Source organism: Phoca vitulina, unplaced genomic scaffold (assembly GCF_004348235.1).
Source record: "Phoca vitulina isolate PV1807 unplaced genomic scaffold, GSC_HSeal_1.0 scaffold13, whole genome shotgun sequence".
Lineage (NCBI taxonomy): Eukaryota > Metazoa > Chordata > Mammalia > Carnivora > Phocidae > Phoca > Phoca vitulina.
The window spans coordinates 7,676,303-7,820,481 of record NW_022589716.1 but is presented as its reverse complement, the minus strand read 5'-3'; the positions used below and the strand labels follow the sequence as shown (position 1 = coordinate 7,820,481).

Here is a 144,179-nt window from a genome sequence, read left to right as displayed (position 1 = left end):
AACAACAGGGGAGAGAGGGTCTTTTTGCCTTTGGGATTGCTCCTAGAAGAATGTAGCGGTGGGGTAGTCAATTGCCTTCTTTCCCAGCATCCAGAGAGATGCTAAGGATGACATCAATAGACTCAGAAGTGGAGCCAAGGTAAGGAGAAAGGAGCAGATCCGATGACTTTGTTTAATTCCCTGGATTCAGCTACGCCTTAAGTCTACCCCTGGACTTCCAGTTACATGAGCCAATGATATTTTTTTCCACCAAAAAATCTACAGATCAGAGCATATCACTTACAGGCTCAAATCCCTTGGTGGAGTCCCATCATGCATACCATGGGAACTCCCCATGGCCCATGCCCCAGCCCATCCCTCTCTCTGGCCTCCTTCCCAGCCACCCCCCCTTAGCGGTCTCACCCCAGGTACACGGGGCCTCCTGTTCTGCGCAGTAGTCCTCTGAGCTCACAGTCCTCTGCCCCCGGGCTGGCTAGCTCTACAGGCCTCAGATCTCCCCATCAGGGCCCTCTCTGGCCACACAATCTAACATACCGCCCAGGCACGCTGCAGCTAATCACCCAGTTTATTTTCGTCACAGTGCTCATTCTTTCCCGAAGTATTTACCAATATGTTTCTCTGGGTAGTCTCCTGTCTCCCCACCCAGCTCGTGAGCTCTTGCTGAGGTGTTCTCAGGACTGCGCAGGGTGCGTGGCACACCACATGGCACAGAGCAGGGCCCATTCCAGAGAGGCTTGCAGTGGGATTAATCCCAACAGCCTATTAATAGGGGGCACAGTTCCCATAAGGCCAAAGCCAGGAGATTGGAGATTCAGTGCCCCAATGAGGAGGCTCCTCCTTTTCAACCAGACCTGTCTGCATTTGGACAGAGAAAGCCTCCCAGGAAACAATTTGCACCCCTGGGACTCAGTCCAAAGATCCCTTTAGGAAGGTCCCTCTTGGCTAGGGAGGGCTCACTCCCATAAGAGCAGGAGCTCCCAGGGGCAAGCTGTTTCTGCTCACCCTCAGAGGGAGCCCTGGAGGGGATTACCCTCCTGAGGGGAGGCCCAGGCCCTGGCCCAGGCAGTAGCCACAGATTCAGTTCCTGTAGCGGGTGCCCAGGCACACCCAGGCTCCCTTGCTATCGTGTACCTGCAGGCCACAGCATGCTCTAGGACCTTCTGAGAAGACGGATCCGGGAAGTAAAGCTCCTTATCCTGGGACTTCAGAGTGACCCTCCTTCAGGTTCTGGACAGGGTTGAATAAGGGCATGTGCTAAAACTCTTGCACTCACCACCAGAACCTTCCCTTACCCAGCCTCCGTCACCCAGGCTGTCACAGGCACTCACCTAAAATAGAACCTCTCCAAGAAACTGCTAAAACGCCCCTCGGTGACTCATAGCCCAGATGGGCACAGCTATTTCTATCCAGCCTCTTCTAGACGGTGAGGAGCCTTGACCACGCCCTCTTCGTGCCCCACCCAGGCTCAGGCCCAGGCCGACAGGCCCCCGCCACTAAGGCCTCCCAGGGAGGACACTGGAAGGGGCGCTCTCTGAACCCAGCAAGACTTCCCTCGGCCTCCCTCACAGATCGTCAGGAGCTGGATCTGAGGAACTCAGCCTCAGCCTCTTCCTCCCCGCACCCCCAGCCCACTTGCCCACCTAGGCTGGGCATACATGGCCAGGCCTGTGGCAGACTCCTCAGGCCTGGGACCAGCGGCAGTGAGAGCCTTCCTCATCTGTACCAGTGTCTGTGACTCCTTGGTACCCTCCAATCCAGCTGCCCACCAGAATCACAGGGAATGGCCTTCTACTAGTGTGACAGGAAATCTCTCTTAGAGTCCTCCATGATCCTGACCTGGCAGAGCCAGGAGATGAGCAGGCCATCAGCCACAGAACTTGTGTCCCAAGAGCCAGAGGTAAGCTAAGAAGACTTCCCAGGGCTACACTGAGGTGAATGGCTCTGCCAGACACTAGCTTTTGTCAGGCTGACCCTTCTTGCCAGCAAGGAAGCCCATCCTGGCCTCTCAGAGGCATGGACACCTGCGCACCCCAAGCCGGTGGGGGCCTGAGCAGCAGTAGGGATGGGAAGGCTCAGTGTGGTGTGCAGGCCAAGAGCCGCGTTGGAAGTGGGAGAAGCAGAAGCTGTAGGAAAGTGGCTTCCCACAGAGAGCCTCTGCCTGCCCTGCCAGGAGCCTGCTGGGGATTCAGAAAGGCAGGGCCTCGTGGGCTCTGGCTCTGAAGGGACTTTCATCCCGAGAAGAGCCTTTCTCGGCTGCTCCCTCACTTGAGCTGTTCAGTGTACGGAAGGTCGGCTAAGGTAGCACTGCCCGCCTGTGGACCAGGCTGGGGGCTCTGTGAACCACACGTTGAAGGAACAGCCAGCCATGATCTATCTGCAGTGACCACTCCCCACTGCCCCCCGCACTGGGCTCTGGGGCAGAGAGGGGAGTGGGGGCACTCTGGGGGAGGGGCTTCTACATCTCTCCCACAGGGACACTGGTGGCACTGAGACCTGCCACCCTGTGTCCCAGCCCCAAAGGCAGGGGCCCAGACTTGCTTGCCATATCTAGCCCGAAAGGATGCTGCCCAGGAAACATGTTTCTGGTCCCGGGATGGAGCCTGCCTCATGGTCACCTCCGAGGCTGCCAGCAGGTCCTGAGGGCCCCCAGCAGCAACAGAGTCTCTTTCCACTCTCCCCTCCTGCCTCCCCACCAGCAAGGAAGAAGGAGGGTTGCAGACATCCCTTAGCCTGCCTTCCTGCAGAGAGCGGCAGCTTGCCTCTGAGGCCTAGCCCTCCCCAGGAGAGAGGGCATTCGGTGGTCGGATCACTGCACTGACATGCCTGATGCTGCATCCGTGCTTTTTTCCATTTTGGTACAAGTTCAAACATCACAGAAACTGCTTAAAAACAAGGCTTCCCTGTTGGTTCCTGGGAGGGTCCCACCGGCCAGTGTGGCTTTCCATTCTCTTCTGCACTGTGAGTCACTGGCCAGGCCTAACAGAGGGCACATGTCCCACTGTGGCCCCTGGACCAATGATGGCCCGGAGCAGGGAATCGGGGCTGGCCTTCCCCCTTACTCTCCCCCCAGCACTGGACACACCACCTGCCCCATCCAGTACCTGGCTGCCCACAGGCTTAGGGGCAGGCAGGTGCCACAGGGCCCCAAAGGGTGGGGCACATTAATGCAGAGCTGGATGAATGAATCAGCCAGGCATGGCCCATCGGGGAGGCCCTGGGAAACTGCCCAGCATGTGAGGCCAGGATTTGGGAAGTGGAGGCTGAATTTAATTGTTGCTGGGGGCTTGAAGGCCTCACTGGCCTGGAGCTCCATGAAACGGAAAGAACCCATCCCCCTGCTGATTCCTACAAACACCTGCCTTTCCACCTCTGGTGTCCAGCTCTTCCCAGCTTCCCCTAGATGGCCTCCCCTCCCTCCCAGGCCTTCCTCTGTGCCCTGTAAAACATCCTTTCCTGACCAAGCCAGCTCCCCAAACTCCCTACACACACACACACACACACACACACACACACACACACACACACACACTCTTCTTGGTCCCCCATCGACCTCTCCAGGAGAAACTGTCCTCCCTGGACTTCACAATGTGGTAACCGCTCATCCTCCCTTTAAAATCCCTGGGACCCCTGGGGCTTAGCCCTCGGCTTCCCCACCCTTCTCCCCTCCTAGCTGCTGTTGCCTTCCAGGCCCCACCATCAGGGCCACTAGTTCCCAAACGCCCTGTGGTCGCTGTCTCCCAGGCTTCCACCGAACAGACGTGACAGTCACTGCAGATGGCAGCCGCTGGGCTGACTCAGCCAGCAGCGCTATCCCTCAGTCTCACCCTCCAACTCACTATCACCCCAAACCATCTCCTCCAAAATCACCCTGTGCCGTCCTCCTCCAGCCTTCTAGGTCACTTCAGGCCTCCCCACTGTAGCAGTCCTTGGGCCTCGTGTGGACCCACCCCGCCGCCGAGCCTCTGCCTTCACATCTCTTCCTGCCCAGCTGAATCTCTGGTCTATCATGCAGTCGCTCTGCCAAATGTCTGTGCTCTCTTGACCCATGTCTGCTTCAGAACTAGATCCAACCACACACCTGTTTTCTCCGGGCCTCTACCCTAACAGATAAATGGGCACCAGGCAAACGGGCTCCACCGTAAACTGACTTCTGTCCCAACTTCTCCTGGGGCACTAGAGCTGCCTGGCTAACTCATTCACTCCCTCTCTCCAGGAAGCTTTTGTCCACAATGGTTGGTTCAATTTCTCCTGCCCTCCTCCCCTGCCTGCCCCCCTCCCCTGCCTTCTGGCTCAAACCATTGCCCTGCTTCCGATGTCTTCAAGAGGAGCCACACATTAGGCTTCCTCCTCCACACTCAGGATCCAGACCTGCCTCCTTGGGGGGGCGTCCCACTCCTTCAAGCACACCCTCTCCCCCACACCCCTAGGCACCGCTTGCCTCTCTCAGAACTCAGTGCCATTGTCACCTGCCTCCCAGAACCCTCTCCTGTCTACTACTGCCTGGACTCTCTCCTCTCCTTCTCAGTCAGGCTTCTCAAGACTTGTCCACATAGACAACCCTCAAAAAACACTACGCTGAGTGCAAGAAACCTTATCCAAAACAGCACATTCTGTGCGATCCCATTTATATGAAGCTCTAGAATAGACACAACTCATCTATGGTGAAGAAAAATCAGAACAGCAGTTGTCTCTGGAGGAGGGGTGGGGATGGACAGGAACGGGGCCTGAAGGGACTTTCTAGGGTGACGGGGATGTTCACCTTGAGAGAGGGGTTTGGCTGACACAGCTGCATGCTTTTGTCAAAGCTCACTGAATGCTACACTTGAGCTCTGTACATTTCATCATAGGTACATTTTATTGAAAAATAAAACCACACGCCTTAAATAAATACTAAACTCTAGCTGATGATATGCTTATTGAAGTGTTTAGTGTGAAGTATACTGATGGCAATATGCTTGTGAGTCTCAGAGGTCTCCAGCCCCGACCTGTGCACTGCGTGCCGGGGTCCCAGGTCTGCAGGCCAGCCGACTGAACTCCACCTGAAGGCTCACAGGCACCTCCAACTTGACATGGCCCAAATGGAAACATTCTCCATCTCTAGCGCCTAGCCCCCATGTCCAACACATGTCCCAAACCTGTCTGTTTAGTCTCCAAAATCCACCAGGAATTGGTCAAGGCCCTCCACTACCATCACCACTGCCCCAGCCCGCTCCTGGAAGCCAGCCCCGCCCCACGGGGGGATCTCCACATGGCCTCCAGAGGAGGGGGGGCGGTGTTCAGAGTTTTGTGGTTAAATAAACATAACATAAAATTAGCCATTTGACCATTTTAAATGGTGTACAATTCAGTGGCATTCATTACATTCATAATGTTGTACAATCATCACCGTTATTAATTTTCAAAGAGGTGGGGGTTTTTTTGTTTCTTTTTTTTAAGTTTTATTTATTTAAGAGAGAGAGAGAGCAGGGGGAGGGGCAGAGGCAGAGGGAGAGAAGCAGACTCCCTGCTGAGCAGGGAGCCGAATGTGGGGCTTGATCCCATGACCCTGAGATCACAACATGAGCTGAAACCTAGAGTCAGACGCTCAACAGACTGAGCCACCCAGGTGACCCCCAAAGAGATGTTTTTAAATGCACATCTGACCTTCCCACTGCCACTTTCCGATACCCTTGAAATCCCATCTACAGACCCCAGCAGGAGCTGCAGGCCCTCTGATCCTGCTCATGGCACCCCAGCCAACCTCACACACACCATACACTTCCCCTCAGGCCTCCCCGGGCCCCACCTTTCCCCGGTCCAGCTTCAGTCTAATGTCCCCTCTTTGTAGAAGCCCCACCCGCCCACTAAGAGTCTCTTTGCAGCATCCTATCAAGCCCCCTGGCCTCCCTCTGGTCCTCCTCAGAGCTGACCCTCAGGTGTTGACTGTGTGTTTGCTGGGGTGGTTATCAGAAGGGCTGCCTCTCCCTCTGGCCTACAGGTCCACGGGGCTGAGCAACACAGCTGCTTCAGTTCTCCCTGAGTCTCCAGTGTCAAGGACAGTTCCTGGCTTCACATAAGGCCTCCACAGCAATTACAGGGGAAGGAAAGGATGAGAAGAAGGGAGAGGGCGCCCTTCTAACAGTGGATCCAGGCAGGCCTGCCCCAGGCTACCAGCAGCTGGTGACTTCACCGAGCTCTCCTGCCTCCCTGCCCCTTCCTGCCTCTGGCTTTCTCCATCACCTCCCTTTCCTGCCTCTCCCCTCTGGTCCTTCTCCCTGTTCCCACTTTACTTGTTTCTCTTTTTTTCTACCATTTTTACTCAATTCTCTTCCCATTCTGTTTCTTTTGCCCACATGTATAAAGGCAGGTTTTTCAGGAATAAAATCTCAGGTTTCTGCTCTGAATTCATTTCACATTCATTCTTTGCTAATGGTACATATGGCCCCCTTTGTAGCTAAAAGAGGGAGTTCTGTGCCTGATAGCTGCAGCTACGAAACAGCTCCCACTCCCGCAGAGCCGTCTCTTCCACATGTCCCCAGCGGTGCTGGCATCTGTCCTGCAGTGGTCCAAGCAGGCAGGTCGAGCGTTCTGTGTCCTGGGAGCAGGGACTGGCAGCGGGGCAGGTTGTCCAGGACCGACTGAGCTTGGCGGGCATTTCCCTATTGACCTGGAGACTGGCTTCTTCAAGGCAAACTGCCCAAGGACTAGACGTACTGTGGGAGAAAGGCTCCCCAAAGGGCCTGCCACCTGGAGACCCACGTCCTTTTGGTGTGGAGGTGGAGAAGGGAAGGCTGGTCACGTGTGCAGACACCTGCTGGGCCCAGGAAGGAGGGGGACACCTTTGCCTCTCCTCAGCCCACTGCCCATCTATGTCCTCCTAACACCTGCTCCTCACCCCCGACTGGCCCATGGGGCGGTGTGGCCAGGAAGGAGCAGAGGAAAGGGGGCAAGGCCGGTGGCTGCAGTGGAGGATCCGTGCTGCACTCGCAGCACCTCCCCCGGGCCATCTGGCGGCCCGGCCCTTGCCGGAAAGGAGTGGGCTGCAGGCAATAGAGGGAAGCCTTATGGCCATTGCTTATCTCCCTCCCTTCTCCACACCGCCCACCATGGGTAAACGCTTCAGCCCAAGGCTTGCCGATGGAGTGGGGATGAAGGGGGGTGCGCAATGGATTATACACCTTCGGCTTGGTCTTGGCAAAGTCCAGATCTTGGAATAGGTGAAGAAAGACCACGATCATTCTTCTGTAGTTTTTTAGAGGGGATTCTGAGCAATTCTGACTAGAGCAACAGAGGTGGGAGGCAGATGAGCTCAGACGGGCTGCCTGAACCTGGAAGGCTAGGGATGGGGCAGAGGGTGGGCCTCCCAGGTGCGGGCTGTAGCCTCGCTGGAGGTGTGCTCTGGGACAATTCTGCCAGTCAGATCTGGAAACACAGGCACGAGCCAGCCCCGGGTCTGCATAGCCCTCCCTGTGTGACGCTGTTCCTAGCGTGAGGACGGACTCCTATCTGGAGGAGTTCCCAGGCCAGGATGTGCTGCCGGGCCGCTCCAAGAGGGGCAGGGAGGCCCCTGAGAGGACTGGCAGATCCGGGCTGCCCCTGGCCACTGCTCATCTTCTCCAGCAGCTCACTCCCACCCTCACTGCCCACCCAAACCTCATCTCCCAGACTCCACCCAGCAGGCTCATCGCCATGCCTCCTCTCCTATCCCCAGCTACCAGGATAGAGGCTGACTTGTGCAACAAGGGCCTCCCTCCTGGAGAAGAAAGGGGTGGCAGGCCTGAACGTTAAGTCACTGAAGAGTGGAGAGCTGGGCGAACAGGCCTGGGCAGGCATGAGGCATCAGCAAAGCCACCAAGGCTGGTCCCTGGCCCCCTGCTTCTCTTTTAGAGAAATCGGACATTTGGGAAGTTAAGGTACTTTTCTAAGGACTCACATCCAGGGAGAGGAGAGAACAATCTTCCTGCCTTTTCCCCACTACTGGGCACGGAATGGGCTTACACGCTAACGCCTCTGGCCTCCTGGTCAGTGTGGCCTCCTGGTCAGTGCATCATCACAGGGATGCCCTCTTAAGGGTGGTGAGAGATGTTCAGCCCCCACAAGGAAACCTGCAGTCTTTTGCCACGATTTCAAACAGGTTAAATTATTCATCTGCCCTGAGCTCCAGGACCGCAGAACTCCAAAAAGAAATGGCCTCACCATGAAGAGTAGCTGAGATGGGCTTGTCTGCTCTGAACTATCCTCAACCTGAGCAAAAGTGTACGGTGGATGGGCAAGATGGTGCCTGAGAGTCCCTGAGGGAAAGCCAGAGAGCTAGCTATTGATTCGCGGTCCCCAACTCTACTGCTCCAAACGACCCCGAATAGGCCAAGACTTCCCAAGACTTTGTCTCCTGGTCTATAGACAGAGAGTGCTCTGAGCTCCTTCCCTGACTTCCACGCAGTTTCAGCGTGCTCCAGGCCTCAGAAGCCCAGCAAAGTACATGGGCGGGCATCCTCCAACAAAGGCATCCCAGCCTCGAGAGCTGGCCATCCGGGACCTGGGCAGAACGGCAAGCGCCACGTCTGTGTGAGCGCAGGAGCCCCCGGGAGGCCTGGGAACGGATAGGAGAAGACCGGGCCCACTGCCCAGGAAAGGAGTGGTTCCACATCTCAGCCGCTGCTCTGGCCGAATGGGATGGACTGTTCTACCTGTAGGTGATTCTCCTCTCCACACCCAGTCTACTGTTTCTGAAAGACCCAGCTAAGGTCACAAGACTCTGACAGATGCCGTGAGGCGGAAAGACAAATTCACTGAGTTCCAGTGGCCATCTCTTCCCTCCTTTCTGCTCCTCTGCCCTCACCCAGCCATTCAGCACATGGCTGTTACACTCCTCATCTGGGCCGCAACTTGAGGGACAAGCCAGTGATTCTCTCTCTACCTGGGAAGAAAGGTCCATTTTCCATGCTCACATTTCCAAAGATCCAAGGGCAGCTGCATTAGCAGTGAAACTCTCCATGCCGCGTGCGTGGCCCTCGTCCCTCTCTAGAACTCCTGCCGGCAGGAAGCTGAGCATCCTGCTGACCCGCCTGATGAGGTTTTGGTGAGCTTCTGGGTAGAACGCAGGACCCAGCCCTCCTCAGCCCTGCCTGAGCATCACTACACCAGCAGTTTCAGACACGCACCCCCACCCCCAGACAAGGTCCCCAACATGCTCCCCAGTGGCCAGTGTCCACAGTGCGTCTGTGCGGGGATCAGCGCCACCTCCCATTGCACTCTCGCAGGGTTCCTCCTGAGACGTGAGGACCAGAGCTGGGTTTCCTGGAAAAGGTCGCTCAGCCTGAGCCGCTGCCACCGAGACATACCCCACTCCAGAACCAGCCCCTCGTCCTGCCCAGAACCTCAGGCCAGGCAGGAGCCCAGCCCACAGACACCAAGGTAATCCCAGAAACGGCCTTCTTGGCTGACATAATGTCAAGTTAGAGGTGCCAGAACAGGTTCTGAGCAGGGTGGATCGGCAGGTGTGTGAGCAAAACCTACAAACTGGTTTTCTCATTACGTGGACATGTGACCAGGGAGGTGACTCTGCTCAAGGCCAACAGCTCTGAAGAATTAGGCTATGCGGGCCTCTCAGGAAAATGTACCAAGGGTTCTTTCACCTTGACAGGAGCCCCACTGAAAGCCAATTCTGGAGAAGAAAATGTTCTGCTTGGAGACCCCTTCAGAAAAGGGCATCCACCAGGTTCTGAGAACCTGGAGAATGCACTAGGTCAGCATTTCCCAAACTGATGCCATGGAACAGCAGTCCCCAATGTTCTGTGAAAGCAAGTCTGGGAAAGGCTGCTGGCGACAGCTGTGTCTTGGAGCTGCGTGGTGTCATTCAGGATGCCGAAGGCCCGGGAAGCCTCATAGCAAAGAACCAATGCATTTGTCTGGCTCGGCATTTGCTCGAAGTACCTGGTAGGGAGGCCTGCTCGTCACCAAACACGGTGAATCTGCAGTAAGTCTGAGGCCCCTTCCTTCCTGGCCCTGAGCCTCCGCTTCCTCCCGGCACAATGAGGCAGATGGACCGAGTGTCGCCAAGGTCCTCCCACTCTGCTGTTTTTCCCAGCACATCAAAGGCTGGCTCCCTTCCCACCTCACCCAAGGTCCTGGGCTTGGGGGAGCCTGTTGCGTGGCAAGGGCTGGGCTTCCCACCAGGAAACCAGTGTACCACGCATGGCTCTCCCTTGATCCCCGCCCACCTCATCCAGAGGGCTTTAGGCCCTACGGCTCGAGTGAGCGCCTCAGGAAGGCTGGAACCCAGAGGGGCGTGGCCATATGGGGTCCACAGCAGCATCTCGTTCCTGCCTGCCAAACCTCTCTGCTCCCGTGGGGCCAGGTGCTTCCAGCTTCTCGCTGGCAGAAGCATGCAGGTGAGCTTCTCTGGTCTGGGTCACACTGTTTTAAGTACTGAAGGACCAACACTTACCTAACCCATCAGTGCAGGGACGGGCCTGTTTCTAATCACAGATGCAATAATCACGAGTGTGCCCGCCTCCTCAAGGAAGCCCCCACACTCCAGGAGCGACTCCAAACCTACTGAGTCATCTCCCCACAACGGCAGCTCCTTCCTCAGAATCTCACACTTACCTCTCGCAAACCACACATCCCACACCCACGGCACCTCATGTCACAAATAGACCCCGACCTGCGAACAATTATTCTCACTCGTCCCCCCACCCACGAGGTCCAAATGGCTCCGGCTGCTGATAGTCCCAGACGCAGCCATGCCTCTGCCTATAGCCAGCCATGCTCCATCCTGCCCAAGGGCAGAGCCCTGGGGGAGGAGCTAGAGACTTCTCCGGGTTATCCCAGAGGAGAGGGGGGAAGCCAGCAAACCTGTTTAGTTCATTTCAGAGGCATGGCCCCAGCTCTACTAGTACACTGGGACACCCAGCCTCCAAGTCACCAAAAAGAGCCTCCAGGGGCTTGGCTGAGCATCCCCCAGCAACCCAAAGCATCCTGAACAAAGCCAGGGTGGGGCTGAGGACCCAGGGTCCTCTGGGGCAAAAAGGAGGCCAATCTCGTGGAAATGGCCCTGCAGTGGCTTCTTAGTGAGAGTAGGACACTGTCACCCATTGTGAATGCTTGGCTCCTAGCCTGGGTCTCTACCCCAAGGTTGTTTCCCTGGGGATGGCTAGTTGCTCTACCACCTCAGGCCCCAGCTAACTGGAATGGAAACCAGAGGAGAAGCTTCCCAGAGCGCAACTGGAAGGCCGTTTCCTGCCCCCCCTAAAACCTTGCTTCCCTCACCAGCACCCCCTTCCAGTGCCCACTGTCAGGGAGAAAGGCCAGCCTGGGGCCAGGCAAATCTGCCTCCCCTCCAGCCTGCAGTTGCTTGTGACCCTCTCCAGATGAGTATCCATTGAGAAAAGTTGCCCAGAAGCCTGTCTTTGGCCCTCTCAGAGGCCATTTTTCTGGGTCAAACTTGCACTGGGTAAGAAAACATCTTCTCTGCTGGGACTCTGCCCGCGGTTTCAGGAGGTGCAGGAATCCCTCAGGAGATCTGCGACCAGGTCTGTTCTCTGCTACCACATCTTGGAGCCAGGAAGACACACATTCCGGTGGCCAAGGGAAATGACCAGGAAAAGAGAGTTGGGTAAAGAGGGGAAGGGAGGGGCCCTTGGATGGCTCAGTCAGTTAAGTGTCCGACTCGACCTCAGCTCAGGCCTTGATCCCAGGGTTGTGATTTTAAGCCCCGTTGTGCTCCATGCTCAGCATGAAGCCTACTTTAAAAAAAGGGGGGGGGGAGGGAACCGAGGGAGACATGGGAAGGTAGGTGGGGGGAGCCGGCGCAGAAGGTGGTTACCTGGGTGAGGTGAGGGTTGGGGTTGAACCCACACTGGTTGCAGACCTTGTTGTGACACTGGGTGCAGGTGTTGAAGTTTGGCTGGCTGGGGGTCGACGTGAGGTCCGAGGTCTTACATATGGGACACAGCGTGCTGCTGGGAAGGGGGGCGATCTGGGGGACGGAGTAGGGTGATGTGGGGGTGCTGCCTCTGTCCGGTGACACAGAGGGGGACCGCCCTGATCTCTGCGTCCTGCTGTCTACCTGCAGCGTCCTGCGGGGGCCATCAGCCTCCTGGCCTGCTGGGCCCTGCGCCCTTGTCTCCCGGGGGCTCTCGCGACCGGGAGCAGTAGCAGAAGCCTGCTTCGGGGTTGGGGAAGCTGCTCTCTGGCTACCCGGGGGCTCCTTGGGGTCCAGTCTCCTGGAAACGCTGAAATGACATTGAAAATGACTGCGTTAGAGACACTTCTCAGAGAAGCAGCCTGCAGAGGGCTCTATCAAGTGAGGTGGCCCTGCCAAGCCCCATTCCACCCTCCTCTTCCTGCCCAGTGGCATCTTCTCGGCCACCGTTTGCTGAGCCCTGACAAGCATCTCCCACTCGAACCCTCAGCACCAGGCCACATGGTAGGATCGTGAGTTCCCCTCTTTCGTCCTGATAAAGTGCAGATTCTGATTCAGTAAGTCTAGGGTGAGAGCTGCATTTTTAACAACCTCTAAGGTGATCCCTAGACTATGGTCTGCGGACTACATGGTGAGTACCAAGGTTCTAGACCTATACATTAGAAACACCTGGGGTGATTTTTAAATTTCTGACTCTTAGACTATATACCCCAGACAAATGACATCAGAACCTGTGGGGGCAGGACCCTGATATTCGTATCTTTCCCTCCCCAGGTGATCCCAACATGCAGCTCAAGTTCAGAGCTATTGTCCCCTTCAAAGGCTGACCCCAGACAGCTGGAGATGGGTGGGGGAGGCATCCCAATGACTAGTTAATGCCGTCTCCGGCAGGGACAAAGGAACCTTCTTTCTGGCAGTCCACCACCAGGCCCGATGCTAGAGCAAGTCCATGGAGATGGGTGAGGTGTTACTTTCCGTTAGTGCAAGGCTGGGGCCAGGGGGGATTGGAGTCCTAGGATCCAGCCCTTGAGGAACCACTGAGGGAGGTCCAACGTGCCTGACCCCCCATCTCCATCCCAACCTGGTGCAGCTGGCAGAAGAGCCAGCAGACTTGAGCAGTTCAGTGAGGTAGAAAGTCAAACTGTTAGGCTAAACTCTGTCTCCTTATTTTCCTTTTCCCAATTTTCCTTTTCTAATTTGAAAGAAACTGAGCACAAAAAGCCAAAGGCAATGCTTTGTACTGCTTCCCTGAAATTCTATCCTTGCTTCAGTCTGTATTCATTGGGGTGGATCCTGGCACCCAGCAGGCAGGTTAGACCGGCTGAGATCCACTGTGGAGGCCAGGCCACAGCAGCCTACGAGGGGCCTGCCCTGGTGCTGTCTGCCCTGGTGCCCCCTGACCTCCTAGGGCCTGACTGACAGGAGGGGCCTCGAAGTTTGCTGCCCCTGGATGAAAGCCCTCTGCTTGCCAACTGGTAGAACCTCTAAGGACAAGCCACTTCAGAGGGGAGACCAGGAGCCCCCCTGGGGAGACCCGCTCCAAGACAGTCTGCAGCTTTTCCTCCTTTTTGAGGAACAGTGTGTGTGTGGTAGGGGGAGGGAGTGCCACACCCTTGGTCTGACAAAGACTCTTCCAGAAAAAAAGAAACACTTTTACGTGTCTATCAAATATTTCTTTCATCAACTAACAACAGCATACACCCATCTATCCAGTCTCACGGACCTGCCACTTTCTTCTTCAGTAGAATCACCAGAGCCTGAGTCTAGCCCCTCTGGGCCACCTTGCCATCAGCTGTGAGGCCTAGAATGTGGTGGCCGCAACATCTCTGGCTCCAGGGCCTTCCCGCAAACTAATCTCTAGGTAAAGAAAGATTCCCACTTGGTTAAGTTCATAGTTCCATCTTTTGTTTGAATGATTTGGGGCTGAAATTTATTTATTTATTTACTTACTTTTTTATTTATTTATTTTTAAAGATTTCATTTATTTCAGAAAGAGAAAGCACGAGCAGGGGGAGGGGCAGAGGGAGAGGAAGAGAGACAAGCAGACTCCCCACTGACCTTAGAGCCTGCCACGGGGCTTGATCCCAGGAGCCCCGAGATCATAACCTGAGCCGAAGTCAGACGCTTAAGTGACTGAGCCACCCAGGCGTGGGGCTGGAATTGAAAAGCACCTCCTGACTGTATGTTAACTATACTGGAATTAAAATTAAAAACAAAAACAGAAACAAAAATGCCCCTGAAAGCTAATCAGAAGCTACTGAGAGCTCCTTCCATCACGTGGAGGGGCTGCAGCCCTTTCCCAGGCTGCGCAGGGTCCGCGGAGTCTCCTGAGGAATGTAGCCATCTCTACTGTATGTGAATTGCCTGATACATGACAGGCAATCTTCCGTGTACATGATGGCATTTTAATTCAATGTTGCATCACAGTGTAGTCTTTCTGGGGACAAAATTTCTGTGACAGAGGTCCAGATTCAAGTTAGCTTTCAGCTTAGCTATAGTGACAGTGAAGAAACAAACAGTGCCTTCTGCCCCCCAGCAAAGTCCGTCCTGCAAGGGCTCCCTGCCAACCCTTCACTTTCCTGACCTCCTGGATGATTCCTCACCCTCTCCCCTTGATCTTCAAGCCTCCAATATGTCTCTCCCTCTCTTCACTGACAACCCACCTGCCGTCTCCCTAAGAAAGGGGGAGCCGTTGGAGGGGGAGGGGCACATCCCCAGCCTCTTGATGTCTATCCCCCAGTATTTGCCCCCACTTCTCACCTTCACAAATCCTCCCCCTTCCTTCATCATCTGTCTCCCCTTTCTCCTGGATGACTTCAATTGCCATTCAAACATGCTTCTCCCATCCACATAAATAAATAAATAAATAAATAAATAAATAAATAAATAAATAACTTTGACCCACTTCCGCCTTTAGCTACCTGTCCATCTCTTTTCTCCTCCCCTCCCCTCCTCTCAACCCAGGCCCACCTGGCTTCTGTACACCCTTCCACAGGAAATGCTCGGGTCACTGTCACCAATGGCCTCCACGTTATCAGTCCCACAGTCACTTCTCAGTTCCTGATCCCACTTCAGCAGCAGCATGTGATAGTGCTGAGTGCTCCCTCCTTCCTGAGATAAGTTCTCCACTTGCCTTCTGGAACACCTCCTCCTCCCTCCTGGCCACACCGGTTTAAACTCTCCCCCAGTCCCAGAACCCCATCCTCACATTGGAGGGACCCGGTCTTCTCTGAGTACACACAATCCTGGGTCTCAGGGCCCACCCAGACTCAAGGCTTAAAATCCCACTACCCAATGACAATGACCAGACTTCTTCCCTGAGCCCCTCACTGGTCTAAGTACCAACTGCATCCTGACTGAGACATCGCACATATATAGGCATCTCTAACCTGGTGTGTCCAAGATGAGCTCTCATCTTCCCCTACACATGCACCTCCCAGCCTCCCCTGGGAGCCATCGTTCACCCCTTCTTCTCCCATCTATGTCAATCATCAGTAAATCTTGTTGGCTTCAGAGTCTGGCCACTCCCACTGCCTCCACGCTCCACCTCGCTCAGGACACCGTCCTCTCTTTTCAGATCTGCACAAGCCTGGCTGCTTCCATTCACCCCTCTGTGGTCTTCTCTACACGGCAGCCTGGATAATCCCTTACATACATAAATCAGCCACTTCCCTCCTCTGTCTAAACCCTCCAACACTTCCTTTCCCTCCCAGAAGAAAAGCCAAAGGCTTTACAATGGCCTCTGAAGCCCCGTGAGATATGGCCCCTTTCCCTCTGGCCTCATCTCCTGCTATTCGCTCCCTCTCCCTCTGCCCCTCCCCCCCCCCCCCACGCACACACTCCCTCTCTCTCTCTCTCAAATAAATAAATAAATCTTTAAAAAATTAAATTAAATTAAATTAAATTAAATTAAATTAAATTCAGCTCTGGGGCACCCAGCTGGCTCAGTCACAAGAGCAAGTGACTCTTGATCTCGGGGTTGTGAGTTCGAGCCCCACACTAGGTATAAAGATTAATAAAAAAATAAATAAAGTGCAGCTTCTGTCCCTCCCGCCTCTTTGTTCTCCATGGCATGAGTACCTTCCGACTCATCACATATGTACTGCTTTTGTGTACCCTCTGTGGTCCCCGCATCAGACTGCCAGCTCGCTGTGGGCGGGGCCTGTGTGCGCCATCTCCAAAGCTGTATCCCAGAGCCCAGCGCAGCGCCTGGCACACTGAACACACAACAGCTCTTTCCTGAATGGATGCGCTGTAGGCACGTCATGACTCCGAACAGCAAAACATGGCCCAAAAGCCTGTTCGAGCTGAGGAAACGAGGCATGGCATGTGACTAGCGCGGCACTTGGCCCTTTCCTGCAGAGAACTGCAGAAATGACTCTGGAGTCCTCTCTGGCCGCGGGCCGCACTCCCAGCCCCACCACACAGCACGCTGTGCTGAGCATAGCGGGGTGATGCCAACCAAGCCCTTGCCGCGAGCCCCGCAGTGTGCCAGGCACGTGTCACGTGTTAACTCCCTTACGCCTCACAGCAAAGCCACGGGGTAGGACCCATTTTGCCCATTATACAGACAAGGAAACTGCTACCCAGAGAAGTTATGTAACTTGCAAAGCCATTATGATTTATATCAAGGCCAGCGGTCCCTGTCCTTAACCACTGTCCCGCTCTGCCACTCCGGGGAGCCCGGTGAGGCTGGAGAGGAGTGGGCAGCACTGCACTTTGGGCTCTGGATTCTTTTTTCCTTTTTTCTGAAGAGCTGTTTAAGTGGAAGAGCCCCAGGAGAAGATCTCTGACAGTTTGCTCCCCGCTGTAGCCCGGGCCCACAGCACGCCTGGGACTCAGTGGGCACTCAATAAGCATATGAGAAGTAAACGGACAGCTGTGTAAGCGGCGAGCTCAGAGTGGGACCGAGTGCGGGCAGCAACATGACTCAGTTGTGACCATTTCACGTGGAGTTTGCTCCGCAACGCCGAGAGACTCACAGAGAAAACCACACTCCTTGATTCACTCGGGAATGCAGTCATTGACAAACACTGGCTGGCCCCTGGCATGGCTGCAGGCCCTGTAATAGGTAATGATCGAATGAACAAATTATGTCTCTTACAATGGAAAGTGGGTCCACAGGTGTTCATTGTATTGTTATCCTTTACCTCTCATACATACTTTATGAGTATTTTTATATTCTTTAGAAATACCTATTCGATATTTAATTGAAATAAATTTTTTAAAAAGTGAATCCGACAGGGATCCAGTCCTCTGCGAGCCTACAGTCTAGAGGGGAGACAGATGTGCAAACAAATCACGGCACGCCACGCCACCACACAGCCCAGGGGAGGGGCGGAAGTCTAACCAGCCTTTTCCGAGAGGTGAAAGGGCAAGGTAGGCAGAGGTGGAAAGTCTCCGAGGCATGACCGAGCACATGACATGACGGAGGAGCATGACAGAGGAGGGAAGTGGCTGTGTAGGGCAGGCCCGGCTGGTTTAGGTCCCCTGACATCCCCAGCACCTAGAACAGCTCCCAGCAGTCACGTGCTTTGAACCACCTGAACTATGGGAAAGCTTAGAGCTAAAAAGGGGAAAGCCAAGAGAGCGGGGCCTCTAAGGTTTTCCAACAAGAGTGCTCTGGGGCTGTGTCAAGGAGACAGCGGAGGCAGGGAAACAGTGAAAATAAGGCACTAGCCCAGGAGACAGTCCATGGGGTGAGAGGGAAGGAAGGCTCAGCGGGGGTATTCTGGCTTGAGGCCCGGGGAGGAGGGGTCCTTTTGATTGAGATGCGGAATTCAGGGAGAAAAGCCAATTGGTGGGTGGGGAATGGGGCATGAAAAAGCAAAATCACAAGGTTGGGTTTGGTTTTGTTGAGGTGGGGAGGTGGGTGCAAGAGACATCCAGAGATGGGTCAGAGCTTGGATTCAATTCAGATAAGTCCAGATATTTTTATTGGGGAGAGTTAAGGGTTCAATTCACAGGCAAGCCTGAGGGACAGAGATCACACAGAGAGCAGTGGTCTAGGAAAGGTTCATGGGGAGCACCAACATCTATGGGAGCAGAAGAGATGCCAGAAACAGAGAAGTCAGAGAAAGAACAAAAAGACACAACCCCCCCTCCCTGGGTTGGAGAAGTTCCCAGAGGAGGAACGTTCAATCATGTGCTATGAGGAACCTCTGTGCCTGAAGTCTGCAACGCTAGAGAAGGCATGGAAGAAAAGTCTACACGCATGAGGGCCACACCCTGTGACTACCCAGCCCTCGCCCACCCGGACCAACTTGAGAGGGGCTAACTCCCCATCCTGCTGAACACAAGGATCTGCCCATGGCAAGGGATCCATGAGATTCATCTGTGAAACATCCCTGGACACAAGTCCCACAGGGACCAGGGTGGTTAGGGTAGCCCTGGGCCTCCTCAGGTGGCCCTCCTTAACAAAGATCACTGGGTGGAGAAGGGAGAGAGGAAGGAAAGAGGGAGGGAGGTGTCCACAAGTAGGACCCAGCCCAGCCCCACAGAAGACCTGGTTTCATGGATCTGGATTATCAGCAGTGAGGCCCCATGAGGCCAACAGTCCTCCCAAAGGCCACTGGGCGGCTACGATTCCTTGGCAAGGGTTGGGATAAGAGCAGATGAGTAAGGAGAGAAGAAGGACTGTGCCATAAAAGCAGAAGAGACACAGGAGGACAAGTAGGTGAGAAGGAGGGAGAACAGGGATATGAAGGAGTGGCTGGAAGCCAAGCAGGGAAGACTAAAAATGGCTTATCTAGGGATAGATATTTTTAAAAGATAGCCAAGAAAGGTAGAGGATGTAAAAATAGCTGGATTTCTACCAGCTTTCCTCCCTTTCAGCATTAAAGGCTACCGACTGATCAGAAACAAGTCTTGAAGCTGTTTGGCAGGGCTGGAAGGGCCCTCCCGGCCACAGGGGTGCTGTTGGGGAGAAGCACAGAGCCAATTCAGGCAGCCGAGGCCTCCTGTCCCCGTACCATGACCACTGCTGGGCGAAATGATCCAGACTGCACTGGTCAGAACCGGGCTTGCCTCTGTCAGAAATCCCAGGAAAGGCATGAAGCCAACAAGCTCCACTGACCAAAGAGGCTCCAGACACTGGTACATCCATGAGGACAGGGCCACCAGGGAGAGATGTGGCTGCCCGGGTCCACAGTGGGGAGGCGCCTAGAGCCACTCTGGTAGCTGCACTCAGAGAGGGCTGCTCAGGCTGACCAGATGGAAGGAAGGAAAAGCAAGGAGGCAGGGAGACAGGATGGGCTCCGGAGGGAACACCAGGTGGCATTCTAGAGCACGCCCCCCACCACCTCCAACTGAATATTTAAAAGAGAAATATTTCACACCAATCAAGGATGGTCTTTGTTCACCAGGAGGGGACTGAACTTAAGGAAGCTGTTTTTCTAAGTCAGAGCAGCCGGAAGAGTCCCACGGCTTCAAACAAGGTTTTGATAAATTCATGGCTGACCTTTTTCTAATAGGCAATTATGACCAGGCAGATGCTGTGGGAGGACCCTCTCCTTTCAGACCTGTGCCAGGAAGGACCACTGGGCCACCCAGTGGTCCCTGTGGATTCAGGCACAGAAGAAGGGTTGCAGAATCTTGGTTGGCTTTTTTTTTTTTTTTTTTTTTTTTAATTTTAAGTAGTCTCCATGCCCAACATGGGGCTCAAACTCACAACCCTGAGATTGAGAGTCACACGCTTTACCAATACCTCCAGCCCGGCATCTCCGGGTTGCAGAATCTTGGGAAGCAGGGTGCAGGTCCTGGGTCCTGGAGCAACTCTCTCACGAATGGATGGGAGAACTCAGAAAGTTTGAATTTAGAAGAAAATTCCAGTATCCACACAAGAAAACATTTCTTGACCTACCCAGCTTTGAGGCCAGTGGCCTTCTGCCTTTCTGATCATGTGTCCCTATCAATAAAACACATTTGCCTAGCCCCAACATATGAATGTTTATCCACCAATTATGTGCACATATATTACTGATAAAACACACCTCCCTCAATGGAAAAGTTTGAAAGGATGAAATCGGAAATACGTGTAAATAGAGTTTTCATTCCATCCTCAGTTGGCTGCCTCATCTCCCTCCCCTCCTTGGCACGTGTGCCCCAGTTTCCTCTGCTGAGGAAATCCTTGATTTCCCAATCTATAAAGGACTCTGTTGGTGGCCCAGACCCCAGATTCTTTCCTGCCCCCAGCCCTGCTCCACTGCAGGTGTACTTAGGTCAGTGTCAGGAACACCCCAGGCCACTGGGGGCGCCCTCACCACCCTGCCCGGCCACCTATGAACCAAAAGGAGTTTGCTCGGCTGACAGCAACAGCACAGAGGTGAGAGTCTCCATAACACTCGGCTACCGCACTCAGAGCCTTTGATGGGGCAAGAAGCCAGGACCACGGGCTCAGAGCCTCTGAGTGGCTCTCTTGCAGCCCGAGGATGCCCTGCTGGCTGGGAGGGAAGGTACTACGCATAGGCTTCCTGGGTGGTGGTGGTAGGGTGTCACTGCTATAGGCAGAGCTCCCCCAGAGACTGACACCCTCCCCTCCCAACTTCCAACCCCCAGAAGCTGCTGCCCCACCGTGAAGATAAGGTTCCAAGACCCAAAAGACCCCAGAGAATTAGCTCCTCCCCTACAAGTGGGGACAAAGCACCATGCCGGCCTGGTGACAGCCACCACAGCAGGAGTATTCTTCTGCACTTGGGCATATATATACTCACACCCCTGAGCACAAAGACCCATGTGGAGGTACCCACCACCTCCACTCATCGTTTCCACTTAGAGTCGTCTAGCAGTTGGAACTCTTCCTGGGACCAAACAACAAGCCTCAGTTGGTCCCAGGCCAGTCCATCTGGGCCAGCAGAGAACCTGCTTCAGGCAGTGAGCTGCGTCTGCAGGGAGTTTGGGATGATTCGCCAGGTGGGTCAGGATGGGAGAGAAGGTGGCCCGAGGGACAGGTGGGAGTGTGAGCTACTGTCACCCAGCACAGGCCAGGGGAACTGCCAGCACGAGAGGAGAGACCGCCAGGACCGGCAGCAAGGGCGGGGTCAGGCAACAGGTGCAAGGAAAGCGGGCCCTGGAGAGCTCGTTCCCCAGCCCCAGGGCCTGTGTGGGTCCAAGGGGTAAGAGCATCTCTCAGAACGCTGTGATTTGGCCCTGCCCTTCTCCAGAATCCAGAACAAGGATGGGTAATAAGGGTAACTTTCCTCTAAACCTGTTAGTTGGTAGTGACTGCACAGAGAGCTGGGTTTGAGAAAGATCAGTGGAAAGATTGTCGCCATCGGTTAGTAAGGTCTGTCACGAACCAGGGCACATAAGCACAAAGGCCATAGAATTGTCATCCATGAGGCAGAATGAAACCAGACCCTTCGACCTGCCTCAGGTGATAGCCAAGCCGCTGGAGTGTCTCCCTGAGAGCTGGGCCAGGGCCACCTGGGGCCAAGTCCATCCCCGCCAGAAAGGGAGCAGCAGATCCATGTAGTGTTCATCTCTGACCTTCCCTTCAGTCCCATTTCCACCTCCAGCCCACGGCTTTCCCAGAGCCACGGGAGCCGTACGTGGGCATCAGTCAGCTGAAGCATCAAATGCCACGGGCTCAGTGTAACTGAAGGTCTCTTGTACCATGGTGCTTGTGACAGACGCTGCGTGGACGGTATCTTGCCTGAGTGCAAGTGGTGCCATATGCCATCCCCCTGGTCTCCGGACTCTGCTGGGGGGTTTCTAGTCCTTTGGTCATGGCTTCTCTGCTCAGGTGTTAAGGAGTTTCTCTCTAGAAATGTTCATTCATTCGCTCATTGAACAAGAGTTCATAGGAATCATGTTCCCTAGTTCTTCAATATCTGAGTGTATCTTTGTGGTTGTTAAACTTGACCAGCTTGGCTGGATATAAAATTCTAGGTTCACACTTGCTTCCCCCGAGGACTTTGCAGGTACAGCCCCTCTTTTCTAGCACCGACCATCACTGCAGAGAGCTCTGGGCCAGCCTGATCAGCTCCCCTTATAGGTACATTAACATTTACCTCTGCAGTGCAATAGCTTCTCGTTAGTTCAGTAAGGAGAATGAACAAAGAGACTCTTTAAATTCATCACATTTAACCAGAAGACATTTTACAACCCAAAACAAATACCATTTTTCTCTGGCTTTCCACCTGTGCATATTCTAAGTTTTCTAAAGCATGAACCCCTTTATAAATCTGATTTAAAAGCTTAGATTTAGGAGGCATCTAGCTGGCTCAGTCAGTAGAGTATGTGACTCTTGATCTCAGGGTCGTGAGTTCAAACCCCATGCTGGGTGTAAAAATTACTCAAAAATAAAATCTTTAACAAATAAAAAAAAATTTTAAAAAAACCTTAGATTTCATTCCTAAGAAGAAAAAAAGCACACACACATTCATACACATTTCTGTTTGATTTCAGAAGGTACCAGACCTCCCGAAGCCCACAGGAGCCAAATTCCTCAATGGCTGATCTGGCCCATGACCAGCAGGCCCCAGGCTATCACATGAGCCTGTCACTTGAGCACACTCACATGTCCCCAGTGCAAGCCCTGCCTGAGGCCTGGGAGCTCCTGACCAGCTAGCAGCTTTCCTGCATCCATGCCCACGGGCTCTCCAGAGCGCCAGCTGAACACCTCCTCCAAGCTTCTGGTGTGGAGCCTCCTGGGTCCCTCCCTATGCATGTCCCCCCAACCCCAGTCCCAGTGCTGCCCCCTTTCGAGGCACTGTTCACTGTCTGTCTTTCCGCTTGGACTGAGCACCCCATGAGGGCAGGGGTTCCCGGAATCTAACACGGGTACCATCCCTGTTTGCCAGCTGGAGGAAGCAGAAGTTCTACAGGCTCTCTTAATCAACTGATAAAAAATAAATTGTAATTGGACAAGATTTGTAGGAAATGACCCTGCTAAGGCTTGTAAGTAACTTCTTCTTTTAAGTGAATTGAACAGTCATATTTATACCATTCACGGTTTACAAAGATCTGGTTTAGCCAATTACCACAAATTCCAAGGGGAAGAGATCCAAAGGTTGGGTTTTACTATAGTGCATAAAGGAGCTGGCTTCTTGAGCTAGAAATCAGTAGGAGGGAAGTGTTAATGTTTTCAGTGCCCTGATGCCTTTTCCCCCCACATATTCCACAGACCTGGGAAAGAGCTCATCAGCAGGAGATTCCTGACGGAGCCAGGGGAGGTGGGGGCCCATGCTGGCAGCCAAAAGGGCCAGAAGAGGGAAAAGGAGACAGGCAGGCAGCCAGACTGAAGTCTCCACCCAGAGCTAAGCCCCAGGTCAGCTGCTCCTTGAAGGGCTCTCCTCAACACCTCCCAGGCTTTCCTGGACCTGACCTGGGACACCAGAGAAGAAAAGGGGCCCAACCTTAGGGACTCATCCCTTTGGGCACCATAAGGACTGAACCCAGGACCCTGACACTTGTCTGGGCAAATCACAGTGCATCCCCACACCAAGACCTACATTATGCACAGCATTTACATTTTAAGGAATTTCCTGGCTTTTCCAGCCCATGATGACTGGGGCACCATTCAGGAGCGCCTCCAGGCCAGCCAGATACCCCCAAGGACTCTCCTACCTGACTCATCTTTCTGAGGGGACACAGGGCCACACAGGCAAATTCTTAGCGCCTTCTCCATAGCCTTTTCAAAAGCTTTGGCCCCAGTGCTGGCCCTCTGTTCACATTGACCGACCCTGTCTTCTGGAAGTGCCACGGCCCCAAGTGTGGCCCAGGAGTTCTGATCCAGCCCAAGCCATTGAGGTTCCTGCTCCACACCCAGCCCCAGGCTTACAGACACCTGCTGTAGGACCCCACATGGTGACAACTTTGAGCTGTGAAGTGTCCCAGTTTTCCGGCTCAGGGGGAGTGCTCCTAAAGCTAGGAAGCTCTAATCAGGAGTCAGAAGTCATTACATAAAGCTGAGCCAGCTTTTCCCAGCTTCTAGCTCCTGCAAATTCTACTACTATAGCCTTTTACCAAGGGGACCATGTTGTGCTTGTCAGCTCTCTTCCAAAATCTGCTGAAACCAGAAAGTTGAGATAGTTAAAACCACAAGTCTTTGTGACTATGGAAGCCACAGGCCCTACTCTCCCATGCCAAGCCCGGTAGGGCAGAAGCCAGAAAACTCCACAAGCTCTCGCCCAGTCTTCAGACCCAGGGCAGAGGACTTAGCACTCACCCTGCCCTCGGGGGCTACCAGGACACAGCCTCAGCCCACAAAGATGGCCAAGGGCCTACTTCACACCCAGCCATGCTCCAAGCACAGGAAGACAGGGGCCAACAGTGCAGTTAGCAAGCTAACCCAGTGCCTGCATCATTAATACATGAACTGGGTGAACACCTGCTGTACGTAGGGTGCTCTGCTGGGCCTGGAAGCACCCCAATGCCTGTTCCTCCAGACTTCTAGGGAAACCCTACCTGGCTGAGACTTCTTGACTCCTTTCTCATGGGAAGCTAGTGGTATCCAAAGACTATATCTATTGTGTATTTTGGGAGAGAAAGAAGTACCCAAGTAATGTCTACCCACTCCATGTTAAAAAAAAAAATCACCCTGTCCAGAAATCAAAACTGCTATTTTTTTATTTAAAAATTTTAAAAACTTCTTCTTCTTTACTAGCAATACCTTTCTTGATTTTTATTTTTCCATAAAAAATAAGGAAAAACATATCAGTAACCCAAAAAAGGTAAAAGAAAATTATGATTGGGGATCATGTGCGGCCCTCGGTTTCAGCTCTGAGTAAATCCATACAAGGGGTCCCACCCCCACCCATCTCCCAGAGCCACCCTGTTGGCACTCACCCTTCTGTCACTTGTCCCCACAGCCCGGGGCACTGTGCTAGCTCTTGGGCAGGGTTATTCTAATGGCTCAAGAATCCCACCTTCGGACAAAGGGCTGACAGCCCTGGCATGGAGCCAGGCAGTGTTTGGCACTAGGCAGGACAGGTTATAAAGCGAGAAGGAAACCCTCTGAACAATACCTGTGGCAATTTCAAATTTGTTACAGATAAAAGAATTCAAAGCAAGTGTTCTCACACATAAAACTCCATGTAGCATACACAAAATAATTAGAACTTAAATGTGCAGGTATGTGTGTGGAGGGGCAGGGGGAGGGGGCTCAGGGGGCCCCCAGGAAGAGAAATGAATGCGGACTGGCAGAGTCAGAGAGAACCATGGAGGAAGACGGGGGCGGGGGGAGGGTTCCAGAGAAAAGCAGGCCACCAGCCTTTCCTCCACACATGGTCACCACAGGGTCCTTGGAGCCCAGCACAGGGCCTGGCAAGGGCCGGGCTCAGTAAATGTTTGTGGACTGAATGACCGACGAGCTGAGATGAACGATTAGGAAATAGATGGGTCCTCCGTGACAGTGGTGGCTGGCACACCGGCCGTAGAAGAGAGAGGATATGTTGTCACAGTCCTGGGGCTTATAGACTTCTCGGACTGATGATAGTCTGTGGGGGCGTGGTTCGGGGAGAAAGGGGTCTGAAGCCTGGCACCAACACAGGACAGGCCCAGCTCCGGAGTCTTGTTCAGAAAGCCCACTTGAACGCAGCCGGGCTTGTCTGTGGCAACTGCACAGCGACAGCCCCAGAGGCTCACTCGGGCCACACCGGGCTAAGTGCTCATTCTTCCTGCCCAGTAGGAGGGAACCGTCACCAACGCCCCCAGCAGAGGTGCGTCACCACACTGCACGGCTGTCATCAAACCCAGGACGCGCTGGCCCTCTGCCTTCAAAGCCCTCCAACACGGGGTCTCTCCTACCTCTGTGCCTTCCTTTTCCTGCACTGCCTTCAGGCAGGGAGTCCGGAGGCCCCTCACCTGACCATCACCCCTCCCAGCTTGTGCTCGGCTCTCTTTCTAGAAGGCCCTTTCCTTAAAACCCAATTCAACCTTTAAAATCCAGCTCAAGCACTTTGCCCTCTACAGGGCCTTCCCCAGGGTGCCCAGTCCCAGAAATGTGCTGTGTTTTCCTGCAGGCTCCTCCAGCCTCAGGCAGGACAGCTCCTGTGGGCCCCTCTCTGGTCCGCTCTCCCCCTCTCCCCTCATGGAGGGCAGTGCAAGGCCAATCGCCCACACCAGAGGGTGTCCATCTACTGAATGCCATCCTTTATAGGGCTTGTGCAAAAAAATCAGAAGGGCAAAGAATGGCATCTCGAGATGGTATGTGAGACTCAAGATTCCAGCAGGAAAAAACACACCCTCCTCTAAATAATTCCCACTGTGACATTTAAGGACATTTAAAAAAGAAAGCCATCCAGCACCCTTCCAGCCTTCAACATTGCCAAGTCCGTTGTCCTACCTGCCCTGTCAGCCCAGTTGCAGAAAAATGTACAAGGATGGTGGCTCATTTTCTGTTTTTGCCAACTCCGCAGTCTTTCCCCTAAAGTTTTGCTCACCTTTCACTTCCGAGGAGTCTAACACAGAAGGAGAAATCTACTGCCTACCTGAGGGACTTCGGCTCCTGCCTCTTGCCCTCCCTTATACTGTGAGGGCCCAGGAGGTGCTGGGTGTGCATTTCTTTTTTTTCTTTTTTTTTTTTTTAAAGATTTTATTTATTTGATAGAGAGAGACACAGTGAGAGAGGGAACACAAGCAGGGGGAGTGGGAGAGGGAGAAGCAGGCTTCCCACCGAGCAGGGAGCCCGATGCGGGGCTCGATCCCAGGACTCCGGGATCATGACCTGAGCTAAAGGCAGATGCTTAAAAACTGAGCCACCCAGGCGCCCCTGGCTGTGCATTTCTAGATCCCTCTTGTGGGAGTTCACCTGTCAGCCCCTCAAGGAGCTTGCCTCCCACTGGTAGAGATTCCCCAGTGAGGTGAAAGGCTGGAGAGCTTCCCGCAGGAGGTGCCCCCATCCCTCAACACCCCACCTTCCCATTCTCCCCTGCTGGCTCAAGGGCGGATCCTCATGCCCCCCTCACTGCTCAGCCTGCTCTGGGGTAACTAACTCTCTCATGAGGCCCCATGGGCCTAGCCTAAGGCCCAAATCCCCATCCAAGTCCCTTCCAGGAGGTTGGAGCCACCTTTGGCCAGGAGAGGCCCCCCTCTCTGGCTGAGCACCAGAGGCTCCCTCCCTGATTCTTTTTTTTAAAAATATTTTATTTATTTATTTATTTGAGACAGAGAGAATGAGCAGGGGGGAAGGGCAGAGGGAGAAGCAGACTCCCCACCAAACAGGGAGCCCAATATGGAGCTTGATCCCAGGACCCAGAGATTACCACCTGATTTGAAGGCAGACGCTTAACTGACTGAGCCACCCAGACACCCCTTCCCTGTTCTCTTCCCCTGCCCAGGGCTCTGTGTCTGGGCAGCAGAGGCAGAGGGATACCTATGTTCCTACCTGACACGTTTTCACATGTTGAGAGCACTAAACTCAGCTACTTGGGCTTCAAACCCATCAAGATAGATGTTCTCACAAGGAAAATACCTGTCCGTGGGTCTGAGAGTGGTGATTAAGACCTGAGAAAAAAGCATGATGAGACCCTGGTGAGTGTGGCATACACGAGCGTGCTCATGTGCGTGTGCAGGGCTACGTGCGCTCAGGTCTGTGCGTATGCACGTGACTGCACGCATGCTCGTGTGAGCATGTGTGAGCCCCTGTGATCACACTCTTCATGGCACACGGTGAGCCACTGAATAATGACTAACACACTGTCAAGGAGGCAGCTCCCAAGGGGAAGGGCAATGCCCCGAGGGACTAGCCCAGCCCTGAGTCACCAGGCCTAGAATGAGCCAACAGAGGGGCCAGGGTCACCCCAGCCTGAGGGAGAGCAGTGCCAGGTGCACAGTAGGCACTGAGAAAAACATTAGCCCTTCCTTCCTCCCTTCCTTCCTTCCCTGGCTTGACAGCAAGTGGAGTGGGCAGGAAGCCTGGCATTTTGATGCCAAAGTCTTTAGGGAAGTGGGAAGTAATGGAAGTCCAACCAGCAATGCTGAGGGACAGAAAGTGGTAGAACAATATGGCCTATGGCTGACAGGACAGCAAAGACCCGGGTCCGAGGGCCAGGCTTGGGTAGCAGACCCAAAGGTCCCCTGGTTAGGGGGAACAAGCAAGTGAATGTGGGTCTGGACAGCCTGTTGAGGGGTGAGGGCAATGCTGTACTCGGCAGAAGGTGGAGCGAATGTCTGGGGAAGGTGCTAGGGGTCCGGGGTAGTCTGGGGTTCCAGAGAACCAGGGTGGGGTGCCTGGGATGAGGATATGGTGGATACAAACCCCAGTGCAAGAGGGAGAGACGGAAGCATTGGAGCTCCAATGGCAGCCAGAACAGCACAAGTGGGAGGCTTCAGCGAACAGCAGATCCTTATCAAGAGCTACAGGGCGCCTGGCACCGGACTGCGCTGCAGACATTGGTTACCTACTGGTGAGCAAGGCCGACAAGGCCACTCAGTTCACAGAACTTGCCTTATGGTACAGGAGACAGACAAAGACCAAGATAAATAGGTAGGTCTGATTTGTTCAGAGTATAAGTGCTTAGAACAGTACGAACAAGGAAGGAGAAAGATGACCCTGCTGAGTTGGGGGGGGGGCACCTCTGGACAGGGGACACCAGAGCAGAGCCATGCAAACATCCTGGGAGGGGCCAAGCCAAGGCCCAGGGAAGGGCGTCCCAAGGGCAGAAATGTCAGGGGCTGAGGCTTTCCTGTGTGAGTGTGCGTTGCAGGCAGGGAGCACCCAGCAGGCAGCTGTGGCTAGAGGGCTATGGGGGGGCGGAGGGATGTGTAGGAGTAGGTCCGGGAAGCCTGGGACGTGGGAGCAAACCCTGCTTCCGGACTCCTTTCCAAACCTTGGCATCTCGTCTCAGTGTTCATCCATGTGTCTTTGCTCTGACTGTGAACCAGGCTGCTGAGACTCAAGAATCCCTGCGTTATTCACAACGACCGAAAGGGGGAAGGGACCCAAATGTCCAACAGATGAAATGTCAACAGATGAAAAAATAAACAAAATGTGGCATATACACACAATAGAATATTATTCAGCCTTTAAAAAGAAATGCAATTCTGATACCTGCTACAATTTGGATGAACCCTGAGGACACTATGCTAAGTGAAATGTCAGATACAAAAGGACGAACGTTAAATGATTCCGCTTATCCGAGGGACCTAGACTAGGCAGAGTCATAGAGACAGAAAGCAGAACAGTGGTTGCCAGGGGCTGGGGAGGAGGAATGGGGAGCTGGCTTAATGGGCACAGTTTCAATTTGGGCTGATGAGAAAGTTCTGGAGATGGATGGTGGTGCCGGTTGCACAACAGTGTGAATGCGCTTAATGCTGATGAACTGTATGCTCGCTCGTGATGAAAATGGCAAATTTTAGATGATGTATAGTTTGCCTCAATAAATAAAACAAATGGCATGAAGTGCCACATGCTACAATGTGGATGAACCTCGAAAGCATTATGCTAAGAGAAGGAAGCCAGATACAAAAGGACACGCATTGTATCATTTCGTTTCTATGAAACATCCAGAAGAAGTAAAGGGATAGAGACAGAAAGCAGACTAGTGGTTGCCTGGCGCTGAGTGCAGGAGAAAATGGGGAGCAGCCGCTTCGTGGGTATAGGGTTTTCTTTGGGGTGATGAAAATATTTTGGCAGCGGCGGCACAACACTGTGAAGGTACTAAATGTCACCGAGTTGCGCATTTTTAAAATGGTTAATTTTATGTTATGGGAATTTCACTTCAACAAGGAAAGAGCAGGGCAGGGGCAGCGGGTGGAGAAACTCCCCGAATAAAATCAGAGGTCACTTCTCCTGGGCTGTGGAGAGCCACCTCTGCCCACCTGGCCTGCCGCGAGGCAGACCCCACCTGTGGGTGTCCGCCCCTTCCCTGACCCAACACTGAGGAGTGCCAGACATCTTCACAGTCCTGCTCTCCTCCCACCCTCTATCCGGCCTTCCGGGGACCCCTGCGATGCCTCTAGTTCAGCCAATGAGTGTTTATCTAGCCTTTTTTTCCCCAAGTTAAATCACTTCCAATTTGCTTTCCTTCTAAATGAACTTCATCCATTGGTCTTTTAATGATCTGTACGTAGTACAGTGGCCAGAAGATTCTAAATGCTCAAAAGATATCATGCTTCCTCTCTGGAAGTTGTTACACAAACTGGACAGAGACCCAGAGCTTATAAAGGTCCAGGTCCAAAAATACAAAAGACATATACACCTGGAGATGCATGGCAGAACTACTTGTAACAGTAAAACCCAGAAAACAACCCCAATGTCCTCAGTATGAGTTGGTTGAATAAAACTATACTCCAGCCACAGTAATGGAATCTTCATAGCTGTGGAAAGGAAGGTGTCTACGGACTGCTCCAGGATGGTCCCCAGGATCACTGTCAGGGACACAAAGTCAGGGGCAGAATTGTTAAGCCTGGGATTTCTTATTGTGCCAAAATGAAGGAAGCTAGAGCAAATGGGGGAGGCCAGGGTAGGCCTAGTCAGAGGCTAGTGGTCCAAACCAACCCACAGGGTCGAAGCAAGCCGCTGCTGGTTGCTGGGAAGGAGAGGCTGCATGGACCTACCAGAAAGGGGAAACACCCAACCCAAAACGCAGTGATCTGTCTCCCTGGGTCTTCAGAGTTCCTGGCATCTGTCGCAGGGACCAGCTTCTGGGCCGTCTCCAGCCACGGAGCAGGGTCCACTCAGCACTGTTCACACTGTTCACACATGGGGCCCTCTCCCACAAGGCTCTGCTCCCTTGTTCCTTGGGTAACCATGTCGTAATCTGAGGGGCCTACGTTGCCCCGGGGAGGGGGGCAACCAAGACGAGCAACTCCTGCCATACCCCCCACGGGGTGCGGGGGCTGAAGGAGGAGCCGGAACGCTGTGGCATCTGCTCACATGGCCACACAGCCTTCCAACTGGTCCCACAGGAGGAGCCCCCCCCCAGGCCCCCCCTCCGCACTGGCCAGGCGGCGCACCACCAGTTGGGGGAGAGGTGAGTGAGCCATGCAGGCGAGGGCACTTCCTGTGAGGGCTCAGAGGCTGGTGGGAACAGGAACGCTGCAGTGGGGCAGTCCTGGAGGAGCCGGCCCTGGAGGGGCACGACTGGTTGGGGACAGCCCCTCCTCGGGGCGTGGAAGGCCAGGCGTCAACTATGTGAGAGGCAAGTATGTGAGCGGCCAGGTGGGTCAGGCCAATCTGCTGACTGAGCACGGGGCTCCTGCACCCGCAGAGCCACCGCCCCTCTGCGGGAGCTGCGTGGGAGGGCGGCATCTTCTGTGCTGTGCCCCTGACTCCCAGCACCCCTCTCCTTTCTCCAAGCACGAGGACGAGGACGATCTGGCCCTGCTGAAAGAGGCCAGCACGAGAAGGGAGTGGGCCAGATCCGAGCGGGGGTGGGGGGGTGGGGCAGGAAACTGGCCATTTCTAGCACACACCCAACCCCTCACATTGATTGTCAGTGAACCCTCACAACAGCTCCGCAGAGGAGGCCCAGGTGAGCAAGCCAAGATTTAAAGAGAGAAAGTCATGTGCATAAAGCTCAGCTGTGGTACCTAGGTCTCTCTTTCCCCAAACCTGACCCCGTCCCCCCACAATAGTTGCACGATCCCATGACCTCTCCAGACTTGAGCCATTGCCACCTGTCTTCAGAGAGCCAGTTCAGTCGGAATGAGTTGTCTTGCTGTCCCCGGGGAGACAGAGGAGAGCATCAGGGCTCAGCAGACCGGGAAGTCCTGAGGAAACCATCCCTGCAGTGGATGCTCCCCTTTCTGACACCCAGGGGGTAAACTCAAGGGCACTCCAAAGAAATTGCTGAGAGGTCAGTGGACAAGGAGCCTTTGGTACCTGCCCCGCACACCCTCTCACCCAAACGCAGTGCTAACTGCCGGGATCTCAAGTTGAGAAGCTCTCAGGAAACAGGGTCCACTTCCCCATATCTTTACTTGGTGAGGCTTGTGTCTGCCAGGCAGGGCCAGTCATGGTGAGCTCCCAGAACATCAAGTTCTCCAGCTTCCCTTATAGCTCAGTCACATAGAACAGAACTGGAGACCACGCATAGGCAACAGATGGAGTCCTCTCTATTTCAGCCAAATGCTGTGACTCATTTCAACAAATCCCACAGTTTTCAGAAATCTAATAACTCCCTCCTATTAAAAAATAAAAGAATAAATTCTTTAGAAGCAAACTATACTAGTGATACATACAAAAAAAGACTGAAACACTGTTCTGGTGTCGTCCAGAGACTGGATATAAAGCAGGCTAGATTGAAATTCAACCTTCACTCTGAAAGAGATGCCATGGAGGAACTTCAGGAACGAAAATAATCTCAAGGGGAATCTGCTCCAGACCCTACCTCCAGACCCATGGGCTCTGTTTGCTAGATCTAAATGTGGCTTCACCCTCAAACTTTTTAGCCAAGACACAAAGCCACAAAGTAGCACTAGAAGAAGTGTTGCCCTCAGAAGACCAACCTCAAAGAAACCTTGCTCTTGTTGAAAGATCTCTCTAGGCTTCTGGTCACTCACACATCTCATGAGGCCTTGGAAAGAAAAGCAGAGCTGAGCCCATTGGAGACTGCCACGCCTAGGAGTGCAAGTAAGGATCTCCTTAACTTCCGTAGAACCTTCAGGGAGAAGGTCTCAGGGGTGATGTTCAGGCAGCATTGATGATTGCTACCTGCACTGCAGACCATCTCCTCTAGTCTTCCAATTTTTCTGGCAACATTTCCAGGCCACCCTCCCTCACTTTTTCTGGAGCCCAGGGCCCTTACTACCTACCTTCCTACTGGAAAACCCACTCTCCTGTCTGCTCCCTTAGAGGGGTTCCTCCTATACAGAGTTGGGATCTGCCATTGGTCACTGACTATATCACAAAGGCTAAGGAAAAGAGTACTGTGGCTTCTTGCCCTGCCTTGACCCTGGCTCATCTACTCCTTCCTCATTTCCTATGGGCCATTCTTCTGTCTCAGACCCATGTCCAACAATCTCTATCACTGGCTCCAAGATGGGGCTCTGGGATGTGACTACAGGCTCCACTCATTTCTAAGGGCTCCAGGCCCCCTCCTCCATGCAGTCACATACAGTGGCCAGAAGAATTTTCCTAACAAACCTCAGCAACCTTCAACAGTTCCTCTGCCCCCTTTAGACTCAAGTCCAAACCCTGCCTGCCATTCCAAGCCCTCTGGACTCTGGTCTCACTGCCCCAGGTAACCTGATGTCCAGAAATCTCCTGGTCCAACCCTGACTTCCAGCCACTCTCTCACCGCTGGTAATCAACACAGAACTGCAAGTTCTAGCTGCTGTAACAAGGCAGGTAAAAGGAATAAAGGGTGTACAGATTGGAAAGGAAGAAATAAAATTGTATATATTTGCAGATGATATGATTGTCTATATAGAAAATCCCAAAGAATCTACAAAAAAATCATAGAACTTGAGTTCAACAAGGTTACAGGATATAAAACACATAAAAATCAATCACATATACTAAAAATGAACATGAAGAAATCAAAAGTAGGGGTGCCTGGCTGGCTCAGTCAGTAGATCATGTGACTCTTTTTTTAAAAAGATTTATTTATTTATCTGAGAGAGAGAGAGAGAGAGAGTGGGGAGAGGCAGAAGGAGAGGGAGAGAGAAACTTTAGCAGACTCCCCACTGAGCATGGAGCCCGACACTGGGCTTGATCTCACAACCCTGAGATCATGACCTGAGAGGAAACCAAGAGTCAGACACTCAACTGACTGTGCCACCCAGGGGCCCCAAGCATGTGACTCTTGATCTTGGGGTTGTGAGTTCAGACACCATGTTGGGCACAGAGCTTACTTTAAAAAAATCAAAAGTAAAAGCACATTACCATTGAGGGGCGCCTGGGTGGCTCAGTCAATTAGGTGTCAGACTCTTGATTTTGGCTTGGGTCATGTCTCAGGATTGTGAGACAGGCCCAAGTAGGCTCTGCGCTGGGCATGGAACCTGCTTAAGATCCTCTCCCTCTCCCTCTACCCCTCCCCCCCAAAACAAAACAAAACAAAAATTACCACTTATATTCACATCAAAGAAAATAAGAAAATTAAATACTTAGGTGTATATTTAAAAAACATAAATAATGCAATATATGTTAAGAAAGAAAAAAAGAAGAAGAAGAATGTAGCAGGAGGGGAAGAATGAAGGGGGGGAAATCGGAGGGGGAGAAGAACCATGAGAGACGATGGACTCTGAAAACAAACTGAGGGTTCTAGAGGGGAGGGGGTTGGGAGGATGGGTTAGCCTGGTGATGGGTATTGAGGAGGGCACGTTCTGCATGGAGCACTGGGTGTTATGCACAAAGAATGAATCATGGAACACTATATCTAAAACTAATGATGTAATGTATGGGGATTAACATAACAATAAAAAAAATTAAAAAAAAAAAAAAAAACATATATAGGATCTATATGCCAAAAATTACAAAATACTGATGAAAGAAGTCAAAGAAGACCTAAATAAATGGAAAGGCATAGTATGTTCATGAACTAGAAGACTCGACATTGATCTATAGGTTTAATGCAATTCCCATCAAAATCCCAGTAAGTTTTTTATAGACATATATAAATTTATTCCAAAATTTATATGGAAAAGCACGGGCTCTAGAACACTAAAATAAACCTGTCAAAGAAGAGTAAAGTGCAAGGAATTATTCTACCCAATATTAAGGCTTACTATATAGCTACGGTAATTAAGAGTGTGATATTGGTGGAAGTACAGGCACATAAACCAATGGGATAGAATAGAGGATTCAGAAATAGATGCACACAAATATGCTCAACTTATTTTTTGCAAAGGTGCAAAACCAACTCAATAGAGGAAAGATAGCCTTTTCAATAAATGGTGTTGGAGCAATTGGACATCCATAGACAAAAAAAGGTTCCATTGTTGGTGGAAATGTAAGTGGTATAGCCACTCTGAAAAATAGTTTGGCAGTTTCTTTAAAAACTAAGTATGTGAGGCACCTGAGTGGCTCAGTCAGTTAAGCGCCCCACTTGGTTTCGACTCAGGTCATGATCCCAGAGTCGTAGGATTGAGCCCTGTTTCAGCTCCGCACTCAACAGGACAATCTGCTTGAAGATCCTCTCCTTCTGCCCTTCCTCCCACTGGAGTGCACATGTGCACACGCTCTCTCTCTCTCTTTCTAAAAATAAATAAATAAATCCTAAAAAAAAAAAAAAAAACCTAAGCATGCAACCATCACATGACCCAGCAATTGCACTCCTGGGCATTTATCCCACAGAAATGAAGACTTATGTTCACATAAAAACCTGTGCATGAATGTTCATAAAAGCTTTATTTGTAATAGATCAAAACTGGAGACATCTTAGATGTCCTTCAACAGTGAACGGTTGAACAAGCTGTGGCACATACAGACCACGAAATACCATTCAGCAATAAAAAGGAACGAATTATTAATAGGGATACCTTGGGTAAATCCCTAGGGAATTATGCTGAGTGGGGAAAAAAGCCAACCCCAAAAGGTTAAATACTGATTGATTCCACTTAAGTAACGTTTTTGAAATGACAAATTTTTGTAAATAAGGACAGATTGGTGGTTGTCAGGGATTAGTGACGGAGTGAAGGAAAGGGGCAGAAAGGAGGTAGATATAGTTGTAAAGGGACAACGCAAGAGACCCCTGTGGCTGGAACTGTTCAGAATCTTGACGGTGGTACTTGAGGCACAAATCTACACAGGTGATAAAACTGTATACAACTTAATAAGCACACACACAGGGGTGCCTGGGTGCAATGGGCATTTGCTTTCAGCTCAGGTCATGATCCTGAGGTCCTGGGATGGAGCCCCGCATAGGGCTCCCTGCTTGGCGGGGAGTCTGCTTCTCTTCCCTCTGCCACTCCCCTTGCTTGTGTTCTCTCTCTCTCTCTCTGTCAAATAAATAAATTAAATTAAATTAAAATAAACACACCCACCAGTACAAGTAAAACTGGGGAAATCTGAATGAGATTGGTATGGATTGTATGAAAGTCATTATATTGGTTGCGATATTACACTATAGTTTTGCAAAATGTTACCACAGGGTGAAACTAGGAAAACTGTGAAAGGACTTGTTACAACTGCATGTGAATCTCCAATAATCTTAATTTTTTAAAAAAATTAAATAGGTCTCAAAGTATTCTACTCCATTAGCTTGCCATTTTTAAAAAACTGAATAAGAAATGTGTTGGTATTTTATAATTTTATAACATTACTCTGTCTTTGGGTCTCAACCTTATCAGAGCCAACAATCTTTTTTTTTTTTTTTTTGAGAGAGAGAGAGCGAGCACAAGTGGGACAGAGGGAGAGGGAGAGAGAGAATCTCAAGCAGGCTCCACCCTCAGCAAGGAGCCCAATGTGGGGCTTGATCACATGACTCTGAGATCACGATCTGAGCTGAAATCAAGAGTCAGATGCTTAACCGACTGAGTGACCCAGGCGACTCCCCAACAATCTTTTTTTTTTTAAAGATTTTATTTATTTATTTATTTGAGAGACAGAGAGAGAGAGAGTACAGGGCAGGGGGCAGGGGTTGAGGAGGGAGAGGGAGAAGCAGGCTCCCTGCTAAGCAGGGAGCAGATGCAGGACTCAATCCCAGGACCCCAGGATCATGACCTGAGCCAAAGGCAGACACTTAACTGACTGAGCCACCAGGTGCCCCCCCAAAACAATCTTTTTAATAACAAACATAAAGTGAGCTTAAAAATCCCTGGAAAAAGAGAAACTTTTAAAGGAGGTAAAATAAAGATATTCTCAGATAAAAGCAGAAAAAAAATCATTTATAGCAAATTGCCTTACAAGAAATAATAAAGGTCAATTATACTTCAAAAAAGCGGGGAGTGTGGGGGGGAGGAAAGGAATAATAAAGGAAGTCCTTCAGGCAGAAGCAAGTGACACCACACAGTAATTCGAATCTACACATAAAAAAACAAAGAGTGCTGGTGAAGGTAATTATGCAGGTAAGTATAAAAGAAAGTATAATTGCATACTTCTTTCCTTTTGTTCTCACTTGATTAAAAGGCAATTGCATAAACTCTGTAACATGTGTGTGTGTGTGTGTGTGTGTGTGTGTGTGTGCGCGCGCACGCGCTGTTGAGCTTATCACCTATAGAAATGTAGTATGCTTGACAAAAAGAGCACAAAGCAGGTGGGTGGGAACAAAGTTGTATTGATATAAGGAAATGACATCAGATAGTAACTTGAATCCACAGGAAAAAATGAGGAGAATCAGAAATGGTAAATAAGAAGGTTTATATAACAAACTCCACAAATATATGCTTGCTCCCCTTTTTTCTCTCAGCTTCTTTAAAAGATCCATTGAGGTGATATATAACATTATGTAATATTATATAGAGTAATAATTATTCCAATTATAACAGTGTTTGTAACCCATAGATGTAGTATGTTTAACAATAACAGCACCAAAAAAGGGGAGGAAATATTGGCAGTATAGAGGAGTAAGATTTCTAAATTTCAGTGGAATTAAGTTAGCATAAATCTGAAGTAGATTCTGACAGACTAAGATGGATATTGTAACCTTAAAGTGACCACTAGGCAAATAATTTTAAAATATATTAAAAAATCATCATGTTGGGGAGGGCACTGTTATCTTCCCCGTTGTCGTTTGAGGTTTTGATCTTCTCTGGGTAAAGAGGCCGTTTATCTTTGTAAACACAAAACATTTTTGCTTTCTCCAGTTTTCTGTTAATGGCAAAAAAATGGAAGCGAATAAAGTTTTACTGATTTTTGAGACTCTAAAAAAAAAAAATCACAGGAATTAAAATATTACACTAGAAAGTATCCATTTAATACAAAAGAAGGAAGTAAAGGAGATAGGAATAAAAAAGCATGAGACATGCACAAAACAAAAAGCAAATCAGCAGATGTAAATCCAACCATATCAATAACATTATTTAAATAAAAATTGATTAAACAATCTAACCAAAAGACAGAGATTATCTAAGTGGATTTAAAAATCCAACTATATGCTATATATGAGACACATTTTAGATTCAAAGATACAGTTTGAAATTTTTTTTAATGGGAAAAGATTATCATGCAAACAGTAACCGCAACAGAGCTAGTGTGGCTATACTAATATCAGACAAAATAGACTTTAGAACAACAACAAAAGATGTTACTGAAGATAAAGATTGATATAAATGGTCGGGGCGCCTGGGTGGCTCAGTTGGTTAAGCGTCTGCCTTTGGCTCAGGTCATGATCCCAGGGTCCTGGGATCGAGCCCCACATCGGGCTCCCTGCTCAGCGAGAGTCTGCTTCTCCCTCTGCCTCTGCCTGCTTGTTCTCTCTCTCACTCACTCTTCTCAATCAAATAAATAAATAAAATCTTAAAATAAAATTGATATAAAAGGTCAACCCATTAGAAAGATTAAAATTACATACAATTATTATAATTGTATACAATTATTACATAATATATATAATTATATACAATTATAAATATATATACACGTAATAATGAAGCACCAAAATACATGAAGCAAAAACTGACAGAATTAAAGGGAGAAATAGAAAATTCAACAACAGGGGTGCCTGGGTAGCTCAGTCAGTTAAGCATCTGCCTTCGGCTCAGGTCATGGTCTCCAGGTCCTGGGATTGAGCCCCACATAGGGCTTCCTGCTCAGCAGGGAGTCTGCTTCTCCTTCTCCCTCTACCCCTCCCTACTGCTCATTCTCTCTCTCTCAAATAAATAAATAAATAATCTTAAAAAAAAAATTCATGGGGTGATGGGCATTGGGGAAGGTATGTGTTGTAATGAGCACTGGGTATTATATAAGACTGATGAATCACAGACCTGTACCCCTGAAACAAATAATACATTATATGTTAATTAATTGAATTTAAATTTAAAGGAAAGAATTTAAAAAAAAAGAAAATTCAACAATAACTGAAGACTTCAATACCAATACTTATTAATAATGGATAGAACAACTTGGCAAAAGATCAACAAGAAAATAGAAGACCTGAACAACACTATAAACCAACTAGATGTAACAGGCATCTGTAGAACATTTCACCCAACAACAGCAGAGTGCACATTCCTCTCAAGCGCACAAGGAACATTCTAGAGCAAGGCCATAAAACAAGTCTCAATAAATTTAAAAGAACTGAAATCAAACAATACGTTCTCTGAACATAACATAATTAAATTAGAAATCAATAACAGAAAAAAACTTAGGGAATTCACAAGTAAATGTAAATTAAATAACACATTCCTAAATATAGGTGGACCTCGTTTTATTGCACTTCGCAGATATTGTGCTTTTTTTTTTTTTTTTTAAATTGAAGGTTTGTGGCAACCCTGCGTTGACCAAGTATATCAGCATCATTTTTCCAACAGCATTTGCTCACATTGTCCCTCTGCATCACATTTTGGTAAGTCCTGAGATATTTCAAATTTTTCATTATTATATTTGTTATGGTGATCTGTGATCAGGGATCTTTGATGTTACTATTGTACTTGTCTTGAGACGCCACAATCCATGCCCATATAGGATGGTGAATTTAGTTGATAAGTATGTGTGTTCTGACTGCTCCACTGACCAACCGTTCCCCTATCTCTCTCCCTCTCCTATTGATAAGGATGCCAAGAAAATAAAATAGAGAAAAAAATAGTCTTTTCAATAAATGGTGCTGGGACAACTGAATATCCACATGCGAAAGAATGATGTTGGACTCCTAGCTCACACCATACTTAAAAATTAACTCAAGGGGTGCCTGGGTAGCTTAGTCGGTTAAGCATCTGCCTTCGGCTCAGGTCCTGATCCTGGGTCCTGGGATTGAGCCCCACATCCAGGTCCCTGCTCAACGGGGAGTCTGCTTGTCCCTCTCTCTCTGCTCCTCACCCCACTCATGCTCACTCTCTCTCACTCAAATAAATAAACTCAAATGGATCACTGACTTAAATGTAAGTGCTAAGGGACACATGGGTGGCTCAGTTGGTTGAGCGGCCAACTCTTGATTTCGGCTCAGGTCACGATTTCAGGGTCCTGGGATTGAGCCCCACGTCAGGCCCCACGTCAGGCTCAGCAGGGAGTCTGCTTGAGATTCTCTCTCTCCCTCTTCCTCTGCCCCTCTGCCCATCCCCCCACTCACACACACACACTCTCCCTAAAATAAATTAGAAAATCTTTTTAAAAAATGTAAGTGCTAAAACTACAAAACACTTAGAAAAAAACACAAGTAAATCTTCATGACCTTGGGTTGGGCGATTTCTTAGATATGAAACCAAAAGCACAAACAACAACAACAAAAAAGGTAAACAGGACTATATCAAAATTTAAAACTTCTGGACTGCAAATGTATCATTAACAGAGAAAAAAGATAAACCACAGAATAGGAGAAAACATTTGCAAATCAAATAGCTGGTAAGAGTCTACTATCTAGAATATAGAAAGAACTTTTACAACTCAATAAAAAGGCAACCCGGGGCACATGGGTGGCTCAGTCGTTAAGCGTCTGCATTCAGCTCAGGTCACGGTCCCAGGGTCCTGGGATCGAGTGCCGAGCCCCGCATCGGGATCCCTGCTCAGCGGGAGTCTGCTTCTCCCTCTCCCACTCCCTCTGCTTGTGTTCCCTCTCTCGCTGTGTCTCTCTCTGTTAAATAAATAAATAAAATCTTTAAAAAAAAAAAAAGGCAATCCAATTTAAAAACTAGGCAAAGGATTTGATTTTTTTCTCTAAAAAAGATACAGAAATAGACCATAACCACATGAAGATATGTTCAAATCATTCGTCATTAGGGAAATGCAAATCAAAACTGCAATGGATACTACTTCATACCCAAATAGGATGGCTAAAAGAAAAAGGAAAGATAATGACAAATGTTGGCAAGGATGTGGGAAAAAATGGAGCCATCATTCATTGCTGGTTGGAATGTAAAATGGTGCAGTCATTTTGGAAAACAGCCCAGCAGTTCTTCAGATGCGAAATGTAGAGTTACCATATGACCCAGCAATTTTACTCCTAGGAATATATCCAAAAGAAATTAAAACATGTCTACAGAAAAACTTGTACTCAAATGTTCATAGCAGAATTATTCATAAGAGCCAAAGCCAAAAAGTAGAAATAACCCAAATGTCCATGAACGAAGGAATAAAATGTTGTATGTCCATACAATAGAATATTATTGGACAATAAAAAGGAATGAAGCACTGATACATGCTACATCATGATTGAGCCTCACAAACATGCTAAATGAAAGAAACCAGACACACACAAAAATATTAAATGATTCTGTTGCATGAAATGTTCACAAGAGGCAAATCTATAGAGACAGATAGGAGGTTAATGGTTGCCTAAGCCTGGGATTGGGGAAGAATGAGAAGTGACTGCTAGTAGGTACAAGGTTTCTTTTTGGTGTGATGAAAGTGTTATAAACTGGATTGCAGCTTTTGTAGACTGCACAACTCTGTACTAAAAACCAGGGAATGATACAGTTTAAATGGGTGAATTTTATGATATGTGAATTATATCTCAAAAAAATTTTTTAAAATACTATCTGAACCTGTCCTCTCAAATATGCAATATCCATTTCTGAACTGTGAGCTTGTACTTCTGTGCTAATGTACTAAGCATTCACAAAATTAAAAAAAAAAGTGGTGTAAATATATTTTTAAAAAATTGGCTGATGAAATGATTTCAATGTCTTTCATTCCTGGGAGTCAAAACAGTAAGAGCATTACCCCCAGCAGATACTGTGTTCTCAGCTCTCACTCTATGTGCCAGGCTCCTCTTCACATAATCAACCTCCTACCAACTATGCAGGGCAGGTCCTCTTATCATTTCCACTCTTACAAATGAGAAAACTGAAGATGAAAGAAGCAAAGCAGCTAAAGGGCACTAGAAGGATGGGCAGTGAGTCTAGGAACTGACCAGGGGATTTATGACCCCCAAGACCTGCTCTCACACCCTCAACCCTATAAAACTAGGGCCTCCTCAGAAACACACCAAGCCCAGTCCCCAGGAAACATGCCTCCTAGTTGATTGATATTTCTTAGGAGACTAAAATGTTCCTAGTAGGGTAGACCTTGAGTAAAAACCCAAGGAAAAATTCTTGTGATGTGATTAGTTGGAAATTCATAATCATGTTCCTAGGGCAAATTTAGAGGCAAAAGCCTTCCACAGGTAATAGGAAAACCTACAAAACAAAGACGACATTTGGAGGGAACCTGGGTGGCTCAGTCGGTTAAGCATCCAACTCTTGATCTCAGCTCGGGTCTTGATCTCAGGGTCATGAGTCTGAGCCCCACATTGGGCTCCACACTGGGCATGGAGCCTACTTAATAAATAATTTAAAAAGAAGAAGAAGAAATTTGGAAGCAGGACATGATCCATAGTCAACAGTGAGGACTGCCTACAACAGTACTTGGCATGTAGTAGGTGCTCAATAAATATCTATTGAATGAATGAATGAATGACTCCAAGCATTATCCTGCCCTGGAGTGGGTGGAGGTCTGATCCAAGGTGGAGCTGGGCTGCACTAGATAAAAATCTTCAAATTCCAAACACCAAAACCCTTAGTAAGGAAGAGGCCAATAAAGAAGAGGCCACCCTCCTTCAGATTTGGGGTTGAATCTCTGAAGGGGCATCTAGGCAGTGTATACTAATATAGAGCACCATCTGGGACCAAGAGGCAAGGTAAGATGCCAGCCACAGATGATTCCTCACACAGCAAATGGCCATGCTATACAAGCAGTCTTTTGCTCAGATGACTAGGAATCTAAGCAATGCAACCTGAAGAAGTTATAAATAAAGAAAAGTGAATTCATCCCACATACCGGGGAAGAAAAAGGAATTCTGCATGGACGCCTACATACAGGAGATGGCCCTGGCCAGAAAGACAGACCAGAGCCTTCAGAGGAAACTCTCTGAAGTTCAGAGGCAGAGCCTCAGGGGCAAAGCCATTTTCCTCCCCCTGCAGGGTGCTGCTCTAGTTCATGTTGCTCTCAAAGGTTGAGCAAGTAGGTGTCCAGCTACGACAAAGGGTCTGATAGCTTGCCTGGACATGTGCCTGGGACACAGGAGTGGACAATAGCCTCCAAAATGCACTATGGATTGCTCCAATTCAAGAAGTGACAAGGTGACAAAAAGTTATCTTGGGCCCCGAACTGCTGATTCTTTGAGAAGTGGGAGACTAGGGAGAAATGTCTCCCTATATTGTTCTGTAAAAAAAGCTGGCTGCAAAACAATGTATTCAGTGCGATCCCATTTCTTTAAAAAAAGTATGTGTCAGTCCTTTGGTGGCCAGTGGAGAGGGTGGGCGGATTCAAGATGGGGCGGATGGTGGAGGAGCCACGAGTGCAGCTGAAGAAAGCACGAGTCCTGCAGTGGGCGTGTGCTGTCACCAACAGGACAGGCCGGGTGGTCCTGGGGACCTCAGAGGCCCCAGCATCACGACACAAAAAGATGCCACAATGGGTGGCCCTCCCCAGATTGAGCAGCCACCCCGTGCACCAGGGCCTCGCAGAGAAACAGTGCCCAGCAGCTGGGTGGTGGCGGAGGAGGAGAAGAAGAAGAAGGAGAAGGGAAAGGGAAAGGGGAAGGGGAAGGAGGAGAAGGAGAAGAAGAAGAAGAAGAAGAGAAGGAAGGAAGGGAGGGAGGAAGGAAGGAAAAAAGGAAAAGAAAGAAAGCAAGAAAGGAAGAAAGAAAGAAAGAAAGAAAGAAAGAAAGAAAGAAAGAAAAAGAAAGAAAGAAAGAAGAGGAGGAAAAGGAGGAGAAGGAGGAAGATGAAGAAGGAGGAGCTCAATGTCTGACTGACTACCAAAGACCCTGGCCAATTTTGAGTTTCCATCCCTTCCTGTCGTGGCCAGCTCCCTCTGGTGGTGAAGACCCTGCAGAGCTCTGTGCCCCCGTTTTTCATTAACCCTCAACAGGGAAAAGGGGGCTAAGCCTAACTTTGTGTCCCCGTCCTAGGCAGTGCACCCTTCCCCAGAGCACTGATTTCTGGAGTGGTTGCTACTTTATTATTGTGACCTAATATTTTGACCGTAATGGCCTTTGGGCACTCAGGGTCCGCAAGTTTTGTTTGGTGATTAAATGTTTGTTAATACAGAAAATGAAGGGGCGCCTGGGTGGCTCAGTCGTTAAACGTCTGCCTTCGGCTCAGGTCATTATCCCGGGGTCCTGGGATTGAGCCCCACATCAGGCTCTCTGCTCAGCGGGAAGACTGCTTCTCCCTCTCCCACTCTCCCTGCTTGTGTTCCCTCTCTCTCTCTCTGTAAAATAAATAAAATCTTTAAAAAAATATATAGAAAATGAAGCTGAGCTACTATGAACAAAAACTATATAAGTACACAATAGATTCATGGATGTGCCTACAGAAAGATCTTAGAAATAGGCAGAGAGGTAATAATGCGAGGAAAGGTAGGGGAAAATAGAAGTTTCATTCGGTGACTGGATTGTGTGAATACTCACATCAACAATATGCTTATGTCTTACTTGTATAATTTTTTAAAAATTCCATCGGCACCTGGCTGGCTCAGTCGGAAGAGTGTGCAACTCTGATCTTGGGTGGAGAGGTGACTTAAATAAATAAATAAAAACTTTTTTAAAAAATCCAGAAGAGTCTCATTAATATAGTTAAAACTCAAAAGTACCCTAACATACCAGAAGTCAGGGAGTAATGTGAAAAAAGGATGCCAGGAAAAGAGCATGGGAACAAAGACAAAGAACAAGCCTCAATGGCACTAGAGCCCTGCTTGGGCAAGATCCCTGAGAAGTGTGTGGGGTAGCAGGATCCAAAGAGGGGTGAGAGCCACCTCCAAGCAAGACTCCTTCCCAAAGTCACTGCTAAGTGTCCATCACCCTTCATGGGGCCCCTGCTATGCCCTCCCTGCTGGGTATTCAGTAGCCCACGGCCCCTCTGTGATCCAGTCTGGGATGAGAGATCCTGACTGGGATGCCCCAGTCATGCTAAGCAACCACACAGTTGGCCCTGGGATCAGTGAGATCATGGTCAGCTGAGGGAGGCCACCACATGCAGGCTTTCTTGCTCCCCGCTCCCCCAGTCACCTCCAGTATCTCCCCCCACCCCATGACCCATGATTCCCCTCCCTTGGTGAATGTAGCCAGACCAGTGGGGTCTCTGACCACCCATACCATGATCGGGTGCTCCCGTTGTCCTCGTGGCCCTAGGGGCCCCAGGCCTGGGTCTGGGAAGAGGCTCCATTTCCCAAACAAAGGACTTTTAAAGATCTTTTATGGACACTAAACAAAATCATCAACATTCCTGTCTTCACAAAAAGACTTTATGTCAGATTAACTCCATCGTGGTATGGGCTCAAGTTTTTCCAAGCAAAGAGGTCCTACAAACCCAACATTAGGTACTATTCCAGCCAAAGGGGAGAGGAAGGGGGGCAGATGGTGGCACTGTGTGTAGGAGGTGGCTGGGGGTGCCCATACGCAGGTGTCCACTGGAAGACTGAGACCCGAGCCGTAGAGGGGTTAGGGCGCTGTCAGCACGCCACACCCGTCATGTGAGAGGGAAAAGAAACACGACTCAGGGCTGAGTCCTGGGGCCCCCAGGCAGGCGGTGGGCCAGTGGTGCCACAGAGGAGGCCGAAGAATAAACAAGGGGGTGCCACAGAAACCGAGAAGGGAGCTTCCAGAAGAACAGTGTGACCAGAAGCCCACAGGGAAGTGTCGGCAGCTAAGACAGAAACACGTCCTCTGAATGGGGCCATTAGGTTGTCCCTGGAGCCCCAGAAAGAATCAGGGTCTGGGTGTGCGCGGGTGTGTGTGTGTGTGTGTGTGGACAAGCAGCTATTATCTGAGGCTCAGGCCAACCCACTACAAAACGGGAGGGGTAGGAGATGCCAGAGAAGTTTTGGTGCTCGGGCGCCTGGGTGGCTCAGTTGGTTAGGCGACTGCCTTCGGCTCAGGTCATGATCCTGGAGTCCCTGGATCGAGTCCCGCATCGGGCTCCCTGCTCGGCAGGGAGCCTGCTTCTCCCTCTGACCCTCCCCCCCTCTCATGTGCTCTCTCTCTCTCATTCTCTCTGTCTCAAATGAATAAATAAAATCTTTAAAAAAAAAAAAAAAAAAAAAGAAGTTTTGGTGCTCCTTTCTTTCAATTGTGTGGCTTTGCCTGAGCCCTTCTTGCTCACCCAGACTGTGGAATCCAACCAAACTGACAACTGCATTTCCTCTATGAACTCAGAGTCCGCACACACCCCGATACACAATGGGACTAATAAATGCTTGTTAAACGAACAAACACTGAATGAAAATAAACAGTGAACAAAAACGTGGGACAAAGAAACAACACTCTTAAACAATGAGTCTGCACATTTCGGGAGTAAAGCCTTCCCTGGGGATAGAGGAGGGTCTTTGGAGAAGTTAGTTTGTTGGGGGCAGGGGTTGGTGAGGCCGCTTGCACCCTATGTGTCTAAACCCACTCCCACGGCATGTCAACGAGTAATAATCAGCACGCTTTACCAGAATACTTACATGGTTGTGGGTCTTGTTCCTGAAGGCCGTACATTCCAGCACAGCCTACAGCCTGTTAACTTGTTCGAGAAGGTACCCCTTGCGTCCATGGCACCTCTCGCAAAAGGAGATATTGAACGATCTCTGTCTTCATTCCCAAGAATGAAGGCCTCTGACCTCTGACTCAGAGGCCTCTGGGGCTTGGCACAGAGTAAGCACACTACAAGGGGTGGGTTGTTCTAAGGAGACTCACTGCAGCAAAGGCCTTGTCCCCAGACCCCATCCAACGGGGCCTGGACTCTTCTCTTCTGACTCTGGAGCCTTAATTCCCAAGGTCACCCTAAGACTGTCCCCTGCTCCCCACCCCCAGCCCACTCTATCCAGGGACAGGGAGAGTGCCAAGCAGACCAGTCCTCACACCGGATGTCCAATCTTTTGACTGGACACATGAAAATTTCCTCATCCCAAAGTGGCCGGGGAAATCCACCAAGCAGAGGCCAGGGGTGGGAAGGCCCCACTCTTCGTCCTGTTCTTGGAAATGCCTTGCCATGGGGTTCTTGGAAAAAAACCTCTCTGGCCTCAGTCTTTCCATCCCTTACCAGTGATCCTGACCCTCTACTGGACAGAGCTACATAGAGGAAAAATCACTGTACAAGCAAAATCAACTTACTACTAAGTATCATCACTATTTTTTCAAAAGCAATGCATGCCTTTATCTGAACGTCTTGTTTTTTCCTGAGCTACCATCAGGGACTAGGGAAAATGAAGCTAAAGGAGCCTGACTAAGGCCCATGTTCCCTGAAAACCTTGCCAGCAGGTTCAGCCTTGCTTATTTCTAGGGTCACTGCCCCTCCCCTTCATAGGCTTGGGCGTCCCAGAATAAGTGCTCATGAGGGAGTACAGGGAACACAAGATGCTTTCCCAAAAGGCAAAGCTTCTAGTTTCTTCTTTCCTTATGCCTCTGGAAACAGGTTCTCGGCACCACCAGGCAGACCCAGAGCAGTAAGCCAGGGTCTGGATAACTGCAAGGGAGCAGTGTACCCCCCAGAGTCTTCACCAGGCTTTCTGCCTTGAGGATAGGGAGGACATTTTTGCTTCCACACTCCATACTCAGGGTTGTGGAGGTTTTTACCATTTAGAAAAGAAGACGGTTGCATGACACCTGTCCCTGGAGCCCTGGATGGGTTTCCCAGGGCTCCTCACTCCCGACTGAGTGCCTGGGTAGGGACAGAGCAGAAGCTGTGTGTCTGTACCTCCTCAGTCTCTGTGGTTTCACAGCTCAAGCCAGCCAAGGTATACACCGTGGTGGCCGGGAGGTGCCAAGAACCAGTGAGAGCACGGCCCTTGGGGGGGCTCCACACTATACTCTGATAAAGCTGGGGAGTTAGGGGAAGGGGGGGCAGCGTGGCAGATCTGGCCTGTCGGGAGCACCCAGAGCCAGCTGCCCTGTCCTGCCCGCTCCCATTGTGCCCTTTCATAGGCTCAGCCCAAATCACAGCTCCCCAAAAGCATCCCACCAGGAAACCCCTCTGCCTGTCAGTGCTAAGCTCTGTCATTTGCAAGATGCTTTCAGCACACAGGGAAAGCAGGGACGGATGCCTGGCTCCTGGGAAAGCCCTACTCCAGTCCACTGGCTTCTGAGCCAGCTCCACGGGCCACAGCCTGCCTCCAGGGCCCTGGGCCCAGAGAAATACACATCCCAGAGTCACAGTGGTATCTCTACCCCTGGTGTCCGTTGGCAGATCAGCACTCCAGAGTAGCGGCCCCAGACCTGGGGCTCCCTCCCTCCTGCCCTCCTCCCAATCCCCCAAATCTACCAAGGGAACCCTGTCCTCCACCACTGTCTGAACTTCCTGGAGTTTCATGAACACAAGCGAGGGTTAAGAGACAAAATGGCTCTCTTCCTATTGCAAGAAGGGGTTTTCTGTGGCCCTGGTGGCCTGGGCTGAAACCCTGACTTGCAGTGGATTCTGAGAGCCTGTGGGATGGGCCAGGCTTCTCAAGGGAAAGCTCCAGCTTAAGGCCCAAATTCTGTATCTGTTTTAGCAGCTGTATGTGAAGATGAGGAAGATGGACCACAGTGGGCCCTCCGAGCCCCCCTTCAGGCACCCCCCATTGAGTCAGAGATCCCAGAGGACAGGACCAAATGCCTAATCAAATTTAATTCAAATAGTTCTGTAGTGGGAAATAGGGCTGGTAATCTACCTGTTCACCTCCAGATTCTCAGCCCTGGACGGGAACCAGGCAACCAGTTGGTATTTAATTCCAGGCCTCATTTGCAGCATTTTATTTGATAAAAGTTTGTCAAATTCACTGTACTTGACTCGCCCTCTTGGAACCCCAGTATTGCCTCAATTTCTTCCTCTTCCTTATCTCTTTCTCAGGGTATTTGTAAGAACCAGGTGGCATTAATATTAATGCATGTGCAGGTGAGGTGCTACTTTATTTTTCCAGCCCAGACTTGAACGCCTAGCTGCCTACCTAATGTCTCACTTGGGTGTCTCTAAAACACAACTTGTCCAGGAACAAACTCCTGATCTTAGGCCCCATGCCGGTTGCCCCCAGCGTGTACCACATGCTCAGGCCAGAACTCAGGGGTCCTCCTCACTCCTCTCTTTCCCTAACTCTTCAAAGCCAGCCGTTCAGCACGCCTCTGGCTCTACATTCAGTATATATTCAGAAGTTGAGCTCTTTTTAGCACTTTCCCCCCGTCTCTACTCCCTCGTCCTGGTCATGACCATCTTCTCGTACCTGAACACTGTCCAAGCCCCTCACTAGCGCCCTGCCTCTGCCCTTGCCCCTCAAGCTTGGCAAACATAGCACAATGTGCATTTACTGCCTTGTTTCAGCGTCCCATAGGAAACTAACCCAGAGCTACCCTGGTAAAAATACAAAACATCCCATAGATACACCGGGAAAACAGTCCCATAGATACACTAGCCCATAGGTACACGAGTAAAAATACAAAATGACACATACACCAGGCTCCTCAATGTGGGGTTCTTTCTAAGAAGAAAAGCCTGGCCATAGGCCAATGTCCATGGATAAACTATGGCAAACCTGCGTGATAGAGCACTGCACAGATGCAAAAAAAAGAATCAGGAGGATTTCTCCATTCTGCTACAGGGTGATCTTCAAGATATATTATGGGGAAAAAAGGCAAAGTTCAGCACAGTGTTCAGAATTTGCTACTTTTTATATATATAAAAAAAGAGAGAGGTAAATAAATGTATATTGTCCTTATATTTTCAAGAAGAAACAATGGGAAAAAAAACCTGTTAAAGGTGAATTCTTATCAGGGAAGAAAGAAAACAATATGGAAGGGAACAAGATAGAACTGGACTTCTCTCAATTCATCTTGTTTTATTTGGAACACATGAAAGTTTTACATAATTTTAAGAAAATTGAATCAAAAACATAAAAGTATGTTGTTCTCAATGGATTTCTGCCCTTTGCCGTGTGACTTTGCAATTCCTCCCACTAAGGGTGGAGAGTCTATTTTTCCAGATGTGGCAGATTCTATTTTCCAAAAATGGCCTCAACAAGATTTCCACAGGGTCTTATAGAATCTGGACATTCCCAACCAAGAGATGGAGTCCTTGTCTCCTCCACTCAAAACTGAGTAGGATTTAGAACTGCCTCAATGAATAGGAAGTGGCAAAAAGTAACCAACAGTCATAAAAGGCAGTACGGCCTCCAGCTGGCTTCCTCTCTTTCTCTTAGGATACCCTTGAAACCCAAAAACCATGTTGAGAGGAAGCTCAAACTAGCCCATGTGGAAAAGCACTGAGGCTCCCAGCTATTAGCATGAATCAACTGTAAGACAGGTAAGTGATGAAGACATGTCAGGTGATTGCAGTCCCCAGGCTTCGAGTCTTCCAGCTGAAGCTCCAGACACCATGGAGCAGAAATAAGCCATCCCATGTGCCCTGCCTGAATTCCTGACCTACAGAATCTGTGAGCAAAAGAGTGGTTGTTTGATGTCACTAAGTTTTAGGGTAATTTCTTATACACTCAGAGTAACTGCAGCACCATCCCTTAACTTTGGGCTTACATATGAATTGCTTTGACTAAAGTAATGTTAGCAGATGTGGACAGAAGTGTGTGCGTGCATGCGTGTGTGTGTGTGTGTGTGGTGTGTATGCATGGTTAGGCATGCCCCCTGTGTATCTATCATCACCATCAGAAAAACATGCCCTGGCTAGCCTCCTGTCCAAGGAGGATGAGAGAGCCATGTAGAGCAGACCTGTACTCAACTGGAGCCCGGAGCCTGGCCTAGATCAGAGAATTCTAGCCAGCATGCCGATGCCTGAGTGGGAATAAAAAATTGCTCTTTGAAGCCACTGAGTCTGGGTTGATTTATTATGCAGTATGATCGTGGCAACAGATAAGTGATCAAAAAGCAATCCTTACAAACTGAACACAAACTAGAAAGAAAGAGCTTAATTGTATATCTTCTTAACGGCAGAACCTCACTGGGAAGAATAATTTCTTTTTTTTAAAAAACATTTTTTGAAGATTTTATTTATTTGGGGGGTCGAGCACAAGCGGGGGTGGGGGCAGAGGGAGAGGGAGAAGCAGGCATCCTGCTGAGCAGTGGGGCTCGATCCCAGGACCCTGGGATCATGACCTGAGCCGAAGGCAGACGCTTAACGACTGAGCCACCAAGGCACCCCGAGAAGAATCATTTCTAATAATTCTAAAACACAGAACTTGTATCCACCAACAGATCAATGGATAAAGAAAATGTGATATATATCTACATAGATAGATAGATAGATAGATAGATAGATAGATAGATAGATAGATATCTTCAATGGAACACTACTCAGCCATCATAAAGAATGAAATCTTGGGCGCCTGGGTGGCTCAGTTGGTTAAGCGACTGCCTTCGGCTCAGGTCATGATCCTGGAGTCCCGGGATCGAGTCCCGCATCGGGCTCCCTGCTCGGCAGGGAGTCTGCTTCTCCCTCTGACCCTCCTCCCTCTCATGCTCTCTGTCTCTCATTCTCTCTCTTGCAAATAAATAAAATCTTAAAAAAAAAAAAAAAAAAGAATGAAATCTTGCCATTTGCAATGACGTGGATGGAACTAGAGAGTATTATGCTAAGCAAAATAAGTCAGTCAGAGAAAGACAATTATCATATGATCTCACTCATATGTGGAATTTAAGAAACAAAACAGAGGATCAAAGGGAAAAGGGGAAAAAATAAAACAAGATGAAATCAGAGAGGGAGACAAACCAGAAGAGACTCTAAATCACAGGAAACAAACTGAGGGTTGCTGGAGGGGAGGGGGTAACTGGGTGATGGACATTAAGGAGGGCACATGATGTAATGAGCACTGAGTATTATGTAAGACTGATGAATCCCTGAACTCTACCTCTGAAACTAATAAGACATTATATATTAATTAATTGAATTTAAATTAAAAAAAAGAAGAGAAAATAATAAAACACAGAGCTTGGACTAGACATCCCTGGAAAGAGATAAACTAAGGACAAGAGAAGCCACAAGGAGATCTTAAAATACATTCATTAGTATTATTGTTAGTAAAAATATCTATATTATTATTTTGAAACAAATATACATGTATACATTACATATGTGTGTGTGTGTGTATAATTCTACATATATGCAATGTTTGTTTGGATCCTGATTTGAACAAGACAACCCTAAAAAATCATTTTTGAGATAATCAAGTCAATTGAACATGGACTGGGTATTAAGTTATATTAAGAAATTATAGTTAACTTTGTTGGCTGTGATAATGTCATTGGATTAAAATAAAAACAGCTTTTAACTACTAGAGGTATATCCTAAAGTATGAGTGAAATGATACATTTGAATTTTGATTAAAAATACTCCAGTCAAAAAAAAAAAAAAAAAAAGTTGGAGGAATATGGATGAAACAAGATGGCAGAACACTGATCATTGTTGAAGCTGGGTGATGGGTTCACAGGAGGGGGTTCATCATTCCATCTTCTCTCCTTTTATGTGTGTTTGAAATTTTCATCTGCAGAGCATTCGCTGCTCCTGAGGACATCCTCCCTACAGAGCCTAAGGCCAGTGTATCCCAAAAAGAGGCCAGAATGCCAGGGCTGACCAGGGAAGAACAGGCCTGTGAAAGAGTTTCCTCTGCAGTGCTCAGAGGCTTCCATAGGTGCAAGGGGTGGTTGCCTCTCCAATGCAACCCGGCTCTACCACCATCTTCAGCTGACACCACCTCTAACCAGAGCTGACAAGGCTTTGGCCTCGAGGGCTCAACACTGATCACTCAAAGTGAGATACAAGGATTTGGAAAGTGGGCCCCCAGAGCCATAAGAAGGGGAGAAGTTCTTCCAGCATGATTCTGAAAACAAGTACACTGTCTTAGTTATTATCCCTATTTCAGGAGACAGTCAGGATCCAAAGGGTCTCATTAGGTTGGAAGGGATCTCCAAGTACAATGAAAGAAGACATGGCAGGGACCCATGCAGGCCCCCACACATTCACACTCAGGTTATACAAGCCCAGGATGGAGGGAACCCAGCCTGAGACTGGACAAGTGTGGGATGCAGTGCCAGAGGGCACTAAGGGAGGTGCAGAATGGTCTTCTCAGGCTGAGGAGTGAAGGCCGCTCATCCTCCAGGTTGTGTCACTCATAGTCCATGTGACATACTGAGCCCTGGGTCCTGTTCTCTGAACCTCCCTGTCCTAAGGATATTGACAGCCTTGGGCCGAACAGCCCAGGTCGCCAAGGGTCCCAGAATCACATCCCAGCCACAGGACCGGGAGAAGTCAAGTCTAGAGAAGAACCCCGCAGCTGAGGAGATGAGAGCATAGGGAGCTCCTACTAAACCTGTGAGCCAGAGGGCAGAGCCAGGCCAAGAGACAGGAGGTGTAAGGAAGCCCATTTCAGGCAAACAGAAAGAAAGAACTTTCCAATGGTGGAGTCATCTGCCTGGGAGGGACCAAAGGCCACTGACCATTGGGTATTCACCCCAAGGCAGAACTCCTCCTTCAGAGAATATGGAAGCAGATATTTTGGCATCTGTTAGGAGTTGGATTAGATGTTCAAAATAAAAGAAGGACAGAGCAAACAGATCACCCACTGAAGCTAAACCATGCTCCCGAAGGAAGAGGCCTCACAGGCCAGACCTTGACATTGGTGGAGACCTGGCCGGAGCCCACAGAGCCCACAGAGCTGCAGGAGAAACTGCAGAGAGCCCCACATCCGTCTCCTCACTCTACAAGTGAAGGATTCTGCACAAGTGCCCGCCTGGAGGAGGCAGAGCAGGTGCCAGAGCACATGGGGGACATGGGCACCACAACACTCAGGAGATAGGCGAGCATGCACGCCTGGAAACAGGGAGGCGGCAGCAGGCTCCGCAGCACAGTAGGAGCCCGGCCAGCCGGCCAGCCAACCCAGTAGTAGGAGGCCAGCAGCTTTTCAAGAGCCCCCGCCTGCCAGGAGCAACCGAGAGGCAAGGTGCCAGCCAGTCCCTCTTCTGGCGCCAGGCTTGATTGTGAGGTCATCTTGTCCACTCTAGAAGATCTCTGGAGCTTGGAGGAAGAGCATTCCTCTTCATTTAAAGCTCTTCTAATGAATCTAAAGTCTGCATGACGTGTCTATTTTCTCTCCTCGGTGGGGCTGAGGGATAGCGGGAAGCATCACCCTTCCTTCTTACTCATCTGACAACAATACGCTGTCAGAGATGGAGGGGACCTTTGACAGATGGAAAATAGTGAAGACCTACTACATCCAGCCAGCTTGGGGCAATGTCAGCATTGACTAAAGCCTGCGTTTCTGACCCCCACCCGGGAGGCTTCCAGTATTCTTCACTTCCCCACCGCACCCTATGCTGTCCTTTGCTCAAATGTCCTACTTCCTGATCCTTTTCTCGTCCTCAAAGCCCTCCCCATCCGATTGCTAAATTTTCCATCTTCTCGGAGCAGGAGGCGAGGAAGTGACGCGGTTCTCCAGCTGTGCCCAGTGTATGGCATGTCAGTTCGCTAAAGTCAGCTAGCTGGCTGTTCTTCTAAATCTCCCATATTAGGCCTTTGGAGTTCCCAACAGAATAAGTTAATGTTGTGAATGTGTTTTGTAAGCTGCAAAACACCATACAAATATATATTCTACTATTTCAGAATACGAAATAATACAACCCCTTTTCATCATGCTCCCATTTATCTTAACTCTGTGAGACAAAGAAAAAGCAGGAGCAAACTCTAATTTCAGGAAGTTGAGGGTAAAAATCTAAACAAGTGCCTCTTTCTCTCCTACCAGACTGGGAGCTCCTGAGGGCACAGCCCAGTTCATGCTCCTTCCTTTGCTCCTCTTATCTCACCCAGGGATAGGCATCTAGTAGGTGTTCAGTAAAGGGTTTCCTGAATACATGGATAAAATTTCACTCTAAAATCCTCCTATTGCTAAGTAGAGCTTAATAGTAGAAATCCCTCACAACCGGCCCCATATTATCTCCCTGCATGCACAAATCTATGGAATGTATATGTGTGACCCTCAGGAAATTTCCTTACTCCCTTTACCTCCAAAACACCCAAATGCCTTACTGATTCTTCCAGCATCCTGGGAAGGGATAGCTCCCTCCCCAAGCCAATGGCACTAGAGAGCAACTCTGGGTCCAGGGGTAGTCCCAGACTGGGTGATCCTTCCATGAGCTGCTGCTAAGGCTTTTTGATCACCTCAGTGGTTGGGGGCCAAGTCCCAGAAGCTAACCCTTCTACTTCTGCTCAGGGAAAAGTCTTCACCTTGGGCCCCAACAGCAGCCCCACCCACTTCAGGGGCAGCCAGGCCAACCAAAACGTTCTGGATTTATCCCAGGGTGAGCTAGAGTTCCCTAGAAGCTCCCAATACACCTCCATGTGACACTCTTGTTAGAGAGAAGTGGAGGTACCAGGTAAGGGGTCTCCTCTAGAGCAAGGCTCTCTTAAGAAGCCTAGATACCCATAAGAGCAAAGAACAGATGGCGAGATCAGAGCAGTGCTGTGCAGCCTGGGGCTAAAGGTACAGCACAGATGAATCAGGGAGCATGCTTATTGGCTCCATCACACAGGCACAGCGACCAGAACCGAATGTATGACACACGAGCTGCGGGAATGCCATGGGGCAACAGACACCCACCAGAGGCCCCATCTGCAGGAAGGGAGCCACAGGGACTGGGACACCAGAATTCCATCTCCCCCAGCACAGGTCCCAGAGGCCATGGTGCCAACTCATTCCCTGGCTATGACTAGCTTCCACCACCATGCTGGTGAATGGAGGAGGAGAGGGCCCTTGAGGCAGGAAAGGAGCCTGAGCGAGTCTTACCAATGCAGTATCAATGCCAGCAGGACATGCCCTTGCCACCAACTGAGAGGCCCAGGCAGGAGTCCCCATGTGGCTAGATTGTCCACCAAGTCCCAGCCCACCAGGAAGGCCTCAAGTCCTAAAGCGACACTTGGCCCTTACTGTAGGCAGGCAGGTCTCAGCCACCATGTCACCATTGTAAACAGTGAGTCCCCAGGCAGGAAGGATGAATAAGACCCAGACAGACAGGGCCTACAAGAGCAGCATGGCCAGGCAGGGGAAGTGAGGAACAAGTATGTGTAAAAACATGGAGCAGAGCGTCCACGGTGAAGCAGACCTCCAGTGAGAGTAGTCAGAACTGTTGTGACGCCTTTGCCAACCTACCTCCCCAGTCAGCCCCAACTTCTTGCCCATGGGCCACAGTCTCCAGGAAACAGATTTCCCCTCAAAGAGCCCACACATAGTGGGCCTAAACCTGTGAGCCAGAGGTTCACACAGTAGGGTCTGTCTCTCCCCACTCCTATCACTGACACGAAGAAAGGGCAGGACCTCTGAGAAGAGAGAGGATTTATTGAAGCCCCGAACCCTATCTCCTAGCAGCCCACTACTCACATATACAGGGAGTGTTCCCCAAAGCTGGGTGAAAAGGCATGACCCAAGGGCTCTGAAAGCTTTGCCCTCTTAAACCCAGAACCAAACCTACTCAGAGGAAGAACTTTAGAAAAAAAAGAACAGAAAAGTGCCCCATTGCATCATTCTTTGGCTCCCAAACTAGTCCAAAGTCTGGCTCTACTTTCAGTGAACTCCTAGCCCCTTCACGGCCGAAGGCCTCGACAAACTCTTTTTTAAAAAGCTAGAATTTCTTGACCATCAAGAACGAAATTAGAATCTGAATGGCTTCTAGATACAAGTTCCAGCTTAAAGGAAAAAATACGGAACAGAGGAACATCTTAAATGACACCACAGAGATACAATCAGCATAATCCAGAATGCGAGAAACACAGGACAAATGACTAAGTCCTCCAATCATATCTTGCAAGGTGGAAAAAAAGGAGATGGAATCTATAGATTGAAAGAAACTCAAGAAATGCATCCAACAAATGCAATGTGTAGACCCTGTTTAGATCACAATTCAAACAAATCGACCGTAAAAATAAATTCGTCAGATAATCAGAAAACCTGAACCCTGACTGGTATTTGCTGAAATGAAGAAGGGATGGTTATCAGGGTGTCCACCTGCTCAGTCAGTAGAGCATTCAACTTCTGATCTCAGGGTCATGAGTTCAAGCCCCATGTTGGGCGCAGAGATTACTTTAAAAAAAAATTAAAATTAAAAATAAAAGGAAGAAGGAATTGTTTTCCTGTTTGGGTGTGATCGTGGTACGGTGGTAACGTTCATACAAAGCCCGTATGTCTTAGAAATACACACTGAAATACGGATGATGCAATGTGGGGATGTCTGGAAGTGGCCTTCATGGGGGATGGCAGGTGAGGAAGACAGACAAACTTGATCAGCCATGAGTTGGTGATAACTGACTGAACAATGAGAACATGGAAGTTCATTAGCTTATTCTCTCAACTTCTATGTAGATTTGAAATTCTCCATAATAAAGAGTTAAAAAAAAAAGAAGAAGAAGAAAAAGAAGATGGACTTTCTTCCCCAACATCTCTATAAGTTTTTTTTTTTTTTTAGCAGCAATTTATGAGTCTTACCGATGCTGGGAAAAGCTCTATTTTCAAAGCTGCTCCTTTCTCCCTGGCAAAAGATGAGAAATGGCTGCCCCTTTGGGTGAAATTTTGACATCATCACCATTCAGATGTTAGGTCACTTTAGTACAATCCCCACGTCATGCCCCCCATGAGAATCCAGCTCCTGGGGCCCAACAGGATCTCTGAATGATAAAGCGCTGTTATTTCTAAACCTGGCAATTATATCCTTTCATTTCATCCTTACACATGAATCCCAGATTTTTCTAGAGCCTAACTGGTAGCTGATACAGTATAACAAGTCTGGCTAATCCCAGACTGGATATACTATACCTGACAAACCCATTTATTGTTATTTTTGTTTTCTTATTGGGATAGAATTATGACAAACCCATTTTGAGAAAGGAACTCAGACGGTGGCTCACAGAGCAGCCTCACCCACCTTCCAGCACACGACCAGGCTCTGTGTGCCCGCTGCCGTTGGTTCAAGATGTCTCCACGGCAGATGAGCTGGAAGTGAGTGAGAGGTAACCTCGAGGTGATCAGGGATTCTGATGGGTAATGAGGGAAAGGTGCCTCGCCTGGTCTGCCCCAGCTCTCTTCTACACGCCTGCACTTGGCCCCATTCTCTGCTCGCCATCCCTGCCTATGTAGACCACATTCCTCATGCTATTTCTCCCTCCCCACATCTCAGAACCCCACCATTTTTCCCGCATGCCTTGGGTTTCTCCTTCTTTTAAAGCCTCTCCACTCTTCTCACTTGACAACCATTCTATAAGCACTGTCTATTTGGCACTTCTCAGACACTGAGCTGCTCAGACACCGAGCCTTCTCAGTCTGAGCTGCTCAGATACGGAGCTGCCCAGCCAAATTCCATGATTTGGCTCTTTGAGGGCTGTCTCACCAACAAGACTGTGAGGTGCTAGAGGACCGGGGAGCACTGTATACCCTTCCAGACCCTCCACAGAGCCCAGCACAGTGCTTGCTCTCGATACTGGTAAATACACCTTGGCTAATTGACTGAAGACCAATCTGCAAATGTCAGAACATGTCAAGTCCACACCAAGTCCACTATAGATTAGACAGGTTGTCACTGGTTTATGTGGCTCCTTTGTGCAATTTTTTAAAAAGGTGCTTTCTGGGTACTGATAAAGTTTCATCTTGAACTGGTGGCATGTCATGAGTATGTATATAGGTTAAATCCCATCAACTTGAGCACTTCACTGTACATCAGGCATAAAAATAAGTGAATGAATGAATGAATGAATGAAAGGTGCCCCTTCCTCTAGGAGGATGCAGCCCACACCAGGACCTACAGCTCGGACAGCAGAGCCTTCTCCGATCTGGCACTTCTTGAGAAAGGTAGAGCCTATATAACTGTACGTGCTACCCTGAGACCAGAAGCAGAGAGCCCTGCCTTGAGGGACTCCCCGGCGCCCAAAGTGCCATATCATCCAAATGGGCTAAGAGGCAGCACTATGGGTGTGGTGGTGCTGCCACTTATGGGATTCAAGTCAGGCTCTTCAGTCATAAATGGCAGAGCCACCCCCTCACAGAACCCAAGTGAGCTCAGTATGAGGATGAAGAGACTAACTCTGGGGTACCAAGGGGTAATATGGCAACAGGAAAGAGCCAGCAATCGACTCCCCCAGAACCTCAGTTCCACTCCCCTCTGGGGTTAGTAAAATGATCTCGCCCTTACCTGACCCTGCACCTGCCTCGATGAGGCTTCCAACTGCCTCCAAATTTGCAAGCCTGTTTGAAACTGTGCCGCTGCTCTTTCCTGAATGCCCAGAAGCACATGCCACGGGGCTTTTCCTCCATCAGTGGGCCAATCTGTTCAGTAGCCTCTCTGAACAGAACATGCTTAACTTAGCATCAGGTACCTGAGATGTTCTGGTGAGAAGCAGAAGCCATTCTATGCTGAAGGAGAGACATACCATGGAGGTGCTGCTCATGTGAGGTACTGTGACAAGCTGAATATCAGCTGAAGCAGTAAATCCCATCTCCTAAGGGACCCTAGTCCCGATTGGTGACAAGGAGCCAGATCACCCTGAGCTTGACAGCCGTAGGACCTTAGCACCACCAGCCCATGGGTGAGGCTTGCCCACAGCCAGGAGCAACTTATGTGACTACCAACTCCAACAGGAGCCCCATGGTTCCTCAACCTACAGTAGTTCATGGGTCTGCCCTATAGCAAAATGCATAGATGGGGTAGAAATGAAACCCCAAAAAGGAATATGAGTAGAAGACACCAGTCTCCTTCTTGCCCCTCTGAGCTGCCCAAATCTTTCCAAAATGTCACATGCTTGGCTCCGCAACATCAGGTAAACTATAAGCAGAGCAGCTTGTTTGGTTACCAGAAGAGAAATGTCAAATTCCCCATATAGAGAACTACCAATAACAGGGTGTTTTTCCATTCAGCTGTAGACGTTTTCCCTTGGAGAGCGAGCTCTAAAGCCTGGGTGAGGCTCCCTCAAGCTAAAACTCAAACAGCAGCTCAACACGCAGCAAGATGGACAGTATTTGCAGTGCTAAGAACCGTAGGCTAACCAATTGCATTACTCTAATAGCTAATGTAAAATGGGCAGATTCCCCCTTTCAAGACGGTGCTCACAGGCTGGCCTGTCTGCGTCAGGTTTCAGGCTATTAAGAGCCTTTCATTACTGTTGATTGTCTAAGAAATGACTTCTGAGGAAATAAACACATGAGAGGCACAGTTGGACAGCTGAAGAATCAAAAATCATGCTCCTTCACAGTTCATGTGCTCCCACACAGAAAAGCTAAGGCAACATGATCAGCAGACTCACATGGAACCAGAAGTGCCCCCTCCCCCCACCTCCCTGCCTGGGGTTTTGCTACTCCCTAGGCGCATTTGGTGTAAAGATAATGCCTTCCATTTTATCCTGTTGTCTCTTGGTAGCTTTCCTGAGTTTTCAGTCTACTAATCTATCATATATTGGCATTCCCTTCCATTGCATTCACAACCACTTGAGTGTTTTTGTAGGACCTCAGTTGGCATACATTTTAAACAAGCTGGTTTCACAGTATTTGATCAGATATGTTCTGTTAAAAGCATCCTACGTGGGTTTCAGTTTTTCCCTGGTTTGAGGTGGTAATCTAAATCATAAGGCAACAGGAACATATTTGGTGATAGATGCTTCAATAGCATTTTTGCCTCACCCCGGAGTGTTTCACTAAACCTTGGTGAAAGCACATGACCCTGTTCATATTTTGAGCCTAAATAAGTACTTTTTGGTGTCCAGTGGCATTTTCCCTTCCTCCAAAGATGATTATAGTCACTAAATTCCTGAGGAAAGCACATGACCAAGTTCATGGTTCAACTATTTCCATATCTCTCTGTTCCTCGCAGTGACACTTATCTTCCCTGACAGCCACTCCCATTGTGCTCTTTCCTTGGCCCAACACAATGGACACATGCAGACACCAGCAGACAGGGAGGACGTTTTCCATCCCACTGCTCCCCAGTGCGGAGGGACTAGGCTGAGGTTACATAAGCCCCTCCTGAGCCCAGCGTTGGGGGGTTAGCAAATTTGGGGTTCGTGACGGAGTCACGGTCTGCAGGCCCTGACTGACCCTGCGCTCACTCACCATCCTGCCTTACCTAGGCAAGGTGGCTTGAAAGAGAGGACCTCTCCCTGAGACCACCCGGCTCCCGCCAATCGGACCGGGTTCAAAGTGTGGCCGGACGTCTGACCTCGCTGTACAGACTACATCGAGGGGTCGCGGGCCCCGGCCCCGGCCTCAGGCTGCAGCTCCCCGCCCCCCCACCCACCCCAGGTGCCGCGACGCGCGCTTACCTGCCGGGACCGGGGCCGGGACCTGGGCCCGGTGGTCCCGCAGTCGCCCTCGCCGCGCCTGCAGCGGGGAGCTGTCCGCCAGCGGCAGGTGCTGAAGGCGGCTTCCCTGCGCCGGGGCCCGGGCCAGGGCCGGTGCCTCCGGGCGGCAGGGGCCCGTCGCCAGCGCCGCCCTCCAGGCTGGCCTCGTTGCCCATGGCTGGCGGGCGGGCGGGGTCGGGGTCGTGCTGGGCCCGGGCCGGCGGCTCCCGGGCTGCTGCTCACACGCTCGGCGCCGCCGCCGCCGCCATCTCCCAGCTCGGCTCGCGCCGCCGCTTGCCGCTGCGCATGCGCATGCGCGGCCCGCGCGCCCCTACCCTGCACACGCCCCCCCCGCCCCCCCCCCCCCGGCGCGCGCGCGCTATTCAGCCAGGCAGTGAAGACGCGTGTCCACAAGCCAGCGGCGGGGTCGCCGGGAAACAGCCGCCGGCGCCAGCGCATGCGCCCTTCGAGGACGACGCCGCTAGCTTCTGCTACCTGGAGCCTAGCGGGGGTTGGCGGTGGCGTCCCACTGAACCAGGATGGAGGGGCACCGGCCACAAGAAGGGGCCCTGGGGGCGTCGCGCCGTGCCTTGCCCTGTTGTCGGTGGCGCTTCCTGTCCCGGGAAACTTGGGAGTAGGGGCCGTCGTTTGGGAAAACTCGGTGCCCCAGCCAGCAGGCTTCGTGGGGACAGGCCTCAGAGAGGGGCCGAGTGTGGCCTCAAAGAATGTTTAGGAGTTGGAAAGGCAAGTGAACGAGGATGTTCAGAGGCGCAAGGTCATGGAGGGACAGAGACAGAGGATACTTGGCGATGGGGCCAGATTGTGAGGGTCTCGAAGGCCAGCTGGGTAGTGGAGAGTTTATCCAGATGGCCATGGGAACCATCTGGGATTCAAGCTGAGGGCCTGGTCCCACGGGACAGGAGTCTCAGGCAGTGTCTCTGGGAAAGGTAGAGGGTGTGTCGGGCTGGCCTAAAGCCAAATGGAAGGCTGCCTCTGTAGGCCCTCAGACAGTGACCTTGAGGATGGGAAAGAAGAGTTGATATTTCTCAGAGCCCTGAGCTGTGGCTCCCGGAGACTGTCTAGATGAGAGGCTGCAGCTGCCTCTGCATTAACCTGAGAGCTCACCGAATTAGTTTTCCGTTATCTCACTTCCACAGACTTCAGTGTTTGCACACTACTCAGGATGCTCTGCCTCATGGCTTCTCATACAAACCTGTGCTTTCCTGAGGTTAAATATTTCCTAGAAGATAACAGACTATATTCCAAACTATTCCTGGCTTCGTAAATCGTGGCTGTGTAGAAAAACTTGAGTAAACTTGGACCCATTTTACAAACCCATTTAATTCTCCTAATGGTGAGGAATATATCACATGGGATGTCAGCAGTTCTAACTTCACCTGGAATAACCTGAGGATCCCACTAAACACCGATAGCCAGGCAGATGGACAGACCTTGGCTGGACCTTCCCCATGCACTCTGAGCTGCTCTTCCCAACAAGCTCTGCTCTTCCCAAGCTCTTGGGATGGAGCTTCCGTGAAACTTGGGCTCCCTGACTGCCTGGAACGATGAGAGCCTCTCTGCCTGTGTTATCATGGCCCTCACTGTGTTTCCTCCTGGTTTCATTCATCTTTGTGAGTGTCTCATGACTATGTGTACACATCTAGGCTCCACAACAATCTACATGTCAGCTCTGACACTTCCCAGGTGGGACTTTAGCAACTAACTTGGGCTTGTCAAGCCTCCGTTTCCTAGCCTGCAAAGTTATGATAATACCAGCCTCTCTAACAGGGATTGTGAGGGTGGAGTGGCTGAGGTGGTTAAACCACAAAGTCAAGTGGCTGGCATACATATGACCAACTTCATTATTAGTTGTCTCACTGGTGGGTGGTCTGGGATTTGAGGATTTTTGTGTCACACCCTTTCTCCTGGGGAAGAATGTGAACACAAGCACTGGGGGCAGGTCAATGACCTGACCTTGGCTCAACCCAGGCTCTTCAGGCTTCACAGATACCAGTCAGTGTGATTTGGCTACTTGGAAGCAGGGGAGAGAAAGATGTTCGTTTTCTATTTTTGTAGAAGCCAAAGGAGCTATGCCTTTCCACAGATTTAAATCAACATGCCCCTGGTTCCAATGGGGGTAATTAGCCCTACCCAGCCAGCAGGCCTGGGGAGGTGCCCTCCTCAGAGTGGATTCCTGGTTGTTAGCAGACCTCCAGGGTCTCTGCTACCTTAGTGACAAATGACACAGTACAGTGGACCCAGGAGGACCTGGAAGTGCAGGTTAGTGATGCCCCCTACCTTCCTTTCAAACTCTCAGTTCCACTTCTCTGAAAAGCATACCCAGAAACATGCCTGTTCTCTGCACATCCACGCCTGGCCTCCAGCCCAGGGACTCCTGCTGGCTGTGGGATGGTGCTGGCCTCTAATTGGCTGGATCTCTGATTCAGTCTCCCATTTTTATTCACACTTCAGGGGTTGTTTCCTTCCTCTTGACCTAGAGTAGGGGCTCCTCAACAGCAGGACTTTGTCTGACTTGTCCTATCCCCTAGACTGGCCTTCAGTGGAGCCTCAGGGGCTAATGGTTGGGCTGGGTTCTCCATATGACCCTGAGCATTTCCCTCAGCTGCACTTCCAAGGGGTTCACCAGCCACCAGGTTTGAAAGCACCCCAGAGGGATCTTTGGCTGTAGCAGTTGCATCACTGCATTTAGGTTGTTGACTTAAGTAACTGGGAGGGTGCTAAGATTGGGTCCAGACTTTCTCCTGGCGGAGGAGTTGTAGATGAGCTGTCTATGCTCACCTAGGAGAATTCACTAGGCTTGACTTTATGACAAGCGAACAAACGAAACAAATCTCTCAGTTTGTGTAAACCACTTGTGTGGTATGTCTGGTACCATTCCTTCCTGGATCAGCCAGGAACAGGATGGACCTGGAGACTCTGGGGAAATTTCCCAGTCCCCTAAACCTCACTCGCTGAAGGTATCTTCTTCCCACTTCACTGTGAGATGTGACACCTGGCAGTCATTTTGGAGAAAGGCCAGATGGGAAGGCAATCAGCCCACATGCCAAAACAGATGGATACATGTCCACTTTCTTCTCCAGTCTGTGCTCTCAAACACTTGTAAAAGACTAGAGGGAAAATGGAAGCAGAAAAAAAATCCATCCAGGTAGGAAAAGGCCCAGTCAGAGCCAGCTCACTACTGGGATTTGTGGAAACACTTAGTCATTGGAAGGCAAATCTTGGGAGAATGAAGAGATGCTGGGCCCCAGGAGCTGCACCTGGATGCCGGCCAGGCCATGGGCAAGGCAACAAGCAGATGAGCCCCAGGAAGGTGAGGAGGGGTAGAGTGCAGGCTCTGGAGCTTTCCTGCTTCCCCACGCAGTCCAGTTCACCCTGGGCTGCTACTTTCAGTTGACAGGCTCCACAGAGACGCTCACAATCCAAAGATGAAGATGCTAACAGGGATGAAGAAGAACTGCAAGCTTCATAGGCAAGAAGAGGAGGTAGCGAGTATGAAGGTGGAAGAGAATGAGGAAGGCTGACTGGGGACAGTTTGGGACCATGTGATGCCATGGGCTTTGGACTGTTCCAGAGAGGCTGGGAGAGCTGGCTCTATCTGTGGAGGCCCCTGGGCTCTGCACTCTTCTTTTTCTTGTGCTGCTGCTGCTGCTGAAGCCCGTCTCACCTCCCAGTGAGAAGCAACTCAGGAAAGTGCCTCCCTGCCCCCACTCCTCTGGCATGAAGAAACAGCACTGAAGAGGAAGGAAGGAAGGAAGCCCCAAGAAACAGAGGGTTTCCCCACTGGCTGAGGTTTGTCAGTACCACACACTCCATGAGGAACAAGGCAGCTTCCCAAGCAAGCCTCAGGCTGGTATAAAGCTACAAACAAGAGACCTGCTCTTTGTCCTGCTCAGCAGCCCACCTGGGCTGGTTGGACAACCCTGTTTGTGTACTCAGGTCTCCAGCTGACGCATGGTCCTTGGCAGAGTAGGAAAAGGGAATGAAGCTGGAAGGTATAGAATTGTTTGATGCATTGTCCGCATAATTCCTTTCCTGTTGTAATGTGCAAATCTTTATTTGCATTATGTGAGAAAAAAGCCAGTAAAAAAATCATCAGAAATGTTTACCACCAGCCTAACCCCACCGCCAATGCATGACTCCCAAAAAAGCTAATTAGGCCCCATTGCTATTAGAGTTATGTGCTTCCAAAGGCTTGTTATGACAAGAAAAAATGACGAAGACACAGTTTATCCAAGTTGTAAGCATCGAAGTCAAAACATGCTGCTTTCTTTGCTCCCCTGCTCTCCCCAGACAGGCCTCCCGGCGAGCTTTGACTATCTCATTAATGCATGCATGTACTCATCCCTCAGCCAGTGCACACCCAACTCCTCCTTACTGCCAGGCCCAGAGAAGACTGTGGGACCTGGCCTCAAGGCACTCAGTTGGTAGGAGAAAGACAGGCACACAAATAATTTCCCGTAAACTATACAAAATGCTGCCTTGATCCCTATTGCAATCCTACCCACCAGGATCCCAGTTCCCCTGGAGTTGCCTTCACCTACCTCTGTTCCATGGATGAGGAGGTGGGTGCAGGGGTGGGGAACAGGCCCAGGTGGAAAGTCATGCCTGTATGTCGTCTCCTAACCAGCCCCCATGTCCTACCATGGACAACAGAGGTTCCAACATGACTCGGACGGTGTGGGGGAATGCGCAGTTTGCTCAGCGCCTACACAAGGCTCAGTTCCACATTTCTTTGGGGAAGTCTCTTCGACAGTACCCTACCTCCTGACCCCTCTGTGGCTCTATTGCTGCAAACCCAAGCGCATTACTGAGAATCACTCTTTACCACCACGGACTTCAGCCTGTGGGACATAGCCACTCTCTTCACTGAGCTTCATCTTTGTCCTGATCCGAGTGGATTGTAATAGGGCCTGTTTCCCTTGTCATCTTTACCGAGTGCCCAGGAAGCCTCCAGAAACCCCTGGAAGAGTTCCTGCCTTCCTACAAAGATGGACAGAATGGGGCAGGGTGTCTGATGGTGAAGCAAAAGCCTTGTGGCAAGGAGAAAGGTCCATAGTCCCTTAGGCCTTGGCTAGGTTGGATGATTTCAATTCAGTTAAATTTCTTTCTTTCTTTCTTTCTTTTTTTTTTTTTAAGATTTTTGTTTATTTATTTCAGAGAGAGAGAGCACCAGCAGGGGGAGCAGGAGAGGGAGAAGCAGACTCTCCACCGAGCAGGGAGCCCAATGCAGGGCTCGATTCCACGACGCTTGGGATCATGACCTGAGCTGAAGGCAGACACTCAACCCACTGAGCCACCCAGGCGCCCCTAATTCAGTTAAATTTCAATGTCAGTTAAATTTGGTACTTTTGAGCCCTAGGACAAGGATAGCACCATGCGAGGCTCCAAGGATATAGCAGAAACCAAGAATGTTGAGCCTCCTCTACCCTCACTGGGCTTGCAACCTCCAAGTCTGACCTGTGTCTGGCTGTTCCTCAAACCAGGCCCTGAACCTGGAGGGTGTGACTGCTGGCCTTCAGTGTAGGACCACTGTCCTTCCCTATAGCAGGGGGTGTGGCCAGAGGACTGTAAGGACTGGAATCAGACTCGGGCTTCACAGTTGTCTGAGGAGAGCCCTCCCTGACTCCCCCAGTTTCTGGGCTGCATAGCAGCCCGTATCAGGTGGGCAGCAACATCTGGGTTACCTCTGCTAGTTAGGTATTAATAACTCCTTCAGCGGGGTGGCCTGGCATGGGCAGGGACAGCTGACAGTGCAGACTGAGGAATTCCTAGTAAGCCTGGACAAAGAGCATCTGCCATTTGCCACCAAAAGAGCAGAAAGGCCATGTATTCAGCTGAGCCTCCCCCACCTCCCTCCATCTTTGCTTACTCCAACCAAGCCCACCCCCATCCCCTGATCTGCTCCAGGGATCTTCTCGGGGCTCACGGGGTGGCTCTTTCGCTCTCGTACACCTGCCTGACCCAGGGCTTCTCTGAGGAGGTTGGGGGTCCAGGAGTAAGCTGATGTGCCACCTGGGAGCCAAGGCAGGGCTTGAGGGGCACAGGGGTTGCTGAGTCAGAGGATTGGGGTCACAGTGATGGCTTCCTCCGCCTCTCATTTGCATTCTAATCACTGTATGGGATACAAGAAGGCCAAGCTGCCCAACTCTTAGACCCCACACAATTATACACTATGTGCTCCTCAAACAAGAGCAGGACCCATCCCCCTCGGCATCCTCCAAGCCCAGCTCCTTCGGCCCAACCAGGCCCGTTGTGCCCTGAGGGTGAGTTCATCCAGGACAAAGCTGGTCCTCCCTGAGGCACAGCCAGAGCCAAGCTGCTGCCGCCTCCCAGCAGGACCTCCCCACCCCTGCCATCACCTGCCTTTCTTCACCTTTCTCTCCCAAGACCTTTTGCAACAGAGGTGCTGAGGGAAGTAGGCAGTGAAATGAAGAGTGATCCCTGGAAAAGGAGCTGTCTACCTTAGCTCCCAGACATTTCCGCAAGTCCCAAACTTGGGTTCTGCCCTCTACAGCCTGAGGCTGTGACACCATGAAGAAAGAAGGCAACAGGAACGGCAGTTCTGGCCCTGGGAGCCTTGGCCGGCTGCCAACTGGATGTTCCCGGCTGCCCCAGCGTGTGCCCAGGGCTGTGGAGGCGGCTTTGGGCAAGGTGTTCCCTGCGGCTTCAGAGTGCCTGTACTCCAGGGTCAATCCAGAGAAGATCAATCATCTCCGGCCCCATCCCTGTCTGCTTCTAATGCCAAGTGTCCCCCCAGGGACTAGGGGGACCCCCAACCATGAAACTGGAGGGCCTTACTTCCATTCAGGAACCTCTCAGACCCCACAGTACTTTAGGCCATGCGCTCAGGAGCTCGGAGGCCGGAGCAAGGGGAGACTCGGGGAGCATCCTTCGAGCGCTGAGCCCTACTGTGTGCAGGCGCCGCACACAAAAGCTAAGGCAAGCGAGTGCGCAAAGGAAGCATCCTTTTTGGTTCCCGCCTGCGTACTTCGAAATTCGAGGTTTGCCGGCGGGGCCCCAGTAGCCGAGGCCATCCGAAAGCCTGGGCCCCAGATTCGCCCCTCCTGTTCCCTGCCAGCTTCCCTTTCCGAAGGAGCAAGGCCCCAGCGAAGGACAGGCTCCCAACCCCAGCTACACTCGTCCCGGTGCCTTCGGGGGCTGGGCAGCGGTGGCGGAGCGAAAAAGGACCGGCCCGGCGGCGCCCCCAGTCCAGCCGCTTCCCCTGCGGCCTTGGCCCTGCGCACAGCTCCGCTCAGCCCTGCCCTCCTGCAGGCCTCAGTCCGCTCGGGGGCCGCTTCAGCAGCGCTCTCGGCCAGGTTCCGCGCGGTCCTCCCGGGAGGCCTGAGCCCCGCCCACAGCGGGCCGCGCCCGGCTCGCGCTCTCCCCACGCCCTCCCCAGCCCGCCCACCGCTGCCTGGCTTACCCCGGCCTCTGGCGCCACCTCGTGGGAGCCCGCGGGCACTGTCCGCCTCTTGGGCCCAAAGCTGCTGACAATCCACTCTGCCGGGCTCACCTGGGGGCCACCTGGAAGCAACAACTAAGATTGAGAGCTACCCCCATCACCGCCCTGAACCCACCTAGGGGCACCGTCCTGGCCACACGGAACCTTCCACAGGAACACGATCAGACCAGCTTCGCTCCATTCCAGCTGAGACTTCAGGGTCATCTTCACCAAAACTGGGGGCAGTAGAGCTAGTGAGGGCCCCAGAGGCCAGGTCTCATGCTGCCCTCACCACAGGCTGCTTCTACGTGGGCCCACCCCACCCCCAGCAGATGGGAACCCCCACTTTTAAGTCTCTTGCCCTATCTTCTCTGGGTCTTTTATAGGGTCCCCATAAGGGAAATGGTACCCAGCACCCCCCAGTGGGGTAGGAGGGGACTTCAGATAATTCTTTGCTGCTCTACAGTAAGAACAAAATCTTACAATCAGGAAAAAAAACCTAAAGTGTTTAGAATCGAACCTGCCTTGCACTAGCCACAGGACCTGGATGCTTTTCCTCTCTGGGCCTCAATCACCTTGCCTCAAGATGGTGATCAAAAAGGTAAGCAAAGCAGGAAAAGAGTTAAGTCATTAGCCAATTGGTATTTTAAAAAATATTTTATTTATTTATTTGAGAGCGAGAGCATGAGCAGGAGGAGAGGCAGAGGGAGAGGGAGAAGCAGACTCCCCTCTGAGCAGGGAGCCCGACTCAGGACTTGATCCCAGGACCCTGATATCATGACCTGAGCCCAAAGCAGATGCTTAACCGACTGAGCTGCCCAGGCGCCCCAATTGATATTTTTTTAAAGATTTTACTTATCTATTTGAGAGAGAGAGAGAGAGAGGTGGGAGGGACAGAGGGAGAGAGAGAATCTCAAGCAGACTCTGCACCGAGCGTGGAGCCCGACGTGGGGCTCCATCTTATGACCCAGAGATCATAACCTGAGCTAAAACCAAGAGTTGGAAGCTCAACTGACTGAGCCACCCAGGCGCCCCAGCCCACTGGTATTTTTAAGATACAGTAATCTTTAGAAAGGAGTGAAGCTCACCCTCAAAAGGCTGACACTGGAGTGGGGCCTTCCATGATTTAGAGGGGCTAGGAAAGGGCCTCTCCCAGGAGCTTGTTCAGCCTGGGAACAAGCGGAGGCCAGGCTGCGGGCTGCAGTAGGATGAGTCATGTGGAGTTTTCCCACCAAACTAGTGGTATTCTAGAGGAGCTCCTAGACATCCCAGTATTTCCTAGCCAACAGCTTTGGTCCAGGCCTAGCCCAAGGATCTTGACCCAATGAATTGCTTTTACACCAGGAGAGAATGCAAATTCTCCCAGCCTCACTCAGATTCTGTCCCTTTTACAGGCAGTTGTGTCTGGAGTGACTCTTTATCCCAATTATCAGGGTGTCTTAGAACCCCTTGGGATACCAGTCCTGTCCCCACCTTACAGAAAAGGAAGCCAGGCCAGAGGGATCCCAGGAACTTGCCCTGGGTCAGAGGTAGATGGGAAGGCAGATTCCTGTGGGTCTGTTCCCTCCTCAACCGTGTCCCTTCCTTCCTGCTCCTTTCCTCCATCACCCTCTCTCCAGCTCAGACCTGAGTACACAGTCCCACTCCTACCAAGGAGAAGTTAACATACTTTGCAGGAGTGCTGGGGAGAGGGGTCTGCCGGTCCAAACATCAGATATTCCCAAAGAGCAGGGCAACACAGAGGCCAGAGGCCCTTGTGGCTTCGCTTCTTCCTGGCCCTGCTGACCTTACTATTCTCTGCCGAAGCCAGGAATCCCTTTGAGTTCAGAATAATGAGTCCACTCATAATCCAGTGGTTTCGGGTTAAACATTAAGCAGAACTTCCTGAGGCCAACAGAGCAAGCAAGGGCAGGGCAATTTCCTAGGCCCCTGCTGCTAGGCCTAGGGGCTGAAGCCCATGTCCCTGAAAGGGGGACAGCCTTTCCTGGCGCTTACCAGTGTGGTATTCCACAAGTACTTGTTGGAACTCAGCTCCACCTACAAAAGGAGATAGATCTCAGCTCTGGGTCTTAAAGATGATGAGCAGAGAAGCAGCCTGGGGGCCACAGGTGGAGATGGTGAGGACCCTGTGGGGGTGGGAGCAAGCCCAGAAGAGGTACCAGTTGTTCTGTGACCAATGGCTCCTGATCCTGCCACTGGACACAGCTGCTGTGCCCCCTGCCTCCCACACCCTGGGCAGTGTTCCAGGACAACCCAGCCTCTTCCTGGGCACTGAGTCATGCTACCCAGCTGGCCTGTCCATCCCAGGAGGGCACTTCGGGGCATGCCCCCAGAATACATAGGCCCAGCCAGGGCAGAACAGTCTGGCCAGAAACCATTCTCCCCTTCTCCCCACTAAAAGGCCAAGGCCAAACCTGCCTTCTTGAGACTCCCTGGGAGACTGGCCAGCCCCGAGACCGCAAGACAGTTGGGGCAGGAGCTGAGGTGGGACTGCAGGGGCTTACCCACTCTGGGGCAGACAGCTATGGCAGGCAGGACCTTTCCCACCATCCTCCCAGATGAGGAAACTGAAGCTCACGATTTCTCTGCCAGCTCAGGCAGAAGAGCGGCTAAGGAGAGCTGTGAGCACACACCCACCCCTCTCAGGGGCACAAAAATGGTAAGGCATGGAGGCCATCAGGTCAGCTGCACGAAGGCCACCTCCAAGTCCTCTGAATGGGCCTGGCTGGGTCCCGTCTTCCCTCTGTCACATGAAAACCACACCCGTACCCCACTCATATCCTACAACATTGCAGGGGCCAGGGAAATAGATGCTTGGAGGCAACAGCATTGTAATAAAGACACTGCTTTTATTTAGTTTGATATGTTTCTATACAGAATGCAGAAAACACATCTTAAAATCATATAGAAGGAAATAAAAACATGTCAGTGGTTGGTGAGCACTCAAATGTAAGATTGGCTCTGTGTCACAGAGTCCCGACGGCCATCGCCAGCCCGGGCGCTCAGGGGAGGAGGCTGCCTACAAGGGCATTGTTGCTGTTGTTATTCTGTTCACTGCCCCAGCGCCTCCAGTTGCTATGGCAACAGGCCATTCGGGGCCAGCCATGTCTCTGCATGGCAGTGCCCGATGGTGGGGTTGCTAGGGGCAACGGAGCTGTTTGGAAGGCCTTTCAAAGCCCTCACCTGGAACATTGGGAATTGTTTATTTTTTTGACGAGGTCATCAAAAATAATCTCACCAGGTCAGACCCCACTTGTGCTCAACTCTGGGGCAATGGAGAAACTCCGGCTTGGATCAGGGCGGGGAGGCACGAGACCCAGTCACCAGAGGTCCACTGAGCCCTCAGCCACAGGCCCCCCCCACACACAGGGGCACTGCTCACTTGAGTACCCCACCAAGGGCTGGGCAGCGGAGAGAGGCTGGGCCCTGTAGGGAAAGGCGCAGGGGGAACGCCCTCCTGAGAAGGGCAGGCTGGAGACCCCCTCCTCTCTGACCAGCCCTCCCCTCCTGAGGCAGCACACGCAAATCCTCTGTGAAACAGTCGATATGGCTTAGAAGTGGCTGCTCGGTGTGCAAAGGGAGCCTGGGTCCACCCACCAGCCCTCGATCACGGAAGGGATACATTATTGCAAAAGGCATTCCTCCCTAAAAGGTACCCAAAATAACTCTTAGACATCAAGAAAAGTCATGCTCAAAATGGTTTCTTCCAAAGGAGGAGAATCAAAGCAGAGTGGGCACCCCTGAGTCACGGGACAGAGATGCAGATGGACAGACGGACGTTCTGCTAAAAAAGGCAAAAGAAGCCCAGTGTAATCTGAGAATTTAAACTGTTATGAAAAGAAGGGGGTAAAAAAAAATCAAAATGAGCAAAGCCGTCAGTTCCATGGAATCAACACTAAGAGCTCGTACAAACTGCTGTAAGCATCACCATTTTTAATCTTTTTTTTAATAAAACAATTTGAGGCTGTATAAAAACTTTAGTAAAAAATTAGCTTTGAGAGCCCACAGATTTTTACTATGAACTATTGCTGGCACTCCTCCCCCGCCACCAGACCTTTCCCAGCCCAAGGCCCAGGACTGCAGTGCCAGAGAAGAGGGGTGGGGTGGGTCAGGGTGGGGCTGTGGACTGTTGGGACAAAGCGGCCAAGGTCAAGTGAGGAAAGAGCATCACATGACATAAAAATATTGCATCTTCACCAAAATGTCCCCCACTGAGTGTTTCAAAAACCATGATATTCCTTTCAGGAGGGGAAAAAAAACACAGAAGGGAAAAGAAAATATGTTGATGTGGTCGAGTCCCTCGACCTCCCCAGCCACCCCCACGAGCAGCCGGCCCACCCTGGAGCACCTAGGTTGGGGGCCACGGCCACCACTGCCTCTTGGGGTCCCTTTTCCATGGAAATGAAGACCCCTTGGTGGTGGGCCACTAGCGTGCATGGGGTGGGGGTGTGGATATCCACGGCCAAGAGGCCCCTCCAGCTTCTGGCCCCTGGCAAGAGCGGGAGAGCAAGCCCAGCACCAGGGCCCTGGCCCCAGAGCCACAGCCGGGAGGCCCCCAGTCAGGCTCTGCCATATCAGAGCAACCAAGTTTACAGAGTGTGAAAAAATAGGATTCCTTTGATAAAAAATACTGTCCCTTGGTCTTCTCTAAGTTTGAAACACCCTGGGAGCTTATTTTTAGCAAAGCAATTTCCCATACCCACCCAAAAATTATACATACAAGTTTAGGTAAACAGCAGATTAAATGTAAAAACTTAACCTTAACTTCTGAAAGTCCTTTGAATTTAATCTTTAGCTACTGTTTTCCATGTTACATCCTGCAGCTAGACACACGTGAATAGAAAAAACAGTACAGTTAGTGTTAAAGGCAAAACGCAGAGAGCCGGGAGGCCGCCCAGCACTGCCTGCGAGTTCGTTCACGGCTCCTCGCTCCCTTCATCTACCTCTACTCCAAACAGTGCTTTCAGAGCCAGCCATCCAAACCGCAGCAAAGAATTTTCTATGAACAAACAAAAAGCTGTTAGGCAAAAAATAAAAGTAAAAATGTCCCCAAAGTCTCTCCAGCTGCTTTGGGGTTTTGGAGGACCAGAGAGGGTGGGCTCGGCCAGGCCTCGCGCGTGTCAGTGTGTGCTAGGTCAGGTGTCGGCTCCCAGTGGGCGATGGTCTGCAGGCCACCGGTCTCCACAGACAACACCGTGTTGTCTCCAGGGCCCTGCCCTACCCCTGCCTCCACCCAGGCGCTTGTGGGTTAAGGGGGCACGTAAGGAGGGGGCGACCGGTACGGGGTCATGTTCTTGGGACGGGAGCCCTTGCCCTCCATGGGGGCCGTGAAGGGCGGGGGGGGCTGGTAGGGAGGCGCGTTGGGATCCTCATCCCGCAGGGGCGTGTACTCTCCCACGGTGTCCTGGTTCAGAGGAGTGGTCTCGGGCACGCTCTGGTTGGGGTACTCAGGAGGGGGGAGAGGGGCTTTCTCCTCCTGCAGGATAAGTGGCATGCTGGAGGAGGGTGGAGGCTTGGAGTCATCCAGCTCGTCTGCAAAGATGATAGGCACTCCCTTCTTGATGAAGGTGGCCTGGTCCTCGAGGGTGAGCTTGCCCTTCCGCTTCTTGCGATAGCAGATCATGACAATGATGCCGGCGATGAGCAGAATGGCTGCGACCACGACAGCCGGGATGACCGTGTGCAGGTAAACGTCATCCTCACTGCTCTTCTCGGGGTCCCTGTCCGGCACCTCCGAGGGCGGCGCCTCTGAGGGCACCCTACTGGGCGGCGCCGCGGGGATAAACTGCAGATGCCGGCAGCTGCCCGAGCCTGTCACAGCGATGCTCATGGCCCTGAAGTCAGGCTCCAAGGCGTTGGAGAAGGCGGCCCGAGGTTTCCCGTCATCCTCTGCAATCCTCCGGCTCAGCGCCGCAATCTGCTCCTTGGGGCAGGGCTCCAGGGGCAGCGTGTTGTTAGTCCACTCCACCACGATGGAGCCCCGGGTTATATTCTGCAGGGTGATGGTGCTGCAGTTGCGGTCCCCAAAGGCAAAGGCTAGCTTCTTCACCAGGGCGATCTTCTTGTGGATGTCATTCACCACTGGGGCTGGGTCGCCCATAAACTTGGCCTTGAACCGCGCAGGAGCCCTGTCCCCTTGAGGGCGCTTGTGGACGTGGATCTCGAAGGCATCGACAGCGGACAGGCCCCCCTTGTCTGTGGCGTGCATGAAGTACTCGTGCTTGCCCACGTGGTTGCTGTCGGGCAGGCCATACATGAGCTGGCTATTGCTGTTGAACTGCACCCAAGACTTCTCGCCTACCAGCTGCTGCTCCCGAAGCTTCAGGGTCAGCTTCAGCTTATCGGTGGTGGTGTCCTCGTTGTCATAGAAGGTGTCTGATGGGATCTTCACCTCGAAGTAGGTGCCCACCCACGCATCCACCCTGTCGATGTGGTTCTTCAGCTCCGGCCGCTGGTTGGGTTCTCCACGGGGAACCCCACTTGCGGTGGTGCGGATGCGAGTAGGCGGGGAGGCGGTTTCCAGTCTAGTGATGGGAGCTTTGGTGGTGACCCGCGGCACCGGTCGGGGTGTCCGTGGCTTTTTGGTCGGCCTTCGAGTTGTGGTGGTGGAGGAGTCAGTAGAAGGCGTGGCTGGTTTGGGTGTGGATACTCGTGGCTTCTTGGTGGTAGTCGTGGGAGGGGTGGCGACGGCCGTGGGCTCCACGTAGCCAGGAATGGTCATCGTTGGGCGGATCTGGCCAGGAACCGTGGTGCCAGCTTCTGACACTCGAGTGGGCTGGATGGGGCCTAGGGTTGGGGTCTGAATAATGGCTCCTCGAGTCCGAATGGTGACTGTGGGCTTTCCAGGAACAGGATCTCTGACTGGAGGGGCCATTGTCTCTGTTGGGGGAGCAACGGCTGGAGATGTGGGGGTAGGCACAATCCTGGATGGGGGCTCCTGGATGGCCGTGGTTGGAGGCCCGATGGCAGTGACAGGTGTGGGGGTGGCATGGATCTGCCTCCGGATGCGTTTGGGGAGGGGGGGCTTCTTGTTGGCGATATGCCAACCCACCACAGGGTAGCCAAGCTGGGCAGACATCGCGCCCTCCCTGGCAGGGGCCTCCACACCACGAATATCAGGCACATTGTTCTGGTTCAGGGAGCAGCCCAGCTTCCAAGAGAGCAGGGCCCCATTCTCCACCACCTTTTTCGCATTGCCCGGGCCAGCCATGAAGGCTGACATGTCAAACAGTCTGTTGTTCACCACGGGCACCAGCTTCATGTTGGGAAGCTCCACTTCTGAGAAGCTCTGCATCCTGTGCAGGAGGTCAATCCGTTGCTTTGGGGTCATCTTGGTGAGGTCAGCATCCAGAATGACCGTCAGGACGGTCACAGGCTCGTCGGCAGCACAGGCCGATGACACCACCTCAGCAGGGTCTGGGGATGCCGCCCGCACAGACTGCGGCTCGCTGTGGTCTTCAGGGTAGACCTCAATAGAGAACACACTGGAGGCCTGGGGGACGTGGCTCCCGTTGGCCCCCAGCCGCGTGGCGCTCACTGAAATGTAATGCACACCCTTATCGGTGTCGAGAGGGAGGCCCTCCAGGGTGTGGCTGTGCGGGTCCCAGTGCAGCCAGGACGGCAAGGCCTCTTTCCCCGCTGCTGACACCTAAAAGAGACACCAGCATGAGTTAAGGGGTACTATCGATGCATAAGCTGACAATGATCACAGTAGTTCCTCCCTGGCCCAGCCTGAATTGTGCGACAGGCTGAAGGTGTAACTCAGAATTTCTGCTGGGGGAACCAACTCCTCTCCTGGAGCTCTCCTTCACCTGTCAAGAAAGACTGGGGCTGCCAGATAGGCTAGCTTGGAAGGCAAATGATTGCCCAAGGCCACACTATGGGGCGACAGCAGTGATGGCACTCACACACACATCTCGTCCCAGAGAACTGATGCCGTGGAGCTCAAGAACGTTGCAGGTTTCCACAACAGCGATATGCCCTGCCACCTACTCGCCCACCTGGCCTGCGGAGTCAGGTCCAAGTGTCTCATCCCTTAGCACTCCTTTCCAACCCTGTCTCAGACTTCTCCCTGCCCTCTGTAGACACCACAATTTTGCTCGAGTCATATGCCCTTCCTGCCCAGAAGTGGAAATGCACATGGCCCTGGGTGCAAGGGACAACTCAATGTCCCCAGATGCCTCACTTACAACTACCACGTCAGTTGGACGTACATTCAAGTACAGTGGGACACATCTGGATGGCAAATACAGCTAGCCATATCTAACGTCTTAATTAACCCTGCTTTTCAAACCTCAGGAAAAATGGCAACACCCAGGGTGGGGAACTCTAGAAGAGTGTTGATCAAAGAGTCCAAGGAGCTCTGGTCTCTCTAAGGGAGAGTTCTTTAGTCAACTAAGTTTGGGAAATATACAGAGCCCACCTCTGTCCTTGGAGAGCCCAGGCCCCAGAAGCAGGCCTTGAGGTGCTCACCCCCTTACTCCACTCAACAGCACCTCCCAGGTGCTCCTATTTTAGGGCAGAAGTCCTTTTCCACAGGAACATGACTGGTGATAATCAAGGTACCCAAAGGAATGCTGCCAGAGAAACTTCTACCATCAGCTGACAAGAGGGAAGCAAGGCTTGCCTCTTGCTTGGGCCGATCTATGACTACTCTCACCTCTGGGAAACGCCATTCCTGCCCCCAACCCAAGAAAGGTGGCACCCACTCTCTGGTCTAACGAAAGTCACTCTCAGCTCCACGGTCCTGTTCCATCAAGCCCAGAGACAACAATGGCCAAGAGACGGCACGTCTTAACTGCCAGCCTCAGCCCAGGGATGGCCCTGCATGGCCACTGCTTTTCAGCAGAGGGACACTAAAATGCTTCTCTGCCTGCAGCAGGAAGGCCAGAGGGCTTCTGCTGGGCTCCCTAGAGGCTCTGGTTCCTCAGGATTCCTCTTGCCAAAAGCCAGGTGCCTGACTGGGAAGGAGACCCATACCTGATCTTCCTAGTCAGGACCCATGGCCAGGTGCATGTCATTCCATCAATCTTACCAGAGACTAGATACTTACTCCCCTATAAACAGATTTCCTACCTCCAAAAACCCACGAGAAGACATGTGACATTATTAGAAGTTACTGTTATTGGGGCTGCCCTTTAGTGACTGCTTCTGAGCCACTGAGATCACAGAGGGTCTATGAATAGCTTCTTTTGTGACACCACAGCAACTCGAGGTGCACCACCATCTACCTAAGGCACCACTAAGAACCCCCTTCCTGTCAGTCACCATCCACTGCAAACACACCCAACATTCAGAAATGACAAAGTATCTGTAAACATGGGTGTCTTTAAATCCATGAAAAACACTAAATATATTTTTCCTTTAAAATCTTTTTTAGCTACAAAAATAATACTTATTTCCAATGTTTTGGTTCAGTTATATTAAATATGAAAACTGTCACATCCACATATAAACATGTAAAGCAAAGGCTAAATGCTCTCATTTTGCAGAAAATAGGAAGCAAAGCTGTCAAGGCCCAAATGGAGTAGTCATGGAACCATGAAACGTTTTACAACGGTGGGGTATGGCTTGGGGTCCTCAGAGGCGGGCAGTAGGTGAGCCAGGGTGTAGCCAGGTTTCCAGCAACCCAAGCATGTTTCCTCACCGCACTCCATCCCAATGGCCACCACTGGGATGGCAGGACACCCAGCAGAGGGAGGGCCTAGAATGGAGAGCTCAAGGTGAAGTCATCCAAGGAGACGCCACCTGTAGAGAAGACCAAACAGGGCTGGGAGAGAGACCAGGACAGGCTCTGGCAGTGGGTACCAACTGGCTGGCCAGGCCCAGGGGACGTTCCTGAGTATCCAGGCGGCCATGCCTGTGCCCAGCCCTATGCGTTCCATCAGCACAGACGAGTAAGTAGTCCCACCAGCTACCCAAGGGCACTTGATAACAGAGAAAACTGAGAATGGCCCCACCTCCTCAAGCCTCCCAGCCTGGCTCAATTCCTATTCTGCTGACCCCAACAGCCACAGGCCTGCTGCCAGACATTTCCTAAGGAATAAGCCCAAGCCACTCTTTGGCCAAGGCTCCCACACGGCCACCCTCGGAAGACATACACTTATCTGAACTATGCTAAGTAACATTATTACATGTTAATAACATCTAACAGCCGGGGCACCTGGGTGGCTCAGACGGTTAAGCATCTGCCTTCGGCTTGGGTCATGATCCCGGAGTCCTGGGATCGAGTCCCGCATCAGGCTCCTTGCTCAGCAGGAAGCCTGCTTCTCCCTCTTCCTGCCACTTCCCCCTGCTTGTGCGCTCTCTCTCACAAATAAATAAAATCTTTAAAAAAAAAAAAAAAAAAAACATCTAACAGCCTCTCCAACCTGCACTTCTGCCTTCCCTTCTGCAGATCCTGGCTCCTCACGATCCTGGAGCGTTGGCCATGCCCTGCCACGGGACAGGTGTCCGACCCGCATCTATAAACCTGAAGCAGACAGTTCCCAGGGTCCTGGGTACTCCTCAGACAGGAACGAAAGGTACCAACCTGGAAGTTCTAACATCCATGCATCTCTGAGCATCCTGGTATTGGGAATGTGAGGCCCAGGGAGCACTTTAAGTGGCAGTGATTCGCTTCAATGAAGGGCCACAAGGAGCGAAACAAGTACGAGCTCTACAAGGAATGCAACCAAGTCACAAGCAAGCTGGCATCTCTGCATTTTCAAGGCCATTTGGGGAAAGCCCCTGCACTGGGAAGCCTGAACATGCCTAAAGGGCTGGCAGTGTCCACAGTCCCTGAAGGATTCCACTAACAGTCCCTCCCTCTTGAGGGCACTCAGTTGAGGGAATGCTCTGAAATCCAACACCTGCTCTACCCTGTCAAAGCAGGAGCCCCTCAGCCCAGGGGAACTCCACACATCTTCCCAAGCTTTCAAAACTTCCAAGCTCTAGAATGCTTTTCCTCTCAGGGCCGAAGGGCAAAGCAGGATATGAAAGTTCCTCCTGAGAGACCTGCCCCTGACAAGCCAGGACTCATAGTTCCCTATAACAAGAGCAGACGCGACAGGAAGCCCCATTTCCAGGAGTCCTTGGCTGAATCCCAGTTCCAGGCAGGCTGAAACTTGACCCAACCTCAGCCCTGGTTTTCTCATCTGTAAAAAGGGGAAAACGATGGCATCCTTGTACAATCACAGGGCCAGGCACATGCTGGATTCTCTGTGGGTGCGGTTCCCCGCCCACTCCTGGGCTGAGAGGACCCAGTCTGCACTGTGAGGCTGCTGCAGCAATAGGTTGAGAGTCCACTCCCCGGTCCTGCTTCTGGCCTTGGACCCATCACACACTGTGACCTTTTCTCCCTGGTCATCCCCCAAAGCAGAAGCTCCAAGCATCAAAGGGAAGTGGGGAGGCCACAGGAAGGGGAAGCCAGGACTCTACAGGGGAATAAGGCCCTGGGACCCTCGGGGACTTGCTTGCCTATTGAGAACTATCTGCCAGGAGTGGATGAAAACCCTGAGGGGCCTGGGGGAGGAGAGAACTTGCTGCAGGGGCAACCCAAAGACCAGCATTCACTTCTTCAGTCTCAAACAGATGTGCTCTATCCTGGCATGTTTGCACATGAGATTCAGACTGTCCTTGGAGTCTCTGGGTTTATTCACATAAAGATTTCTGCCCTAGCTGTACCACCCACAACTAACCCTTAATGGCAGGAATGACAGATAAGAGGCAGGAAACAGAGCACCAGCACATGTGTTTGGGTGACAGGCTGGTCCAGGTCATGGGACTCTCCCAGGGTTTCAGATCACTCAGCCCTCCATCACCAGATACCAACACTGCCTTGGAATTGGGGGAGGCAAGGCCTGCTAACCTTATAAAGCAGCCACCTTGGAAAGAAGCCTTCAGGCTGCCAGTGGGAACACCTGTAGGGGGCAGAAACTGCAGGAAGAAGGCTGATTTAAGAAAATCATAGGCTCTAGCTCACAGGTTCACACAGAAAGAGCCAGAAATCTTTCCAATTTCAGCAACCCTCAGAGAAGACATGCTTCTGAGATAGAAGGCAAGCCCACCACTGAGGAAAACAAGATCTCCAACTGCCCCACACCCAGTTTTAGAAATCTTGATCCACAAAGTACATCCAAAAACTAAGAATCAAAACCACAAAACTTGGGCAGACCCTTATGAAGCTCCAAAGACTACCCGCCCAGCAATGCCCACAATGAGTCACCATGACCAATGACTGCAGAACTGCCAAGTGTGAAGGTTTTGGTCACTCTTTAGTCTATATTAGCAGATAACTAGTAACTGACTCCCTGTTCAGTTCTGGGGCATTCTCTCCAACTGCCTCACTGCTGCCCTCTCACACACAGTAGAACGTCAAACACCGGTTTGATAAAGATAGAGCATCTGTTCCAAACACCATGCAACACAAGCAACAGGTCTCATCCCAACTCAGTATCCTAAGCCTGGACAGAGAGCAAATGGGCAGAGGAACTTCCAGTACTTAATCCTTCATCAAAATGCAAGTTTCCAATACCAAAACCAGATAAAGCCACCACGAAGAAAGAGAACTACAGGCCAATATCTCTGATGAACACAGATGCAAAAATTCTGAACAAAATACTAGCCAACTGAATCCAACAATACATTAAAAAAATCGTTCACCATGATCAAGTGGGATTTGTTCCTGGGATGCAAAGGTGGTTCAGTATTAGCAAATAATCAATGTGATATGTCACATCAATAAAAGAAAGGATAAAAATCATATGATCATTTCAATAGATGCAGAAAAAGCACTCGACAAAGTACAACATACATTCATTATAAAAACCCTCAACAAAGTAGGTCTAGAGGGAACATACCTCAACACAATAAAGGCCATATATGAAAAACCCACAGCTAACATCATACTCAATGGGGAAAAACGAGTTTTGCCCCTAAGGTCAGGAACAAGACAAAGATGACACCTCTCATCACTTTCACTCAACATAGTACTAGAAGTCCTAGCCATAGCAATTAGACAACAAAAAGAAAAAAAAAAGAGCATCCAAATTGGTAAGGAAGAAGTAAAATTTTCACTACTGCAGATGACATGATACTATATATAGAAAAGACTCCACCAAAAAACTACTAGAACTGATAAATGAATTCAGTAAAGTCACAGGATACAAAATCAATGTACAGATATCTGTTGCATTCCTATACACTAATAATAATGAAGCAGCAGAAAGAGAAATTAAGAAAACAATCCCACTTAGAATTATACCAAAAATAATAAAATATCTAGGAATAAACTTAACCAAAGAAGTTAAAGACCTGTACCCTGAAAACTAGAAAACACACTGATGAGGGTGCCTGGATGGCTCAGTTGGTTAAGCATCTGCCTTTGGCTCAGGTCGTAATCCCGGGGTCCTGGGATCGAGTCCAGCATTGGGCTCCCTGCTCAACAGGGAGTCTCCTTCTCCCTCTACCCTTGTGATCTCTCTCATGCTCGTGATCTCTCTCTCAAATAAATAAATAAAATCTTAAAAAAAAAAAGAAACACTGATGAAAGAAATTGAAGACAACACAAAGAAATGGAAAGACAGTCCACGCTCACGGATTGGAAGAATAAATATGATTAAAATCTCTATACTACCAAAAGCAATCTACAGATTTAATGCAATCCCTATCAAGATACCAACAGCATTTTTCACAGAACTAGAACAAACAATCCTCAAATTTGTATGGAACCACACAAGACCCTGAATAGCCAAAGCAACCTTGAAAAAGAGAAACAAAACTGGAGGTATCACAATTCTAGTCTTCAAGTTATATTACAAAGCTGTAGTAATCAAAACAGTATGGTGCTGGCACAAACATACAGATCAATGGAACAGAACAGAAAACCCAGAAGTTAACCCATAGTTATATGGTCAATTAATCTTCGACACAGAAAGAAAGAATATCCAATGGAAAAAAGACAGTCTCCTCAACAAATGGTGTTAGGAAAACTGGTCAGCTATATGCAAAAGAATGAAATTATACCACTTTCTTATACCCTACACAAAAATTAAAAAATGGATTAAAGGCCTAAATGTGAGACCTGAAACCATAAAAATCCTAGAAGAGAGCACAGGCAGTAATTTATGACATTGGCCATAGCTACATTCTTCTAGGTAGGTCTCCTGAGACAAGGGAAACAAAAGCAAAAATAAACTATTGGGACTATAATCAAAATAAAAAGTTTCTACACAGTGAAGGAAACAATCAATAAAACTAAAAAGCAACCTACTGAATGGGAGAAGATATTTGCAAATGACATATCCATTCAATGGTTAGTATCCAAAATATATAAAGAACTTACACAACTCAACACCCAAAAAACAAAGAATCCAATTAAAAAATGGGAGGACAAGCAGATTCCACACTGAGTACGGAGTCTATCACAGGACTCAATCCCATGACACTGAGATCACGACATGAGCCAAAATCAAGAGTCAACCACTTGACCAGCTAGGCCACGCAGGTGCCCCTCAGTGGTCCATTTCAAAGTGGCACAGACTGCTGCCCTAGGATACCCCACTGCTTAGGCCTCTAGCAGCCTTCCCTGGCAAAGTCCTTGTCGTCCCTCAGACCTGGTTACTGGCCCTTGACCCCTCAGCTCCCCACCCCTCAGCCAAGTTGCAAAGCTGGGCCAACCCGGAGCCATCTATGGCTGGGTGCCACACGCACCCCCCCAGAGGCACTGACACATCAAGTGACCAAGGCCTCCTCTGCGCAGGCCTACTATGTGGTCTCCTCTGCCTAGGGAGATAGGGAATTGTCCCTCTGATGGAGTCTGAGCCTCCAGCCAAGTTTCAGAGGCCCCCGTGATACATCAGGGTGATCCTGTATCTGGGCCCTGGACTATGACAATGAGACAAATCTACTCTTTGGCCAAGCTCAGCTTCTGTAAATGATGCACACGGACAGTTACATGACTGGGCTGCCGGGAGATGGCACAAGTCAACAGGAAGAACCTCTGGCTTGAGACCAAAGAGCCAAAACTTTGTCCCCACATAAGATGAGGAACCACAGTGGAAGTGGGTATGAGGGGCCTTTGCTTTGCCGAGTAAAGCAGAGCCACACCCACGAGAGACAATCTTTGGTGGACCTGCAAGCCTCAAACCAGCACAAGCCTCAAACCTTGCCATTAAGGCCAAGGCCACAGGATCACATGCTGAACGCAACTTGTCCAGTCCAGCCAGTGCCCTCCAGGTCTGAGTTATGAAGCATTTTACCTGATGTTAACTGTTCTCATCTAAAAACAAAAATTAATCTTTTTTCCGCCAAAAGGGACAGCTTAGCATAGTTACAGCCATTAATAAAATTCTCACAGTCAGTCCCTCAATCCCAATGTCATCTATTTTTACTTTGTCATGTTCTTTCAGCCCTTGTCAGTAAATTTTTTTTTCTTTTTTTTTTTTAAAACACAGAAGTAAAGTCTACACTTCAGTAAGTATTTGAGTTGATGTGTCTGGGCAAATGTCATTCTTACAACCCACCCCCAAGATGCCTTCCCTCGCCAACCCGCATTTCCCGGTGTGCTATGTTCACAAGGGGTCCATTCAGAGCCAGGGAACACCCACTCGAGGCAGGAAGAAACTGCAGTTCATCTCATGCAGGCGGGGACGCCACAGAGCTCTCAAAGCATCCAAAGAAACAGTCCTTTCATGAGTTCCCCTTCCTGGCCAAAAAGAGTACCCATTGTTCTCGGGGGAACAATTGGGGGCCCACGCCAGCAGCTGAGAGCACAGTCCCAGGAAGGGCTGCTCCCAGTCTGCCGACATCTTGGGCTGAGGGAAAGTCCACATTGTCTCCAGGCTAGGAGGATAAGGGGAAGCGGGAATGAAAAGCAACCAAATGAGACATCTGAAGGGGCAGCCAATCATTTCATGAGACGCAATGATGTCTCTCCTGACCACCCTAGAAAGGAGGGGTAAGAACGTCTCCAGGCACGTAATCACCTTCCTCAGCCAGTCCCTCGCTCACTCAAGTCAGAGGAGAGGCACCTGCAGGGAGCTGGAGCCACTCCTGAGGGAGGGAAGAGTCAACTGTGGCCAACTTGGGACAGCTGATGATCTAGCCAACAAAGGCCAAGCTGGCTTCTGTGGGACCCATCCCCACAAACCCTGACAAGGAGGGAGGGCGCTCTAGGGTCTAAAGGCATCTGTGAGAGCAAAGGACAGCTGACCTGGGGTGAGCTTTGCATACAGGTATCCAGTGTGGTTCAAGGGAGCACATGCAAGGACCACCTGCTTTAGAGTGTCCTAAGGCCACAGGAGACAACAGAGTCCTGAGGCACAAGAAGGTCATGCTGGCCACTGGGCCTGGAGGTATCCCACAGCCCCTGCTGGCACCATGTCAATGGAATCCATCTGGGAGTTAAGCTGGGGTCGATAACAGCAAATCGATTCTCGAGGCAGAGCTAGAGAACAGCAGGAGAAGCAAGAGGTGCTGGGCAAGCTGAAACTGAACAAGGGCTGTCTGGACACGAAAGGATGTCAGGCGTGAGGCAGAGCAGAGAGTCTAGGACCTCAGGGCCACCTCCTCCAGGCAGGTGGGTCCCCTCTTCTTTTATTTCCTTGAGGCCTGGTGTGTAAAGTACAGGGAAGCCCTTGCCTTGGGAAGCTGATGTTACCTGATGGGCACATTTGGCTGATGCAAAGCAATACACCCTCTGCCACTGTGACCCCCAGAGTTGCCACAACCTCCTGAAATAGCATAACCAGGGTTCGATGCACACAGGTCAAACAAGGCTTGGCAGGTGGCCAGGGCAGCTCACTTAGAATGAGACTTACTTTTCTATCCCTTCAATAGACTATTATGACTGCTTAGTCTGTGGCAAATACTGACTTAGTCCATCACCAATCCCCATGCACATCCCCTGACCAGTCACAGCAAGAAGGACAACCACACTATCAAATCTCATCCAATCTCAGGACAGGACCCGGCTCTGCTTGTGAATCCTCATTAGGTAACTCGACCACGTCCAAAATGGTTAGAAGACCAACCCTCACCTGGGAACCCCACATGAGACTCGGACAAGCTTAGTCTCACAGGCTTTGACAATCCAAAGCAAGTTTACAGGGGTCCTGAAGGGGTCCTCATTCCCTCTGCCAGCCCATAAACATCTGAGGAGCTACTGTGTGATGGGAGTCAAACATGCAGACTAACAAAAACCAAGAATTTCAAGTACAGAAATTTGCTAAGAAGATAACGTAAGGTTTTGTGGGAAAGCTATTTTTATCAGGGTGGAAGGAAAGGACTCAAGATGAGCCTGAAAGAGGTGACAGGACCCCAGCCAACAGAAGAAAGTGTATGTCAGAGGCCAGGGTAGACTCTGAGCTTGGCATGTCCTTGGGGCAAGAAAGAGGCCAGTGTGGCTGAGACATGATATGCAAAGGGAAAGAGGAGAGAGAGGAGGCCAAAGGCCAGATCACATGGGCCTTGATCCTAAGTGCAACTCAGTAATGGTTGGGGGAAAAGCAGGTGTTAGCAGATTTAAGCTTTACCAAGATAAGGACAACTCTTGCCTCAGTGTGGAAAACAGCCTGAGGGGAGGGAGACAACCTGGGAAGAGGCAAATAAGTGGTAGCTTGGATGATGGTAGTAGTGATGGATACCATTTGGAAGTCACCTCAACAACACTCCTTGGGACCAAGATCTGAAATATTCCTCACATACATAAGAATATCGGGCAAGTCATTAAAAGTCACATTCCCAAAGAATACTTAATGACCATGAGGAAAAAAAAATCAAGCTACAGTGAATAAAAAAAGGTAGGTTTAGGGGTGCCTTGGTGGCTCAGTCGGTTGAGCATCCGACTTGGTTTTGGTCAGGTCATGATCTCAGGGTTGTGAGATTGAGTCCCTGTCAGGCTCTGCGGTCAGCAAGGAGTTTGCTTGCGATTCTCCCTCCCTCTCCCTCTGCCCCTGCTCTCTCTAAAATAAATAAATCTTAAAAAAAAAAAAAAAAAGTAGGTTTAAAAATATTTCCAGTATGGGGGCACCTGGGTGGTTCAGTTGGTTAAGACTCCTCTTGATTTCGGCTCAGGTCATGATCTCAGGATCATGGGATCAGGCCCTGTATCAGCTACACGCTTAGCAGGGAGTCTGCTTGAGATTCTCTCTCTCCCTCTGCCCCACCTGCCCCCTGCTCTCTCTCTCTCTCAGATAAATATTTTTTTTAAGATTTATTTATCTGAGAGAGTGCAAGCGTGAGCTGGGGGAGGGGAAGAGGGAGAGGGAGAGAATCCCCAAACAGACTCCTCGCCCAGCATGCAGCCTGATGGTGAGGCTCAGTCCCACACTGGAGACCAGAACCTGAGCCGGAATCAAGAGCTGGACACTCAACCGACTGAGCGACCCAGGCACCCCAATAAATAAATCTCTTTTTTTAAGATTTATTTGAGAGAGAGAGCACGCACACGTGTGTGCACCAGCAGAGGGAGAGGCTGAGGGAGAAAAGCAGACTCCCTGCTGAGCACGGAGCCCAATGTGGGCTCACAACCCTAAGCTAAATCAAGAGTCAGACACTTAACCAACTGAGCCACCCAGGCATCCCAGACTCTAAATAAACGTTAAAAAAAAAAAAAAAAATTACCCTACAACCCAGCAATTGCACTGCTAGGTATTTATCCAAAGGGTACAAACACAGATTCAAAGGGGCACATGCACCCCAATGTTTATAGCAGCAATGTCCACAACAGCCAAAATGTGGAAAGAGCCCAGATGTCCATCAACAGATGAATGGATGAAGAAAATGTGGTACAAATATACAATGGAATATTACTCAGCCATCAAAAACAATGAAATCTTGCCATTTGCAATGACATGGAGGGAACTAGAGGGTATTATGTTAAGTGAAATAAGTCAGTCAGAGAAACACAAATACCGTATGATTTCACTCATCTTCCGTGGAATTTAAGAAACAAAACAGATAAACATAAGGGAAGGGAAGGAAAAAAAATTTTTTTTTTTTTAAAGATTTTATTTATTTATCTGAAGAGAGAATGGGAGAGAGAGAGCATGAGAGGGGGAGGGTCAGAGGGAGAAGCAGATTCCCTGCTGAGCAGGGAGCCCGATGTGGAAGTCGATCCCGGGACTCCAGGATCATGACCTGAGCCGAAGGCAGTTGCTTAACCAACTGAGCCACCCAGGCGCCCGGAAGGGAAGGAAAAATAAAATAAGACGAAATCAGAGAGGGAGACAACCATAAGAGACTCTTAACTACAGAAAAAAAACTGAGGGTTGCTAGAGGGGAGGTGGGTGAGGGGATGGGGTAACTGGGTGATGGACATTAAGGAGGGCACAGGATGTAATGAGCACTGGGTATTATAAGACTGATGAATCACTGACCTCTACCTCTGAAACTAATAATATATATCAATTGATTTTAAATAAATAAATAACAAAATTAAAATTTTAAAAATGAAAAAAAAAAAATATGGTATGATTCCAAATCTAAGATGTCTGTGTGTGTGTGATACGGACACCTCCTTATGAACACAGAAAATGATAGAAGAGTTCAGTCTGAATGGCAGGAACCACAAGAGATTTTTCTTTCACCCTTTTCTATAACACACATTTATATATCATTATTATAATGAGAAAATAAAAAAGACTTTTTATATAAATATTTATTAATCATGTTTCACATATAGGGAAACCGAAGCTCCAGAGATGAAGTCACGCTTTCTGATCTGATTTCCCACCCCACATAACCCTGATGGTAAGACTGTCTGGAACAAAGAGTCACACATTTTCATCTGTTTTTCTACAGGCTGATCAGCTACTAAATGGTCTGCTTTCTACAGATAAATGTGCTCAGATAAAATCCTGTTTTCCCAGTAAAATCTCTTTACTCCCCTCGTGAATAAGCCTGTTAAATATTTCTCTGCCAGATACAGCAAATACCACTCGCTGTATTGATTCAAGGCACCTCTCGTCAAAACTAATCCATGTAAAACATTCCAGTGACCACTGGAACAAGGGCAACCACTACAGGGTTTGGCTACTCAGAAGATCAAATCTGAAGGTGGACAAGAACTGTACCTCCAAAACTGCCACTATTCTTTTTCTAATGGTCAGACTAGCATCTGGCTTGCTGGGGCATTAATTACAAAGATGACATGGAAAACTTCTGCAAACTAGAACAAGCTCTGTGGAACTAAGCCAGGATCTTTAGAGTAATGACCGCCTCTGAGATCAGAAGGCCACCCTGAGAACAAGCCATGACCTAAAGAGAAGGGGGCCGGCAGGGAAAATGAAGGGAGCACAGGGAAGGTGCAGGTAAGGAGTGGGTCCGCCCAGATTCAAGGGAAAGCGGCATAGATTCGCCTCTCAGTGGGAAGAGTGGCATAGCATTTGTGACCATGTCTAATCTAGATGCCTGGGGCTTGTGGGTCAGAGAGGAGAAAGTTGGTAATAACCCACCAGAGGCTGTGTGTGCTTTGATGAATAAGTACAATGAAGTGTTGCTATACAAGTTACCAAGCCAGGCCTTAAGAGACTGGCAGCTTCCACTTCCTGTTTCTTAGAACCCAGCTAATTGTGCTATGAGGAAATCCAAGCAGCCCAGGGAAAGGTCTACATGGAGAGGAACCAAGGACCCTGACCAATAGCCCTGGCTAAGCTCCCTGTCAACAGGCAGCACCAATTTGTCAGCCATGAATGAGCCATCTTAGAAGTTGACCCTCCGGCCCCATATGAGCCACTCTAGCTAGTGCCATGTGAAGCAGAAACGAGGTTTCCAGATGAGCTCTGACTCCCTGAATTCCTGGCCACAAAATTGTGAGCAAAACAAACTGGGAGTTTTAAACCACTAACTTTTGGTGGTTTAAACACACCAAAAGATAACCAGAACACTATGTGTTTGCAGAAGTCTAAAGGCAAAAGAGATATAAAAACTACCAACACAAAATACAAATCTTGGGATATTTTTAGTTCATTTTGAAGCCACACCTCTAGGGGAAGAATTCTATAGGACAACTATGGCCAAGAGCCAAATGTGGCCTACCACCTGTTTTTGTATGGCCTATGAGCTAAAAATGGTTTTTGCATTTTCAAATGATTGAGAGAAAAAAAAAATCAAAAGAATATCTTTTGACATGCGAAAATTATATGAAATTCCAATTTTAGTTTTAGTGTCCATAAGTAAAGTTTTATTGGAACATGCTCATGCCCATTCATTTACACATTATCTATGGCTACTTTTGTACTATACTGGCAGGGTTGAGGAGTTGCAATAGAAACCATACGGCCTGCAAAGCCTAAAATATTTACTATCTGGCCTCTAAGAGAAAGAGTTGACCTCTGCTCTAAGACATGTTCATAACTTGAGGGGTAGACCCTACCCATCATGTGGCCACCGTGCAAACTCACTCAGGATCCAGGGGAAATTCCAAGGACCCACAACCCCAGACAAAGGGATGGTGCTTCTTGACACAAGCTTCCTATTTCACCTGATTTCCATCTTGGGCCAGCCAAGACATTCTTCTGTCACATGGGTCTCAGGTCCCCTTGTTCTCTGGATTGCTTCACCAAAGAAGATGGGGCGAGGCTGAAGTCTGCATACTAATACCAGGTTCTTAAGTGATCAAATACATTAGTAAACATACAACACCAAATGAGAGCAAAACTCCTATATTTACTTATACCTTTATTATAAAAATAGGTTCAAATCATTTCAAAGTCCTGTATTTCTTGGGTTTAATACCATGGTTAATGAAAGAAGACCTTTTTCTACACATAAGCCCTTCCATCAAACCTAACCCTATGACCATGAAAGTTTCCAAACCACAGATGTAAAGGCTTTTTAATGGTAACACCTTCAAAAACGGGAGCAAGAATAAAAGTTTAGATGCTATACAGAGATATCTGGGGACCCTCTTGTAAGTATCAGTGGTTGTCCCTCTCTTATGGTAACTGCACAGGTCCTGGAAGAACTGAGTTCAGAACTGCTGGAACTCAGAATGGAAAGCGAAAAAAACAAAAACAAGCAAACAACTAAAACCAAAATGCAGATGAGAATTCTTCCCCATTCACATAAGCTTTATATCCAGTCTCACCTTGATGAGTTCTCCATTGGAGGCAATTAAATCTGTTGGAATGGTCACTCGAAATGAGCGCCCAACGACAGCCGTGCCATCAGGAATGCCCACCACTGTGGGAACAGCCTCGTGAAGGTCTGAGAGCACTGAGTGCATGGACGCCTCGAGCTGGTTCTCCCAGTCCCTGCCGGCCTCTGAAGGCCAATGGGACTGAGCCACGGCCACAGAAAGCAGAAGGAGAAAGGTCTTCCCCCAGAGGGGGAGCAGCAGCCAAAGGCCCGCAGACATCGTCATCCCGGCCTGGGTCTGCTCAAGCCGACAATCTCACTAAGAAAGGAGGCAAGTGACTTGGTCCCAGAGCTGGGTCTTCACCCTCTGCACACCTGCTCCATCCCAGGGCCTGAAAAAAAAGACAGTAGACTCAGACTTTAGCCGACCCCATGGTTTCCAAGTTGTACACGGCAGTTACTACCCCCTAAGGTTAACAAAAACATCTACCCTGAGTTGGATCAAGTCTCACCCTGTGCTGTCCAGTACAGTACAGAGCTACATGTGGCCGTTGAGCACTAGAAATGTGGCTGGCCCATTAAGGGCAAAATACACACTGAATTTTGAAAAGTTAGCATAAAAGAGGAATGTAAGATGTCTCCTTAATACTTTTAAAATATTGATTACATATTGAAATGATATTATTTTGGATATAAAATATATTATTAAATGTTAAGTAAATAATTACATTAATAAATGATAAAGAAATGCATTAAATAAAATACATTACCAAAATTAATTCCTCCTTCTTATTTTTATTTTTTCATGTGGCTACCAGAAAATATTAAATCACATGTGTGGCTCACATTATATTGCTGTTGGGCAGTGCTGCTCTAGACCTAACTCCCAGTTTATAGCAAACACAGGAGTCATGAAGACACAATCAGACAAATCTAGAATATGGGACCTTCTACAAGATAACTGGCCTGGTCTGTCCAAATGCTGACAACCCTAAACACAAGCGGGCTGTTCTAGATTTAGAAACAGCAACCAGATGTAGTGTGTGCATCTTGACTGGATCTGGATTCACTTAAAACAAAAAATTAAAAAACTTCAAGAAAGAAAAAACACAAAACCCCAGCTCCAAAAGGAGTAATTGGGGAATTTTGTCTCTGGGCTGGAGATTGGATTTATTGTTAATTTTCTTAGGTGAGATGATAGTAGTGTGGTTCTATAAGAGACTGTCCTTACTTTTGAAGGATTTAGGGCTGAAGTATCAAAAATCTCTGCAATTTACTTTGAAATGTTTCAGGGGGAAAAATTTTTTTTGTATATATAGAGACCAAGCAATGTGGATAATGTAACAATTATGAAGTCTTAAAACAATGCTTTTGGGGCACCTGGGTGGCTTGGTTAAGCACCGGTTAAGTGTTCAACTCTTGATTTTGGCACAGGTCATAATTTCAGGGTTGTGAGATCGAGCCCTGCATCTGGCTCTGCGCTGGGCATGGAGCCTGCTTAAGATTCTCTTTCTCCTTCACCCTCTGCCTCTCCCCCCCAAAAAAACAAAAACAAAAAACAAAAAACAATGCTTTTGAAGAGACTAGAAAACCAAGTATTTGCACAGACAAGTTCAGCAACTGCTCACTCCTCACACCCCAAGCACTAACCGTAGGACTTGTTTATGAAACCCGTATTTGCAAACTCAGTGCCAGTGAACACAACTCATTTGGCCTCTCTTGCTCCCTACCCCCAAAAGAGAGATTAGAACCCTGCACATTGTCCCTCATACTTCTGACTGGCTTCAGTGCAGGCAGCTCAGAACGCCTGCCCTGAGGCTGAGAGCCACACAGATGCATTATGGGACTTGCTGGGTGTCCTCAAGGTGACCAGAGCAATTTCCCATTCTAGAAAAGAAGCAAGCCCTGCCCTGAGCCAAGCTGCTGAGGGGCCACATGTTATTTTTTTGACTGGGGTAATGCAAAGTAAATAATATTGCTAAAAAAAAACAAGGTCCCTGAAGTGGGCAGTGTACTGTAAAGTCAATGCAAATCCAAGCCAATTCCAACATGGCTGGGGTTTTTTTTGTTGTTGTTTTTTTTTGCTATTGATTTTGCCATTCCTGTTCCTACATTGTTTTTGAACTAAAATTCATGAGACAGTCAAAACCCAAGTAAAATAATTTTGAAGGTTGGGAGTCCTAGCTTACCAAACAAAGACTTATCATAAAGCTACTTATATTTAAAGCAGCATTACAGCGGCAGAGTAGAAGTGCACTGTGGAACCAGAAAGCCCAAAATCAGCTTGCAAAGGAGCTGTTCAAAGGCACCAGGACCAGTGGCCATCTATGAAGAAAATCAAGTACAATTAGGGTCCTCCCTCACTTCTCCATCATAAATAAGATAAAACCCAGGTGAATTAGATATACAAATGTAAAAAACAGAACTTTAAATTTTTTATTTTTTTTTTTAAGATTTTTATTTATTTGTGTGAGAGAGAGAGAGCACACAAGCAGGGGGGGAGCGGCAGGCAGAGGGAGAAGCAGGGCTCCCCGCTGAGCAGGGAGCCGGATGTGGAGCTTGATCCCAGGACCCAAGATCATGACCTGAGCCGAAGGCAGACACTTAACTGATTGAGCCACCCAGGTGCCCCTGATTTATAAGTATTTTTCTATGAAAATAACTTTATAAACAGCAGTTATACCTAGCCCTAGTTATTTTTTAAGATTTTACTTATTTATTTGACACAGAGAGAGAGCACAAGCAGGGGGAGTGGCAGAGACAGAGGGAGAAGCAGGCCCCCTGCTGAGCAAGGAGCTGATCCTGGGATCATGACCTGAGCTGAGGGCAGACAGATGCTAACTGACTGAGCCACCCAGGCGCCCCAAAATTTTAGAATATAGTAGAATGTCAGGGTAAGAAAGGATTTCATTTAACAAGACATAAAAAAGCATAAAAGAAAAAAACTGGACTTCCACATCTAAGAAGATGAGGTAGACATATTTTTCCCCTAGTTTCCCACTAAACACAACAAAAAATCCTAGACATCATATATAAACACGAGACTCTAAAAAGTCAAGAGAAGAAGGCAGACCAGTGAGGTACCTCAGGACCCAAGGAATGACACAGTGGTGAGTTCCCTGGGTTTTCTTTTTCACTCAAACATCCCAGATGTGGAGCTGAAGATGCTGGCAACCCAGAAATGCCAAAAGATGATACAAAAGAGAGTCCCAACAAAAGTCTGCTCTCTTTAGCCGAAGGAGCAGGAAGGGGGTAGCATAGCAAGACAGAAAACATTTAGACAGTAACAGCTCTATTCTAGCCAAACACCACAGAAAAAACTATGGCCCCACTCCCACCCAAAGGCCAAATGGAGAGCCTTAGACTTCCACCCTCATGAGGTTGTAATAAGGCTCCCTAACATCCCCACTGGGGTGCTATCAGAGAAGGCCAAGTAGGGAGCCGGGACTTTTACCCCCACTGGCCAGTAACAATGTACCACCTGGCCTACTCCTCTAGTCCCTCAGTGTCAGTGGAAACCAAACCTAGATTTCTATGCCCATCCGAAGAGTAACAAGGAGTATCTCCCACTTCCTGCAGTGCTGGTGTCAGAGAAGAACTAGTGTCAGAACGTTTACCACTGCTCAATGGTAAAGAGGGAACGAGAATTCCCACCCCTACCCAGCAGTTAACAAATACTTCACCAGGCTTCAGGTGTCAAAAAAGGCTGAGTGGGGCAAACAAACAAAAAAATCCAACTCTTAAATAGAACAAACTGGTAGCTGCCAGAGGGGAAGTGGGTGGGAGGATGGGTGAAACAGATAAAGGTGATTAAGAGGTACAAACATGGGGCCCCTGGGTGGCTCAGTCGGTTAAGCCTCCAACTTTTGATTTCAGCTCAGGTCTGATCTCAGCGTCCTGAGATCAAGCCCCGAATTGGGGCTCCGCCCTCAGCAGGAAGTCAGCTTCTCTCCTTCTCCCTCTGCCTCAGCCCTCATCCCTACCCCCCCACCCCCGGGCTCACATTGCTCTCTCTCAAATAAATAAGTAAATCTTTTAAAAAAAGAGGTGCAAACTTCCAGTTATAAAACAAGTAAGTCGTAGAGATAAAAAGTACAGCATAGGGAGTATAGTCAATAATATTGCAATAGTGTTTGGTGACAGATGGTGACTCTACACTTATCACGGTGAGCACAGAGGAATGTATAGAACTGCTGAATCACTATGTTGTCCGCCTGAAACTAATAGAATACTGTATGTTAATTACACTTCAGTTAAAAAAAAGGGTGAGTAAGGAACCTGGACTTCTACCTCTACTTCCCAGTAATCAGGCAGTACCTCCCTCACCAGTCCCTTGCCAGAGTATTAGAAAAAGCCGGGTAAAAAAATCAGAGTTTCAGAACAAAATACAAAACTGTTCAGGTTTCAATCAAAAATCACTCATCAGGGGTGCCTGGGTGGCTCAGTTGGTTAGGCATCCGATTCTTGGTTTCAGCTCAGGCCATGATCTCAGGGTTGTGGGATTGAGCCCACATCAGGCTCTGTGCTAGGTGTGGAGCCTGCCTGGGATTCTCTCTACCTCTCCCTCTGCTTCCCCCACCCCTCCACCCCCCACCCCTTCTTTCCCTCTCAAAAAAAAAAAAATCACTCATACCAAGAACCAGGAAGATCTCAAACTGAATATAAGAAGACAATCAATAAATGACAATACCGAGATGACAAGGATAGGTAGGTGGAAAGTAAAGGAACAGAAAAAGACATAACATGCACACATTAATTAAGAGAAAGCAAGATGGGCGCCTGGGTGGCTCAGTTGGTTAAGCGACTGCCTTCGGCTCAGGTCATGATCCTGGAGTCCCGGGATCGAGTCCCGCATCGGGCTCCCTGCTCAGCGAGGAGTCTGCTTCTCCCTCTGACCCTACCTCCCTCATGCTCTCTCTCTCTCTCATTCTCTCTCTCTCAAATAAATAAATAAAATCTTAAAAAAAAAAAAAAAAGAGAAAGCAAGAAAGGCTCTATCAATATCAGATAAAGTAGACTTCAGAGCAAAGACAATTACCAGAGACAGAGGAAAATTATATAATGATAAAAGGCTCAAGCTACCAAGAATAACAATCCTGAATGTACACGTACCAAACAACAAAACTATAAAATTTGTGAAGCAAAAACGGATAGAACTAAAAGGAAAAATAAACAAATCCACAATTCTAGTTTTGGAAAGTTCAACACCACACTCTCAACAATTGAGAGCAACCAGAAAGAGAATCAGCAAGGATACAAAAGAATTCAAAAATATCAATCAACCTGATCTAATCAACATTTATAGAGCCCTCCACCTGACAACAGCAGAACATACATTCTTTTCAAATGTCCACGGAACATATATCCAAATAAACCATATCTGGAGCCATAAATCAAACCCTGAAAAACTTATAAGAAATGAAATAACACCGAATGTGTTCTCTAACCACAATGGAATCAAACTAGAAATCAGTAACAGGAGGATAATTAGGAAAATCTCCAAACACTCAAAAACTATGCAACATACTTCTAAATAATCCTTGGATCAGAGAGGAAATATCAATGGAAATAAATTATACTGAACTGAATGAAGATAAAAATACATTTGTGGGGTATGTTAAAATTTGTGGAACACAGCTAAAGCAGTGTTTAGAGATGAACTTATAGCACTGAATCCACCAGAAAAAAAGGAAAAGCCTCAAACCAATAATCTTATGCTCCCGCCAAAATAACCTTTAAAAAAAAAGGCAGAATAAACCAAAAGCAAGCACAAGGAAAGAAAGAATAAAGAGCAGAAATCAATGAAATTAAAAACAAAAATAGAGGGGCGCCTGGGTGGCTCAGTCGTTAAGCGTCTGCCTTCGGCTCAGGTCATGATCCCGGGGTCCTGGGATTGAGCCCCACATCAGGCTCCCTCCTCCACGGGAAGCCTGCTTCTCCCTCTCCCACTCACCCTGCTTGTGTTCCCTCTCTCGCTGTGTCTCTCTCTGTCAAATAAATAAAATCTTAAAAAAAAAAAAATAGAAAAATCAATGAAAAAAAACCTGATTCTTTGAAAAGATTAGTAAAATTGACAAATCTCTAGTAAGACTGACAAAAAAGAGAAGACACAAATTACCAATATCAGGAATCAAACAGGATATCATTATAGATCCACAGATATCAAAAAAATAATAAGTAGGAGGGGCTAGATCAGTTGGTAGATCATGTGACTCTTGATCTCAGGGTCCTGAGTTTGAGTCCCACATTGGGCAGAGAGATTACTTAAAAAAAAAAAAAAAAAAGATAATAAAAAAGATCTGGGGCTCCTGGGTGGCTCAGCAGGTTAAGCGTCTGCCTTTGGCTTAAGTCATGATCCCAGGGTCCTGGAATCGAGCTCTGTGTCAGGTCCCTGTCAGCAGGGAGTTCTGCTTCTCCCTCTCCCTCTGCTCCTCTCCCAGCTCATGCTCTCACTCTCTCTTGCTCTCTCTCAAATAAATAAATAAAATCTTAAAAAAAAAAAAAAAAAAAGATTTGACAAATCAAAACAAAACAGACCAATTCCTTAAAAAAAATACTAACTACCACAATTCACCCAATATCATATCATACAAACAATTTCTATTAAGGAAACTATTAAGGAATTTGCATTTGTAATTTAAAAACTCCCACAAAGGGGTGCCTGGGTGGCTCAGTGGGTTAAGCGTCTGCCTTCGGCTCACGTCATGATCCCAGGGTGCTGGGATCGAGCCCTGTGTTGGGCTCCCTGCTCTGCAGGAAGCCTGCTTCTCCCTCTGCCTCTCTCTCTCTCTGTCTCTAATGAATAATAAAATCTAAAAAAAATAAAATAAAAAATAAAAGCTCCCACAAAAAGAAACCTCCAGACCCAGATGTCTCCATTACCAAATTCTACCAAATATTTAAAGAAGAGGGGTGCCTGGGTGGCTCAGTCGTTAAGCGTCTGCCTTCGGCTCAGGTCATGATCCTGGGGTCCTGGGATCGAGCCCCACATAGGGCTCCCTGCTCCGCGGGAAGCCTGCTTCTCCCTCTCCCACTCCCCCTGCTTGTGTTCCCTCTCTCGCTGTGTCTCTCTCTGTCAAATAAATAAATAAAATAAAGAAGAATCAACTCTAATCCTACATAATCTTTCCCAGAAAGTAGAAGGGGGAACACGTCCCTATTCATTTTATTTTTTTTATTATTTTTTAAATTTTAAGTAAACTCTTATGCCACACATGGGGCTTGAACTCATGACCCTGAGATCAAGAGTCACATGTTCTACAAACTGTGCCAGCCAAGCCAAGCGCCCCTTCCTATTCATTTCATGAAGGTAGCATTACCCTGATATCAAAATCAGACAAAGACAGTACCCAAAAAAAAGAGGAGGGTAAGGATACAGACCAATATCACTCATGAACAGACACAAAAATCTGTAACAAAACTTATCAGGGGTACCTGGCTTGCTCAGTCGGTACAGCATGCAACTCTTAATCTCGAGTTTGTGAGTTTGAGCCCCACTGGGTGTAGGCATTACTTAAAAATAAAATCTTTATCAAATAGAATTTAGCAAATAAAAAGAATTATATAGGACCATGACCAAGTGGTACTTATTCCAGGGATACAAGGCCAGTTCGATATTTGAGAATCAATCAACATAATCCACTATACTAACAGACTAAAGAACAAAAATCACATAATCATATCAACTGATGCAGAAAAAGTACCTGACAAAATTCAACACCCATCTGTGATAAACACTCAGAAACGCAGGAATAGAGGGGACTTTCTTGACTTGATAAAGAGCATCTACAAAAAACATACAGCAAACATTATACTTAATGGTAACAGCCTGAATGCTTTCTCCTTAAGATCAGAAACAAGGCAAGGATGTCTGCTCTTACACTCTTATTTGACATAGTGCTAGAAGTTCTAGACAGCAATAATAAGGCAAGAAAAGGAAACAAAAGACATATAGGTCAGAAAGGAAAAAAATTAAAAAAAAAAAAAAGGAAAAAATAAAACTGTTCCTACTTGCAGATAACATAATTATCCATGCAGAAAATCCCAAGGAATCTACAAAGCAAGATCTTAAAATAAGTGAGTTTAGCAAGATCACAGAATACAAAATAAACATACAAAAATCACTTGTATTTCTACATGCTAGAAATGAACATGTAGACACCAAATTTTAAATATAATACCATTTCAATCACTCAAAAAATAAATACCTAGGTGCAAACCTAACAAAACATATACAGGATTCATATGCTGGAAACTATACAACACTGGTGAAAGAAATCAAAGAAGATCTAAACAAAGGGACATATTGTGTTAATGGTTGAAAGGCTCAACACAGTAAAGGTGTCCATTCTTGCCAACTGTTATACAGATTTGTAATAGGCTAAATAATGGCCACCCAAAGATACTAGGTCCTAAACCATGTAATCTGTAAATGTTAGTTTATAGGAAGAGTCTCCCAGATTGATTAAGAATCTTGACATGGGGGGCACCTGGGTGGCTCAGTCGTTAAGTGTCTGCCTTCAGCTCAGGTCATGATTCCAGGTCCTGGGATCGAGCCCCACATCAGGCTCCCTGCTCAGCGGGAAGCCTGCTTCTCCCTCTCCCACTCCCCTGCTTGTATTCCCTCTCTCGCTGTGTCTCTCTCTGTCAAATAAATAAATAAAATCTTAAAAAAAAAAAAAAAAGAATCTTGACATAGGGAGATTACCCAGGTGGTCCTTAAATCCAACCACAATTGTCATTATACGAAAGAGGCAGAGGGAGATTATACACACCATGGAGGGAGAAGGGGATGTGAAAATTGAGGAAAGATTTGAGTGATATGGCCACAAGCCAAGGAATGCCACCAGTCACCAGAAAGTAGAATAGACAAGGAATAAATTCCTCCCGGGGCCCACAGGGAATACAGCCCTCGCCAACTCCTTGATTTTGGACTTCTGGCCTCCAGAGCGATGAGAGAATAAATGTATATTCCTCTAAGCCACTAAAGTTGTGGTAATTTTTTACAGCAGCCCTAGGAAACTAATTCCAGGTTTAATGCAATCCCTATCAAAATTCCAGCAAGAAATTTTGTATACATAGACAAGACCATTCTAAAATTTATATGGAGGGCACCTGGGTGGCTCAGTCAGTTAAACATCTGCCTTCGGCTCAGGTCATGATCCCAGGGTCCTGGGATGGAGCCCCACATCGGGCTCCCTGCTCAGCAGGGAGTCTGCTTCTCCCTCTCCCTCTGCCCTTCCTCCCTGCTCATGCTCTCTCTCTCTCAAATAAATAAATAAAATCTTAAAAAATAAAAAATAAAATTTATATGGAAAGGCAAAGGAACTACAATAGCCAAAAAACAATTTTGAAAAAGAGGAATTATTCTACCTAATATCAAAATTTAGCAAGCTACAATAACCAAGACCGATTAGTAGAGAGACAAACACATAAATTAATGGAACAGAACTGAGAATCCAGAAAGTTTTTTTTTTTTTAAGATTTATTTATTTATTTATTTGAGAGAGAGTCTTTCAAGCAGACTCTGTGCTGAACGCTGCGGGGCTCGATCCCATGACCCTGAGATCACAACCTGAGCCGAAACCAACAATTGGACACTTAACCTACTGTGCCACCCAGGCACCCATAGAATCCAGAAACAGATTTAAACAAGAATGCCCAGGGGCGCCTGAGTGGCTCAGTCGTTAGGCGTCTGCCTTCAGCTCAGGTCATGGTCCCAGGGTCCTGGGATCAAGTCCCACATCGGGCTCCCTGCTCGGCGGGAAGCCTGCTTCTCCCTCTCCCACTCCCCCTGCTTGTGTTCCCTCTCTCGCTGTGTCTGTCAAATAAATAAATAAAATCTTAAAAAAACAAAACAAGAGGGCGCCTGGGTGGCTCAGTCGGTTAAGCGACTGCCTTCGGCTCAGGTCATGATCCTGGAGTCCCAGGATCGAGTCCCGCATCGGGCTCCCTGCTCGGCGGGGAGTCTGCTTCTCCTTCTGGCCCTCCCCCCCCTCATGTGCTCTCTCTCTCTCATTCTCTCTCTCAAATAAATTAAAAAAAAAAAAAAAAAACAAGAATGCCCAACTGATTTCTGAAAGATACAAAAGCAATTCAATGGGGGAAAATAGCTTTTCAACCACAGTGCAACCTAGATGTCCTTCAACGGATGGGTAAACAAACTGTGGTATATCTGTATCACGGAATACTAATGAGCAATAAAAAGGAATAAACTATTGATACACTAGACAAAGTGAATGAATTTCAAGGGAATTATGGTGAGTGTAAAATGCTAATCCTAAAAGGTTACATACTATATTTTTATACATACATTATATATATGTATTACATATATATATATTTTTAAAGATTTTATTTATTTATTTGACAGAGAGAGACACAGCAAGAACACAAGCAGGGGGAGTGGGAGAGGGAGAAGCAGGCTTCCCGCTGAGCAGGGAGCCCGATGCGGGGCTCGATCCCAGGAGCCTGGGATCATGACCTGAGCCGAAGGCAGCTGCTTAACCAACTGAGCCACCCAGGCGCCCCCATACATTATATTTTTATAATATTCTTGAAGTGACAAAATTATAGAAATGGATAATAGATTAGTGGTTGCCAGGGGTTAAAGAGGCAGTTGGGGCATGAAGGAAGTAGGTACAGCTCTAAAAGGGGCATGAGAAAAGGTGGGGTCACAAGGATCTCCAAATTTATAACTACTTTATTTCCTAAAATAGGATCTTACAAAAATACAACAGAACAGGGGTGCCTGGGTGGCTCAGTCAGTTAAGTGTCTGACTTGGTTTCAGCTCCAGTCATGATCTCAAGGGTCATGGGATCAGGCCCTGCGTCAGGCTCCCCACTCAGCGCCATGCGCTCTCTCTAAAAAAATAAATCTTAAAAAAAATACAATAGAACATTAAGGTATGACAAAGCTGGGTGGCAGATACTCAAGTTATGTGTATGTTAGTCTATGTTCTCTGCTGAAGACTTGAAACATGTGAAGGTGAAGGGCTTGGCTGAGTACTGTTATCTCAAACTAATAAAAATCCTAAAACAGTCACTACATCTTGCTCTGTCTTCTTCACAACCTTCTCAGGACTGGAAAGCCCTGTCCTCATTCATGTGTCTGGCATATTCTGAATGGCATCCAGATCCCAGCCCCTGGGCCTACTGCCCTGCCCCAACCCTACCCCATCCATCAACCCCATCTCTGTCCACCTCTACCTCCTGGGGCCCATGTCACTCAAGTTTACACACTCCTAGTTTCTAGGACAGCACTTGCTCCCTAAAGGCTCAGAACAAAACACATGAAGCTGCTCTACAAAGGCATGAAAAGGGATTTGAAATTTATCTACCTTAGAAAGCCAATGAAGATATTTTATAATTTGGCATGCTCTCATCCTCTCATCAGTGCTGGATAATACAAGATATAACATTGTCCTCCTTCCTGTTTCTACTAACTTGTTCCACCCTAAGGCCATAAGTAACCAGGCAGTTCTCATGGGATTTCAGACCCATTCCCCAAAAGGGACTTCTCCTTCCAGCCATCTGGCTGTGTCACTTTTGCCCAGCACAGACTTGCCAGCAGTGTTAAATGCCACACTTCCTCAAGTGGACACCAAATGACCAGGGACTTAGAAGCTGGGGTCCTGTGGGCATCAGCCCCAAGAACCACTTAACTCCCTGTGACTGCTGCAGGGTCCTCCACCAGGAAAGGCAAAGAAGGAAACACTCTGACTCCTCAACATGCAGGTTCACCGTACTCTGGATAGAGGTCTTCTCAGATCCCTATCAAGTGCCCCAAGTTAAAGGTTTTTCTTTGAATTCTTTTGTGTGTGTTTTTGTATCTCCCAGTTTCCTGACTGTCTGTGCCTGTGTACCCCTTTTATAGCTTATTTTATCACTTAATTTTAGAATTGCCTAGGTCTTGTTTCATACTATTTTTTAAAAATTTTTTTTTATTTATTTGACAGAGAGAGGGAACATAAGCAAGGGGAGTGGGAGAGGGAGAAGCAGGTTCACTGAGCAGGGAGCCCGATGCGGGGCTCAATCCCAGGACCCCAGGATCATCACCTGTGCGGAAGGCTTAACAACTGAGCCACCCAGGCACCCATTTTATACTATTTTAAATTGTAACTTTAGAGTTCACTGTTGCATAGTGCTTCTCTTAATGGCCTTTCCTTTCTTATACATTGTAACTCTTATTTAGTAAAGTGCTCAGCTCAACCAACACCCCACAAGACTGGAAGCTATGGAGCGGCAAGGACACATGTGTTGCAATCACTAATGTATACCAAACATACACAAAGTTCCAGACACACACCTAATAGAATGAATGGGGAGGATACAGGATTTGGTTTTTGTTTTTGTTTTTTTAGCTTCTTCCTGTGTCTTTACTCTTTACTTATTTTTCTACTTCTTAGATACAGTTAATCTTTTACTTTTCTAATCTGATTCTCCACTTAAAAATTCTCAGCTTAGGGGCACCTGGGTGGCTCAGTTGGTTGGGCATCTGCCCTCGGCTCAGGTCATGATCTCAGGGTCCTGGGATCCAGCCCCACGTGGGGCTCCCTGCTTAGAGGGGAGTCTGTTTCTCCCTCTCCCTCTGCAGCTCCCCCTGCTTGTGCTCTCTCACTCTGTCAAATAAATGAACAAAAATCTTTAAAAAACAAAATTCTCAGCTTATTTGAAAACAGCAACACTATGAGACACACCCTGTCCTACCAAGAACATAAGCTCAGTTGGCTATCTGCGGACACATGACGACATGGGTATCTGTTTCATGGGTATGACTAAGTGCCTCTGCATTTAGCAAGCAGGCGATGTCCAGGGCACAACTCCAACTGCTATATGTTGGTGTTCCATGCTCTGGGGAGAAAAGAGCTTTTGGAAACTTGGCAAAAAGCAGCCTGTGTCTTTCTGATGCTGCTTCCTATAAGCAAGGGTCACATCTCCCCATGCTAGGAACTTGGCAGGCTGCATTCAAACACCCAAACTAGGACATCCCATTGGAAGGTTTTTCCACAGTCTCTTACTCACACACTTCGTTATTCAGAGATGGAGGCACTCCAGAGATCCTCCTACTCATTTTTTCAGGGAACAAGGCCCCGAGAGAGGTAACATTCAACCATGGTCACACAGAGCCTGTAGCCAGAATACAGAGAAGTTGCTCAGACACCAGAGAAAGACTCGGGCAGAATCACCCAGTCTTCCTGACACAGCCATTCATTTTAATACTGTGTATGTGCACTCACGTTATACCCTCTAGAACACCAGGAAGTGCTCAGGGCAGCCCAAGAATATGTTATGTCTCAGCTGAACTCACCACTATCTGGCTAAGAGAAGCTGCCGAAGATCTACTGAAAAATGGGGAGTGGGAATGGGTAACTCATTCCCTCTGTACCAGTACCCAGCGCAGTGCCTGCCGCTAAGTCTGAGTTCAGTGCTGCCCTCGATCCCAGTGAAATACAACTCTGTGGAGCGGGACCTTCCCAGAGCCTTGATGAAGCCCCTGGCTCTCTAAACACATGTGCAACAGCCATGACAAAAAGTGTGAAAAATGGACATAGCTGCAGGCAGCAGCAGTTCCACCCCTCAGTTCTAGACATTCCACCCCAGGGGGGCAGAGAAACCTTAAAAGTGGTAGAGCCTGCAAAGCCTGGCCACAGCCCTCTGGGACACTGCTATCCCAGAGCTGCCACTCAGGCTGCCGTCTCCTTCCTCTCTTGGTAAAAGCCTGCACTCCTACCCCAAGAGCCAGCAGCACCAGGGCAGCGGGCCCCACAGTACCCTAGGTACCCATGGCAGCCCTCCCTGGGCCAGGTGAACATTCAGCACCTAACAGCACCACTGCGGCAGCGCTTCCACGGCGCTGGCTGTGGGCAACAGGAAGACCATCTGAGCAGGGCCACCTCCCACCAAGCTCCTGGGCCATGGGCCCCCGACAAAGAAAGGACAGTCTGGGGGCACGGGAAGCCCAGGGGGCCCCAGACCCCAAGACTCAGCTCAGCTAAGTGTCCTCACTCACAGGAACCAGATCTAGTCGGGGTTGGAGCCGGCAATCCCCTGCATCTCCCAATGGCCATGCCAATGCTTTCTTTCTCCACCTGGGACCTTGGGGACTCTCCAGTGATAGGCAAAAAAAAAAAAAAAAGTCAAGTTTTCAGCAATGCCTAAAAGGTGGTGTCCTTTGTAAACCAAATACTTGCCCTAGAGACAAGTGTATTTTAAGTTTACCAAGTCAGTCAGCAGGGGACACAACTAGGGAATCAAAAGCATTATACAGTGACAGGCAAGGACCCCAAACTTCAGGGACGGGAGGCGAGTTCAGCAGGAAAGAAAGAATCCTTCCGGCCCTTCCTGTCACCAATACTAATCCCCAGCTATATGTGACTGAAGTACTTGCCTTGTTTGGCGGGGGGTGGGCGGCATATATATATATATATATATATATATGCCTGTATCTCGGGTCCCTGGGAACTAGAAGATTCCACTGGAAGCCCAGCTCCAGGAAAGAAGTAGCTCTCTTCTGCTCAGCCTGCCTCCCCAGAGCCCCATGCACACAGGAAGTTCAGTCAATAAATGCTTTCCACTCAGTAAATGCAAGGAACAAATGCGTATGTGGCACCAACTCAATTCATAGTAAACTTAATGTTTCCTCATATGCAGAAAAGCCCACAGGGAAGGAAACCAAGATATCTTAACTAAAATTCTGAAAGAACAGCTCCCTACTAGTTTTTGCTTTCTAAGAATGAAGGAAAAGTTGTAATATTCAATCCATTACTAACTACACAAAATGAGGCTAAGGCAGAGGCAGCCTACCCCACCACTCCCAGGAACTGCTACTCTCCAATAGCTAGGTTACCTAAAAACTGTACTTAAACTCTCAAACTGCTTCTATTCGCTGTAGTAATGAAAACATTTAAGGAAAATGGGACTATCTTTTTAAACCAAACAAACAATAAAATCCCATGTCCCTGTTTCAAATGGTTTTGAAAAAATCAAAAGCAAAACCAACTGAAACAATTGCTTTAGGTTCCATCTAGCAAAAATGCTTTTGTCCAGGGGCAGCAGGTGGCTCAATTGGTTGGGCGTCTTGGTTTCGGCTCAGGTCATGATCTCAGGGTCTGTGAGGTCGAGCTACCCCATTCAGCTCCTCGCTGGGTGTGGAGCCTGCTTAAGAGTCTTCTCTTTGCCTCTCCCTCTGCCCCTCCCCACCCCCCACTATGCTTGGGTGCATGCTTACTCTCTCTCTCTCAAAAAAAAAAAAATAAAATAAAATAAAATAAAATAAAATAAGTAAAACAAAAGCTTTTGTCCACTCAGAAGTTAAAATTAAATGTCAAATGTCAGTCTAACATTAATATAAAAATTCTGGAGGGTTAACCGGTTTAAAACTGCTCAAACTGATGGCCAACAGGATGTACTCCACACAATGGAAAACAATAGTGTGAAGTCACTGTTTATTTGGGCTCCAAATACCAAAAAGACAGGCAGCTTTCTCTGCTTTGAGTTAAAAACGCGTCTTTTTCACTCGTTAGCATCAGATGAGAAAGATGTTGAACCAAGTCACTGGTGAAGATTCAAGGTGTAACCTCAAAAGAGCTCACAGCTCCGGAGGCAGATGAGGACTCCCTGACATGAGGCAAGCTCCCTCCTGGCCTGTGTGCTGTGGGAATATCACCAGAGGTATTGGAGGCAGCCCCACAGAGATACCACCAGGGAGCTGGAGAACCCACCAAAGGAGTCTAAGGTTACACACATAGCAAGACACTTAAAGTAAAAACATGTGGAAGAAAAAAATTACCTCTGAGAAGCAAGCACTACACAATCATCTATTAGAAAAGCTGCTTTGAACTTGGAAAACTCTTGCAAATTCTCACTTATCACAGATACCAAAAGCAGAGGTGCAGGAAGGGCAATGGTTTCTGCTGATGGTGGTTTGGTTTTTTTCAATAAAGGCAGGAAGGAAGCAAAGGTTTAATACCTGGGTACAAACTTACTCAGGTGCAAACATGTCCTAGAGGAAGAGAAGGAAAAGGCTCAAAAACCCAGGGCTACAGGCCATTCTCCACTGGACCGTGGTTTTTCATCTGGGTGGTTTTTCATCTGGGTCAATTTTTCACATCTTCTGTGACAAAACTCACTGAGAAACAGTTCATTCTACACTCCACTGACCTCAGTATGCCACTTGCTGTTAAACATTACTCACTACTGAACTGTACACTTAAAAATGATTAACATGGTAAATTCTGTTAGATGTTTTTTGCCACAATTAAAAAAAAAAAACTTTAGGGGCGCCTGGGTGGCTCAGTCGTTAAGCGACTGCCTTCGGCTCAGGTCATGATCCCAGAGTCGTGGGATTGAGCCCCACATCGGGCTCCCTGCTCAGCGGGAAGCCTGCCTCTCCCTCTCCCACTCCCCCTGCTTGTGTTCCCGCTCTCGCTGTCTCTGTCTCTGTCAAATAAATAAATAAAATCTTTGAAAAAAAAAAAAAAAAACTTTAGTGGGTAACATGGTAAATTCGGTTACGTATTTTTACCACAATTATAAATAAATATTTTTTAAAAAAACATATTACTCGGGCGCCTGGGTGGCTCAGTTGGTTAAGTGGCTGCCCTCGGCTCAGGTCATGATCCCAGGGTCCTGGGATCGAGCCCCGCATCAGGCTCCCTGCTCAGCACACAAACACACATTACTCAGAGTCACCAATTAGACTTCAGAAAAAAACATTTATGAGGCTTAGGTCCAGTCTTAATTATCGATGCCCAGGTTGGGCACTGAGAACAGAAAAGGGTAAACTGAGGGACGCCTGGGTGGCTCAGTCGTTAAACATCTGCCTTCAGCTCAGGTCATGATCCCAGGGTCCTGGGATCGAGTCCCGCATCGGCTCCCTGCTCAGCAGGGAGTCTATTTCTCCCTCTGAGGGAGAATACAAGCCCTGCTTGTATTCCCTCTCTCGCTGTCTTTCTGTGATAAATAAATAAATAAATAAATAAATAAATAAATAAATAAATATTTTATATATATATATATATATAAAAGAAAAGGGTAAACTGAGCCCAAAGACAAGGACCATCTGGCTGTAGCAGCTGGAGTAAGAGGTGGGTTGGAGGTGGGGAATAAGTGTGAGAGGTCGGCGGCCAGACTCAGCAGAATCCAAGTGAGAATGAATTATCACATCCGGGTACCTGTGTGGCATCCAAGAACCCAACTAAAGCAAATTACAATTATCTCAAGACAGCCCAACAATAATTACACTTCAATGCATATTTACCGACTACCTACCCTGTGCCAGGTGTGAAGCTTCATCTGCTATGCAGGCAGCGTTCCCAAATATCATAAAAAATATTCAATTAAGATTTACACACATTACTAAGTCATAAAGCACAAGAGATAATAAAACTAACTACTTATATATTATAAATCGGCAAATTTAGAAACACCAAGTAGGTGCTTACTGGAACTAAAAAGTTTCCTTCTGACTCCCCAGACTTCCCCTGGCTATCCAAACCCTTTTCCATCTCAGCACAAAGGTAGAGCGGGACTACGTTTTGAGGGCAGGATGGTCAATGTCTGTCTGCGTCAAGGCCAGATGCCAAGGGCTGCCCAGAGAGGAAAGGAGGCAGAAGAGGTCCACTGCTGGGGTCTCAGCAACATGCCGTCTGCTTCCCTCTCCCCCAGTAGATGCTTAGCACCAAGCAGGCCCTCGGCAGACGTCAAAGTATAGGGAACCGGTTTCCACTAAATCCCTCAAATGATTCACTAAGCACAAAAGCAGTCTTCATCTGATTTCACACTCTGAAGTTAAAAGCTGAGTTTCCTGATATTTTTTCCATTATACTACAAAAGATTACAAGTAAGTGCCATCACTCAAAACTAATATGCTAATGACTTGGATGAATTAAGTTGAGAAGAAGTGTGCTGACTGCTGGCTTTCCTGACCTAATTGGCTCATCAGACTCCAAAACAGAGGAAACACCGAAGTGGCCCCAGCACCCCCAGCTCCCTAGTCAAGTCCCCCCTTACCCCAGCCCTTGGCCGTGCCAGCAGCCTCACAACACAGAGGCTGGGAGCAGGTGCCCTCGCCCTGGTGAACGGGGGTTCTTGCACCTTCACTGGAAGGCTGCCACTGCACCCAGTGTTTATCTAGGCACATACTTCAACCTTCAGTATTTAAAGTTGTGACCTGCTTTGGCTACGCTCTTGTTTTGGGCCACATCCTTAAGGCTCGACCCTCAAGAATATTTCAACCATGCCAGAAACTGCCAGACCAACAAATCCTGTTTATAAAAGGACAAGACACAACTAGCACCCACTCCGTTTGCTCAGGCTTTCTTGCTAGCTGAATTCCTTTCCTCCCACATATGGCTCTAATTGGCCCTGCTACCCACCTCAGCCTTGCAACAACTAGAAAATCTAAATCATTACAAACTTCTCTGGTAGGTTTTAGAGGTGTGCTTCCGAAGGCTGTAGAAAACAGCCAAAAGATGGCCTTGCAGACTTCTGGAACTCCTGCTCCTCAAAGCCACAGCTACACTATCATCAGGCAGTGAGGAGTAGGCAAGGCCAATGCTGAGCAGGACAGGGACGCCTGATGCACTGACCTCACAGTCAGGCTTGCCACAGTGAACTGGTGAGGGCAAAACTTCTGGGCCAGGTCCTGTCAGCGCCTGCATTGCTAGCCTTTCCCAGCAGAGGATGCTGGGCTGCTCCTCAAGGAGACTGAGAGAATCTAAATCTCGTTTCTCCTCAGATTTAGAGAAATGTGTCCAGCTCAGGCACCTCCACACCAGGTATAATGGATCTTCCATCTTATCAAAAGAGTGCAGGTCTGGGGCGCCTCAGTCAGTTAAGTGGCCAACACATAATTTCCGTTTGGGTCATGAGTTGGAGCCTCCCATCAGGTGTAGAGATCACATTTTATACACACACACACACACACACACACACACACACACACACACTTACAAAGTGACCACATAGGCACCCTGCCCTTCCCAGTCTCCATGTAGTTATCTGCACTGGGAGTTGACTACTTAAAGGACCTCTTCTGTAAGGAGAAAATTTATCTTTGTCCTCTCGCTGTATACCAGTCCAGTGAATCTTAAATCAGAAGTTCTGTGGTCTTATTTATTTATTTTTTTAAGCTCTGTGGTCTTAGGAGTAGACCTAATTAAGAGTCCAGAACCTCCTCTTTGCATTTCTTTCATGCATGGATCAAGAGGACACTATCAGGGATTTCATGGCAACACACACCTCCTAACTGGCTAGCCCCTCTCTGAGCCATGGGGACAGACGCTGCCCTACCTGCTCAGAACTTGCTTGATAAGTAAGAGGAAAGACCAGGAAGGTAGAGAGATCACAGGCAAGAGAGAGCATACGAGAGCCCTGATTCTATCTCCTCAGACTAAGCCGCCCTGCAGAGCTTGACTGATTAAACAGGATTTGGCCTCTGTCCCAACACTTGTCCCTCCACCTTAGTTATCTCTTGATACGATTTCTATATGGAAGAGTGGAAAATGCAGAGATGAAACAGTCAAAGCCGCAACCAACAGGGAATGGGGGAGAGTGTCCTCCACACCCCTGCCAAACTGTTCATCCTGAGGCAGTTAAGACATGTTGGCTTTGAGACATTTCTTACCTGGTTGAGAAAATGACCACAAAAACCACAGCCCTCACTCTCTCTCTGTCAGTCCCTCTGTAGGAACCCTTCAGGATCTCACAGAGTGTTACAACCCAAGTTAAGTGTCCCACCCAGCAACCTGCCCTCAGAATTGGAGAGGGAGCAAACAGGAAGCCAAAGGTTCCTTAGAGATGATTTTCATCCTCCAGTCCTCTGCTGGCCTTAGATCATTAACCATGTTCAACCAATGCTTAAAGGAAAATCCAGATTTCCTTAGGACAAAGAACTAAAAATATAGCAAATTTGTTCACCAGTTACCAGTTTATTTATGTAGAGAGCTAGAGTTCTTTCTTTTTTTTAAGTAATCAAGCTCTCATAATCCACAGACACCTCAAAAAGTCACTCAAGCTCTCTACATGCACAAAGGCTAAGAAGAAGCAGGAAGTCACCCGGCATGCTCTTGACACCAGAGTTTCCACCTCTCAAACCCCAAGGGTTAGTGAAGCTGCAATTCGGAGCAGCGGCTTCTGGGAGGGTAACCCTATAAAGTAAGCAACTATAGATAATTCACAGAGGGCTAATTTAAAGTCTGCAAATCCATTTTTTAGATTACTTGTAATGCATCCAGGGATTTCAGCTATCTTTCGCTTTTACAGACTAACTACTTAGTATTGAATTTGTCACTGACCGTGGAGCTAAGGAAGTGACAAGGCTCACCTCCACGACTCGCTACGCACCTCACACAGGACCAGTGTGCACCTGTCTGGTACTGGCTACTTCCCCGTGGCTCATGCCCTGCTGGATGACTCCACAACACTGAGTGCAGTGCCTGGCTACCAAGGCCTGCCAATGGTTAGTGCACAGCACTTATGGGCCTCAACACAGTGGGCTTTAAATAAATCATTTCCAAAACATTCTGAAGGAGAGTGAACATGTTCTAACTTCATCTACCCCTCGACAGGAAAGAAGCAGTCCTGCCCAACAAAACCTCAGGTGTGACTGTCCTCTGGGCATGAGGCAGGCAAGAGGTCAGTGACTATCAGAGGTCCCAGCACTCCAGAGAACAGAGCAACAGAGGGTGCAACGGGGCAACAGTGGTTTTTTTGGCCAACAGAATTTTTAAAAAATTTTTATTTTATAAATCTAAGTTCAGGGGCACCTGGGTGGCTCAGTCGGTTAAGTCTCAGGGTCATGATCTCAGGGTCCTGGGATCGAGCCCCGCATCGGGCTCCTTGCTCAGCGGGGAGTCTGCTTCTCCCTCTCCCTCTGCTGCTTCCCCTGCTTGTGCTCTCTCTCTCAAATAAATAAATAAATAATAAAAATAAAAATAAATCTAAGTTCGTTCTCAGAACTTAGGTAATGCTTACTTTATAGGGTTACCCTCCCAGAAGCCGCTGCTCCGAACTGCAGCTTCACTAACCCTTGGGGTTTGAGAGGTGGAAACTCTGGTGTCAAGAGCATGCCGGGTGACTTCCTGCTTCTTCTTAGCCTTTGTACATGTAGAGAGCTTGAGTGACTTTTTGAGGTGTCTGTGGATTATGAGAGCTTGATTACTTAATTTTAGCTTGATTTTTTTATGTATTCTTGTTTTTTAATTTTATTGTTATGTTAATCACCATACATTACGTCATTAGTTTCTGACATAGTGTTCCATGATTCATTGTTTGCGTATAACACCCAGTGCTCCATTCAATACGTGCCCTCTTTAATACCCATCACCAGGCTAACCCATCCCCTCACTCCCCTCCCCTCTAGAACCCTGTTTGTTTCTCAGAGTCCATAGTCTCTTATGGTTCATCTCCCCCTCTGATCCCCCCCCTTCATTTTTCCCTTCCTACTATCTTTTTTTTTTTTTTTTAAAATATATTGTTTATTTTTTTTTTCAGTTATAGTTGTTTTTTATTCAACACTTCTACATATTTAACAACCATCATCGCCCACACCCAAAAAAATGCCCATCACCCAAATACAGAATAAAGTAACACCAACTACAATAATAATCAATAGCATGGACAGATATAATTTGGACAATTGGCAAATTAAATAATGATACTTGGTATCTGTTTTGCTCTTTAGATGAAAGACACTGGATAAGTATTACAGAAACACGTACTGTTTGCTTTTGCAAAAATTACTTTTCTTTCTCCATAAGCACCTTGCTCTAATAAGAACATACATGATAGGAATATGTTCTTGATAACTTTTATTCAACAAATTTGGACCATCTACTCAGTATCAAATACTGTCCTACCTTCCCCTACCTGCTCTTTAATTCCAACCCCATTCCATTTGTGTTTCAATCTCTCCACGAAGAACAATATAAAATAAAAATCTTTACTTCTTACTTAGAAGATTAAAGTCTCAAAAAAAATCATATGAGCTTCTCTTGTTTCCCAATAAAAACTTGCCCCACTAGACTGAGTGTCCACTGAGGGCCAGAACAGGGCCTAATTCACCTGGGTCCTGAGCTCAGACTGGTTCAGTGGGAGACAAACAGCAAGGGAGACAAACAGCAAGGCCTGGACAGAGTAGAGGAGAATGTTCAGCACCAACCAGGGAAAGCCAAGGCCTCAGAGTATGGCCTCTATTTCCTAGACCAGTCTGTCCATCCAAGAACACTGGGAAGAAAGGGACAGGAGGACCCAGGCAGACACCTGCTTTCACTCGGTCTTTCATGGGAGATGGGCCCATTGTTACCACCCAATGACGTGAGTCAAGACCCAGCCTTCCAGTCAAGCTCAAAAATAGGTCAAAGACCTGAGAAAGTGTGCACTGGATCCTTACCCCCTTCCTACCTCCTGGGTGCCTCCTGCCTCACCTGTCATCTCTCCACTCCCTCCCATCCCAGGCTTGGCCAATGCCTTGTCCATGACTCCCGGCTCACGCCTGACCTCTGGTCACTCGGCTCTGGGCTCCTCTCCTCCACAAGCTGGGACACTGCATCACTGCCCAGCATTGACATGTCTACTGAACCTTCAGGTTCTCTACTTATCTTCAGGACTGGGCTCCAAGTCCTTTTCTCCCAAGGACTGCCCTTCTTTCATCACTCCACGAGGGCTTTTCCTCCTATCCAAGCATGTCCAATCCCTGCCACTCATTTATCAATGAGCACACTCCATAGCATGTCCTCCTGAACACAGAGCCACAGATGTTCCTACAGCACAATTATGCTCCACTTAACCCGGACCACTCACTCCCATGGCACGCAACCCAACCCTTCAATGGAACAGGTGTTCAACAAACACAAATCAGTGTTTTACCTCAAACGTGGCACTCTACCAAAGTTAATGCCTTCCCTTTGCTCTACCACTTCACAAACAGCTGCACATCTCCAGGGTCAAGCATGAGACTTCTCAGGAAGAAGGGAGCAGAAGGCACCCCTTTTTGATGCACTGGCCACCCAAAGCCAACTTAAGCTTGCTTCCTCAGTGACCTTATTCCCCTGGTTGACCCTGCACTCAGCTGCCATAATGAGGAGTATCGTGTTCTGGATGCAACACCTTAAGACTGGCATGTGACCCTGCATCCTCACAGCAACCCTATGGAACACCTAATGTCTCCCTTATAACATGAAAAAAATGGAGACCCGCAGCCAGTAAGAGGCAGAGCCAGCAGCCGGAGCCCCGTTCACCAGATTAACTTGCCCAAGCCACAGCTGCCATCACACGGCTCTTGCATTCCAGGCAGCTCATGACAGCTGCCTGTGGATCAGGTCCACCCTCACTGTCTGGCACCAAAAGAAGTACTCATAAGCGTTCATTAAGTGGAGTTTTTTTCTAGCTGCCTCTCACCCTCCAGCTCCCAGTCCCCAAACGCTGCTTCATCCGGAAACCTGCTAAACTCAGCCCTCCATTATCTAATGAGCCTCCAACACACCTTTTCTTCTTTGTTAAATTCTCAGCTCTGATTTGCCCACATAGTCTAATGACGGCACAGGGAGGCCACAGGTCAGACCCATGTCTTCCCATGACACTGGCACCCACCTGGGGGAGAGCTATGTCAAAGACCACCTGGAACACAGGGTTCATGTGCTCCACTGCCTCAAGGGACACTGCACCATTAGTTCAAAGCTCTGACAACAGTCATGGGCACTGCCTGGGGAGCTGGACTTCAGGGTCCCTGGTATCGACATCCAGGGATATCCTTCCTCTTTAGAGATCAGTTCAGTGGTTCTGATCATTTCCCTACCAATTAAGTAGCAATACATTCTTTCTGAGCAGGCAGGACCTTCTTTTATTTTGTTGCTAAAGTCCAGCTTACTCTGTTGGTATTGTGTTCACTTGTTCCACTTACAACAAAAATAAAAAACTGGACACTCATGAAACTCCTTTATTCAACTGCAACATGATTCAGTAACTGAATACAAAATTAGTTTTAGAAGACTTTCAAGAAGGGGCGCCTGGGTGGCTCAGTTGGTTAAGCAGCTGCCTTCGGCTCAGGTCATGATCCCAGGGTCCTGGGATCGAGCCCCGCATCGGGCTCCCTGCTCAGTGGAGAGCCTGCTTCTCCCTTTCCCTCTGCCTGCTGCCCTGCCTACTTGTGCTCTCTATCTCTCTGTCAAATAAATAAATTAAAAAAAAAAAAAATTAAAAAAAAAAAGAAGACTTTCAAGAAATAAAAAGATGTACCATGCATCTATATCTTGGTTTCTAAATGCCATTTCAACTGAAAGGCACCAAGGCTCCTTATGGAAAGGGCAGATATCAGGCTGGGGCAAGGAGGCTGGAGTATCTAGTTGCATCAGAGTTTCAGGGAGTGCTCAAACAATGATGGGGACATGTCAAAAGAACACAGAAGGGCTTCCCGCTCCCAAACCTGGGACAATCTGGGCATCAAAATAATGACAAGAATCACATTAAGTTAGCAATATGAACTTATAAACCAATAACCAAATGAACAAATAAATGGGGGAGGCAAGAAAGCTCTTCTTAGAATAAAATGACACCAATACAGAAGGAATGATCTTAGAACTATCAATCGATGCTAAAAGTAGAAGGTCAAAGTTTAATGAAAAACAGGATATCTACACAGTCTCAAAGTGTCCCACCATAAACTACTTACTAATGGCAAAGGGAAAGACAGCAACTTTACAGTAGAGAAAACTGCCAGATACCTCCTTAACCAGTGCTGTTCATCAAAACAAGCTGCATCGCAGGGTGCCTGGGTGACTCAGTCGGCTGAGCATCTGACTCTTGATTTTGGCTCGGGTCATGATCTCAGGGTCGTGGGATCAAGCCCCATGCCCTGCACTGGGTTCTATGCTCAGTGCAGAGTCTGCTTGAGATTCACACTCCCTCTCCCTCTGCCCCTGCCCACACTCGCTCTCTCTCAAATAAATAAAATCTTTAAAAAAAAAAAAAAAAAAAAGAGGGGCACCTGGGTGGCTCAAGTCGGTTAAGCAACTGACTCTTGATTTCGGCTTAGGTCATGATCTCAGGGTCATTAAATCAAGCCCCGAATCAGACTCCGCACTCAGTGCAGAGTCTGCTTGTCCCTCTCCCTCCCTCTCTGCGCCCCCCCCCCCCCTCTTTCTCAAATAAATCCTTAAAAAAAAAGGAATGTGGGGCATGGCCCACCTCCCCTCTTAGGACCTCAATTCTTCCCTGGCAGAGCAGGGATATTCATCAACAGTTGTAAGGCAAAGTCAGCACATGAGCTCTGTAAACTGTGACAGCCTATGTAACCCTAGCCCCACCACTTACTTCACACCCCAGCACTCTGCCCACTAGCATTCCAGGGTCCAGGCACCAAACTCCCAGACTGCATGATTCAAAATACACATCCCACTAGGCCCCTGAGCCCTCCAAGTTTATAAGGGGAAATGTGGGTATTTTAAAAGCATTTTCCTCCAGAAACACTACAAACACAAAATACACAAAAAAGAGCTTTGTTTATTTGTTTTAAAAGTGAGTTTGGTTATAATGGAAGAAAATGTCACACTGGGGCCTGAAATTACTACATTGGGCTATGTTTGCTTAAGATTAAAAATAGTTTCATCTTCCCTTCCCAGAAGCCTTCCCTCCTGGAAGAAAAAACCCTGACTAGACCATCACCAAGTTCAGAGGTCCCAGAACTAAACGCAAGATCAAGGCAGGCTTAACCCAGTGTTTCTCAGCATCAGATTCCCCACTAACAATTCCCGATCACGACTTGGAAGATACACAGCAAGCCTCACAATGATGCCATCAGCTGTCTGGTCCTTACCTTAGGGCTTAATGCAATAAAAGTGATTTGTATGGGGGCGCCTGGGTGGCTCAGTTGGTTAAGCATCCAACTCTTGGTTTCGGCTCAGATCAGGATCTCATGGGTAGTGGGAGGGAGCCCTGCATTGGGCTCCGCGCTTAGGGGTGGTCTGCTTGGGATTCTCTCTCTCTGCCCCTCCCCTATGTGTGTGCACAGGCGCGCACGAGTGCACGTACGCACGCAAGTGTGCACGCTCTCTCTAATAAATGGGTAGGTCTTAAAAAAAAAAAAAGATTCCTCCCTCTCCCTCTGCCCCTCCCCTCTCTAAAAAAATAAGTAATTCATACGGAGGTAAAACAAATTCCAATAATACAATAGGGCACAAGTGAAAAGCAGGCTTCTTTCCCAGGCCCTCAGGGGGGCAGGCTGGGTTTCCTCGTAGTTGTCCACAAATGGCACATTTAATGTGTCTCTAAATCCATAAACAAGTACGTCTCTCTTTAATTCATTCTTTTTTTTAAGTAGGCGCCACGCTGGGCTTTTTTTTTTTTTTAAGCTGTCCACAAATGACACACTTAATGTGTCTCTAAATCCACAAACAAGTACATCTCTCTTTAATTCATTCATTTTTTTTTTTAAAGTAGCCTCCACACAAGCCCAATGAGGGGCTTGAACTCACGACTCTGAGATCAAGACTTGAGCTGAGATCGAGTTGGATGCTTAACCAACTGAACCACCCAAGCACCCCTCTCTTTAATTCATTTTTCTTTTTAAGATTTTATTTGAGAGAGTGCAAGTGTATGAGCATGAGTAGGGGTGGGGGGAGGCAGAGGGAGAAGCAGACTCCCTGCTGAGTAGGGAGCCCAACACAGGGCTTGATCCCAGGACCCTGAGATCATGACCTGAGCCAAAGGCAAATGCCCAACCGAATGAGCCACTTAGGCGCCCCTCTTTATTTTTTTTTAAAGATTTTATTTATTTGTCAGAGCGAGAGAAAGCACAAGCAGGGAGTGGCAGGCAGAGAGAGAAGAAGGCTCCCCACTGAGCAAGGAGCCCAATGTGGGACTCAATCCCAGGACCCTAGGATCATGACCTGAGCCGAAGGCAGATGCTTAACCAGCTGAGCCACCCAGGTGTCCCTCTTTAATTCATTCTTAAAGCTCAAATGAAATCACATATTTCATAATTGTTCCTTTTTAAATTTTACTATAACTGGGAGACCTCAGCCCCAGTGGCTGGACCCACCTCCTCACTCACCCTTGCTGCTTGTAGCACATCTAAGTGTCTATATCCTGCCTGTTTTGCTCTCAAGGATGCTTTTTTTTTTTTTTTTTTAAGATTTTATTTTATTTATTTGACACAGAGAGAGAACATGAGAGAGGGAACACAAGCAGGGGGAGTGGGAGAGGGAGAAGCAGGCTCCTTGCCAAGTAAGGAGCCCAATGCAGGACTCGATCCCAGGACCCTGGGATCATGACCTGAGCCGAAGGCAGAGGCTTAGCGACTGAGCCACCCAGGCGCCCCATCACTTTTTTTTAATTAATTTATTTGACGGAGAGAGACACAGCGAGAGAGGGAACACAAGCAGGGGGAGTGGGAGAGGGAGAAGCAGACTCCCCGCTGAGCAGGGAGCCCAATGTGGGGCTCAATCCCAGGACCCTGGGATCATAACCTGAGCCGAAGGCAGACGCCCAATGACTGAGCCACCCAGGTGCCCCAAGGATGTTCTCACTTTTATACTTGCATTCTTCTGGGAGGAAATCTGAGCATAAAATCCTAGATGTGGAACTGCCAGATCAAAGGTTATATATATTAGAATTGACAGATAGTGGCAAAATGCCTTCAATTTACGTTCCTGCCTAAAGATATGGGTGACTTTCCCCTTACTTTCACTAAAACTGAGTTATTGGCAAACTCCTTCATTAACAACATAAGAAGAGGAAGGAGGGTGGGACAGGCTGAAACACATGAGAGAGCAGTTTGCCCCTCTCATATTGGCCATGATGGGCAGCAGGTATCATAAATTCAAACTGGGAGTAGTGGTCAGCCAGCATGACAGTTTGGGAGGGTGAGCATCCAGATGACTAATGAATCAAAACATGGTGCTATGTTTTTCTAGTCAAACTTGACTACCTCAGAGGAAAATTACTACGGAGAATTTATGGGCGAATGACTCCAAATAATAAGGTATTTGTGGTGCTCTTTGCTCCCATTGTTTCTTCCCTGGACCAGCCCTCTGAACCAGGCCACCTCCTGGGCCCACCCCAGAACAACTCCAGTGCTGAACACAAGGACAGGGGAGGGAAGCTAGAGACTATTTTTGGGCTCCCAAGTCTAATCTTCATCCTGTGGCTTCACTGTTCTGAAAAACATTAACCTTTTCTACATCATTATGTCCAAATCTAAGTTTGATGCCTGTTGTCCTTCAACTGAGGAGTAGGGCCTGACAGAAACGCTGGAGCCCAGCTGTCCTGGAGGTGGCACCCTCCACTCTTGGGGCCCTGGGGAAAGAACCATCTATCCCAAGCCAGTGCAGCCATCCGAGACAGGCAGTGGTGCACCTAAGCACAGAAGTACTCACCAGTCCACACTCATCTTTCAGAGCAGCCTAACTTATACACATGGACAATCAACCCAACAGAAAGTGGTGCCCACAACAACGAAGGACATTCCAAAGTCCTACTAAAGTGACCTTCCCAACTCTATCATGTTAGTTCCTGGTTCGAAGGCTGCCTGGAAAAACCAGGTGACCTAGGCAACTTCACCAAGATGAGGAGTAACAGGAACTGGGAGCCATACCCTGGCATGAGGACCATAATACAAACCCTGGAGAACACCAGGACCAGAGAGAAGGAGCATGAAGCCCTTCAGCAGATGTTATGGTTTACATTATCTTCTAGAGCCATACACCAAACCACTGAGTGATGAAATGACATGTGTCTGAGACATGATTCAAAATTATGTGGGGTGGGGTAGTGGTTGGAATTGTGAGTAGGGATTCACTGTTCTAGTCTTTGAGTGTACTTGAAATTTTCCATAATAAAAAGTTCAAAATAAAATACAACAAGAGGCATATATACAAAATTCCCAGTAATTAAAACATCAAATATATCCAGCAATTCATTCTTAGGTATACAGCAATAGAACACATGGAGAAGAACATTTGTATCAGTGTTATTCGTGATAACACAACCCAAATGTCTACCAACAGGAAGAGCAATAAATTGTGATATATTCATATGAAATACTATACAACAAAAGAGAACTGCTGTACAGAACCACACAGATATCAAGAGATCTAATGTTCACCAAGAAAAAAGCAGACAAATGAGAGTACACACACACTCGATCATTACATGAAGGTGAAGAGCAGCAAAACTAAGCCCAAAGACAGAGGTCAGAAGAGTGGTTACTTTTGGGGAGATGCTGACTTGGGAAAGGCACAATGGAACCTTCTGGGAATGTTCTATATCTTGACCTGAGTGGTATATACATATGTAAAAATGTGTTGAGCTATACATTTATGATTTGTGCATTTAGCTACATGTATAAATTATACTTCAATTTTCACAAAATGGTGACATCAAAAAAAAAAACAACCCAAATGCTACTAGTTACCAAGAGATTCAGTGAAACAGCTTTATCTATAAAAGAATATATTTTCAAAGCCTGAAGAATGAGAAAACTCAGCTCTGGCCTAGGATAAATTGGCCAGGGCCTACTACCTGCTGACCACCTGAGGTGAAAGCAGGAACTCCCTCTAAGTACTTTCACTGCTCACTGATCACGGACAGCAAAGAGCACCAGAGCAGCGAACACCAGGAGACATGGCTTTAACTCCTGCTTTACTGTACCAAGCAAGTAGCCATAGTTGTGTCTCACAAAAATCTGAGTAATTCTATTGTTTTAAAAGATTTATTTATTTGAGAGCGAGAGAAAGAGAGCGCAAGTGCAGGGCAGAGGGGCAGAAGGAGAGGGAGAGGGAGAGAAAGTCTTAAGCAGACTCCTCGCTGAGCGCGGAGCCCCACACAGGGCTGGATCCCACGACCCCGAGCTGAAACCAAGAGTCGGACGCTCAAGAGACTGTGCCACCCAGGCGCCCTCTGAATAATTCAATTTTTAAATGAAATGGTAAAGATCTCTCACACAGGAAATTTGGCACTCCCCTCACCGCCATGCTAGCTGCCTGACACCCACTCCTCTGGGCAGCTCCTGAGCATTGCTAAGCAGCTTCTTCAGCCCTTCCTCCCCTTCCTCCAGCACAGCCCACACCTCCCTGACTCTGGAATTCCTTACATTCTCCTCCCTAAAGGACAACCCTCAGAAAACTTGGGTTCAAACCAAGAAAACAAAACCTGGTCTACCTCCTTAGGCCTAAGCAACCTTAGTGGACAGACACAATGCAGGCAAAAATCTGAATTTACTTGTCTTTGAAATTACTTATGTATACAATAAATGAAATTTTGAATGTGTGAAATAAGAACACAACACACACACACCACAGGCATATGTTAAGTGTCTCAGCCCGAGGGGAAGGCCAGATAAATCCCGGTCCAGTACACGGTACCTCTGCTCGGGGGCAAGTCCCCCTGGCAGGGCAGTGGGCTCAGTACGTAGCATATACGAAGGCTTAGGCTCGCCGCTAGCACAGTCCGTTACCTCCAGATCCTCACAGCAACAGTGATCAGGCAGCGGCTGTCGGAGGGAAGCACAGAGTTGCCCTCACAGCAGACACAGGCTGGGGCTGCCCATCAAATTCTGGGGTAAGCCGGGTGGGGCCTGCAAACAAGAAAGCCAGGGCCAGCTGACAAGTTCCCGGGCCTGGAGCCTGGGCCTATTCTCACACTGAAAGAATCTCTGGCCTCCACATGCCCGCATCTTCAGCCCCCTGCCGGCACTGGCAGCTGACACACCTCCCTATGCTCAAGGGCAGGTTTCTGTCCCCAGAGCTTGAGACCAGCACGTGAGGCCATGACCACAGCCCGCATGAGCCTTCCACTGCTCACCCAGCCCACCGGCCTAATGGCACAGATAGGAGGAAAGACTGGATTCTGGCCATTCTCTATGCTCTACCCATTTCTCCATTTCCTTACCACTGGGGCTGTGCCCTACGAGGAGAAGAAAATCCGCTGAAACAGCTTTCAGACACAGAGAAAATTTGTAAAACACAATACTCATGGGACAGAGTGTGAGGCAACCATTTAAATCATCAAGACCAACACCTCCATTTTACAGATGAGTAAAACGAGGCTTCCACAGTCCCTGAGATGATGAGCAATCAAACCAGATGAGAATCCCTCTCCTAAGCCTCAAACCTTTTTCCCATCAGAACACCATATAGGGCGCCTGGGTGGCTCAGTTGGTTAAGCGACTGCCTTCGGCTCAGGTCATGATCCTGGAGTCCCTGGATCGAGTCCCGCATCGGGCTCCCTGCTACGCAGGGAGTCTGCTTCTCCCTCTGACCCTCCCCCCTCTCATGTGCTCTCTCTCATTCTCTCTCTCTCAAATAAATAAAATCTTTAAAAAAAAAATTATACTAGATTTTAAAAAGGAATAAACATTAAAAAAAAAAAAAAAAGAACACCATATAAACAAAGGGAGAAAGGAAAGGAGGAAAGCTGAAGAGAGGGGACAAGAAGAGGGACAGACAGGGAAAGGCAGAGGCATGAGAGTTAGGGGGAAGGGAGGGCCTGAGAGATGGATGGTGCTGTGAGCCCATCCCGGTGAATTAGGGCAGAGGAAACATCCAGGCTCTTCCTCTTGCAACACCTGTCACACCGGTACTGGAGAGACTGGTTTGACGAGGACTGCAGAGCCACGGAGAGGCTGGGCCTGACCTCTCCTCAGGGAAGTGGTGCTCTGGGTACCAGCTGTGAGCAGTGCGGAACAAGAGGAAAGCAGCCCTCCAGACGAAAGATGCAAACCACCCCAGCTGTGCCAGAGGGTCCGAACCTGAGGCTGATCAAAACCTTTGGATCCAGCCGCCAATTCACAGGAAATACGAAGAAGAGCATGCTGACTTGCACCCTAAGACACCATCAGCTAAATCTGGACTGTGGGAAGACTCCCACAGGGAGCCTAAGGGTCCAGGGTCTTGAGCAGATAATTGCAAGGAAAAGGGATAGAGGAGGTATCTGTAGATTAAAGAGACTTAAAAGATAGCTGAAGTTTTAAAAAATGGACAAAATTAAACTACAGTGCCTAAGGATACACATTGGGGAGATAAAACCAAAAAGAGAGAAGGAAATGGATGCAAAGGTAGGTTGGGGGTCACCTTTGAAGGAAGGAGGGAGGGGGCTATAACAAGGATGGGACCCACCAAGGGGCCTCTGGTGGGGCCAGCAAAGCTCTAGTTCTTGACCTTATAATTCACTAAGCTATACTTTTTTTGGGGGGGGGCAGGTCTTGTTTTCTCTATTTTTGTTTTATTTTATACTAGTAAAGTTTAAAAACAGTTTAAAAATATATTTTTAGAGTATATACAAAGACCCATATTATTGTGCACACCTGAAACTAATATGATGTTATATGCCAATTTTCTATTAAAAAAAGGATTGATTTAAAATATATATATACATAGAGCGCCTGGGTGGCTCAGTCGGTTAAGCGACTGCCTTCGGCTCAGGACATGATCCCAGGGTCCTGGGATCGAGTCCCACATCAGGCTCCCTGCTCCGCGGGGAGCCTGCTTCTCCCTCTCCCACTCCCCCTGCTTATGTTCCCTCTCTCGCTGTATCTCTCCCTGTCAAATAAATAAATAAAATCTTTAAAATATATATATATATGTATATATATATTTTTTTAGGGGCGCCTGGCTGGCTCAGTTGATAGGCTATGTGACTCTTGATCTCAGGGTGGTGAATTCAAGCCCCACGCTGGGTGTGGAGCCTACTTTAACATAAATAAATAGGGGCGCCTGGGTGGCTCAGTTGGTTGGACGACTGCCTTCTGCTTAGGTCATGATCCCGAAGTTCTGGGATCAAGTCCCACATCGGGCTCCCACCTCGGCGGGGAGCCTGCTTCCCCCTCTGACCCTCTCTCCTCTCATGCTATTTCTCATTCTCTCTCTCGCTCTCTCTCAAATAAAATCTTTTAAAAAATAAAATATATTGTTTCAATAAGATAAAATGATATTGCAACAGAGTGAATGCAGAAGCAAATATGATAGAATCCAGCTGTCTCCTACAAGCCAGATTTTATTAAAGTATTTTGCAAACATCAAGTAAACATCAAGCCCAAACCAACCCTGGAAGAGCTTGAAGACTATGCAAAGCAGCACATGCAGAAAGAGAACCCAGCCAGGAAGGGTGAACACAGAGGGCAGCGCCACAGGCAACTAGGTGGGTACCTCTAAGTTTGGGGTTTGCCATTAGGAACCCCCTGGTCCCACACTCTCCAACAGCTGTTAGGTTATTAAGCTGATATTGCAGTCACCTGTATGGCTCCTTGAGCCATCGCTCAACTGCTTCCCAGGGATAGAGTAAAGGTGTGCTGTTTATTTTTAAGTGGGTGACCAAATGCGTCCCCTCCAGGTATTATTCCTTCCACTGCAGATTTTCCTGACTCCCACAGCCTGAAGAATTTTACCTTGCTTCCCTGCTAAAGCACACCAGCACGGCCTTTCAGATTCCATAATTCCTCAACTCTGGCCTAGTCCAACCCCACTGCCTCAGTTTCTGTTCAGAAGCTACCTCTACCTACACCACCATAATCCATCATCTCCGGGGGGCCAAAGTCTCTGTCCCCATCTCGCATCCCTACTGCTAGCCAACTTGACCCCACAATGGTCTCTAGTCCCCACCCCTCCCTGTCCCTGTGCCTCCTACCGCCTCCAGCTGACTTGGGGATTAACAGAACAAACCTAACAAAGTTCCTCCTCTCACTGTTATCTTCTCCCTCCCCTCCCCTTTCTCTAATCCCCCTCCCATCTCTTCCTGCAGCTTCTTCAATTACCCCCCAAATCCCCCGCACATCTTTATCCAAATCACCACCAAACCAAGAGGGTTTCCCCCAGTTCACTTTGACCAATCTCTGAAACACCATTTTGCAGGTCCCACCAGGATCACCTAAGGCACAGCATCAGGGCCAGGAACTGACTCTGGGTCACAGACACATCTGTGTGTGCCCAAATGTCAGCCTGGCTTTGAAAATAATCTAAAACTGTAGAGTTGTCTAATCACTGTGTCCTGAAACAAAGGTACTACTATGTGTCAACTATACTTCAGTAAAAATATCATCATCATCATCATCATCATCATCTAGAACTGCCTCCCAGGCTCTCCAAGGTCCTCTCCCTGATCCCTCATTCACCCTCTGAGACAGGCCTAGCCTCCCACTACCCCTTACGATGAATCAGAGGCACACCGATTGCCTATGGTCACTTTCTGGGGGTAGGACCCTCAGCCTCTCCAAAACACACTTTCTTCCGAAAAATACCAGTAGAGAGGAAATAATCTTTACTTCTCTTCCCTCTTTTGCCTGGTTGGGGCAGGGCCCATACCTGTCTCACCCATCACCAGATCCAACCCTGGAGCCTCGCACAGTGCCCAGGGCAGGACAGGGACAAAAAAAAACACCTGCTGAATAAAGGAACAAATCGCTGAAACCCAGTGCCAACAGGGGCCAGCAGACAGTCCTCTCCACAGTCCGTAGGCTAGCTGGTCTTGTAAGACTGCTTAATAGTCAGTATTTAATCTTACACACTCCCAGATCAAATTCCTTTTGTCTTTAACTTTTTCCAATTATAAGCATAAATTCATTAGGTGTGCCAGCGCACCTAAAGTACGGTAAGAACCTGACACAAAATAAAGACTTTAAAATATACATACAAAATACAAATAATCCAGTCACCCATCATCTCATATGAGTGTAATATTTCTGTGCTTCAGACAACCTACACGGGCAAACTAGCTAAGGAATGTGGGCATTGCTCTGTACACCACTGGGTGTCCTGGTTGTTCCACCTCAACCCCAAATCTGAAATAAAACTCCCAAGGTCAATAATCCCCCCACAATGACAAGAAATGGACTTGCTTCCACACTGGGGTTTCTCCTTTTTTTTTTTTTTAAGATTTTATTGTATTTATTTGACAGAGAGAGAGAGAGAGGGAACACAATCAGGGGGTAGTGGGAGAGGGAGAAGCAGGCCTCCCACGGAGCAGGGAGCCCGATGCGATGTGGGGCTCGATCCCAGGATCCCGGGATCATGACCTGAGCTGAAGGCAGACGCTTAATGACTGAGCCACCCAGGCGCCCCTGGGGTTTCTCCTGTTCTATTGAGAATCAGCTCCTGTACAGTGGCCTCCTCTGGACCGCACTGGTTCTGCACTGTCTGGGATGACTCCCAGGCTGGGAGCAGCCCTGTGGGCTCTGCTTCCCCTCTGGCCTCATAGAGGATTTAGAGTGAGCATTTACAGCTTTATTTTCAACTCCCCTCTGGTGGTATCAGGTCATTTTCTTATCTGATAACAACCAACAGCTCTCCCCTCATCTGCCCCTAACACAAAGGTCAGAAACCAAATGCCTCCACTATCTGGAAATCACCAGGAGACTCCCCCACTGGGAACCCAGAGGCAGCTCCCACCCAACACAAAATCATAAAACACAGTGCCTGTATCACCTGAAGGCTGGAAACCAATTTTTGCCTTTAGGACAATTAATCCCTGCTTAGAAGTTGGGCACCGCTCCCTGTACCCTCATCACACTCCAAAAATTTGTGCTCAGTTTGTCCCTCAAGGAGTCAAGGAAGCCCAGAACAGTTCTGATTTCCAGGGAGGATGCTAACTTTACAGAGTAAGGTTCGGACATTCCATACTAAGTTCTTCCTGTTAATAACAACAACAAAAAAAGGTAAAATTCCTGTTCTAAGGAATTCCAACCCTACAGCTCTACTGAATTACATGTTCCAGGTACAGAATCTGCTGCTGCCAACATATAACCAGGAGCACCCACTTGCTCTAGGTCTCTTATAGTGCATGTTGGCTGCAAAGTCAAAGTTTTATAAGTTACCCAGTCAGGAGGTCATATGGTCATGTGCGGAAAAAATAAATACAGGTGTAGTCCTTTGAAAACCAAGGGCTTTCACTCTAAGGCATGCCCTGTAACTAGAAAAGATATCAACATTATACAGAAAAAGAAAACAAAGCATTTCCAATCACTCAACTCACATGGCAACCTTGCTGGTCTACGCTCCTTCTATTTCACTGGTGAGATTCAAGAAAACAAAACTGGGCACCGACAATCTCCAAAGAAACTCCTTAAAAATCTAAACAATGCTGGGGTGCCTGGCTGGCTTGAGTTGGTGGAGCATGCGACTCTTGATCTCAGGGTCGTGAGTCTGAGCCCCACACTGGACGTAGAGATTACTTAAAAAAAAAAAAAAATCTAAACAAAGATGATTAGTTAACAGAGGGACCTTGGTCCTCAAACTATTTCAGTCCTCTACTCATCTTGACTGGGGCCAATGCCTCCAAGGACCCCCCCACCCCAACAAGACACCATAGCACTCAAAGCTCCACAGATAAAGGAGCAGTCAATGCAGAGCTGCTTTCTGGGAGGTACCAATGGGCTTGTGTCTAGGTGTGTTTCTATCAAACACTTGCTACATATAAAATCACCTATCACAGGGCACTTGGGTGGCTCAGTCAGTTAAACATCAGATGTCTCAGGTCATGAGTATGGAGCCCTGAAACCCAGCTCCACACTCAGCAGGGAGTCTGCTTCTCCCTCTCCCTCTGCCCCTCCCCCTGCTCATACTCACCCATGCTCCCACTCTCTCTCTCAAGTAAGATTTTTTTTTCAAATAAGATCTTAAAAATCACCTATTATATATGTCATTATAAAACACAATAAAAAACACCCTGAACCCCTAATTCAACCTAAGAAACATAACCAGCCTTTATTAAGTATTAGATTCATAGCTTACACCCAGAAAGCAAAAGGACAAATATAATATTAACAAGCAGCAACTATGGGGTGGTGTAGAGCACATGACCAGCCAACCCTTATTTCCTTCTTTTTTCTTTTTTTGAGTTTTATTTAAGTGATCTCTACACCCAACATGGGGCTCAAACCCAAGATCAAGAGTCAGATGTTCTACTGACTGAGCCAGCCGGGCGCCTTCACAACAGTCTATGGGAAGGATATTCTATTCCAATTTTACTGAGGAAGAGAGGTCAAAGGCCTTACTTAGGGCCACGTTAGGATACAAGGGTCCCAGGGGACTCAGTACATCTGGTAGGTTCCTTCCTCAGGCCCACATTTCTATTGCTGAGGACACTCAGTGTTTTCATCGTCCAACCTCATCACGCTTGTGCCAAAACTCTTGCCGGTCTTGCTAAAATGCAATGACTTTCAGTGATGAGACCTCACCTCTTGGGAAGTCATGACCCCAAATACTATGTATGACCAGGCACTATCTGAAAGAAGTTCTCCTTTAGAACTCAATTCCACCTTACAACAAATGCTGGCATTTGCAGTGGGATCTCAGCATGGCAAGTATGTTTTATTCCTTTATTTGATAAAAACAAAATGCCACTCCCAATGCTAAAACAGAAAAAAGAAATGTATCACTCTGCTCTGGCAGAAGGATAAAATGAGCTAGATTTTTTCTCCCTCTAATAAAAGGAAAAAAAAAAGGGGGGGGGGTAGGAGGAAGGCAAACACCCAGGGCAGTGCTAGTGCCAGATGCAGCTTCCTAAGACACTCCCACAGAAGACAAAGAAATCAGACATACTGAAGCATCATGGAAAGAAGGGAATTATTTTACTCAGATAATCAACAACAATTTACAGGACCATTCCAAAATCTCCCTAATCTGGGTTTTACAGGAACAAATTTCTCGGCAGCCATCCACGCAATCATACAGACTTCATGTAGAAAAGCCCTTAGCAAACTTCAAGAGGGCCTAATCGGGCCTTTTCCATCTTCCTGCCACACCAGCTCACTCACCTACTCCTCGCAGAACCTACTAAAGCACAACAGCTGTCCACACATCTGGCTCCCTGTCTGAAGCTAACACCCTGAAAAAGCAGCAGCTCTGTCTGTCCACTCACCAAAACTGTAAGTACCTCATACTTCTTTTTTCCAGGGACACACTATCCTGGGGTCAAGAGAACTGCCCGATGGGTCAGGAAGGCAGTCTGGTATCAGCGGAGTACCCATATCCAGACAAACTGTTTTTTAAAAAGCTGAATCCCTCTGGCTTCCCCTAACTGGAGAATCATATTCTGGCATTTCATCTTCAACGAGTTCTACAGCTGATGAAGGCTAAAACAAATATTTTCCAGCTTTATTGAGATATAATTGAAGGCCAAAATAAATTTTTAAAAATTTAAAGTCTAATTTCACTCACAAATAGATTAATCCTATGCTTCCCAGAGGATTCCAAACATAATTAAAGGCCTGGAGGGAGTGCCCAGCCTCCTGTGACCAGCACTAAGCCACCCTTGGGAGCAGCAGGGAGCAGCAGGCCTGCTTCTCCAAATATGGCCTCAAATCTGCTGCAAGAGTGAGCTCAGGCCTGCATAGGGGTCCACAAGAATGTTTATCAAGACTTGACAAAAGTGGGCAGACGTAGGGGCAAACAAAGCACAAGGACCGTCCCTCAGAACAGTCCTGAAAGGCAGGGCCGCATGGAAGGAAGGGACTGTTGGCTGGGCCCTCAGCACCCAGTAACCACAGCAGAAAGGGCAGAGGCCACAGCAGACCTGACACTGCCGTGGACAATGGGCCCCATTCTCCCTGGAAGCTCATGGCAGGAGGGGAGAGGGGAGGCAAGGACATTCCTTCACCCCCTCACACAGAGGGAACACCCCCTCACACAGAGGGAAAGGGCATAGGGAGCCCAGGGCGCCAGACGCCCGCGTAAGAAGAAAACATGAGCAGCCATTTTCCTTTCCAGCTTTCTGAATCAAAATGAAACGCCTCCTAAAAACAACCAGAGGAGAGACCTGAAGTGCCATCTGATTAAGGTGGCCTTATATAAGAGTCCCCTCTCTGGTCAGCAGTGCCCAACCAGAAGGGAAAAAAAACTCAGAGCTTTGAGGGGACAAGCACCCAACAGGCCCTGTCAGCTCAGGGCTGGCACTGCAAGCAGAAGAATCAACTTTTCCTGCTAAGGATTTCTTCCCGGCACCAAGGAATCCAGTCACTTTTAAAGTACTTGAAAACTGGAGGGGCGCCTGGGTGGCTCAGTTGGTTAAGCGACTGCCGGTCGCTCCAGGTCATGATCCTGGAGTCCAGGGATCGAGTCCCACATCGGGCTACCAGCTCAGCGTGAAGCCTGCTTCTCCCTCTGACCTTCTCCCCTTTCATGCTGTTTCTCGCTCTCTCCCCCAAATAAATAAATCAATAAAATCTTTAAAAAAAAAAAAAATAAAGTACTTGAAAACTGGAAAAAGCACATCTTCGGACTGGCAGACACAGTATTTTAAGTCTATACTGTTGACCCTTCTGACAAAATATTGTGATCTTTTCCAGGTAAGCTGGTAGCACAAATCCAGAAGAGAGAGTGAGACAGGAATCCTACTGTTATCTATCTGTGACTTTAATGAATTCTATTTTTAGATCTTTAATGAGCTTCTCTTCTAGTCTCCTCCCACCAAATTTCTCTACTCAGGCAATTCAATCTTCCCAACACTGCTCAGTCTAAAAATATGTAAGACACTTATTCAGGCATGCTTAACATAACAGGTAGAGCAAAGTTCTCTATACTTCCTCACTTTCCACAAGACTCAGAATCCACCCCTGCTCAAGGGCTACTCATCAGACTGGTCTCCGTTATTTAAAAATCCAGTAAGCAAGACTCCCTGAGGTCAGGGCAGATCTGATGCAAAGACAACCTACCAGCCCAAACAAGAGTATACACAGGATTTTTACAGTGAGGAGAGATGCATGTTTTATGGAGGCATTCTGTAGTAAAACAAAGACCCAGAAAATGGATGATGTCCCAGATTCTGATTAATAGCCAAATTAAAAGGAAATGCTATTTGGAATTCCATTATTGACTGTATAATTTTTCTTGGCAATAATTGGCTAGACGATCAACCCAGTCCTGGAGAACAATTGAGCGAAGTAAGAGGCATTTATGACAACCAAGGCAAAACTGGTTCATTCTGCTATAGACAGCCTTGGGAATCTTCTTAAGTAATCCCGCATCAACCCCTAGAATGCTTGGGGGGAAATGCTCCCAGCACAGAGAGAGGTAAAACAGAAACAATTCTATCATTTGCAAAAACAAACATCTTCCAAGTCCACTAATCTGTTTCAATACATAGATACCAACTATTAGAAAGAAGTCTGGGGGCACCTGGCTGGCTCAGTCAGTAGAGCATGCGACTCTCGATCTCAGGTTGTGAGTTCAAGCCCCATGTTGGGTATAGAACTTACAAAAAAATTAAAAATAAAATAAAATAAAAACGAAAGAACTCTGTTAGAAGTGTTTCTTGTTTATAGATTCCCATACTCCATATACAAAAATTCAACACCCATAGAAATGAAGAGCAAATGCCAAACAGGGGACCAAGCTGGGCACTGACCGTTATTTCCCTGAATACAACACATCCTTCCAAGTGTCTCACTTGTCCTTGAGCTCCCCTCAATTGGCACCCTCCCCTATACTTAGGGTATCCAAGGGCTGTGAATGTCTCAGAAGAATGAATCTGTGGCTACACATACCCCCAGTGGCAGAGAACACTGACTGAGTCTGGGCCTCTGCATGGCTATAAAGATCGCTCTTTCATGCAAGTCACAGAAAAGGGACTAGGGAAAAACATACACCATACTTAAAAATAAAGACCAATACAAACCTGCCTCACTTGACATTATAGGTGTGCTCCTGCAAAACTCTAAGTCATGTCTCACTCTTTTTAAAAGCTTTGTATTTAATATGGTGATAAAAGAGATTATTTTTAAAAAAACCTTAATGCCCAAAGATGTTAACAGCAACATTATTATTCAAAGTAAGAAACAACCATCTAAGAACTAGAGACAGGTTAACCATTAGAAATGTCATATTTCTAGGGGCGCCTGGGTGGCTCAGTCGTTAAGCGCCTGCCTTCGGCTCAGGTCATAATCCCAGGGTCCTGGGATCGAGCCCTGCATTGGGCTCCCTGCTCAGCGGGAAGCCTGCTTCTCTCTCTCCCACTCCCCCTCCTGCTTGTGTTCCCTCTCTCACTGTGACTTTCTCTGTCAAAAAAATAAATAAAATCTTAAAAAAAAAAAAGTTATATTTCTAGAACATAGCTCATGCTATAATGCTAGGAGAAAAGCAGAATAAAAATGAAATCTTTGCTCTAACCTAAACTCAGTAAAAGTGCTGCCCAAGGTCTACTGGAGGACAGCCAGGTCTCAGGGGATAATGGCTGTTCTAGGGAGAACTGGGGATTGAAGGGATGGATGGAAGAAGGCTTTTCCCTGTATAATCCTTTTGAACTTTCTGAGTTCGTACCATGTGTTGGTATTTCCTACTTAAAGAAAGACTAGGAGCGCCTGGCTGGCTCAGTCGGAAGAACATGGGACTCTTGATCTTGGGGTTTGAGTTCAAGCCCCATGTAGGGTGTAGAGATTATTAAATAAAACTTTTTTAAAAAAGACTAAAATTGGGAGACAAAGGATTTTTCCTTTCTTTTCTACTTTTTATTTTCCAAATTTCTTAAAGATTTTATTTATTTATTTGCGAGAGAGAGCAGGGGTAGGAGCAGAGGGGGAGGGAGAGAGACAAGGAGACTCGGTGCCATGCACGGAGCCCCACGTGGGGCTCGATCTCAAGACACTGAGATCATGGCCTGACTGAAACCAAGAGTTTAACCAACTGAGCCACCAGGGCACCCCCCAAATTTCTTATTTTAAATATATGCATTACTTGATGCAGCTTTTTCCCCACTATAGTGTTTTAAAATTCCATAATCGGGACGCCTGGGTGGCTCAGTTGGTTAAGCGACTGCCTTCGGCTCAGGTCATGATCCTGGAGTCCCAGGATCGAGTCCCACATCAGGCTCCCTGCTTCTCCCTCTGACCCTCCCCCCTCTCTCATGTGCTCTCTCTCTCTCTCTCAAATAAATAAAATCTTTAAAAAAATAAAATAAAAATAAAATTCCATAATCATTTTGCCAAGTATGGAGGTATCCATCATCTTTCTTTTGCAGAAATCTCTCTGAAATTTTCAAATACCTTACCTCACCTTCTAGTGCTAGGCTGCTTTAAAAGCCTTATCTTGGGGCACCTGAGTGGCTCAGTCGTTAAGCGTCTGCCTTCGGCTCGGGTCATGATCCCAGGGTCCTGGGATCAAGCCCTGCATCAGGCTATCTGCTCAGCGGGAAGCCTGCTTCTCCCTCTCACACTCCCCCTGCTTGTGTTCCCTCTCTCGCTGTCTCTCTGTCAAATAAATAAATAAAATCTTAGATAGATAGATAAATAAATAAATAAATGAATGAATGAATGAATGCATGCATGCCTTATCTTCCTGAAGAGCAGAGGCCCTGGAGGAAAAGAAGGATCCAATATTGGTGAATGCCCACAACCAAAATAGAATTACACCAAAGGAAGTGGGGAATGCCACTCAGTCTCCAGTCCACACCACCAATGAAAACTAAATGTTTTCTATAGAATTAATCCAGGACCAAAAATTATTAACAATTTCAAAGATAAAAAATAATTCCAGTAGGGGTGCCTGGCTCGCTCAGTCAGTAGAGAATGAGACTTTTGATCTCAGGGTCATGAGTTTGAGCCCCATGCTGGGCACAGAGATTACTTAATAAAAAATAATAATAATAATTTTTAAAAAAATTCTGTGGCACCTGGGTGGCTCAGTAGGTTAAGCGTCTGCCTTTGGTTCAGGTCATGATCCCAGGGTCCTGAGATCCAGCCCTGTGTAGCAGGGAGCCTGCTTCCCCCTCTCCTGCTCCCCCTGCTTGTGCTCGCTCTCTCACTCTCTGTCAAATAAATAAATACGGGGCGCCTGGGTGGCTCAGATGGTTAAGCGTCTGCCTTCGGCTCGGGACATGATCCCAGGGTCCTGGGATCAAGCCCCACATCGGGCTCCTGGCTCAGCAGGGAGCCTGCTTCTCCCTCTCCCTCTGCTTCTCCCCCTGCTCATGCTCTCTATCTCTCTATCTCTCTGTCTCAAATGAATAAATAAAATCTTTTTAAAAAATGCTAAAAATAAATAAAATCTTTTAAAAATATAAATAAATAAATAAAAATTTAAAAATTCCAATATCTAAAACTTAGTGATATTTTAACCTCAATGCTATGATGTGTAGGACAAAGACATTCAGTCATAAAAGTGATTTTTTACATTCAGCTGATTGTTCCCATTAGAAGCCTGCTTTTAAAATAAAAGTTTAAAAAAAATTTAAAAATAAATAAAATATAAGTATAAATTGGGGTGCCTGGCTGGCTTAACATGTGGCTCTTGATCTCAGGGTTGTAATTTCAAGCCCTACTTAGGCTGTAGAGATTGCTTAATAAACTTAAAATAAATTTTAATTTTTTTTAAAATAAAAGTATAAATTAAGTTACCATACTGCTAAAGTTTCATTCAGATTTACTTCACTCCAGCAGATAACTCAGAACAGCTTCACAAACTTAGATACCTTCAGTTTATGATACTGTCCCACTGCGTCCCATCCATCTTCCTACCCCAGACAGAGAGCAAAGCTAAGAAAATGCTTAGCTATCAAACCCAAGAAACAGGAAAATAGGAAACCCTATTCATCAAAGCTAAATTAAGCCCTCTGGCTGGTATAATTTTGTAAACTACTCTAAAATCCTATTTATAGAAATTGCTATCTGAGCAATATTACTAATGATCAGAGTGAAATAGGACGGTCAAAAAGCAAAGCAGGTTATGTGACTCGTAGGAAGACTGCTTTCGATTAGTACCCAAAGGCATGGACACAGAAAGACCCACTGGGAAAGGACCAGATTAATCACTTATATATTCAAAACCACTATCACCTTACTCCAGGCCTGGAGTGTCAACACAGGAAAAGCAGAAAAAGATGGAGGCTTAAGAACTAACAGCACAGGGGCGCCTGGGTGGCTCAGTCGAGTTAAGCATCTGCCTTCGGCTCAGGTCATGATCCCGGGGTCCTGGGATTGAGCCCCGCATCGGGCTCCCTGCTCTGAGGGAGGCCTGCTTCTCCCTCTCCCACTCCCCCTGCTTGTGTTCCCTCTCTCGCTGTGTCTCTCTCTCTCTGTCAAATAAATAAATAAAATCTTTAAAAAAAAAAAAAAAAAAGAACCAACAGCACAGTAACACTGGCAAAGGCAAAGAAACACTCTTTAATAGGGAGGAGGAAGAAAACTTACTCCAAAAAAGGATGGAGAAATCCTTGACCAATTCACAGGACACACTGAAGAACACATTACCTCAATTTATTCTCACTTTTAGTTCCCTTGAGGTTCAATGGTCTCTAGTCCCCATTTGGACCCCTTCAATGTTCAAACCAGCATTTCTTACTTCTCTAATACTCTGGAAGCCTCCAGCCTCCAAGCAGTCACACTCCGCAGTGACTCCAGTCTAAACAACACACCCAGAGCACCTGGATATTGAATCAAACTTCTCTTCACTGACCTCCTGTATAGGCTAGGAAAAAAACTCATAAGGCAGGGCGCATCGGTGGTTCAGTCCTTAGAGCATCCAACTTTTGGTTTCTGCTCAGGTCATGATCTCAGGGTCTTGAGATTCTCTCCCCCTCCATCTGCCCCTCTCCCTCTACTGTGCAGACACGCGCGCTCTCTCTCTCTCAAATAAATATTTGGAAGAAAAAAAAAACTCACAAGGCCTCACTCTTATTCTTGCCCATCCACTAAATGGGTCTATCACCACTTGCCATTCCACTACGCTAGTTGTACACCTCTTATCAAGAAGGCTATGACCAAAATAAAAACTCAAAAAGGCAAGCAAGGTAAAGGGTGTCCAATTTCACACTATCATGGGCCACCTTTAGTTTACTCTGCACAGGTCAAGTGTGCAAACCAATGACCATTCTTTCAATGAATCCACTTGAAAGCCACATCATCCTTGCTACGATTCTGAGTCTCCCAAACTGCAGACATTTCATATATATGTGTGTGTGTGTATATATATATTTTTAAGTAGGCTCCATGCCCAGCATGGTGCTTGAACTCACGACCCTGAGATCAAGCCCTAAGCTGAGGCTGAAAGTCAGACACTTAAGCAAGTGAGCCACTCAGGTGCCCCCAATTTTTTTAATTCATATTTTTTTATTAAGTAGACCCCACGCCCAGTGTGGGGTCCAATGCAGGGCTGGAACTCATGACCCCAAGATCTAAACTGCAGACATTTTAAAAGACACTAGTTCCCTACCCACCAAGTGGGTCAACAAATCACGGTTTCTCCTCCCTGCGTACACCCCTTCCTTGCCATTTCTTTCAACCACCCTTTCTACCTCCTTTTTTTTTTTTTTTTTTAAGATTTTATTTATTTATTTGACAGAGAGAGACACAGTGAGAGAGGGAACACAAGCAGGGGGAATGGGAGAGGGAGAAGCAGACTCCCCGCGGAGCAGGGAGCCCGATGTGGGACTCCATCCCAGGACCCTGGGACCATGACCTGAGCCGAAGGCAGATGCTTAATGACTGAGCCACCCAGGCGCCCCTACCTCCTTCTTTATACATCTACTTTCTACCTCCTTCAACTGCACCCCTGCAACAGACTCAAAACTGGGACACAAGCACTATCCCACTCAGAACTTCCAGGGACACCCCACTGGCCCAGCTGAACCTTTCACGTCAGCCTTTGCCCCACTTTTCCCCAAGGACACTTCCTTTGGCTCTACTCCTTGGTCCTCAGGCATGGCCTGGTCTTTCAGTCCTCCACCTTTTTCAGGTCACCCAAGGACAGCCCCTCATCTCACCTGCCTGCCACAGACTCAGCCTTCCCCTCGTTTTGCAGTCTAGGCGCCCCTGTTTATTCCGAGTCTCTCATGTCCTTACCAGTGCTTGGCTGATGCTGGCTTACATTCCACTGTCACCTCCTGCCCCTTCTATTCAACGGTAGATCCCTGATGATACCAGCACCATTCAGGTCCCTAATGTCTGCTGAACTGCCTCATGTTGAACCTTCTTTCTCTCTCCTCATGCCCCCGCTGACCACTGTCCTTGTTCAGGTCCCCAGTCTCCTTACTGGACCACAGGAGTAACCAACTTGCCTCCAGTCCAGTCTCCACAGTCACAATGGGGGCTTTTTTTTTTATATTAAAAAAAAAAGTTTTTAAATAAATGTTATGCCCAGCATGGGGATCAAACACGCAACCCCAAAAGCAAGAGTCCCATGTTTCACTGACTGAGCCAGGCACCCCAGGGTCACTTCTTAAAACCACCACAGCTGTGCTCCAAGACCTTCAAACCGCCACAGCTGTGCTCCAAGTTCCTTCTGGTTCCAAGCCAACCTTCTAGAACATACAAAAAAGGTGCCCTGTCTTCTCTCTCCCCACTCCTTGCCTCTGTTCACTTCTTTTCCTTCCACAGAGTTGTGACCTTCCTGCCATCAACTCCTTCACCAATCAAACCACTAACCTTTCTTGAGGGTCCAGTTCAATTGAAATCCCACCCTAAAGCCTGCCCTCCCCAGCCTAGGACCCAGACTCCTTGGCTTACTTCAGCATAGTGCCCAGAGCACCAGTAAAGGCCCCAAGAAAGCTCAGACAAATCCTAGTTTCTGAGAATGGTCCCTCACAGCATGTTCCTGGAGTTCTGTGTGGAGTCCCTGATCACTTCTCCCATATTGCCCTGGCATTGTGCCCACCACCAAACACCTGGGCTTGGTCTTCACTAGAGAAGCACCCAACCAAGGCTACCATCATCAGTCTGATGCAACACAAACACAGGTGGGCATAGCCAAACGTTCAACCTGGATTCAAATCCTGACTGCCACATGATGACAGCCGTGTGTCCTTGGGAACATTCCCTCATCTAGGACTCTGCTTCCTCAGTCAATATAAAGGATTCTCATAACCATTAGCAATGATGCACATAGACCAGAAACAGAAGGCCCTTGACTGTGGCTGATGTATTCTATCACATCACTGACCCTCAGAAAGCAGGAAAGGCTGGAACAACTGTGAGATAAAGAGATGAACATACTCTCATCTGTGTCAAGAATGAACACACCTCTTAAAAAAAAAAAGAAAAGAATGAACACACCTCTACTCTGAGATGGATACAACAGCCCTGCCCAACAGGAAATGCAATGCCTCAAGTTCAAGAGATAAGATTTTTAACAATCAAGGGCGCCTGGGTGGCTCAGTCGTTAAGCGTGTGCCTTCCGCTCAGGTCATGATCCAGGGGTCCTGGGATCGAGCCCCACGTTGGGCTCCTGCTTCTCCCTCCCCCAATCCCCCTGCTTGTGTTCCCTCTCGATGTGTCTCTGTCAAATAAATAAATAAATAATCTTTAAAAAAAAAAAAGATTTTTAACAATCAAATGCCATGCCTCTTCTTTCCTAAACAATCTCAGTCTAAGTGGCTCCAGGGTCCCCCTCTTACCCCACCACTCTCAGTGTTTAACAGACACCAGCTAACTTGCAGAACATATAGTTAAATCCTTGGTCATGCTCTGTCTTCTGACCCACACATTCCTGAATACAGGCTTCTTCTCCCTGCCCCCCCACAACCCCAGCTTGGCATTCCCTTGGCTCAACCTTTTCAGCCTCTCAGCTGGCTCCTCCTCCCTCCTCATCTCTCCTCTACTGGCTGACCTCACAGCCAGAGGTCCTGAACCCCTCCTCTCCCTGACACTACCTATGTGGCCACCAGCAAGATCTTTCTAAACATAGGTCTGGACCCTGCCACTCCACTAGTTTAAAAGCCTTCTCAGGCTTCTGCACCCTGAGGATAAAGTCTGAACTCCCAAGCACAATGAGAAAGGCCTAGAGATCCCACTCGCCAAGCTGGAGGACTCACAGGTGCTATTTTAGGAGCTCATGTACATGTGGTTCCCTGTGTCCAGACCTTGCTGTCCCCCAGCTAATTCCTGCTGGCCCTGCAAGCCTCAGCTTAGGAATTCCCTCTCCTCAGGCTCCCAAAGCACCATGTGAGCACACTTAGTGGGCAGATACTATCAATCATAGGTTCCTTAATCCCCACTGTCCCTGAAACTGTGTTCCTTAAGGGCAGAACCAGCCTCTTTTACATGGGTACCCTGAACCTACCACAAAATTAGGCCAAATAGTGAAGCCAAATATTCATTAAATGAATGAATGTATTTTGCCACAAATCAACTTTTCCAAGAACAGTTAAGACTTGCTTTCTTCCTCTTTCAACCAAGGCTCATATCAACAAGAGCTTTCATGTTCCAACCAGGTGTTTGTTGCCTATATAGTACTGCTTACTCTTCCTTTCATACAGTCTCCCACAGGCTTTGAACAGGCTCACACTATGCATCCTACTCTCTCCTCAAATCTGATTTCTCTAAGAAATGGCTCCTCAGCCTCCTTTAAACATGCAGGCCATGAGCTCTTATTTCTTGGCTCCACAGCAAAGTTCAATTCAACTTCTCCATACTCCAACTAGAGATTTTTATGTCTCCAAGGTTGAATCTTTTTTAAAACAGGGACATTCCAAAATTATCACGTCTCTGAACACTAAGCATAGAACAACCTGATAAAGTTACAATATCCCATCTACACCAGACTCCAAAACACCTGGTAGCACATCCAACTCTTTATCTGGGCTTATGTCCTATAAACACCACCTCCCTGCACTGAGTCTGGGTTCCATGCCAGGAATCGCTTCTCCTCGCTTATTTAGGGAAATAGCAGGCCCGGCTCTTAAGTTAGAACTTTAGGCTATAAACGTGTTGTCCCAGGCTCTAGCTTCCACCAAAGCAAAACTTCATGATCATCATTAAAACTAATTCTGAAGTAAGTCAGTTTACAAACCTAAGAGCTTCACATGTCATAGAGATTAAAATATGCATTTTTAATTAGCACTTGAGTTTGTATGAAATTAACTCGGAATTTTTGGCAGGATTCTAAGCCGAGACAGCATTTTCTCTGGAGACACTTTACACATACACCCGCTGGTCAATCTGGTTTTCCAAACACCAAGTAAAAAGGTGAAAAGGCAGGAGGCTTCCAAAGAAGCTCAAGAGTGTGTGAGTGTGAGTGTGTGTGTGTGTGTGTGTGTGTGTGGTGGGGGGGAAGGGGAATGACCCCAAGGCTCTGAGCAGCTCGTGTGTGTGTGTGTGTGTGTGTGTGTGTGTGTGTGTGTGTGTGGCGGGGGGAGGGGGGGTGACCCCAAGGCTCTGAGCAGCTCAGGTCCCAGCGGCTGCGGCGCCCTTCCACGCCTCCTGCGGGGGGTCAATGCCCCATCCTCCGGCTTCCGCCCAACTGGGCCGCGCGACCACCCTCTTTGCAAGCCCAGGGGGCGGCCCAAAGGCCGTACACGCCTGTGGCCAACGCGCAGGCCCCGCGTTCCCCGGAGCGCGGGCCGGGCTGAGGCCTGGCCCATCGCCGCGGCGCGGAGCCCGGGCCCGGCCGCGGAACGCCCTGAGCCTTCGCCTGAGGGGCCGAGAGGAGGGGGGCGGCTCTCCCCGGGCCGCGCCGCTGCCTCACCCGCAAAGACGTCCACAACCGTGTCCCCACCCCGGGCCAAACCGCGAGCAGCAGGTGTTCCTCGGGAGGCTCGGCCGGCCACGGGGATGGGGGCTTGGGCTGCCAGGCTCGGCGGCAGGGGACGGGCGGCGCACTCACCGAGCGCCGGCGGGCGGGCCGCGGCAGGTGTTTGCTCCTCCCGGCCGCAAGACGCCGCGCCGCCGCCGCCGCTCCCCGGGGACTCGGCGCCAAGCTGCCGTCGCCGCCGCTGCCGCCGCCGAGCCCGAGGAGCGCGAGCGCCGCACCGCAGCCTCCGCGCGAGCACGTACCGGGCGGTGAGAGGGCGACGAGCGCGAGGGCGGGGCGCGCGGCCGGAGCCTAGCAACCGCCTGACACGCGAGTGCCGCAACCAATCCCGCCGCCAGCTCCGCGCGGCATCGACCAGCAGTCCGCGCGACGCCCGCTTCTGCCTGCGTCCGCCGCCCCGCAGCGCGCCGCACCCGCGCACAGGCCCCGCCTCCATCCGCGCCGCTTTGCTCATTGGCCCGCCACGCCCCCGCCCGAAAAGACACGCCCCACCCTGGAAGCCACGCCCCGCGGCCGGCCGGGTCCGTCCCCGGGACACGCCCCGGCCCGTCCGGGTTGCCCCCAGCCCTCTCGTCTGGTAGTGGGGGGAGGGGCGCCCCGCCCAACCTCAGGCCTTCGGGCCACTGAGACTCGTCCCTCCGACCCAGGGTGGTCGGGCTCGAAAACTGGCCCTGCCTCAAATGACCACCTATTTTTTGGCCCTCCTCATTTCTCTCGAACGCAAATCAAGAGGTATTTCTAAGCCATGAAAACAATCAGGAAGCGTCCTCTAAATCGCTAAGGATGATCCTGTTGCTTGGCCCTTACACGGATGGGGAAACTGAGGCGAGAGCCGGAAGGGCGGGAAGCTGGCCTCTCTCCAAAGGCCTAGCCCCTAGCCGGCGAGGGCGTCCGGGAAGCGCCTCAGGCCTGACCCTGTCCCCTCCCCCTGCCCCCGAACTCCGGAATCCGATGCCTCCTCTGGCGCCAGAAATAGCTCTGACCCGCTGGCGAGCTGGTCACTCTCTACTTGTGGCCCGCATTCTTTCAGGGGGTGGGGGAGTAAGGAGCGGAGGTTACTGCTGAGGTCCTTCTCCCTTCAAGGGGAGAGTCCTAAAGGTGCTCTCCCTCCCCCCAGGGCTTACCTATGGCCTCCAACCCCTACGGCCCCAGAGACCTGAAAAAGTACTGGATGGGTCTGGGGGTGGCATGCATAGTGGGCTTTGCTCCCTTTAGCTCCCAAATCCTGCTCAGGATGTGTCCATTCCCTCCTGGGCCTGTGTCCAGGTTGGAATTCCAAGCCTGCACTTTTGTCAGAGAGCACATTCTGAACACAACTGGCTGCTGCCTGCCAGGCGGTCCTCCCTGAATCCAGACAGGTGTGAATCTCCCTGGCCTTCTCTCCCTCCTTAAAGAGGGGCGTCATTGCTGGGAGAAATACATTTCAGAGAGCTGAAAGGAAAGTCATCTCCCAAATGCACATACCTGTTTGTGATTCCTTTTTTTTTTTTTTTTTTAGATTTTATTTTTGTAAGTAATCTCTAGATCCAACGTGGTGCTGGAACTCACAACCCTGGGATCAAGAGGTTCATGCTCTAGCAACTGTGCCAGCCAGATGCCCCTTGATTCTTTATACTTAAATGCATAGCCTCCAAACCTCATTCACACAGACTAGAAAAGGAACTAAAAGCCAGGGGAAAGTCTCCAAACCATCCCTTCAGATGTTAAAACTAAAAAATTAATGGCCTCTCAAATCCAAATTTAAAATTCTGCTGCTTTGAAAAGGTTAAGAATGTGAAAAGTTACTTGGGTTTCTAAATCAAATATATTCTCTCATTCACTTCTTCAGTTTACCAAGTCAACACACACACACACACACACAAACACACACACACACACACACACACACATACACCCAACCCAACATACACCAGGCACTAGTTTGCAGCCCTAGGTTCTGCTGGGTATTTCAGTGCCTGACTGTATAGTTATATATAAATGTTTTTCCAAAACAAAAGACATCAGTGGGTACTGGCCTCCTAAAGTACCTCCCTCCTACCATCTGCACAGAAGCTGCTGGCCACTCTAGTCCTCACTGACCATCCATGGAAGCCAGAGTAACTCCCCTTCTTCCTTTTTGGCCCTGGTCTTCCCAGATGAAGCACCAGGCCTCATTCTGGCCTCCAGAGTCCCAGTGCCCCATGCCTAAGCAGCCTCCAGATTTCTGACCCACAGGAAGGGGCCTCAATTAGATGGTCCCAGAAGGTGGGATAGTCCTGGAAGGAGAGAACAACAACCAGAGCATGCCTAAAGCTGTTATAGTCAAATACTTTCCAGTACTTGCCAATCTAGGTTTGGGGTTCAGTTGGAGGCATTGTGGCTCCCAGGCTGGCCCTAATGCTCTCCCCCTTCCCTAGCCCTTCAGTCCTGGCAGATCTCACATGTTTTCCACCCCCCAGGCCAGAATGGCTCTAACCTCTGGGCGTCATTGTTGGCTTTCTTCATTTTGTTCTCCCCAACCCCCTATTCCAGGCCCTAGAAGGCAGATGGCCTGGCTGGCCAGAGTTGACCAGCCTTTTGGGGCCTAACTAGCCCCAGCTGGAGCCCAATCAGCTCCTACGGAGCCCATAGGAAAGAGGGAGGTGGACAGCTGTCCTCATGGGCCCCAGGTTAAGTGGGGTCTATAAAGGAAAGGCCTGTTATTCTCTGTAGTCCTGAGAGTCAAAGCCTTTCCCCTACCAGGGAACTACATAACCCATCCTAGTGCTCGGGACAAGGTCCCCAATGACTCACCCTTGGGAGCTATTCTAGACCCAGGAGGGCCTAGGCCACCTGGGATGATGCTCACAGCCAGTTGGGCATAGCCAAAAGTGAGGTCCAGAGAACACCCAAGAGGAGCTGCTCACAGGGCCCATGTGGTATGGGCTGGGGGAGGATTGATCAGAAGCTGAGAATAGGGCTCTTCAGGCCTGATAGCCCTCAACTCTCCTGGCCCTTCAGCCTCCAGTGTTTCCTCCACTTAGATCCCAAGCCAGAGGCTCCAGAAAAATTATCTGATTAAGGTTTGTCTCCCCCACTGGAGTATGAGCCCTTGAGGCCAGAGACCAATCTGCTTGGCCCCATATTACAACCACCACCTAACTGCCTACACATAGTAGAGGCTCCGTTTCTGTTTGAGAAGGAAAGAATGAGATGTTGCTTGCCTCACTTCCTGGTTGGTAGTCACCACCAAGGGTCCAAGCCCTGTGCAAAGCCTAAGGCAAATGCCCCAGTGTTTACCTGGGACCAATATGATTTAAGCTAAAGCTTTGGTTCTAGCTCAGATAAAAATCCAGCAGACACCGACATGGACCAAACTTTCCTCTGGTCCTAGGATTCCAGGACTTTTTACTCTGGCATGTTCCCAAGGAATTGAAGGCTAAGGGCCAGGGCCCAGATTCAGACTCTTCCAGAGGAAGAGAGGCTCCTGTCGCTGCTGCTCCCCCAGGCCCAATGAAGAGGGGCAAGGGGCAGTGCTAGCTGAGGATGGAGGCTCCTGCCCCAAATGCCCAAGCAGGGCCAGCCAAGTCAGGGCAAGGGAGGGGTCCCTTTTGTCTGGATTTAACAGAAGGCAGATTGTCTGGCAGCTCTGGCAGAAAGAAAGGGCTGATAAGTTCATCCGGGAGAAACTGCCAGTAGGCGTGTTTGCGGGTCACCACCAGCCTTCCCAGAAGTCAGTTCCTTCTCTTGCAGGGCCCTTCACTCCAGTTCTTCCACTAGACCCCTTTCTACGTGTCTGGCTCAAGGCCTGCCTCCAGTCAGCCAGGTGGCAGCTTCCACACCTGCCCCTCCACAAGTAGACAGTCCTGTGGGGACATCAACCCCACGGCAAGAATAAGTGTTGATTGAATGAATAAAAATCACCTCTTCCCCCTCAGTGGACACAAATGCCTCAGTCACATTCCACTCCCCGCTGGCTCCGAGATAAGACAGTCCTCCAAGGCTGACTTTGGGCGACTGTTCCTAAAACACTGGGCTTGCGGCCTTGAACACTGGACTAAAGACCAGATTATGTCTGGTCTTGGCCAGGCAGCCGGTGGAAGCAAGCAGACTGAAGGTCCTATTTGTTAATTCTCTT

At 48.6% G+C, this 144,179-nt stretch overlaps 2 protein-coding genes across 4 annotated transcripts in view; both read right to left on the bottom strand.

Annotated features, from left to right (window-relative positions):
- Window positions 1-61,366, bottom strand: part of BSN (bassoon presynaptic cytomatrix protein) — an 87,986-nt gene extending 26,620 nt beyond the window's left edge. For both annotated transcript variants that reach the window (XR_004300370.1, XM_032411295.1), the window contains exons 1-2: window positions 61,106-61,366; window positions 11,807-12,215 (exon numbers count right to left, since the gene is read on the bottom strand). Coding sequence is in view for 1 of the 2 variants with exons in the window: in XM_032411295.1 (XP_032267186.1) it covers window positions 11,807-12,215; window positions 61,106-61,299 (603 nt within the window). In the remaining variant the exon portion in view is untranslated. The remainder of the gene's footprint in view (window positions 1-11,806; window positions 12,216-61,105) is intronic.
- A 10,039-nt stretch (window positions 61,367-71,405) lies between these two features.
- On the bottom strand, window positions 71,406-140,485 carry DAG1 (dystroglycan 1). Of its 2 annotated transcripts, none has more exons than XM_032411294.1 (3): window positions 140,326-140,485; window positions 90,655-91,036; window positions 71,406-76,233 (listed from the first exon to the last, which is right to left on the bottom strand). In XM_032411294.1, exons 2-3 carry the CDS (start codon window positions 90,928-90,930, stop codon window positions 73,834-73,836), a joined length of 2,676 nt encoding a protein of 891 aa, XP_032267185.1. In that variant the 5' UTR covers window positions 90,931-91,036; window positions 140,326-140,485; the 3' UTR covers window positions 71,406-73,833. The 2 variants fall into 2 exon arrangements, with proteins under 2 accessions (XP_032267185.1, XP_032267183.1); XM_032411292.1 differs by lacking the exon at window positions 140,326-140,485 and adding an exon at window positions 140,156-140,265.
- Window positions 140,486-144,179: the final 3,694 nt, after the last annotated feature.

Coding starts and splice junctions, on each gene's coding strand:
- DAG1 (XM_032411294.1), bottom strand. CDS start 90,930: ATGACGATGTCTGCGGGCCTTTGGCTGCTGCTCCCCCTCTGGGGGAAG. Junction 76,234..90,654: donor CCAATGGAGAACTCATCAAG/GTGAGACTGGAT, acceptor TGTCTCTTTTAG/GTGTCAGCAGCGGGGAAAGA.